This window comes from Asterias amurensis, chromosome 14 (genome assembly GCF_032118995.1).
Source record: "Asterias amurensis chromosome 14, ASM3211899v1".
Lineage (NCBI taxonomy): Eukaryota > Metazoa > Echinodermata > Asteroidea > Forcipulatida > Asteriidae > Asterias > Asterias amurensis.
The window spans coordinates 12,361,069-12,505,247 of NC_092661.1; the positions used below are offsets into that span (position 1 = coordinate 12,361,069).

Consider the following 144,179-nt stretch of genomic DNA (forward strand, 5'->3'; position numbering starts at 1 on the left):
CAAGTCATAATAAATATAGGACTTGCAAGTACAAGTACTTTGTGATAAGTCATAATTAAGATTTTCTCTTTCTGTCTCTTTTAATGTCACTTTAAAGGTGTATCTCAACATATATGCATCAAATAACAAATCTGTGAACAGTTGGGCTTAATGGGTCATCGAAGTTGCAAGAAAACAATGCAAGAAAAAACACCCTTGTTGCACACAATGTGTGTGCTTTACAGATGCATAATCATATTAAAATGCTTCGGCTGAAGTATTTCATGTCTCAAATCACCGCTTTCTCAAAAGCTGTGTTTTCAGAGGGAGCTGTTTCTCACAGTCAACTCGTACCCAGGTGAACTCGTACACAAGTGAACTCGTACCCAAGTCAACTCGCGCCCAATTGAACTGACAGTCATAAGTGACATAATCGATAATGTGTGTACAGTTGGTTTTATATTCGCAAAAATTCAAATTCTGTCTGAGTCTCGGACTTTCAGCATACTGTAAACTATGTCTCCATGTACAAAAATGGTCATGTAACAAAATCACATCAATGCGGGGGGGGGGGGGGGGTTCTCCCCACAGTTGTCACGTGCCTCCATCCCCACCCCCCCCCCCCCAATAAAAAAAGGTGTATAGTAGTGCCGACAAAAAAGGGGGAAACTGGCCAAACTTGGAAGTTTAGATAGTTGTGTTATACCTCTCAGAATTTCTTGCTTACAGTGCACGAAAACAATGGAAACTGTACATTATATGTAGTGTGTTTGCCGCCACCTAACGTCCAAGTGACAGCCTAAGATGTGTATTCACTTACTGATGTCACCACCAAAATGTCAATGAACTTTGCATCGTTAAAGTTCAAGATTTATTGTAGCACTTAGCCGTAGATTTGCCTGAAGACGAAATCATTTGTCACTCATAACGATTTAGTTTGCAAACCATAATGACATGTTTTCCTTTGTAGCTATACATTTACTACTACGCACACAGCTTCACGGTTATAGAATTCTATGAGGACTATGTTAAAACTGAGTTGTCTGCCCGAAAATGGAAAACTTTGTTGCAGAAACGTCTACTTCGAGTATTGATGATGACTTACTGATGAATAGTACACAAGGAAATCAAGTGGTAGAATCTGCCTATCAATACTTTTACCAGAGGCAGATCCTCGCTGGTCTCGTGGTCCTGATTGCGATTGCAGGGGCCGTTGGCAACACCGGGGTCATCGTCGCCTTCATACTGTCAAAAAAACTCCAGACGACGACGAACTTCTTCGTGGCGAACCTAGCCGTAGCCGACTTGTTGAACTGTTTGTTCATGCCATGGCAGACCGTTGCAACGCTTAGCGTCCACGGCTGGCCCATCGTGAACGCACAATGGTTGTGCGTCACCTCGGCGATCGTGTCAAGCGAGTCTCTGGGCTGCAGCATCAACAGTCTGGCTCTGATAGCTGTAAACCGTTGGGTGGTCATAACCAAGTCTCGCCGTACCGTCTGCTGGCTTTACACTCCCCGGAAGCTGGCCGTTATGGTTGGCGTCTCCTGGGCTATTCCTCTCCCATTCGTCTTGTCCGCAATATCCACCCGCGTGCTCGGTTATGACGAGTATTTCAGTAGCTGTACAATACACCACAAAACATATGGTTTGACCTCAAATATCATGCGATCGGCTGTATTCTATGTCATTCCACTATCCGTCGTCGTTGTGTGTTATCTTTCCATAGTCTGTTTTCTCCGCACGATCACACGAAGAGTCACAGGGGCACCCACCGTTTCCGCTAAAGTGAATGGACGAGAGGAAGGGAACCGAACCATCAAGGGGAACCTACACAAGCGACAGCTCCAAGTTACAAAAAACCTTCTGAACATTGTGCTAGCTTTCGTCATTTGCGCCACTCCCTATTTTGTTACCGTGAATATAGGCACGACACCTTCCCGGAAGTTTTTGCCATGGACCGGCGTTATGTTGCTCTCCAACAGTTGCGTCAATCCGATTATTTATGCAGTTATACATCCAGATTTTAAAAAAGTTATGAAGAAGATGATCCGCTGTCAAAGAATACAAAGGAATAGTTTGCAGCTGCGGTATACCTAAAGCATATATGGACAGTTAGTAGCCTCTCTTTTCTGAACATGAGTGGGCCAATTTGAACGAGCCTTTTCGAAATTGTGATTTTGCCTTGGTCTCTTAAAGGCAGTGGACACTATTGGTCATGTTGGTAATTACTTAGCCCTGCTCAAGGCAGTCGAATTATTCACGCCGAAAAAAGACCGCCGCTGTATAAAAACCCACCCGTATTAAATCAAAACATCTATTGCCTGTTCTTCTAAACCTATACGGAGCACTAACAGAGAAGAATTACTGGTTTTGTTTTAGCATTGCCAATTTGTTTTTCTCGTTTGGGTTCAATTTTTCCCTGCCAGCATTAATGATGATTTAGTAGTACGTACTGTGATGCAAATTATTGAAACAACATTACTGTTTCGCGAAGCACTCATCATAAAGGTATACCCATCAATGTACGTTATTAATTGTTAAAACGTTTGCGATTACTTATTCAGAATAAAAATGTTTGTTACCAAAATAAAAGGTTAAATGTTTTAATTTCATGCCTTCTGGCCTTTGCGGTGACAATGCTGCTGCCGCGCCCACCATTTTGAGATGGCTAATTTCATGGAGCTTCTTTCTGGTAAAGACAATTTCCCTGGTAACTATAGCAGACAGATTTGCTTAAAGAAAGGACACTATTGGTTCTTGTCAAAGACCAGTCTTCTCACTTGGTGTATCTCAACATACGCACAAAATAACAAACCTGTGAAAATTTGAACTCAATCGGTCGTCGAAGTTGCGAGATAATAATGAAAGAGAAAACACCCCTGTCACACGAAGTAGTGTGCGTTTAGATGCTTGATTTCGAGACCTCAAATTCTAAATCTGAGGTCTCGAAATCAATTTGGTGAAAAATTACTTCTTTCTCAAAAACTACGTTACTTCAGAGGGAGCCGTTTCTTACAATGTTTTATACTAGCAACCTCTCCCCATTACTCGTCACCAAGTAAGATTTTATGATAATAATTATTTTGAGTAATTACCAATAGTGTACACTGCCTTTAAGAGTATGCGTATTTTACAGCTTAGCAAGAAAATTCGCCGGTAATGGCAACATTTCATAAAGTAGAATATAGGCCTACTGCATAGAATATTTCTTTGCTAATCAACAAATGAGTGGACCAGTTGTGTAAATGAAATATCACTGATTTTTGGCTGGTAACCACGACAGTTTCCACTGGAATTACATGTTATGTCATTTATTAGCATTCGCACCAAAAGGTAAGCGTGCCTTTTTGTGTGCTTACGGTAAGCATCTAAGATTATCCTGATGGTGACGTAAGGGGAATTGTGGTTCAAACCACTTATCAATAAACCATGTTTTAAGGGCTTATTCCATTTTCTGACTTGTAGTGCCTTGGCTGAAAATGTGGGGCGGTTTTTGTTTTTTGCAGAAGACAAACAAGTGCAAACTTCGATCTTCCGGTACGTCCGGAAGTTCAGGTCATACGAGTTGGGTGTAAATTGTTTGCCCCCATCTTGAACGCCGTTCCCTAGCCTTTGACAGCACTTTGGACGGCCCAAATTTCTCTAGAGAACTTCTCCCAATAGCTAATTAAAATTATCTTGAACCAAAATGAACAGAATTTACTGAAAACATGCACAACCTACAGAGAAGACGATTGTTGTATGTGTTTTCGTTTCTTTCAACCCATTTCTTGGAATTACACATTTTGCGTTTTCTTTTGTGACTACTTTTGCATTTTTTTGTGCAGTATTACATGTGGCTTTATTATAAATAAATAAAAATCCACAAAACATATTGTCTTGTTTATTTCCCTCTTTGTTCTTCTTTCTTTCTTGTGTTTATCCTCTTTGTTAAAGGCAAAGTGTACCTTTGTTTTTCGGAACCGTTCGTTTGTTTTATCCCTGGAAAGCGCCACTATAGTTTCTGAACGTGCAATCGTGGCTCAGTCACTAAGGGTTCACTTGCGCAAAATAATAATAATTTAGTTCAGAAATATTGTTTTGTTTTTACCATACAAAAACTGTATAGTGACAGCAAACTCCAGGACATGCACTTATGGACTAACTAGCTTTATTTTCCCAACCCCAGGCTAAATTGTGCGCCAAAGTCTGCGATTCCACTTTGAGGTGTTGACAGATGCCCCAGTACAGGATAAACTGAAATAGCAGGTCCAGTGGATTTTTTCCCCCAGATGTGGCAGATGAAAAACCAAATTGGTCAGTGAGAGCTCTAACTGTGGTGACTGGTTCGAGGGTCAAAGGGAAGGTACACTGTTGGTAATTGTCAAAGACCAGTGTTCTCACTTAATGTATCTCAACATATACATAAAATAAAAAACATGTGAACATTTTAACACAATTTGTCATCGGAGTTGGAAGAAAATGGTGAAAGAAAAACACCCTTGTTGGACGAATTTGTGTGCTTTCAGATAGGAATAAAAGACTTCTAGCTAGAAGTCTTTTATTATTTTAGTGAGAAATCACCTCTTTCTCAAAACTACGTTACTTCAGAGGGAGTCGTTTCCCACAATGTTTTATACTATCATCAGCTCTCCATAACTAGTTACCAAGTCAGTTTTTAAGTTAATATTTGTTTTGAGTAATTACCAAACGTGTACCTTCCCTTTAATCATATATAAATGTACATTGTAAATGTATACAAAATAAAACAAAACAAAAGCTTGTAAAAACTTCGTTTCGAAAGGTGGTTCCGTTTTTTAGATATCGTAAAAAAATCCGGTGCAAAAATGTCCAAACAGGAGAATTATCCCTACCCTAATGATAGGAATACACAAACACTTATCAGATTCAAATTTTAGCCCTATTTTTTTGTTTTACTTTACCGCATTACTCCGAAGTAAAATGATTCTCAAAAATGCTCGATACTTTCAAACACTGCTGTTGACTTCTAACCAAATGTTTTTGTCATTCATTTTAGGACTAATTACCAAGCATATTGTACCTCTCCTTTAAGTAAAACATTTTTTTTAAGTGGCAAGTCCTTTACGCAATGTATGATTTATTACAACAAAAAAAACCCTGATTATTATCATTACTTTAGGGTAACTCAGACAGTAAACTGAAGGGACGAGACAATCATGCCATTTAGTGTTGACATTATATATTAAAGACAGTGGACACTCTCGGTAATTGTCAAAGACTAGCCTTCACAGTTCGTGTATCTCAACATATATGCATGAAATAACAAACCTGTGAAAATTTGAGCTCAGTCGGTCAATAATGAAAGAAAAAAACACCCTTGTCACACGAAGTTGTGTGCTTTCTGATGCTTGATTTCGAGACCTCAAATTCTAAACTTGAGGTCTCGAAATCAAATTCGTGAAAAAATTACTCCTTTCTCAAAAACTACGTCACTTCAGGGGGGAGCTGTTTCTCACAATGTTTTATACCATCAACCTCTCCCCATTACTCGTAATCATGAAAGGTTTTATGATGATAACTATTTTGAGTAATTACCAATAGTGTACACTGCCTTTAACATTAAAGGGACACACTGCCCTTGGTTCGCTGGCTTTGATCTACAAAAGCTTTTGTTACGAAATCAATATGGCTCGAATTTATGTGGTTTTCCTTTTACTAGGAGCAAGTTCGGGTGGCGACCATTTGTCAACCACTGGTCAATGTTCCATGATTACCTATGCATTTAATACATCCTGGGTACCAGGCAAAATAAACCAATGGTCGACTATAGTCGACTATAGTGCCTCACTTGAACTTGCTCTTCGTTATACAGTCAACCATGTTGTGGAGTCAACAAACTTGTTCCACAAAATGGCAGAGCATGTTAGTTCGTTCACAAAGAAAAAAAGAAAACCACACAAATGCAAAGGTATATTGTTGATCACTAATATTACTTTTACAACAAACGCTTTTTATAGCTCGAAAAAAAGGACCCAATCCATAGACAACTCATTCCTTCATGAATGCTTTATAAAAGTAATGGTTTTTCACCCTAAGAATATGACTCAACGCAGAGAGGTAAGACTAGGGCAACAGGGCGATAATAGACTCTACCATGATTCTATCTCCCCCCTTTTCAGATCTCCACCCCCTAAACCCCCCCCCCCCCTGAATCCTGTCCCCTCCAAAAAGTACAGTTTAAAGCCATTGGACACTTTCGGTACAGAAACAAAAAAAGTTCACAGATTTACAAATAACTTACAGGGTTTACAGAAGGTAGTGGTGAAAGACTTCTCTTGAAATATTATTTCATGAAATGCTTTACTTTTAAAGAAAACATTAAAACAATAATCAATTCTCGATAGCGAGAATAACGGATTTATTTTAAACACATGTCATGACACGGCGAAACGTGCAGAAACAAGGGTTGGTTTTCTCGTTATTTTCTCCCGACTTCGATGACCGATTGAGTCAAAATATTCACAGGTTTGTTATTTTATATATAAGTTGTGATACACAAAGTGTGGCCTTTGGACAATACTGTTTACCGAAAGTGTACAATGGCTTTAAAATATGCATGTCTACAATATGAGATCCTCATGTCCTTTATTGATCTTCAATTTCAGTTTGTAAAGTTCTGAACCACTCCAGAATACTGACGACCTTCCACACATGTTGAGCAAACAGCGGGAAATCCTCCGAGATATGCAACAAACTTTCTTCAAGTCTCTCTATCCATCCAGCTATTTTGCCCCTCCTCAATCCGTCCACCCCCTTGCATGTGGATGAACCAGTACGTGGAGACAGCAGAACATCTTCCATCACTGACAGTAGGTAGGAGCTATTCTCAGAGAGGGATGGTTCGAAGCTTCCATGTGAGAGGGACTGGCGTAACATGAGGGCTACAGTTTCGATGTGGGTGATGGCGGAATTCAAAATTACAGGAATGAGTTCTTGAGATGATGACAGGCTGAGAAGTAGTGAGCAAAGCTGCTGCTTCCTGAAACACTGTTGAGAAAGATATAAAAAACACAAATGCACAATTTCTTCTTTAAATACAGCAGTGAACTTTACCAACAGGGATCTTTCATGTTGAAATTTGGCTCCAAGGTCAAATGCAGTTTTGTAATCCACAAACTTGAAGAACAAATGCAAGTCATTAACCTCAGGTTAAAACTAAGTGCAAAACTAAAACATCCAAAAACTTTTGATGATTTCCAGCCTAAAATATATGGAATGTAAGCAGAGAATTTTCATTTTATTCCTAAATTTTGATCAATTTTCAACCAAACGCCAAATTGGTGCGAAAATGTCCTCTTTTTTTAACTAAAGCACAGAACAGTTTTGTTTTTTATGTCGTATGATGTAATTTTTCAAATTTTGCTATGAAAGAGTAGAAGATAAACTGAAAATTGTCATCCTAAAGTGAGGTTAGAGACTTTTTAGAATCTATTGGAAAATTAATGCATCATAAAACTGCATTTTGAACTTAAAGACATTGAACACCATTTGTAAATACTAAGAATAATTGTGAGCATAGATACTTGCTTTGTAACGAGGAGCTGATGATAGTATAAAACATTGTGAAAAGCGTCTCCCTCTGAAGTAACGTAGTTTTTGAGAAAGAGGTAATTTCTTACTCAAATGTAAAAAAAGACTTCAGGCATGAAGCCCTTTATTAGGCATCTGAAAGCACACAAATTTGTGTAACATGGGTGTTTTTTCTATTATTATTCTCTTGCAACTTCAATGACCTATTGAGTAAAAAATTTCACAGATATGTTATTTAATGCATATATGTTGGAATACACCAAGTGAGAATACTGGTCTTTGACAATTACCAATAGTGCCCAGTGTCTTTAGGTAGCACTCACCTGATTCAAATGATCATCATACATGATTAATCTCAGCACCTCCTGCGCCAGCCTCTCCCCATCCTTGATCAGCTCCCGTCTAACCTCCATCATCCTGCAACAATCCAGCGTCCTCACAATCCCTCTAATTGCATCCTGCTGCAGTTTCCATGGCAACGTATCGTTAGAATCCAAACGACTGCCGAGATATCTCAGGAGATGTTCGACGCCGCTCGAGAACGAATCCCTCAGGGTGAGGGAGACGTCTCGATGTGTGAGTCGGGCGAAGTCCGGTAATGAGTGAAGTCTGGTCACGGCATGGATGAATTGGGAGTTGGCCCTGATGTGGTCATGGAAGGAGGGTTTGGGCGGAGGCTCTGTTGGCATGGATGACGGAGGGGTTGGGAAGGTGATTCTGTCAGGGCAGGCTGAGGAGGACATCGGGATGAGTTCGGGATCTTGAGAGGTATCTTGAGACAAGGAAATAAATAATAATAATAATAATAATAATAATAATAATAATAATAATAATTTATTTTTAATATAGTGTCTTACATAAAAAATCCCAAAACGCTGTGCAGTGTTTTACATATTATAAACATTAAGCTAAAAAGTGTAAGCAAAATGCAGCAAAATTAAATTGATGAATCTTTTACAGATATCATTAATTACAGATATCATTAAAATAAATAAGAAGAATATAGGCCCCGAGGTGTATGTACAGCACAAGTGATTGATTTGTAGATGGATTGTTTATTTTGCCAGACAACAAACAAGTTTCCTATACCTCAAATTTATTCAAATCTCAACTGTGCTACATCCAAATCACACATTTTTCATAAACATTTCCATTAAAATACATTAAAACAAACTCATACTTCATCAAACATTTTCACACTCAAAGGAGAATGTTACATGTGATAATTGAGTCAAATAACTGATTTCTTTTGATATTTTTTATCGACAAATATTGCACAAAAATCAAACACTGTTTCTCAACTTGGTGGAATGACCCATAACAGATTTGCAATGAAGTACCTTTAAAACTTTTCACTCATAATGAAATATTTTGTTTTCTCACTGTTTGCATAAGAAGCTTTCCATTTATCAGAGCCTTTGGTGTCGTTCAAAAGGTCAAATTGCAGTTGACAATTTTCACAATAAAAACATCAAAATCTAAGTAGACAGCAAACCCACCACTTTTTCATTGGTTTGTTCTCATCATTAGATATTAGTGAAAAATTGAAACATTTTCACTAAATATTACCAATCTCATCATCAGCGTCCCAGTCCATGGAATGCTGTTCTTGGAAGTGTCCTTCCTCCCTCAGCCTTGTCATGGCTAACTGCTGTCTTGTCCTCAGTAGCTCTGCCTCAAGCTCCGTTGCTCTGCTCTTCCAATCAGATTGTGTCTTCCTGAGAAAGGGACAAATTTTTATAAATGAGAGAGACATTTGCGGTAGTGGGTGAATTGCATCAACAATTCATCAAGTCAAAACCAAATTATAAAAAGCTGTTTTTAAAGTCAAGACAGTGGACATTATTGGTAATTGTCAAAGACCAGTCTTCTCACTTGGTGTATCCCAACTTATGCATGAAATAACAAACCTTTAAAAATTTGAGCTCAATCAGTCATCGAATATGCGAGAAAATAATGAACGAAAAAAAGACTCTTGTCACAAGAAGTTGTGCGCGTTTAGATGGTTGATTTCGAGACCTCAAATTCTAAATCTAAGGTCTCAAAATCAAATTCGTGGAAAATTACTTCTTTCTGGAAAACTGTGGCACTTCAGAGGGAGCTGTTTCTCACAATGTTTTATACCATCAACCTCTCCCCATTACTGGTCACCAAGAAAGGTTTTATGCTAATAATTATTTTGAGTAATTACCAATAGTGTCCACTGCCTTTAAAGCACAAACAATCGCATAGCACAACAAAACTATGCCTAACAGATTACCAGCCAAACTACTATGACACATATACAATTGTGCCTGGTATCCTGCTCATTTCTCTGCTCAGAAATTGTCCGCTTAAGCCGCTCTTTGAAATTTGTCCCAGGTTTTTGGACGGCAGCACATTAAGACTAAAAAAAGGATTGTCTCAAAGTGTTCTGTAGATTATAAAGCCCATCAAGATGCTGTATGATATTTAGCATACATATTATGAAGAAAAAAAAGTGTTTTGCAAGAAGAACGGTTGTATTGTCTTGTGTCAACTACATGTATTATTAAATTTATTCAACATTAAACTAAAATGTTTTTGTCTCATAAATAAAGTGAATTTGCACTTAGCCAGATATCCTTCTTGATAAAACCCTGACCTTTCCTTCTGCCCCAAGCTCTCTGCAAACTGTTTGGCTGTCAAGTAACTTGGCTTTGTACGGACGACGGCGCATGCAACAGCCACCTTCAGTCTAGAGATTCTATGCACAGCTGCTGCTGACGGTGAAGGTTGGTCAGCCATGATAAAACAGCTCTGTTCTCCAATCAGTTAGCACCTTCACCTGAGGGAAGAAGAATAAGAAAGGGGGTGCAGAACATTATGAGGGGGGGGGGTTACATTACTGTTCGTTTAGGAGAACTGCAGTGTGGCATTTGTGAGTGATGCAAGTTAATATAGTTATAAATACACTTAATAACAAAAACAAGCAAAAACAAGTTAGCTAAATGTTTATTAGAATTCATTATATCAATCCAGACCCAGTAACTGGGACTCTGTTTTTTAATTTAATACTGTCTGTAGGCCTACTCATCTTATGAAATTTTGACATATTATTAGGCCTATTTGTTTGTTGGCAGAAACTTCTGGCTGACTGATCATGCACCACATTACCATGAGTACTCGCACAATTATTGGTTGAGGTGCAAACAAAACAGTAACTAAAAAATGTGGGCATAACAAATATATTAAAAAACGAACCAGATGTGCATGTTCAAGAAGTTCCACTGTCTTTCTGATTGTTTTCTGTATTTTATTTTTTATTTTTTCCACATACTGTATTAAAGCCGTTGGACACTTTCGGGAAACAGTATTGTGCAAGGCCCACACTTCGTGTATCACAACTTACATATAAAATAACAAACCTGTGAAAACTTAGGCTCAGTTGCTCATCGGGGTCGGGAGAAAATAACGGACAAACCCACCCTTGTTTCCGCATGTTTCGCCGTGTCATGACATGTGTTTAAAATAAATCCGTAATTCTCGACATCGAGAACTAATAATTGTTTTAATGGTTTCTCTCAAAAAGTAAAGCATTTCATGGAATAATATTTCAAGAGAAGTCTTTCACCACTACCTTCTGTAAATCCTGTAAGTTATTTGTAAATCTGTGAACTTTTTTTTTTTTTTTTTTCTGTACCGAAAGGGTCCAATGGCTTTAAAGCCATTGGACACTTTTGGTAACCAGTATTGTCCAAGGCCCACACTCTTCGTGTATCACAACTTACATATAAAATAGCAAACCTGTGAAAATTTAGGAAAATAACGGAAAAACCCACCCTTGTTTCCGCACGTTTCGCTGTGTCATGACTCATGACATGTGTTTATAATAAATCCGTAATTCTCAAAATCGAGAATTGATAATTGTTTTAATGTTTTCTCAAAAAGTAAAGCATTTCATGGAATAATGTTTCAAGAGAAGTCTTTCAGTTTCACCATTAGATTACCTTCTGTAAACCCTGCAAGTTATTTGTAAATCTGTGAACTTTTTTTTTTTCGTTCCGAAAGTGTATAATGGCTTTAACTAACTTTAAATCAAACCAAAAACAAGTAAAAGCTGTTATTTTACTTGCTTGCACATAATCATCTGTGTCTTATATGCCTCGTTGATTTTTAATTGCACCTCAACCAACAATGTAACGTTTGTCAGCTTACGCGACTGCAGAACTTCAGCTCAATTTTGTGTCTGTTTGATTGGTCGAAAGTTTAAACGTCCTCTGTAAAATAAAAGCATGTAAAGTAAAGTGCCTTTGGACTGCTTACCTCAATAAGGACGTGTTCCTGCGAACACCATGGACGAAGGAAACAAGGTGTGAAATCTCATAGAAATGAAGCATTTATCACGATCATCATTGTTACGAACAGACCTGGAATTGAAGACTTTACGATGTTTACCAAAACTTAACATTTTCAAGTTTCTGAAAAAAATACCGGGAACTTTAGACAGCGCCACCAAGCGTTCTTTATTAACTTGACCTAGGCCCTTTTCGAAACCACAATTTAAACTTTGGATTCGGCCTCAGGCTCCGTCCTCTCGTCTGAAGCCTAACTGCCTGAGCACGGGGCAATCCAACGCCCTTCCACCGTCATGGCATGGAGCAAACGTGCCCCAAAGTTTTCGCTAGTGCTAGTGGAGTTCATTATTTTGATGAAAGAAAAACTGAAAGCGAAAACAATCATTTCAATGTTCAAAATAATAAAATGAAATAAATGTTTGTCGCGGAGAGATTAAAGAGCGCCACCAAGCAAGGGAGTCAAACTCAATGCTTTGCTTTTATTAATGTGGCTCAGCACCATTTTTATAAAAGGTAAGAGCAAATCAACTACCTTACAAAGTATTTACGTTCTAAATCCAAATGACATTAGTTTTTATCAATTTATTTTTTTTAATTTTTGACTGTAATAGTTTTAAATTTAAAATTCAAGTATTGAATTGTTTTATTAGTTAGAAAATAAATTAAATATAATTGTGACAATGCATATACACCCCTTTTAAAGAGTAAAGTGATCCATTGACCTTTGAGAGGTGTACTGAGGTCATTCATGAAAATAAATTATTTCTTCAGCCCTGGAAAATTTTGACAGCTGCTATTCTTCCCGATTTGTGAACGTTTTTGGATTATTCTGATGTCGTAAGGGGGTAAGAATAAATCTGATATGTTTTATTTCTAAGTTTAGAGTGATATATTGCTAGTTTTAGTAATGCAGTTGTAGAGAATTTGCTTAATTTAGGGCGCGGAATTGAGGGTGTGAGTCTCATGGTCTGGTGTTTTGGACAGATTGTTTACACCACTATACACAATACACGTACATCATACATGCTATACCATCATGACCATGATGGAGGTAGAAAGCCCACCACCATCGATCCACCACCATTAACACGATCCTTGCTCTTCGACTTGACATACCGAAGGCTCAGAGTCAGACCTTGCTCTATGGTCAGACACACTTGACTTGCATTCAGCAGTTCAGCTGATACAAGAAGTTGTAGTATATCACTAATCAGTGATAGTGATACTACAACTTATTGTTTACTCATGATACTGAACTGAACACAAGTTATATAAATTATAATTATAAATATTTATTTACAACATGACTCATAGTATGAGTTTGCTGTTTAGCATGTAGTGTTTGCGTAGTAGTTGCCATACCATCTTCTACTTCTACTTCTACTTTGCTACTCGGCAAAGTCCCATGATGGGATATCATGCCAAGATTACGCACGCGTTTGACCGATGAAGCAACTAGGGTAGATTAAGAGTGGATTTGAACTGGGAGAGCGGGGCAGTGACAACAGGCAGTGGAAGATTGTTCCATGCGGGGGTAATTCTTGGGAAAAAAGAGTTTTTGTAGATGTTGGTGTGGGGAGAAAAGAGATTATATTTCAGTGGATGGTAACTGCGTGTTATTACCCTCTTCCAGCACGCTGTGGGGGGGGGGGGGGGGGGGTGGAAGTTTACGTGTATCGCAATCACAGTTTACACCGCCGGGCGGTACTACAGGCTGATTTGAGATCATCATAGAGTCTTTAGACTTAGAGTTCTTACTCTGTGGTTTGATAAAGGCCTTCCTCATTATAATATTATGTTAAATCATATAAACCCCCCTCATGAAGCAGAAACGAGCAGCCAACAAAATGTTATTATTTAATACAATTATTGATGGGCTATAAAATTGTAGGGATTTTTGGCTACTGTTGACTGTGTAGCTCAGTCAGTGGAATGCCTCCCGCTTTACCAACTGACACTCCACATTCAAATCCCAGCCCTGACCTTATTTTTTTATTTTATTTTTTTTTATTATTGTTTATAAATGACGATTTAGAATAGATGTTGTAGTGAGGGGTCAAATTGCATGATTAGAGTTTTGTTTCCATCCAAAAATATAATAATAATGAATTCTACTTTTACTCTTGGACAATGTTGGACATTCAAACAACTGTTAAGGTGGGGCTACTGAATGCTCAGAAACATATAGTTGTTACATTTTTGTAATAGATGCAGTCCACGGGAAACAGAAAAAAATATAACGAGTCTCGTACCTCACGTTAAAACATGTTAAAAATAGTTTTTTCCCCGAAACACTCCAAGCCAAAATTCTAAAAAACGTGAGGTCAAACAAACCCGCGCAACAAAGGAATCGTGATGTCATTGGCGGCTATTTGATGTGGAAAATAGCGCCCTCAGATTGCCAAAGCTGGAGAACTTTGTTCAAACCCAATAGGGGAAATCGCCACTGACGTCAAGGGGTCATTATAATAGATTTAAGCTGTTTTGACTTGAATTATTTATTACCAAATGCAAATTTTAAGTGCAAAATGGTTATAAATCGGTATCTACGATGTCTGTTTGGCCAAAAAAAGGTAATAGTTAAAATATTGAGATTATTCTGTAGCCGCTGTTTAAGCGAGGGGTCAAATTGCGTACAAGTGATACATAATGGTTGTATGAAATGGATTTCACATTGAGTAGGCCTTTGATTAGTATTGATTGCTTTTAAAAGCGTAACAATAAGCGTGTGAACGTGTGTAGCATGTCAACACACTGGCTATCACATGGGTGCAGAATGGCCACTGGGTCTTAAACAGCTCTTGAGCTGTATTTTCTTTTAAAATGATCCATGAAACATGGTCATGAATGTGATTGTGACCATCTTTCAAACAATAGAACTGCCTAAACTGTCTTTGGATCTTGGTTGAGAAAGTTCCTCAGAGAAACTACTATCACTTGGGAACTACGATTGTACAACACAGTCTGTCTTATGTTACCATTGCAGGCCTGATACTTCGTGGAGGCAACAAAGGCGATTGCCTCCATGCCCCCTTTTCATGCCTTGGTGCCCGTGAAATGCACTTAACGGAGTTCTATGTTAGGATTTCCTCATCTAGGTTGCCTTTAACCAAGGAAAAAATGCCTTGGTGCCCTTGCCCTTTCAAAAACAAAGCATACAGGCCTGCCATCGCTAATTCCATAAATCCCAATGTTTAACTGACAAACATAGTGTAACGATTGCTGAGGGGTCTATTATTTTTATTAAAAATTTGCGTAAAAACTGTCCTTAAGTGGAACTAATCTAGGCCTAGAAATTTATCGTTGTCAGAGAGCAAGGCCATTCATTTTGCAAATGGCACTTCCATCAGGAAAGTTTTGAGGGGGGCACAAAGGCCAATACCAGGGCACAATTTCATGTGAAGGCTGTGCTTGAAATGCATTGTTGTTATGCGCAGCTAGTTTTTTTGCTTTTACTATGAAATTGGGCCCTGGGCAACAGAATAATTCCAGGCCTTCGTATGTAAAATAATTAACTTTTTTAATTTGGATCTTATCGATTGTTTTTTTATGTATAGTTTCTTGTCTAAAAGCCAAAAACTAATTACAGCAGACATTTTATAATAGGTAGACATTACAAAAAGTACATGGCGAGCAATATCCCAGGGAACAATATCGTCCAACAATTTTGCATTTTGAAATTTAGACTGCCTTTACTTTGTGCACATTGAATGCTGATAATAAATAGGAAATGGTGATTTTTGAGTAGCAATTGGACTATTTTGTGTAGCATTTTGCTCTGCTATACAGGGAAAATCTTTTACTATATCCTAATATGAGCTAATAAGCAGTGAAGCATGAAAGACAACACCTGGTATTTACGTATATTGTATCTTGAACGATACGCATGAGTTTATTAATCTCGTACTATTATTCTCGTGCTCGGCCTAATGTGTATTTGTCTGATCTAGTGTGTTTTATCTGTATGTATTGTGGCCTGGAACAAAGTATTATATTATCAATCATTAGTGGTACACAGTAGTCAGTCTAAAAAGTAACATAAAAGTAACAACAAAACAATTATAGACTTTTACTTTAAAAAGAAATGTTTTGAAAGTCTCACTTGTGTTCAGTATTCCGTTGCACATGTGTAGGGCTAGGTTGGTTTATAAAGCGCCTTCACATTCATCTGGAGGTAGCATGTTTAAATCCTGCTCTAGTGAACTGTTCTTTATTTAAAAACTTATTGTACCCTGTACTTTTCTTACTTAGACTTAGGGGCTCCTGCGTCGTCCGACGCATGAGGCAGTCAACGCTCTCCAGGCATATCGGTCGGCAGTCAGTGACCTGACGTCGCTCCAGCCTCTATTGACCCTATGAAGGTCCCGCTGGATGGTCCTTTTCCCTTGTGGTTTTACTTGTCAAGTCCTGCTCTTGGCAAACTTTCTTTATTCAACCTAAATGAAAATGTAAATGAAATTTGAACAAAAATCTACTTACAGTAGTTATGATTTGCAAAGAACGTGGGTCATAAATGTCTTTGAGGCCAGACTCCTCCAGGAGTCAATTTGCCTTTACCCCTGGCCTTTGCCTTTTAAGCCACTTAAAATGTTTTACACATTTCAGAACTTACCTCATAAACATTGTATGTCACAGACTAAGAAAAAAAAAAACTACCTCCTTTGTAACCCAACTGCTTTGCCAGCCTCCCTGATAATGCATGCACTCAAGTCTGCATAATTTATATTTTATCAACTGAAACAAAATAATTGATCATCAAAATCATCAAGCGTATTACAGAGAAATGGATACACTGAAACAAAAAATACCAATTATGTAAATAAGTCATCAGTTGATAGGCCCTAATTAAAAAAGACAATGGTCTGTGCTGTCTGTCCCCATACTGTACATGTATGTCCAGCTTGCTAGCCCCTTGTGCCTTTTGTTCTATTACTTTGGTCTCCCCTTGATATAGTTTTGTACAACATACATGTATTTGTTATGTTGTTATGGCTACTAAAAAAATACAATGTATGTAAGTGAGGAACAGTTTTGCATAGTGCATCCACAGTTCACAAGTGAAAGTCAAAATATATTTCAAATTGCATCTCCCACACCTTTAAACAAAAAATATATGATGATCTTTTAGAACAAATAAAATTATGTTTGAAATGAACGGAAAAGTTTCAACTTATTATTTAAAATCTTGATCCATATTCACTTTATTTTCACATTGAGGCACAACCATTGAATTTTTTTTTTTACAGTAAATTACTTTGAGAATGTGTTTTAAAATTACCATAGCTAAAGAGCGTCAAAGATGGAGGAGAGGTTGCAATTGAAGCAAAGCCCCTCTTCTATTTTCAGTGCTTTTGGGGGATCGTTACTCGTCCACAACTTCAGCCAGGAAGCAAAAAGAGAATCCATGAAAAACAATTGTGGCAGCCTTTTGATCTCTCTTAATGTAAAACAATAGGCTGATTGTCTTATAGGAGATAATAATGTAACCCCTGGGCCCAATTTCATAGCGCTGCTTAACGGTAAGCAAATTTGCGTGCTTACTGTAGCAGAAAAATTTGCTTAAGCCTTAGCGTATTTCACAGGTTAGCATAAAAATTGGGCGGCCATATTACGTGTTTACCGTGGATTTGCATTGTGACGTCATTTATTTTCGTGCGGTAAGCACCGGAAGGTTAGCATGCCTTTTTGTGTGCTTACGGTTAGCAGCGCTATGAAATAGAAATCGCACAGTAAGCAAAAAATCGGCCGCTAAGCAGCGCTATGAAATTGGGCCCTGGAATCAGGGATATTTCGAGTATACATTGTACATTGCCTACATTGTAAGTCCACGCTACACAATGTATTGTCTGGGGCGTATCACCGAAGCCGGTTTGCTGACCATCAGCCAAAAAGAGGATCCACTCCAAAGGTGTTCCGGTGCATTTAAACGTCAACCATTTCTATCCATTTCTATTTTGCGTGAACAAACACAACATCCATCGTGAAGTTGTTGAGTTTGAAAACCAATTAATTTTACGGGGAAAAAGGAATATGCACTCGGTTTTGCCTTCAAGCCGTTGAGACGGTCAAACCTTGTAAGGTCTATATTGTATTTGGTTCGCGGTAACACCATGTGTGTATCTACTTGCCAGGAAGAGTTGTTCTTAGAGAACTGTCTTGCTTTATTCTACTGCCGCGGAGTAGATAATCGGAGGTTCGGGAGACTTCTCAGTTCTGAAAAGAACTGTCCTGCTTTTTAACTATTACCAGGGCGAATGGTATAGAAAATAGACTAATGGAAACTGGACTAATATTTATAGGATCGTAAATAACTGTACTGCCGCGGAGTCAGTTCTGAATTGGTCTCAACGTTTCAACTAGCTTGCTCTATAGTCATCGTCAGGAGACTGAATTGTACTATATTGTACAAAATGTACAACTTTAGTTTGATCCATTCGCAGTGAATTGAATGTGTGGTAACTGCTCTTGATGTACAAATGTACAGTGTACATGTACATGGTACATGTAACTCCATAAATTAGCACTGGCAAGCACTGGCAATCCTTCAAAGATAAGAATTTGTTCAGCCCTGGATTATTCATTTCCTGGAGACATCTGCTACGCGGGAGAGAAGATTTAAACCTTTAATTCCGTTGCCAAGCTTAAGTGGAGTATAAAATTTTACAAGAAGAGAAAACCTATAGGGCCTATGTAATAGCCCACGGCCTGTTGTAGTGGCTTCATGGTTGTACAGTATACATGTACGCATGTAGTGCAGTAAAGCTCGTAATATCAGTGTACTGCTTCCATATGCTCAGTGGGGAGCCCTAATTAAGATACTGAAGAGTCTGGCCAAGGATGGTTACACTGGAAACCATGTACCATCTGAACAATGTCAATTAAATAATCTGTGGCTAGTTTGCATTGTCCACTGAGATGTGAGTGCGCCGTAAATTTACTGTACATAAATGCAGCCTGCAGACGTGGCAAACCAAATTACTGGATCTGGCCTATATTCATGTTCACACAGGCATGACAGATAAACTTAACCGGAAATGTTACACGAACACTAGTGTACATTATGTACGTAAAAGTACATATAATGTTTAATTCTGTGCAGGGCTCTACCTTTCTTGCCGTACATTTGTCTATCAGCTAACACCAAAGATTACAGAGCGCCGAAGGCGCATAATGCGGAACTCGGACTGAAATGTGAAATCCCACTGGACGCCATTTCGGCAAGTACCATTGATAGAACAATAGATCGGGGGAGATCAGTAGATCAGTGCAGACAATGACCATTCCTATCAATGGGAAACAAAACATTCACTTGCTGAAATGGCGCTCATGCGTTTTTCACATTCCAACGACAGATAAAGCTTCAGGTCCGCATCTTGCGCCTTCGGCGCTCTATCATCTTTGGCTATGTTGAATACACACGTCATCCCAACTTGCTCTGTTGGCTCTGAACAGAGGGAATTGCTCGTATTTTTTCAGTTTTAAAAAGTGACAAATAAACTGGTTGTGATCACTACAACGTACCATTCATACCTACAGCAGAACGTTTTGAAACACTATATTTATTTGAAATTTTGGCTGATAAAACTTTGGCCAAGTGAAATGCACAAAATGTTGGGCTACTTTTTTTTAAACTTTGGAAGTGCAAAGCCTTAAGGCAGCTGAGTACTTGCAGTGTTGAAAATACAGCCTTGTAATAAAATTGTGGAATAATAAAATTGTGGAATAATAAAAAACTGATGGACCAGTGAAAAGTGACTTGCTACATGTAAATGGTTCTGCTGCTCATCAGTTACTAAAAAAGTAAAGGATAACTGGTAGGCCTAAACCACAGTCTTAAAGGATTTGGGTACTTTTTCGAAATGTCCATAGATTTACATTAAACTTACAGGGTTTGAAGATAATGATATTGGAAAGCTTCCCTTCAAATGTTACTTACTGAGGTGCTGTAGTTTTTGAGAAATGAGTAAAACAATGTCATGAAAATACATTTGGATAAATAATTAAAATAATTTTCGTCTCATGACATGAACATTATTTTCATGACATTGTTTTACTCATTTCCCCAAAACTACAGCACCTCAGCTCGTAATACTTGCAGGGAAGCTTTCTACTATCATTATCTTCAAACTGTGTAAGTTTAGTGTAAATCTGTGGACATTGTGTTTTTTGTCCTACAAAAGTTACATAGACCCTTTAAACCAGACTAACCACTAAACATCTAGTGACTGTCTTCACGCAGAATACGCACATGCTCTGGTCAGTAGAATGTGTTCTCTTTGCGTCGTTATCGTTATCGTTCTTGTATCGCTGCAGTGGGACTGGGCCTTTATGAATGAAGAATGTCCTTGCTCTAACTGCTCAACAGTCACTAGGATGTTTAGTGGTTAGTCTGGTTTAAATTGAGTGTGTTTAAAGGCAGTGGACACTACATGTATTGGTAATTGTCAAAGACTAGCCTTCACAGTTGGTGTATCTCAACATATGCATAAAATAACAAACCTGTGAAAATTTGAGCTCAATCGTTTATCGAACTTGCGAGATACAGTAATAATGAAAGAAAAAACACCCTTGTAACACCAAATTGTGTGCATTTAGATGGTTGATTTCGAGACCTCAAGTTCTAAATCTGAGGTCTCGAAATCAAATTCGTGGAAAATTACTTCTTTCTCGAAAACTATGGCACTTTAGAGGGAGCCGTTTCTCACAATGTTTTATACCATCAACCTCTCCCCATTACTCGCCACAAGAAAGGTTTTATGGCAATAATTATTTTGAGTAATTACCAATAGTGTCCATTGCCTTTAATACCAGTTAACCTGCATTTTTTTAGTGACTGAGCAGCAGGACCAGGTAGCTTGTCATTTCTCACTGGTCTGTCAGTTTTTTTTTTTTTTTCCATAATTTTATTTGAAGGGTATATTTTCAACACTGCAAGTGATTAGCGGACCACTTGTTCAGAGTGTATTCATGACTGGTCTTGAAATTGGCATCTGGCGAGCGGACCACTGGTTAATCCTGGAGCAGTTTAAGCTAGCCATGGGTTAAAGGAACACGTTGCCTTGGATCGGACGAGTTGGTCAATAAAAAGCGTTTGAAAACGTTTGTTATGAAATGCATATGGTTAGAAAGATGTTTTAAAAGTAGAATATAATGATCCACACAAGTATCACTCAAAATTGCACGGTTTTCCTTTGACACCGCGAACTAACACCGCCGACCATTTATGGGAGTAAAAAATTTGACTCCCATAAATGGCCGATCGTGTTAGTCGACGAGGTAAAAAGAAAACCACGCACTTTCGAGGCATATTTGTGTAGATCATTGTATTCTACTTTTACAACATCTTTCTACCCATATGCATTTTACAACAACCGGTTACAGAATGCTTTTCAAAGACCAACTCGACCGATCCAAGGCAACGTGTTCCTTTAATTAAGAATGCTGGGTTCACATACATGTACATGTATGAGGACTACAGCTCTAATGTTTCCCATCATGCCATCATCATTATTCATGGCTTTTTCCATTCTGCAGCCCAGGGCCTGAATTGCATGAATTGTCAAAGATCATTAACACAGGAGTGCTGATTATTTGTGTGTTACATTGACATTGCGCGAGGTTTCACACACATTCAAACTTCCAGGGGGAAAGAGATTATACCCAAAATTGACTAAAAAAATTGCATCTCTCGTTATAGTGTAGTTCATGGCGTATAAGGAAAACCAAGAAATTTGTGTGTTTGTGTAGATATTCTACTAATTAAGAGTCTGTTCAGGTAGATATTTGACATGCGTACACTATGTGCTCTCGGTAAATAAATGATTTTTATTTTATTTTTGGGTTGAAGGTTCATGGGGTGCAAGTCAACAAAATTGTATGTTCAACTTGAAATATAGCCCGCTGCCATGGTTACAGCCCATTTTGTATTTGGCCAGTTTAGCCCAATTTAGGGTCTGTTATTTAGCTCATATTATTTACAGCTCCACCCCACCACTTTATGAGAACTGCACTTTTTCTATACTGTTGATTGTTACTTTGTGTGTTGATTAATTCCCCTTCCTCCATGATTCGTTGAGCCCTACATAGGCCTACATGTACATTGAAGCACGTTGCGGCTCAACGGTCATGCATGAAATCTACATGTATGTATGCCAGGCACTGAGGCGAGTCCATTAAAAAAAAAAAAGACACAAATGTTTTAAACACTATTCATAAACACCTCAGACAGTTTCGCTATTCCTATTGGTGGAGAGGGCGTCACGTGGGTGTGTATAAACCTTTGTTTATGACCGGTAAAAAGTATTAATTCATGGGCGTGACACCCGACCTTGCACCTGTTCTTATAAGACAGTTTCTTCATTCCTATTGGTCGAGAGCAACGGCTGAAAACAGTTGTGCCACATCACGCGTTACGCGCACAGCATTCCCTTATAAAGAGTTGTTTACCCGAGGGCGGCGGAGGGCTTTACCATTTCATAGCTTGAGGGGTGTTGTGTTGAAAGAAATCATTTAACAATTATAATTTTTGCATTTATTTTACTTTTTGCCCAAAAAGTGATGATGTTTTTGACCAAAAAGGTATATATGGGCAATTCCATGAAGAAGTGGACATGACCTCAAAATTTAGAATTGTGTTTTTTAAGTAAAAATTAGGCTTATATTGTAACATATACATCAAATATTCAGGAAAAAATGGTTTCAATGTCATGTCTTTGCAAGAAAGTTACAAAAAAATAATTTTTGTGCCAACAATGTTTTATCATGAAATTATGTGTAAAAAAGTTGTGCAACTTCAATTTACTACTGAAGGGGGAAGATAACAAGGTATCAAATCAATCTAGTCATATTTATTCATTGATTGGACCTACACATTGGCTGCAATCGTCAAAATTTGTGTTTGTGATAGATTCAGACCATCAATCTGTGAAGCTTGTACCCCCATTAAACCTTATGTAACGTAACTAACCAAAACTTCCAATTGTTTCTGCCTGTAGAGAAGGCAATCAATTAAAATGTTTATATCTTGAATTTTCCTACTTGGTGCAATCCTTAATTAAAATAAGGAAGGAAAAATCATAAAAATTGTACCATGTGGAAAATAGAAGCAGTCAAAAACTGTAACGTAACTAACTATGTAACGTAACTAACCGGACCGTAACGTAACTAACCGACATAAAGACTATTAAGATGCTGCTAAGTTGACACAAGCATAAGTTTTCAGCCATGTTGTAGAGTTTAAACAGGTTAGGGAAGTGTGATACTGTTCTTTGACCCACAATTCAACTTCTAGCAATGTTTTGTTTGCCATGTGGCTCATTTTGTCTGTATGCATATTATGCATGCAAGATCCATGCGCAACACCCCTGTCCTACAAGTTCATCTTCTTCAACTTTTGTGGTGAACTTTTTGGGGTAAGTTTGATGACAATAAAGTTACATGGTGTAATCCACATGAATTTTATTTTAAAGGGTTATCTTAAAGTTGTATTTCTCTTCTATATACTAAATTAATGAGAGTTTGTGTACAAGTGCTGCATGTGTATAATTCTAACATTGTTCATCAGGTACATACATATGTGTAGTTATAAAAATTGCAATTTTCAAAAAAGTTGATTGACTTTGTTCCTTATTTTTATGTCCATAGATCAAACTGGCCATTTTCAAACAAGGAAAAGCAATTAGCAACACTAAGAAAACATAAAGGCAGCTAGTCACTACAAAAAAATACAACTAGGAGAAAAAGGCAGTGGCCGTCCAGACATTTTGTGACATAAGAAACAGCGAGAGATTTTGCTGTCTAATCGTCAACAATATCAGCTTGTATGTAAGGGGGAAGCAAACTCATTATAAGCTTGTTGCCCTGTGCAAACAGACCATGGGATGCGATTAGTGTGAAAAAAACAAAAACATCAAATTTTTTTTAGGACAAAGCACAAAAAACAGTAGGACCGGAACGTGTTCAAAAGGTTTAATATTATAATAAGTCTTCCTTTGTACATGGATAATCAAAGGCTTTAGTTATTAATTAGGGAGGGGGTACATGTATGTAGTAGAAGGGCAAAGAGGAACTGGTGTTGGTAGGTCAGGGTGGGGTTAGGAAAGGAGGGAGGGTGTGATGAAGAGAGAGAGACTGCCCATTTAAGCATTAAGCTGAAAAGCATTGTGGAGCGTGACAGCTGTACTTCAAGAGCAGCACAAGATTGAAATTCGCTGGACTTTCTTCTGCACCCCCCATGGCAAAGGTCATGTGGATGGCATGGGAGGGGCAGTGAAGCATCTTCTGTAAAATGGCCCACTCAAAATGTTTGTATCTTCTATACGAGGGACAAAATGATTTTCAAGCTAGATGTGCCAGAAAATGTCAACAATCGCGAGCATTTCAAAATTTCTGTTTAACTGTAAGATTAGTGTCCATGACCAAGAGTCAAGACAAGCGACTCATTTAACATCCTTTCTATTGTTTTGTTTTCTTTGGTATCTATGTAAGAGAGAAATTCACTTGGTTTATTGTGACTTTAAAATACTGCATGGCTTATGAATGTAAAGGAACAAGTTTATATGTTACAGATATAAACATTTTGTAATATATGTGACCTGGGTTAATGATATGGCGAGGTAATGGCTTTTTATACCTTTTTTGCAATTTTGTTACCAAATATTACTTTACTCCATTGTTTTTTGCTTAATTGATTTGTATATAGTGTAGTATTGCATACTAGTTACTTATATAGACCAGATTAGAGCTGTGAGTGAAGTACAAAGGGTGTATCACAAATAATATTAGTCACGGACAAAGTGTAACGTAACTAACTGTAACGTAACTAACCATGATTTTGGGGCAATGCCTGGAACTGATAAGAGTTATTTTATTTTTTCCCCTACCAAAACACTTGCTAGTACCCTTGTAGTTATAGAAATAGTAAAGTTTGTTTCAGCTGTACCCTGTTTGAGGAAACTTTTTGTTCAAAGACATGCATTTTTTTTCCATGTCCCTTTTTTGTAACGTAACTAACCAAAATTAAACTGATCATAACAACGGAATAAATGTGTATAGAAGTTTGTAATTTTGTTGTATATTAGGTCTAACCAAGATGTAGCCATGGTACAAAAATGGAGACTTGATAGGCTTTCATGTTAATATTGGAGATCACAGAGCTGTGCTAAGCAGCTAAAAGTGTAACGAAACTAACCGTGGAATTGCCCATATATGAATGGGAATCAAAGTGTGTTGAATCGGTTTTCTCGTGGTTTAAACCCGCCGAGGCCTGGTTCTTTGTAATTTACCTTGACTTCGTCTCGTTAAAATTATCAAGAACCAGGCCTCGTTGGGATTAAACCACTAGTTGCTAACCTCTTCACCATGTTCACCACACATTGATTCACTTATTAGCAAACCTTTGGAGCGATTTGCATGCAAGCATCTCATCTGTATGTATGGATGCCTTGTGCCAAGCCATTCATCATAAACTTGATACACAATGTACATGTACAATGTATAAATTGATGAAATTAACACTGGGATAATTTGCCATCACTCAAAACCTGAAACATGAACGTGTGTGCTCACTGATCAATCATCAGACTTTAATCTATTTAATTTTCATTTCATCTTTTCCAGATGCTGAAAAGGCCAGTAAGAAGAAGGCAGAACACTGGGATGATCAAGCCTTAACCCTGTGACCTCTGAACCCCCTTTACCTGGAAGGGATGACCTGGGGACCCCTTGAGTACGCACAACCCGAGCGCCAATGAGTGTTGCGTAGGTCATCAATGCACTTGCTCCTCGTTGGAGTGTGACAAGAGAGTCACTTTAGAGTTGAGGACGACGATCCCCGATATCAGCGAGTTGTGACAGAGCGGAGGACATCGAGTAGTAACGATGGTGCTCGAATCCATTGTTGCCCGTCTACTGAACAAGTACCTCGGCAAATATGTGAAGAATCTGGACAGCCACAATCTCAACCTCGGCATATTCAGCGGTAATTTTAATGCTTGCTTTTATATTTGAGTCAGTGTGTATGTGAATATTTATTGTCCAAATTGTCAAGTACTATTTTCGAAAAATATGAGTATAAAAATTGATCGATGCATGCATTATGCTTCATAATTAAAAATGAAGACTGTTAAACACTTTTATTTTAAAGATCTAGACATTTTTAAGTTTGAGTTTTTACTCCGGCACTTCCCTTCTAGATTGCTGAGTGTTGCTTGTACTTGTAGAAAGTCTGACTTTCCACGGAGGCAATTACCAAGCTCCATTCGCCTTGGTGCCCCTTGACAGGTAGAAAGTTTAGAAACTGAAACATAATAATAATAATTGTGGCTTCTTAGCGAGCCGTCACTCACTGACGCTCCTGGCGCTGAAACATACAGTACTTCCTGTAAGATGTGGGACTACATTAATCATGAGACCTAATTCTGATAGTACCATGATTTAAAAGGTATGGCGCAATTTGCTGCCGATCGGACCAGGAACATTGGGGCGAACGTCTTCTCTTTTCGATAAGTGCACTGGGTTCTTCTACATGCGATACATAACACATGGGACAAACTGCTAAAATGTCCCATCCGAAGGATGAAGCAATGGTTAAGTGTCTTGCTTTTAGGACACAAGTGTCACGGCTGGGGATTCGAACCCACACTCTGCTGATCAGAAACACCGGAGTTTGAATTCGGTGCTCTTAACCGCTCGGCCACGACACTACCATCCCTCTAACATTTTCACCTGCCCTGACTCCGTTGACAACCTCGCTGATTTTTTTGCCAAAATCATCACCTCACGAAGAAGATCAAGAAAATGTCAGTCCAAAATTATTTATTTTGTTTCATTGTTTGCAACGGCTATTTCTATTTTTCTCATCATAAATATTCTCCTTTTAGATTACATGTTCTGTGCTCACCACTTGTGCACGTGATACATTGTAGGCAAACACAAAACTGGTGTTAATTGTGTGCAAAATGTCAGCTTTTAATTTTACATTCTTAAAAAAAGGGGATACATCCCTGTACACTGTACAATGTAGCCATAATCTCAGCCCAAGCTAATTATTTTGTCAACAGTTTGTAACCTTTATTGGGCCATTGCGGTATTAAAATATAGATTGACTCATAATTTATAATTCATTACCGTTGTACACATTTAAAGTGTAAGTGTAATTAGTGGCTAGTGGATGCAATGTCCAAGGCCTATCATAGCCACTCCATGCAGCCGTCATTTCATTAAAAACACTGTGTGAGAGCAGGTGGTGCGGTTGGCTTACAATTGTTGAACCGTGTCAGACCATTCATGGTCAGACCCAAAGTCTTAAGTTAACTCATGGAACAAAGACTGTGTTATGATTGCACAGACAGCTTGGATAGTGCAGGCATCATCAGCTTTTACTGTAAGTCTTGAACTCAAGATGTTGAATTCAAGACCGTGGTCAGACCCACAGTCTCAAACCATGGAGCAAAGACTGTGTTATGATTGCACAGACAGCTTGGATAGTGCAGGCATCATCAGCTTTCACTGTTAGTCTTGAACTCAAGACGTTGAATTCAAGACCGTGGTCAGACCCACAGTCTCAAACCATGGAGCAAAGACTGTGTTATGATTGCACAGACAGCTCTTCATCTGATTGGATAGTGCAGGCATCATCAGCTTTCACTGTTAGTCTTGAACTCAAGATGTTGAATTCAAGACCGTGGTCAGACCCACAGTCTCAAACCATGGAGCAAAGACTGTGTTATGATTGTACAGACAGCTCTCTTTTCATAGCTGCTTGGATAGTGCAGGCATCATTGGCTTTTATTGTATAGTCTTGAATTCAAGATGTTGAACTCAAGACCATCCATGGTCAGATCCAAAGTCTTAAACCATGGAGCAAAGACTGTGTTACGATTCAAGCTCTTTTCATCTGCTTGCAAAGTGTAGACATCATCGAACTTTCACTGCATACGCCTCTCTTAATATTCATGCATGACGTCATAATTCTTACCCAAAATGAGGCTATGGGCAGACTACCACTTGCAGTGGCTGGGCCTAGACTACACGTACATGTATAGCCTTGTTTTTGGTTGGTATTGTGACATACCTCATGATGCATATGTGAGGTGTGTAGTCTTGAACTCAAGACTTGATATCAAGACCATTCATGGTCAGTAGACCCCAAAACCATCGAGCAAAGACTGTGGTATGATTGTACAGACGGCTCTCTGTTCATCTGCTTGCATGTGCAGGCATCATCAGCTTTCAAGACATTATCTGTTGATGTTTGTGTGCGTGTGCGTGGGAGTGTGGGGGTGACTTGACATTCAAACTAAGGAATTAACACCTAAAGGGACAACAGGGTTTGCCCTTAGCATTCTTAGCGGTCAACTAGCCAGCGAGACCAGTTACAGTTTGTCATTTCACTAATCCGCTAGCGTTTTCTTTATACCATATTAATGTCCGTAGTCTTGTTTTTTTATGCCTAAAAAAGTATACATTACATTGTGTACACTGTACGTTGAATGGAAAGAACAGTCCATCTTTCAAATAAAGAAAGTTGTTGCGATTGCGCCAAAGCCAAAACGTCTTTATATGTTTTGTATATTTCCATTGAACATCCAGGCAGATCTTTGATTTTACCATCCATTTGATGAGTTAGTACATGTACTGTGCACTTTGTGTGAGGATGCGAGTGGTGTGGTCTAGCTTTAGTCAAAAAAAGTAAATGAAAATGTTGAGTCATATGTCCACCTTTGCTTTGAAAATACCCGTTAAAGGCAGTGGACACTATTGGTAATTACTCAAAACAATTATTTGGATAAAACCTTACTTGGTGACGAGTAATGGGAAGAGGTTGATGGTATAAAACATTGTGAGAAACGGCTCCCTCTGAAGTGCCATAGTTTTCGAGAAAGAAGTAGTTTTTCATGAATTTGATTTCAAGACCTCAGATTTAGAACTTGAGGTCTCGAAATCAACCATCTAAACGCACACAACTTTGTGTGACAAGGGTGTTTTTCATTAATTATTATCTCGCAAGTTCGATGACCGATTGAGCTCAAATTTTCACAGGTTTGTTATTTGATGCATATGTTGAGATACACCAACTGTGTAGGCTAGTCTTTGACAATTACCAATAGTGTCCACTGCCTTTAAACAGTGTACCATCTACGTAGTACACTCAAGCAGACGATAATGACAGACCTATTTTTCAGTCGAGTGTTTGATACAATTTCCTCTCTGCCATCTCGCATTAGTTGATAATATGCAAGAAATACACACGCACACAGAAATACACACGCACACACAGTAGCAATATTAAGACCACTGTGTGTGAGGGAGGGTTGAGGGGGTTGGTTGCATTGCTTAACCGGTTCAAATCAATACAAGGCAATGACTACACGTTTGGTTTTTCCTTTAATCAAGTGGAGAGCTGTGCCTGCCGAGATATTGATGCGATCATGTAGACTGGGTAAGGTGATACACATAATGTGTACACTTCCCGTTACATTATTCTCTGGATTGTGAAGTTACAAAGTAATGCTTTCTTGGGCATACCTCTTTGACATTTGATTGGTAGAGTACAAATGTAAGTTTCAAAGGGCATACTTTATCTCCCCCATGATGTATACTGTTTTGACACTCCAAAATTTCATTTAAGGAGTGCTATACTGTGGAAAGCGCTACAAACATGTTATTTATTTATTATTTTATTAATTTTTTTTATTACATATAATTTTAGGATGCTTCTAATGCTTGGTAACTAAACTTTGCATCTAATTTAAAGGGAAGAAACCAAGTAATATTGTTTGAGTATTCCGAATGTAACAAAGTTATCTGTTTGAGGTTGTTCAGTTTGTGAGTAACCCTAGAGTTTTCTATTTTCAAATCTTTGATCTACATGTACCAGATTAAAAACGGTATGTCTTGGGTGGAGGGGTAGGGCGGGGGGGGGGGGGAATCTGTCTTATGCCTTTGGCACACTGAACTGCACAATGTATTGTAACATGACATTTCAGTAAAAAGACAGATTTCAAAGTAAGAAGACAGATTTCAAGTCTGCTTGCACTTTTATGCCTGTCACAGAAAGTCTGAGGCTCTTTGACTCTTTTGTAGACATCATCAGTCATTTGAATCATCTCATTGAATGGTGGTTGTGGTTGATACAAGTCGCATGATACCCATGAATCTCAAATTAACTCTTGCATCATCTATTTGGATAACAAATTCATGATTCCAATATCTTTTTGTTGTTGAAGATACACCTAATGTATCACCTTTGATAGCAGTTTGGTACTGCAGTAAGTTATCATGCCCACTTAATTGTGTTAAGGTCAGACCGACCACCCCCCCCCCCCCGCCCCCATCTGCAGTAGGCTGTGTTGTCATAATGAGACAAACCTGGATGCTCTCTGTAGGTGTGTGCTCAGAGTGTGAAGTGATGAAACCATGATGCATACTGCTATCTCACAGGACGACACAAACCCCTCGGGCTGACGGCTTTATTTTTTGATATTTTGTAAACAGTTACATATTTTTCACAAAATTGTCGGTCTGTTCGCTCAGTGCTGAGTGATTAAGGTCAACAATATCAGTTTCATAATCGAAATGATCAGAAGGGCAATAAATGGAAAATGCATATAAAAAATAAAACAATGTAAAAATCAACTAATAGTAATTCTATGTTTTACTCAGAAAATCAACCTTTATTTTTGTCAAACAATTACTTTGGAGTTCACTCTTGATTAATAAACTCCATTTACCAGGAGCTCCAAAATATTCATTTTGTCAGTTTGTAAGCAATTTTTGAATACGGCCTATTTGTACATACATATGTACATGTACATGTGTTTGGATTCTGCTTTAACAGTCAAACATGTCAAAAAGTAGAGCTACAAAGCCTTGTAGTAGGCAGAGAAAAAATATGCTTACCACACCAGAATAAGATACCAGCCAAACTTAAGTCACATAAATGTACACAGTGCGCCAAACATGTAAATGTGACTGATTATTCTCGTGCTTAGCAGAGAATTGTAAAAGCACTAGGCCCTACTTTATTGTCTGCAAACACAGCAGCTCTACAAAATTGGACCCTGGTTCAACAAACGATTGCACTTCCTGCCATATGTTTTGTAGTAACAGCCCTTGATCAAATCGCAATATAATAGCTTCATTCTGAATTGTACGTAAACATCAATCATTGTAGATTGTCCTCTCTCACTAATTGATTGTCGCACTCAGTGGAATTGTCTCCCATAAGCATTGTTGTGTGTCCATTCAAGGCATGACGGAGACGACTTGATATCATGAGAAATCAGTCTGCCTTGCACGTTGACGCATCACCAAGTGTGATTTCTACAACCCTGGATGTACGGTATTATGAAAAGGTATCAATTCAGGGCGAGTTACAAGTACATTTCATTGTACAGTGTTTGTGCAGAAGACACTACCGCTATTACTCGGGCTTGCAACTGCAGGCAGGCCCAATTTTTTACAGGGGCGACTGAGGGAATTGCCCTAATGCCCCCATAGTCAAAGCCTTGTTGCCCCTTTGACATGTTTCAGTGTGTCACGCCATGTTAAAACACTTTTTACTGAGTGTTATATCATCCGTTCAAACAACCCCTCGTGATGCCCTCTCGACCATTCAGAATGGACATAAGCCCCAAAGTCAAGTGCTACATGTATTAATCTAGTGCACATTACTTTCCAGTAATCATGATAATTTTTGTTAAGTAAAAATTTTAGAGAAATCACCTAACATAACAAGGCCATATGGCTACTTATGTGAGGGCTTCACTTTTAACTGATTTGGGCTTTCGACCCAAATCAACTGCCAACAGGGGCATGTTGCCCACTTCATTTTGTATTCAAAGTCCATAATGATTTTAGGCATTGGTTTCATCCACTAGGAGCCAGGCTAGTATTTATGGAGCAGAATGCACTAACTTTCCATTTTAAATATTGTAATAATCACAATGGTGGAGTCTTGTCATGCTTGTAGTGCAGATATCCACAAAAATTACACCCATGGCGCTCACCCATGATAGAAAATGGTGTAAGTTACTCAAGGTGCTTGAACATAGACAACATTTTTAAAGGCAGTGGACACTATTGGTAATTATGTACTCAAAATAATTATTAGCATAAAACCTTTCTTGGTGCTGAGTAATGGGGAGAGGTTGATGGTATAAAACATTGTGAGAAACAGCTCCCTCTGAAGTGCCATAGTTTTCGAGGAAGAAGTATTTTTCCACAAATTTGATTTCGAGACCTCAGATTTAGAACTTGAGGTCTCGAAATCAAGCAATTCGTTGCCAACTGTGGAGGCTAGTCTTTGGCAATTACCAATGGTGTCCACTGCCTTTAAGACAGATTTTACAAAACAGCCACTATTTTTTTTTAACAAAATAAAAGAAGCGGCCCAATCTTTTGTTAATCTCAATTAGACAGTGCTCGTTAAGGAAATGGTGATCGCGACACAGGAAATGACCATGCTGGTTTTAAACATTCGTTCTAAACCTCGTCACCACTCTTTTATTCTCTTTATAAAGAATAAACATAGTTAAATGGCAACAAATTGGTAACAAAATGATGGGTTAAGTGCCTTTAATCGAACACCGCCCTTAAATCTAAAGAAATTATTTTTGAAGGGGCAACTGGAAACAGGGGAAGTTTTTAAGTTGGGTTTTGAATGACGAAATCGATTAAAACACTTATCCCATGTCAGCTTAACAATCTTTATTTTTAATTTGTTTGTTTACAGGACGTTTGGAGCTGCAGGATCTTCAACTCAAGCCAGAAGCCCTGGTAAGGAAAAAATAATGGTCCTTTCCTACATGTACCTCATCCATACTTTCCCAACTTTTTACAGAGCAATTATGGTTAAGTGCCTTCATCAAGGGCACTACTATCATGACCGGGATTAAAACCCACACTGTGTTGCTGACAAGACCAGGGCCCAATTTCATAGAGCTGCTAAGCACAAAAATTTGCTTAGCATGAAGTTTCTTCCTTGATAAAAACAGCATTACCAACCAAATTTCCATTTATTTCTAATGCTTGTTACTGGTTTTTAGCTGTTGCTTGCTTATCCTGAAAATCATGTGGAAATTTTTGGTTGGCATTCCTGTTTTTTACAAGGAAGAAATTTTATGCTAAGCAAATTTTTGTGCTTAGCAGCTCTATGAAATTGGGCCCAGAGTTCGGGTCCAAGGAACTAGACCATTCGGCAACGATTGAGCTTGCTCGGCGTTGTTTTTTTAACGAGTTGTTGGGGGATTACAAAAAACAGATCTTTGACCACTTCTAACAATGTCTGCGTGCTTTGAATGCAAAGAAGTATACATGAGCTACATTTGAGGTTATCCAATAACTTTCTCCTCTGTGATTATTTGTTATTCTCCCTGGATTTGAAATATTCATGAATAGTTTGATTAATTTGATTAATTATGTTTCTAGACACAACGTGAAGATCAATCAATGACCGGGAACCATCTGGCTTTATTTCATTAGATTAGTCTTTAAACATACATGTAAGTGGGTTTCATCAGGAAGCAACATGTTTTTTTTTTCATGGTCTGTTTTTCATCTGGGGGCTCTAGTTTGGCACTGGACCAATTGACCCAGTTTTCCTGACTTCATCATCAGAGTAATCTTGCATGCGTCATATTGGTGGGCAATGTCATTGTGCCTTATTCAGTGGGCATTCTAGGCGATGCATCGTTTACATGTAAACCTATAAGGTTTATCGCGAATAGCAAAATATCAAGAGAGGGCGCTGTTGAACCCACACAAAGGTGCGTTGCGTGCGCGAGTCGTAGAAACTGCATAGTAACTGCCCCATATTCCTTACCAAAATGCATTGCGTTTCTGAATTACGATAAACCTTATTGCCAACCAAAATGGTGAACGTGGCACAGTCGCAGCGTGTGACGTGCGTGCAAGGGGTCAATAGGCCCTGTGTGTGAAGGAAAGAGTGAGGACATACTTGCATAGTACGAGTGGCGGCGTGTGAAAAATTATTTTTTCTCAAAATCTACGTTTCTTCAGAGAGAGCTGTTTCGCACAATGTTTTGTACTACATATCAACAGCTTTTTAATGCCAACAATTATTTTGAGTAAAATGTTAAGGAAGTTCTCCTTTGTTTCAATTCTCAGCATGAGCTCAATCTACCTATCGAACTCAAGGCAGGTCATATTGGTAAGTTTAGTGAAATGTACTTGGATTTTTCAGTGTCTACGGTTACCTGGTTCCTGTGGGTTCGGACCAATACTCTATGACACTTTGTCAAACCCACCACTCTGATGAGCATGACTACTGGCCACATTACTGAGTGCATGGTTGTCATTCTATTTCAACCTTTATCAAGTTTTAAAATAACCCACATGGCTTCTGACTGGCACCCCCTCCACTCTACCCCTTCTGGATCCCCCTCCCCCCCCCCCAGTGAAGTTATTGTTAATGACAAAATAAGGAGGACGCCAAAATACATGTACGTGTAGCGCTGGCACGTTAAATCGGAGGTTGTTCAGTCAAATCCTGCTCTTGTCAATTTTTCTTTGTTCAACCCTAAATTATGTTAAAATTTGTACACTGTACATGTACATGTATTACAATTTACTTATCATAAAAACCATCCATAAAACTACATGGTTGGCTAAGCTTTATGTGGCAGGGCCCAGGTAGAAACTGAGTACTGTTTTTATTGTTTTAAAAAATGTTTAAATTTTGTGAACTGTATGAAAGCAATTTTATTACCCTTTTTGGAATCTAATAATAAAGAATAATTAAAGTTAATTGTATGGAAGTTTAATGGAGCTGCGCACAAGCTTGAAAGAATGAATTTATAAATGCTTAATAACAAAATTCTGCAGAAGCAAAAAATAAGCAAAATATAAGCAGAACAATTATACTATGAGATGGTAATTTGGCTGGTAACCTTTATTCTGGTAAGCGAAAAATGGTTTGTCCTCTTCCTGCTTTAATCTGATTTTTAATCTGATTTCTTGCATTGGACATACTGGAGCATGGCCGATATGGTTAATTCAAGAGCTACGTCACAGTTTCTGGTCAAGTCTAGTCGCTCACCCAGATTTGCCTGAGGTTGACCCATTCGTACTCAATAAATTGTCTTTTTTTTTTCAAGGGCCATTATATATTATAATCATCTCTCATGGTACATTTTTCCCACTGTCTAGGGCGTATTATTGCAGACATCTCCTGGACGTCCCTGTTCTCCGATCCACTTGAGGTGAACATCGAAGATGTCTTGATTCTTGCGGGACCGATCTACGACAGACCCTACGATGAGGCCCAGGAGAAGCTGCTGCAGAATGCCATCAAGAAGAAACTCCTGGAGGATCTGGAACGATCCAAGAAGAGAAAGAAGTCAAAGAGTAAGTAGAGAGGACGAAAAGAACGACATTTCTAAAGATTTTTTTTGTTTTTATTTTTTTTAACTTAGAAAGATTGTAATGGGTTTTGCCAAGCAATCTGCCGTAGTTTTTACTGCGTGAGGGCGCTCTCAAACACATTTGTATCACTTACGGGGGTACATACATGTATATTCATTCATACCCAAAACAGTTATTAAAGACTGGTGTACTTTAACACAACAGACATCCACACGGACAATAAGTCCTTTAAAGGTGCCATTAAAGCAACTTTTTATATTGTATAATTATATTTTTATCGTTGGCAGGGGTCTGGTTTTACACATCTTTTGATGACAGTTTTTATACTTTTGTTTTAACCTTGACAACTGTATGTCTAAAGATCTAAAATAAAAAAAATAAAAAAATAAAAAAAATAAAACTACAGCGCATCAAAAGTGACAGAAGGCCGACCGAATAAAACTGTGCAGGACAAATCGCTTTTACCCCCCTACTGCGCATTGGCTTGAATCACATGCCTCGCACACACGCTTGATGTCACATGCTTTACTGTACATTGTATGTGGTGCCCTCTGCAAAGTTCCAATACAAATTTACATTTTCCCTATATGAAGTGCTGTGCCCTCTCAAGAACAAAACTCAAAGCCTGGTGTGTGGGTAAAAATACCATTAACACTGTAATGAACTATTAAAATACCATCACTCGTTAAAATTGATTACGTGCAATATGTGCACCATGCTCCAAATTCACGTGTCCTACAATTCATGCGACCCTCATTTCCCGGCAAACAGGAAACAGGATTTCTCTTGGTTCTGTCAATGTGAAAGGATCTCATTTGAAACCGGATCCCTCCTCAGTGTTGGTGAGAGAGCCAACAACACAAGCACATTAGAAAACATATTATTTTCTGCCTCCGCGATTATTCTTGGAGATAAACCTGATAAGTTCCCCTTGAGTCCTTGAAGCACTTTGCCATTCCTGGTCCAGTAGAGTTCTAAGCCTTGATCCATTGATACCAGCTGAAGCAGTGACGATCCCTAGTCAACTCTCAAGCATGCATACTTGTCCATGATATAGTTTGCATTTAATGTTAAAGGGTTTCGGTACTTTTTGTACCACACAAAACACAATGTCCACAGATTTACATTAAACTTACGCGTTTTGAAGATACATGATGCTTTCCTTAAAATATTATTTGCCAAGGTGCAAGGTTTGAGATATATTATTTGGCCCAATGACCAGAACACTTGTGTAAAGCACATTGGTTGTTATTGTAAAATGTGCTATAATAAGAACTAGTTATTATTATTATTGTTAAAGAACAGGCCTGTACATTAAAGACACTGGATACTGTTGGTAATTGTCAAAGACTAGCCTTCACAGTTGGTGTATCTCAACGTATGCATAAAATAACAACTTGAAGTTTGAGCTCAATTGGTCGTTGAAGTTGCAAGATAACAATGAGAGAAAAAACACCCTTGTCTAATGAAGTTGTGTGCTTGCAGATGCTTGATTTCAAGACCTCAAAATCTAATTCTGATGTCTCAAAATCAAATTCGTGGAAAATTACTTCTTTCTCGAAAACTACGTCATTTCAGAGGGAGCCGTTTCTCGCAATGTTTTATACTATCAACCTCTCCCCATAACTCGTTATCAAGTAAGGTTTTATGCTAATAATTATTTTGAGTAATTACCAACATGACCAATAGTGTCCACTGCCTTTAACATAATTTCCATAATCATCTGCTTAGGACTAAAAGGTCATTCATGTCATTAGAGCAAATTGTGAAGATATCATGATGTTGTTTAATTGGATATTTTGGAGCTCCTAGTAAATAAGGGAATCAATGTGTGGTGAAGAGGTTTTCAACTAGTGGTTTAGACTCAATGAGGCCTGGTTCTTGATAATTTTACCGAGACGAAGTCGAGGTAAATTATCAAGAACCAGGCCTCGGCGGGTTTAAACCACTAGTTGAAAACCGATTCAACACACTTTGATTCCCATTCATAAATACCTTTTCGGTCAAAAAACATCAACACTTTTGGTCGAAAAGTAAAATAAATGCAAAAATTATAATTGTTAAATGATTTCTTTCAACACAACACCCCTCTAGCTATGAAATGGTTAGGCCCTCCGCCGCCCTCGGGTAAACAACTCCTTAAAAGAGAATGCTGTGCGCGTCGCACATATGGCGTGATGTGGCACAACTGTCCTGGCCGTTGCTCTCGACCAATAGGAATGAAGAAACTGTCTTATAAGCCCAGGTGCAAGCTCGGTGTCACGCCCATGTTTCAACACTTTTTACTGGTCATAAACAAAGGTTTATACATGTACACACCCACATGACGCGCTCTCCACCAATAGGAATAGCGAAACTGTCTGAGGTATTTATGAATGGGGGTTTATTGATCAAGTCTTCAGACATGTCAGAGAAATTGTCAAGCAAAAAGAACCACTTTCTAAGTAAAATATACATTAGTCGTATTTTTGTTGATTTTGTTTTAATGTCTTTAAACTCATTACTTCATTCAATGACCTTTTGATGAATGATAATGTTCCCATACTGCTGCACATGCACGGACATTGTGCAGTGTACAAAGTAGGTTGTGCCATAATATATCCATTAAGTCACTGATGCGAGTTAATACGCAACAACATGAGCACTGCTCCTGGGGGCTTGTTTATATACTTCAGCCACTTCACCTGTCACTGTGATAATAATGTATTACCCTTCCCCCCACCCCCCTAGACTTGACTCAAGTCCCAATCCCATGCAAGGCCCTTCCTTGCCTCATCATCAGAAAACTGTTGTTTTGCGCTCTGAGTTTTCCCAACGTTATCTTGACTGCAATATCGGTGAGAGCACACTGGTACATGTTTTACCATTGTTTACAGAATACATTGTATAAATACATGCATGTCTGTACTGTGGCTGCAGTCGGGCACAGTACATTTGTGTTAGGGACCTCACACGAGAAAGTGACTTGAATCAAGTCTAATCCCCCCATATTTATGAAATCATTAAGTATAAGCAATCCAGGTAGTGTCTGGCACCTTGTCACGCTTGTGATGCCATATTGTTGTTTCATCCATGCATGGTTGCATGATATATTGATAAAATGTACTACATGTACCTTCCCATGCGCATCTTGAATAACAAGGTTACCTTTTTTTTTAAGGACATTACATACTATTACATATTCCAAAACTGGAAAAGCAGATAAATGGATGCTACACAAGGCTATTAAGAACAGCTCTTAACATCCACTGGAGTCAACATATGACTAACAAAGTCCTATATGGGAACCTACCTAAGCTATCAACAAAAATCAGACGAGAGAAGGATGCGTTTTGCTGGCCACTGCTTCAGGAGCAAAGACGAACCAGTGTCCAATATTGTTCTGTGGACTCCTAAGCATGGGAGGAGGAAACCTGGTAGACCGGCACTAACTTACACTGACATTCTCAAAATAGACACAGGACTTGAATCAACAGATTTCAAGTCAGCAATGGGGGACAGAAAGGCTTGGGGAACCATTGTGATTCGAGGACATCACTCGACTTAAGCAAGCTCAACTATTGCAAAATTGTATTAAAGCGCTCATCAACCATTATTTTTAATAATTTGGGGAAAGGAAACATTGACTAGAGAAATGTTTTTTGTGCAACCTTAAAAATTGTTTAAGATTTACCTAGTCAGTTTCCCTCAAGAGGCATTTGTTGGCAAAAATCTTTTTAACCATTCTCAAAGTCAACTTTGGACAATTTGTTTTTTTACAGAGATGTAATTTAAATTGATAAATATTACCAGACAAATGGCCCTGCATGGTCCCGAGTTTATTGGCTCAAAGGTTTTAAAATCACTGGCCTCGATCAGGCATGCGGTCCAATGCGAAATTCCAGCCCTGCCAATGAGTGGACAATCTCATGCACTCCTCCCATTCTGCTACATGTATGTGTCCCATATTCAAAATTTCAAACAGTGGCAAGTCCAGTTTGTTATGCAGGCCTGAAATTTCATCTGTGAACATTTTGAACAGTCAAGGCCATTTTCATCTTACAAATTTAAGGGCACCTCTATTGGACAATCTTTAAAGCCATTATACACTTTCGGTACAGAAAAGAAGAAAAAAAGTTCACAGATTTACAAATAACTTACAGGGTTTACAGAAGGTAATGGTGAAAGACTTCTCTTGAAATATTATTCCATGAAATGCTTTACTTTTTGAGAAAACATTAAAACAATATCAATTCTCGATAGCGAGAATTACAGATTTTTTTCAAACACATGTCATGACACGGCGAGACGTGCTCAAACAATTTCCCGTTTTTTTCTCCCGAATCCAATGACCGATTGAGCCTAAATTTTCACAGGTTTGTTATTTTATATATAAGTTGTGATACACGAAGTGTGGGACTTGGACAATACTGTTTACTGAAAGTGTATAATGGCTTTAAGTCAAAGCCAGGGACAACGGAGCCTTCGTATCCTGCTTGAAATTCCAGGCCTGGTAAAAATGTATGTTGATCTCACAGTTTATGAAGCAGTAGAAACACGATATATTGATCCAACATCTACGCCGTAGCGTCTTGACTTATTGAAGCAAACATTGAATAAACACTCAGCCAGCTAAGTCTGTGCTAAACTTCCACACCATCAACTAACAAAAACATCAGTGGATTGAAGACTGTAGTACCAGACTCATTTCAATATGCGGCAACATGTAATGAAATTTACAGATCCTAACATTTTCTGTTATAGCATCTAGTAACAATTATGTTTCTGTAGTGTAATCATGCAATAACATAGACTACTGAAATAACGTTAAAGGCAGTGGACACTATTGGTAATTACTCAAAATAATTGTTAGCATAAAACCTTACTTGGTAACGAGTAATAGGGAGAGGTTGATATAGTATAAATCATTGTGAGAAACGGCTACCTCTGAAGTGATGTAGTTTTCGAGAAAGAAGTAATTATCCACGAATTTGATTTCAAGACCTCAGATTTAGAATTTGAGATCTCGAAATCAAGCATCTGAAAGCACACAACTTCGTGTGACAAGGGTGTTTTTTCTTTCATTATTATCTCGCAACCTCAATGACCGATCGAGCTCACATTTTCACAGGTTTGTTATTTCATGCATATGATGAGATACAGCAAGTGAGAAGACCGGTATTTGACAATTACTAATAGTGTCCACTGCCTTTAAAGTTATATGACAATGAAAACAACAATGAGTACCCGCCATGTTTCGCTATGTTTTCATGCCCATTTATATAAATATTTGTTTTCTTTCTATTTAGGTAAAGAAGAAGAGATTGAAGATTTGTCCTTCACTGAACGCCTGACAGCAACTATTATAAATAATATACAGGTAAGAAATCTTCACCCCCCCCCCAAAAAAAAAAAAAAAGCAAAGGTGTGACCAGAGGGACGGTACTCTGTTTTTTGTATAGTTTTATTCATTTTTAAAGTTTTTGTCAAGTTTTAAAGGCACTGGACACTATTGGTAGAGACTCAAAATAATTATTAGCCTAAAAAATTACTTGGTAACAAGCATTAGAGAGCTGTTGATAGTACAAAACATTGTGAGAAACAGCTCCCTCAGAAGTACACTGTATCGTATTTTTTAGCAACAGCTCCCTCTGAAGTTGTTGTTATTCTTTTATGAGAGGATGGAAATAAATGTATTCTTGAATTTAATTGAATTGAAGTACACTGTTTCGTAGTCTTTGAGAAACGGGTGATTTCTTACTCAAATATTAAAAAGCTTCAGGCCTGAAGTCTTTTAATGTTTTTTTTTATGCTTCTAAAAGCACATAAATTTGTGCAACAAGGTTCTTTTTTCTTTCATTATTCTGTTGCAAGTTATGACCAATTGTCATAGTTAAAACTTTCATAGGTTTGTTATTTTATGCATACAATGGGATACATCAAGTGAAAATGCTGGTCTTTGGCAATTATCACAGGTGCCCATAGTGTCTTTAAACACCAAGTGAAACTGAATGGGTAAATTCAAATTTTTGTCCTGTTCTTTTTTTTGTTCACCCAGTTCCATGTGAGGAATGTCCACATCCGATATGAGGACTCCACGTCACGTCCCGATCAACCATTCGCTGTTGGAGTGACTCTGAAACGTCTCTTTGCTGAGGTACGTGTATAACCTTTTTTAAGACACCAATCATTTACATGTATCTTTGGGCCATAATAGACTTTGAGATTTTGGTTCTCACTTTTATCAGCGTATCCATGGCATTGCTGTTGTTTATCTTCAAAGTTTAAAACAGCTAGAAATCTGCCATCTACACTTTAATCCCTTCTGACCCTGACCCCCCCCCCCTTTTACTTCTTGTCTTTTAATCTTTTCCCTCTTCTCTCAACTTACAGACGACTGATGAATCTTGGAATCCGTCCACTGCTGATGCCAACGCCACTGTAATGCGCAAGGTGAGATTATGCTGCACGGTAGCAGTTATTTTCCTCACTTTACCCTTTCGTTACCTTTCGTTTTGGGTTAATAAAACTGATACATTTTTCCATAACCACATTCTGTCAAAGTGCAATGATTTTCAAAATTCTTTATACTATCGAAAGTTGCTGTACAGTTTCTAAACAATGTTTTTATTACCATTCATTTAAGAGTGATTACCAAACGTATAACTTCAATCTAATCTACCGGCGCTTTCAAAATAAGTTCACATATCAGCCAAATTAGACGTGTCTATACTAAGTGGGATGTCGTGGCTCAGTGGATAATAAGAGCACCGAAATCAAGCTCTGATGCTTCTGTTCAGCAGAGTGTGGGTTTGAGTTCCAGTCGTGACACTTACATGTATGTGCCTGAGCAAGACACTTAACTATACTTGCTTCTCTCCACCCAGGGGTAAATGGGTACCTGTGAGGGCAGAGATGGTTCTTGTGAATGGTTTAGCCGAGTTGCGCATAATCGTCGCACAAGCTGTATACTCCCCAGGGAGTCGAGATGGTTAAGGAATTATTAAAGGCCCAGTGATCAGGGGTAATAATGTTGGAAGCGCTTTGAGATCCCCTTGGATAAAAACTGGTTATTTATATTTTTATTATGGGTCTAAGGGTTAATTATATAAACAATGATTTTCATTTATATTTTCTATAGCTGGCACAAATGAATGACTTGGCCGTGTATTGGAACTCGGACTGCAAGCAGCTGATGGGCCGAGACCTATCCTCCAAGGCCTGGAAAGAACAGATGAGAAGCGCTGTGTCCAGCCACCAGATAAATGGAGAGGACTTAAACTTTGGTATGACATTGTCTGTCTGCCTGTCTGCTTAGTTGATCTTCCCTTTAGGGGCACTCGGCAAACTCCCACAACATATTGGGTGTCATGGCCTAGCAGTAAGAGCACCGAACTCAAGCTCTGGTGTTTCTGTTCAGCAGAGAGTGGGTTCGATTCCCGTTCGTGACACTTGTGTCTCTGAGCAAGACACTTAACTTTAATTGCCTCTCTCCACCCAGGGTTAAATGGGTACCTGTGAGGGCAGAGATGGTTTTAGTGATGGGTTTAGCTTAGTGCGCTACATATTTGGCGGCACAGGTTGTAAAATCCCAGGGGAGATGAGATGGTTTAAGGAATGAAATGGCCCCAGTGATCAGGGTAATAATGTTGGAAGCGCTTTGAGACATGGAAACCGAATATTATAACTACCTACACAAGACGATATAAACGCCAAGCTGGCAACTGCCAATCTCTCTCATACAAACATTGGTTAAACCTCTATGATTTGAGTTGCACAAATCAAGATAGCGTTAAATATCGTTAATCTTCGTTTCATGATTATCGCTTTACAAACACACCAATCAATACTTGTTCAATAACTACGTGTTATGGCCGAGCGGTAATTAAGAGTACTGGATTCAAACTCTGGTGCTTCTGATCACCAAAGTGTGGGCTCGAGTCCCAGTCATGACACCTGTGTCCTTAAACAAGACACTTGACTATGATGCTTTGGGATGGGACGTAAGCCGTTGGTCCTGTGTGTTGTGTAACGCACATAAAAGAACCCAGTGTCCTTATAGAAAAGAGAAGGGGTTTGCTATGGTGTTCCTGCTTTGATTGGCTACATAATGTGCCACAGCACCATGTAAACCATTACATGGGGCTATGTAAAAGGAGTAGGTCTCATAATTCAAACGTACAATCTCACATACCTTGCATGAAAACTGAATGTTAAAGCACCTTGAGTGTCACTGAGTGATGGATACATGTATGTAGGCTACAATGTACATATACATGTGAGAAGTCACTATTTTTATTATTACTACCCATTCTATACCTTACCTATGATAACATTTTCTCAACAGTGGTTAGTCCCACCACTACCTCTGCGCATCTCGCATTCGACAAGTCCACGGCGCCAGACTACGTGTCGCCCATGCTCACACTAGATGTCCTGACGGAGACGCTAAGCGTGGTCTTATCTCGGCAGCAGTACCTGAACGTCTTGGACCTAGTGGAGTCTATTAAGCTGATGGGCGTCAATCAACGCTACCGAAAGTTCAGACCTACAGTTCCTGCATCAAGGAGCGCTAAAGAATGGTACGTGAATGCTGGCCCCAACTGATATAAGCTGCTTAAGCACATGAAGAAGCTAATAAGCACAAATAAATCATGCTTACCAAAGTAAGGATTCCAGACTAAAAAATATGTCCCTACATGTGTATCATCTGTGGCTGGTAGCATGCTCATTTTTGCTTAGCAGAAAGTGGTTAAGCTATATTTTCTTCTTAAGAATCTCAATGAAATTGTACTTGGATGGATAGGTTTTTTTTTTTGTGGGGGGGGGGGTTGTGATTTATCAGCATTAATTCTGAATCCAGGATTTTTTTCAAAACATTCCAGAAACTTCAAATTGTCAGGTAAAGCAGTCATCAAAGGGAGAAAGAAATAGTCCACATTGTGTCCAAACCTGTTGTTTTGTATTTCTGGTGATGCACGTTGTCTGTAAACCTGCTGAACTGTAACATCTTGGAGGTGTCAGGTCTAGAATAAGGTGGAACCTACATGTACAAGTCTGTCCTGCAAACCATTTTCCAGGACTTTTTGTACATTTTAAAACTCTTTAACCAGATTTTGAACTCTATAGTATTTTGCAAACAATTTTCTTCTGAAAAGCTAAAACAAAGCTTGAACGGACGTGTGCTTTTATTTCATGATGAATTTCTCATCGTAAAGGTGGAAGTATGCGTACAACTGTATCGTCCAGGAGCACATCAGGCCATGGTCAACAAGCAGCCTAGAGAAACACACACAGCTGTATCGAGAGTACATGGAGAAGTACAAGGAGAAACACTTACTGGCTGAAAACAAAGATGACACCACGGCTATCGACAAAGAGCTCGCCTCATTGGAGGAGAGACTAGATGTTACCAGCATTGTGATTGGTCGAGAAAAGGTTAAAGTTCAAGTAAGTGAATAACAATACAAAGAAAAACATATGTTCAATATTTGGGGGAGATATCCACACATAAATAATGACAAAGTTAATTTGGTTGAATAATTTTCAACCCAAACCATTGTAAATAATTTGAATCTGAGAAATAATACATGTACAGTGTATGCATGATTTTTGTTCTCAGTTTTCTGAGGGGTTGTTTCTGATTGCGACACAAACTGTAGCCCAAGAGACTGTTGGTACCCGCCGTCACCTTGCTAAACAATACCTTTAGAATAAAGTGACATTTAGCAGGGGCTGCGGTACTGTGTAATGATGATCTCTAAATGAGTTGGGGTGGTTCCGAAAAGAACCGTTGGTTTCAACTCGACGCTTCCATCAGTATGCTCTGATCTACTTCTGGAGAATACTGTGACAATTGGACAATTGGAAACTGTATTCAAATGAAACTTTCTTGAAATCTTTCTGATAATTGTTTCTATAAATCAGCTTTATGATGACAAAAACCCTACGACCCTATCATTAGTCCTCCTCATTAGTAGTCCTTCGGGCATAATCATGGTTTTGACATCACCTTGGGCCTATCATTTTAACTATGGCCCTCATAGCAGTCAATATTTCCATATTATAACACCCCTTGCACGTATTCTGCCTGCTCATTGGATTAGAGCGCGTCACATGACATGTCTTAGTTTTGCTAGATGACTGCCGTGTGATGGTGCGTCGCTTTGCCATGCGCTAGTCCGAAGACTAGCACACGGCGTGCAGTACCCAGACGTCCGTTGCGTGTACGAGGATGATAAATTAATAGTCTGTAACCATTTCGGATTGCACAACACTACATGCAGCACAGTAAAAGTGTTTGCAATCTGTATTCGCGTCGTCCGTGGATTGTAGCATTCAGGTCTGTAACTTAATAATAATAGTACAGTATTTAGAAATGTTTGGGGTGTTATAAAACAAATATTGACTGCTTTTACTCGTGCAATGGTTAAAAACTATGACTCCCGTGGTGATCCCCGTAGCATTCTATTTTCCCTCGGCTTCGCCTCGGGAAAATAGAACGCTCCGGGGATCACCTCGGGAGTCATAGTTTTAACCATGACACTCGAAGCAGTCAATATTTGTATACTATGCCCCTCATAGCAGTCAATATTTCCATACTTTGCTCCTCATAGCAGTCAATGTTTCCATATTATGCCTTTGATCACAGTTGGCCAAAGGCGCCCCAGAGAGGGAGAGGAAGCGCAGGGAGAAAGCGGCCTCTGAGAAGAGCTGGTTCTGGGGCATGCTGGGATGGGATTCAGACTCCGAGGATGAATTGGAAGACGACACAAATGAAGATGGTAAACCAAAATGAAAATTTGTTTGTGTTCTTTTAGTTTTACCTACATGTAGCACCAATGTTAGATTAAGCACTGTAATGCTAAATTCACTGGCAACACATCACTCTGTGTTTTTTCTATACTGTGTGAATGTTGACCAAAGCCTTAGCCCATGCCTCTGCTTACCGCCCGATTCTGCACTTACATGTACACTTACCATTCTACCCTTACTACTGTGCAAGCGCCAAATTTCTACACTAGTCGTATAAGCGAAGAATGCCTAGTATTAAGGAGTATGCGCTCGCACAAGCAAACGCCCTGCTAACCCGTGACATCCACTTGACGTAAGCGCGGAATTACCTGCTTCCATTAGTGCTGATCCTTTGCTTAGGCTAGACAGAGCTAACAGTTCAGCAGAAAACTGTGCTTAGCAAATTTCTTGGCTAAGTGCTAAGTAAGAAATGACACATGTACCAGTCGCAGCAATGGTAACCTATTGTATGGTAACCTATTTATGCCAAGCAAAAGTTTTGTTGTGCTTAGTAAGTTTTTGTGCTTACAGGCTTTATGTAATTGGGTTCTGAAGTGTTCTTGGACAAATACAGTTGTACGCATACTTCCACCTTTACCATGAGAAATTCACCATGAAGTATATTCACCACGTGGATATTTGTTTAAACTCTCACCTGTGGTGCATGTAGTTCTTTGAAGTAAATCTTGGTTATTTTGCATCAATTTCTTTCTGCAGATATTTGGTCGCAACTGACGGACGAGGAACAGAATAAAGTGAAGATGGGGATTGGTTTTGATGTGAAGGCAGTAGAGCAATCCGGTGCTCTACCCCCTGAGGTAATGGAACAGTCCAATGGACTACTGAACTACTGGGCTTCACAAAGAAAATAAAGTTTTGTAGACTATTCTATTATACAAGATAATATTCTGACAGCCTCTATTATGTCAATTTTCTTTCGATATGATACTCAAGTTGTTGAAAAGGTGTGACAAAAAATTACTTCATGAAGCAATAATGTAAATCAGTTGTACATGCTTATTTGATGTAGTTGATTTGTTTTTTTGTGTGGTATAAATAAATAATTTAATAAAAGAAAATCTTAACAAATGATATTGCTGCAAAAGACCCCAAAAGAGCCATTACACAAAATAAACTAGATAAAAAAGACAAGAGAGTTACCAAACCACATTCTACCAGAGAATTATATACAAAATAAGCATCTGGTGGCATGCGTAAAGCGCTCGCCTCTCACCAAGTTGACCCCAGTTCGATTCCCGGCCAGGGTCATACATGTATGTGAGTTGAGTTGTGCGTTGGTTCTCTGCTGTGCCACGAGGGTTTTCCAGACCATCCGGTTTTCCTCCCTCTGGCAAAAACACTTTTGATCTTTGGCTGTGCTCCGTGGTCATAATGAGTTGATGTGACTGGCAGCCAAAGGCGCCCTTGCATGCCTGCTTCTCGAACACGTTGTAGCCGCGTGCTTCAGCTATTAGCTGCGAGTAAGGATGATTAGCCCCCCAAATTATTATTATCGTTAAAATTTTGTAAAAGCATATTGTTACGAATAGTGTAACTTACATTGGCTTGTGTCCTTCCTACAGTACATACAGAATAAGTTCAACTTCCAACTGAACACCTGTTCTGTTGTGCTGAAGAACCGTGGGTCGACAGTCCTCCAGTCTTCATTCCATAACGTCCAGGCAGGATTCCTTCATCGACCAGGATCACAAGGTTTCCAGTAAGTCAGGAAATAATTTACTTAATCATTTTGAGGGCCCAATTTCATCAAACTGTTCAGCAGCAAATACTGCTTGATAAAACGTCTTTGCTAAGCATAAATTGACTGGGGCACCAGTCACCACAATGTAAACTTAGGGTGCGTTCGTTTAGCTTCCCTGGGTCAACCCCGGTCTGCCCCCGTACGTTCGAATAGCTTTGACGGGGCTCACCCGGGTCAGCCCCCAGTGCCCTGCTTGTGGAGTGGGTCACTTGGGGGTGACCTGAGATGCATGCCGTCACTACGAGAGGGCGAGTTTGATCGTTCTATTAGCTCTTGTCAGGGTCTCACCCGAGTGAGCACCGCGGGGTCGACCCAAGGAAGCTTATCGAACGCACGCTTAATGTAATTTTGGCTAGTAACCTTTTTTTTGTTAAACAATACTTTTCTTTTTACATCAAACAGGTTGTTAATGAGTACAGATTCACTGCTAGTGGAGGGCCCAGCCAGAGACAATGATCAGCTGGTAGCCGTCATCACAACGGAGAAACTACGCACGGACACCATCTCACAGATCTTCACTCTGGACTTTGAGGTTAATCCCCAACGGATCTCGGCCGATACCGCCGTGGCTGTGACCACTGAGCCAGTGGATATCACGTACCATGAGGTAATCTTGGGTGTTAGAGTCGGTTCCTTTAAGTAGCACCCCAAGGTCCACCCCAAACTCACATTCTTGGCTAACTCCAGTCAGCCACCCCTTTTTTACCTCCTGTCAGAGCTCACTTTTATGCCACTTGACAGGAAGGTAATGCTTGAAACATGTACTCCTACATGCGCAGCTTCAACCAGCAATTATAGTGAAAGTTGTTGTGCGTTGAGATATTGCCTTTCCCATTTTTGACTGTGAATTTAAAACAATAACTTGATATTTTTTTCTACCAGGATGCCTGCTAATGGCATAACGACAGAGGGGATCTCCCCCCCCCCCTGAATGAGATTTAAGAAAAAATACAGTGTAAAACTTTTGTTTTTCTGGCAATCAAATCACCCTTATTGCATAATTTTGAAACTGTTAAAAAAATGCATTTTGTTCAAAACATCAGTGCAGGCCAAGGTCTTCATATGAACAGTTTCTTTGGTAAAGTTTGTGCACAAAGAGGGAAAAAAAAGAGTGTCTGCCCCACCAAATGAAAAATGTCTAGTTGCCTGATCAGACTCCTTTTGGGAAGATTATTTGACATCTTTCAAGCATTTGTGGTTTTTAACAATTTGAACTTGTCTTTCATTCTCTTGGTCTTCATTCTCGTGTGATTTCAGAACACTGTGTCTGAGTTGATGTCCTTCCTGACCGTACCAAACCTAGACGTTCAGGCCTTGAAGACGGTGGCCGCTACACAGCTCCAAGAGCTGGCCAAGGCTGGTAAAGCTGGACTCCTACACGCTATAGAGAACCACAAGGTTAGAAAAAAAGTAGAATGAAACAATTCTTGAATTCAGTTCTTTATTTAAAGGCAGTGGACACTATACTCAAAATAATTATCAGCATAACCCCTCACTTGGTAACGAGTAATGGGGAGAGGTTGATATTATAAAATATTGTGAGAAACGGCTCCCTCTGAAGTGACGTAGTTTTTCAGAAGGAAGTCATTTTCCACGAATTTGATTTAGAGACCTCAAGTTTAGAATTTGAGGTCTCGAAATCAAGCATCTGAAAGCACACAACTTCGGGTGACAAAGGTGTTTTTTTCTTTCATAGTTATCTCGCAACTCCGACGACCAATCGAGCTCTTCACAGGTTTGTTATTTTATGCATATATGTTGAGATACACCAAGTGAGAAGATTGGTTTTTGACAATTACCAATAGTGTCCACAGTCTTTAAAGGCAGGGTGCATTTTTTTTAATGACCTTAGCACTTACTTGATAAAGAGCACTGGTGAGCTGTTAAAAACACATAGAGTTATATATTAGAACTAGAGGGCGCACTGGTGATGCTTCTTGCCCAAACGCGACGGGACTGCAAGGAGACGCGCACACCATTCTGTACGCGCCTTGAATATGAAACACACATTGGAGTTTGTGTTTATTGAACGCTATCCAATGCTGTTTTGTCAACTTGCCAAACGGCCGCACAAACACACGCTGTGCGATGCCTGTTTTGTCAACTTCGAAAGTGGCCGCCTGCGCACATGCCGGGTCACGTAAATAGGCCAGTGCGCCCTCTACTTCTTATGTAAAACTCTATGTGAAAACATCCTTATAAGGGTCCACGTCCGGGCAGTTTGAGGAGTAACATGCTTTTTCCTTACAAACATTTAACACTTTTGAAGGCTCACTCTTTCAAATCTATATAGTAAGTCGCTCTCTGCAGCTCTTTAATTTCTGTTAATTTGTTTACCTTTCTCATGTTTATTTTCTGCTTTTGTTATTTGCATAATCTTTTGTAAATTTGTATCTCTTTATTTTGGTGTTGTTACCCTGGTTCTACTAAATAGTCTTCAAGGACACCAGCACCACAGTGCTTAGAAACGTAGTATGGAGCGCGGTATAAATATGTTCTTTTTCTTCTTCTTCTTCTTATTATTATTATGATTGACCTTTTAGACAATCCAGATTGACATTGACATGAAGTCACCAAACATCATCATCCCAGAGTATGGTGCCCAGGATCAAGGAGGTCATCTACTGGTCGTTGACCTCGGTAGCCTGAGGGTCAACAGTGACCTGCAGGGTAACCTACCGGAGGGTGTGACCATCAACCCAGGGGTAAGGAGCAGTTTCAATGAGGTGTAACTTCTGTTAGAGGGTGCGGGTACCTTTTGTACAACACAAAAGGGACACATCCACAGATTTACTTTAAAGGCAGTGGACACTACAGCTAATACTCAAAATAATTATCATCATAAAACCTCACTTGGTAACCAGTAATGGGAAAGGTTGATAGTATAAAACATTGTGACCACTGGCTCCCTCTGAAGTGACGCAGTTTTCGAGAAAGAGAAGTAACTTTCCACGAATTTGATTTTGAGACCTCAACTTTAGAATTTGAGGTCTCGATATCAAGCATCTGAAAGCACACAACTTTGTGTGACAAGGGTGTTCTTTTCTTCCATAGTTATCTCGCAACTTCGACAACCAATTAAGCTCAAATTTTCACAAGTTTGTTATGTTATGCATATGTTGAGATACACCATTTGTGAAGGCTAGTCTTTGACAATTACCAATAGTGCCACTGCCTTTAAGTCCATGAAACGCTACATGGTAAAATCATGTGTATGGTGTTTTTATTTGTTCCATTTTTTAGGATGCTACACCTACGGAGATCGAAGCTAGGCTGTACGATAAATTTGTGGTCCGTCTGGATGACATCCAGGTTCTTCTCGTTCATTCAGGTAAGAGATTTGACAAATACATGTATGAGCAAGTGGGAACAATGATCATGAAGATCTGTTGGAGTCATCAACTTTAAAACTGAACACCATCACATGACCATGCACATTTTGCCCTTGGAAAATCAGAATTGTTTTTAAATCTATTAAAGGGAAGGTACACGTTTGGTACTTACTCAAAACAAATATTAACTTAAAAACTGACTTGATAACGAGCATTGGAGAGGTGTTGATAGTATAAAACATTGTAGGAAACGACTCCCTCTGAAGTAACGTAGTTTTTGAGAAAGAGGTAATTTCTCACTTAAATAATTAAAGACTTCTAGCTAGAAGTCTTTTATTCTTATCTGAAAGCACACAATTTCGTCCAACAAGGGTGTTTTTTCTTTCATCATTTTCTCGCAACTTCGGTGACCAATTGAGCCCAAATTTTCACAGGCTTGTTATTTTATGGATGATGGGATACACCAAGTGAGAAGACTGGTCTTTGAATATTACCAAACGTGTACCTTCCCTTTAAAGACTGCACCAGTAAGTCAACCCTTGCACTCAATAAAATTGTCTTACTTTTTTACCAAATATCATGCCTGTGAGGGGGGGTATACATGTACACCAGATATTGAGCACCAAATGTTTTGAGGTTATGTGTGAATGACATGTAGGCTGGTCCTTATAATCATTTACTGACTAATATCGCTTTGTGCTTTATTGGAGTGAAGGTGATGACTGGCGGGAAGCGATAACCTTGAAGGAGTCTGACTACCATCTGATTCCTAGTATGGGATTACAGCTCAACGTCTTCAACAGTGTGAAGCCTGACTTCAAGGCCCTGCCTCAGTAAGTTACCGACTCTTTAAAGAACAAACAAGACATCTTGAAAATTGGTCGCCTTTACAATATCCACGCTAGCTGTGTAAGCCATGAATGCCAATACTAGCGTGAAGTTTGACTTAGCAGCAACAATTCCTTGCTTACCTGTAATATATTTTGATACTTAAAAAGCTCATCTTTTTGCAAACATAAGCCCATATCAGAATTGTTCGCTTAGCGTAATCAGAGTACGTAATGCAGGTTCCAATTATCATGGTTCACGGTAAAACAAAAGACTAAGAGTTCAAGAATGTCTTTAAACACGCCATTCCTATTTTATATCGACAGCACCTCCCGCTCCCACAAACAAAAGAGTTTTGAAGACTTGATTAATCATTTTGAACTTGTACATTTCTTCTTATTTGTATCTCGAAGGCAGAAGATTGAAGCCGTCCTGCCGTCCCTCAAGCTGATAGTCTCAGAGAAGAAGCTACACACAATACTCAAGGTGAGGGCGTTAACAGGTGGCTGGTTTTTCTAGGACTGCCATGTCAATTTATTTGATGTAATGGGGCATGTTTGGCTTGTGAGTAAAGTGGTCGCCTCTCACCAAGGTGACCCTGGTTCGATACCCGACCAGGGCCACACATGTATGTGAGTTGAGCTGTGCTTTGGTTCTCTGCTGTGCCACAAGGGTTTTCCAGACCATACAGTTTTCCTCCCTCAGAAAAAAAATCAAACACTTTCGATCTCTGGCTGTGCTCCGTGGTCGTAATGGGTTGATGTGGCTGGCTGCCAAAGGCGCCCTTGCATGCCTGCTTCTTGAACATGTTGTAGCCACGTCCTTTGCAATTCAGCTCTTAGCTGGGAGTAAGGATGAAAAGCCTCCCAAATCATTATCAAATTATTATTATGGTTGCATTTGGGGTCGTGGGTGTGCATCCCACTATAGAAGTGCCTACCGATTTTTTTTTCTGCAGGACTTTGGATGGAAAACACTGAGTATTGTATTGCATACCTATTACGAGTATACAATACATTGCATATAAAGACAATTTTAATTTAAAAACCTGCTTACACAGAGGTGTGATCAGCACTGTAAAGTCGGTGCTATCTGTAAGGGTAGCTTGTGGACTAGTGTTGGAGGAATTGAAGTTTTTTTGTAATGAGTGCATTGGGGGGTCGTTGGTTCGAATCCCACTGGAGCAGTATGCCTGTGGATTTTTTTTCCCACAGACTTGGAGAAAGTGCTTACATGTATCACACATCGGTGTAAAGGGTAAAACAGATGACAATATTGACCCTTGCCCTGTTGCTTTTAAGTGAAATGTTTTTTATTTATTCAACTTTTATTCCAGTTTGCTCATAACCTCCCTCTACCGAGTAGTAAAGTGACGGAAACTGGTCCCCCACGTGGCTTCTCCCTGGAAATGGTAAGGAATTCACTCTATTATTTTATCCAAATGTTTACTGTACATTTCAAACATGCTAAATAGATCAGCAACATGTACATGTATATCAGTTAAAGAGAAGGTACTTTGGAAGATAGTTTGTAACTCTGCGTGAATTAACAGATAATCCCATTTGTCATGTTTTGATGAACCGTGTTTTTAATCAGGACAGCCTGAACACCTTGTTGCCAAGGTGTGCTGGGTGTTGGGTTACATGTCCGCAATCTTTAAATTTCTAAGATTGTGGCTACCGAGCAATCTCGGTGGTCTAGTTGGTAAGACACTGCCCTAGGATTGTAGAGGTCTTGGGTTTGAATCCCACCAAAGTAAAATGTATGTTATTGTTTTCACTCTGGAAAGTACTGAATATATTTAGAATTAGAATGTTTTATTGTCATCATAAACACATCGGTGTGCTTAAACACATATAAATTTGTGGTTGTGGAATCATTTTTAGGATACCAGACACATCAAGACAGAGACCACCATGTTTGTTCTGAGGAAACTGAAGAAGGCAGTGTTCAGGCAGGGACTGCGTAGAGCCATGAGTAGTACTGAGGACCAGGCAGACTCAGCTCCACCGGCTACTACTGTAGAGATTGCTGATGATGACTCCAGCCTTCCGGGTAAGGGGGATGTGTGTGTTCAGGTTCGATACTTAGGGTGTCCTGGCCGGGAGGTTAAAGCCATTATACACTTTACACTATACACTTATGGAGAAAAAAATAAAAGTTCACAGATTTACAAATAACTTACAGGGATTACAGAAGGTAATGGTAAAAGACTTCTCTTGAAATATTATTCCATGAAATGCTTTACTTTTTGAGAAACATTCAAACAATTATCAATTGTCAACAACGAGAATTACGGATAACAGTAAACACATGAAACATGTGGAAACAAAGGTGGGTTTTCCCGTTATTTTCTCCCGACTCCGATGACCGATTGAGCCTAAATTTTCACAGGTTTGTTATTTTATATGGAAGTTGTGATACACGAAGTGTGGGCCTTTGTACATTACTGTTTACCGAAAGTGTCCAATGGCTTTAAGAGCATCAAATTCAAGTTCTGGTGTTTAAGTCTTCGGAGTGTGATGGGCTCGGGTGCCGGTTGTGACACTTGTGTCCTTGAGCAAGATGCTTTACTACACATGTACTATAATTGCTTCTTTTCACCCAGGGGTAATTTAAACAAGTACCTGCGAGGGTATAGGTTGATTATGTGTACAAGAAAGCCTAGGTTTTATACTCCCCGGGGAGCTGAGAAAGATTAAAAGAATGTGATTGGTCCAATGACTCAATGTAAAGTGCATTGAGACGGTTATGGTGAAATGCACTATGTAAGAACTTGTTTCCTACACCATCCACCTACGCCTTCTGTAAAGCATTTCATATTTTCTTTGTTTATGGTTTGCAGATAGTGATGATTTTTACTCGGCCTCTGACCATTCCGATACCACCCTTCAGCAATGGTCCACTGAGAGCCCAGTACCCAGTTTTGATGACAACGACTCACATTCCAACCGGACCAGTGTCCTGATCAGATTTGCCATTCGTGAGGTAATACTTTTTATTATTGAAGTTGGCTGTTTTAATAAGAATAGTTTCTACAGGTGTAAAAGGCAAGGAAGAAAATCACTAAGACAACATGCATGCTATTGGTGTGCCTTGACCATGAGTGGTCATGCACACTGGACTCAAGCTCTGATGTTCTGATCAGCAGAGCAGAGCGTGGGTTCGAGTCCCCGTCTTGACACTCATATCCTTAAAAGCCAGACACCACTGTTGCTTCATCCTTCCTTACAGTTATCGCTAAGAGAAGAGATTCTGCTGTGGTGTTTCTTGCTATTGCTGCTGAATGAAGCACCTTTAAAACCTTTAGAAGTTGATAAATAAATAAGGGAATCAATGTGTGGTGAAGAGGTTTTCAACAAGTAGTTTAATCCCAACAAGGCCTGGTTCTTGATAATTTTACCGAGACAAAGTCGAGGTAAATTATCAAGAACCAGGCCTCGGCGGGTTTAAACCACTAGTTGAAAAATGATTCAACACACTTTGATTCCCATTCATAAATACCTTTTTGGTTAAAAGGCGTAATAAAGTAAGAAACTCTGTAAAACTTATCCGTTTCCGAGTGCTTGAGCTCTGTTTCCGACTCCATGGTATGTTCAGTATGTACATGTACGATGTCCGTACGCGTTTGTTTTCCAGTTCCGTTCGTGCGCATGCCCGTATAGTCTTGGTGCATATTCGCTGGTTTTCCTTCACATACAGCGCGAACACCGACAGTACCTGCATTGCCCGTAACAAGAAATGTCTTGCATCAAGACTAGCATGGACAACCGGTTATAAACACTGGTCATTATCAACGGTTTAAACACCCCCACGTGACGCGCTCTCCACCAATAGGAATAGCGAAACTGTCTGAGGTATTTATGAATAGCCATTTAAAGGGGGTTACCCTGTTTCAGCCCCAGGAGTACAGTAGGTGGCACTGCGCCAAGTGTGGCAGTTGATTTGGGTCGACAGCCCAAATCAGGTCGGTGTAGCCATCACATTTAAGTGGCCTTCCGGCCTTGTGATGTTGGGGGATATCTCATAAATTACTTGTATATTATTATAACATTAACGCCCTGTCTCTAATGTTGTCGTTTCAGATGGTCTTGTCAGTGTCCAAGACGGTCAGGAACAGCCCAATTCCCAATCCTCTTGAAGCCTCTTCCCCTGAGACGCAAGACACCAGTGACACCGAGTACCTGACGCTAAGAATTGATTCCATGTGTACTGACGTGGCTATTAGTACCTACGGTGTGGCGGTACAGCTGGGGCTTCGAGGGATCCGTATTATTGATAAATTCCATGTGGGTGAGTACGACACAAAACTGTTTCTAATTCATTCATTTCATTTATTTGTTTTGTATTATTATTATTTTTTCGCAAGTTCTCCCCAAACAAAGTTAAAAGCCACTCTTGGTAATTATTAAATGCAAAAAAAATACTCAGAGGAGCTGAAGTTCCATTTGCTAATCCATCAATCAGATGCTCGAACTACAGGGTGGTATAAAAACCTGTAACCTACATGTACTCCCAGCCGTCGATTTCACAAAACTCTTCCTAACTTAGGATTGATCTCATGACTTGAGACGAGTCCCAACCCTGCACATAGCATGCAGACCTTAAGATTAATCCTAAGTTAGGACGAGTAACTCGTCTAGTGCCTCCAGCGGGAATCGAACTTGGGTAATGTTATCATGGTTATGCCTCCTTTATACTTCATTTCTCTTAAAGGCACTGTACATGTTTGGTTATTGTCAAAGGCCAGTGTTCTCACTTGGTGTATCCCATCATGAGCATAAAATAACAATCCTGTGAACATTTGGGCTCAATAAAAGAAAAACACCCTTGTTGGACGAATTTGTGTGCTTTCAGATAGGAGTAAAAGACTTCTAGCTAGAAGTTATAGAAGAGTTTGCGGTAACACCATGTAATAACAATCTCTAAATAAGTTGGGGTGGTTCTGAAAAGAACCGTTGGGTTAACTCGACGTTTCGATCAGTATGCTCTGATCGTCTTCTGGAGAATGCTGAATCCAGCATTCTCCAGAAGACGATCAGAGCATACTGATCGAAATGTCGAGTTAACCCAACGGTTCTTTTCTTTTCTTTTCAGAACCACCCCAACTCATTTAGAGATTGTTATTACATGGTGTTACCGCAAACTCTTCTATATCTTATCTCCACCATGCAAAGTTTCAAATCCTACCTAGCTAGAAGTCTTTTATTATTTTAGTGAGAAATTACCTCTTTCTCAAACACTACATTACTTCAGAGGGAGTCGTTTCCCACAATGTTTTATACTATCAACAGCTCTACAATGCTCGATACCAAGTCAGTTTTTAAGGTAATATATGTTTTGAGTAATTACCAAACGTGTACCTTCCCTTTCAACTGAACAATTCTTTGTTTCTGCAGGTCATGACGGGACGTACTTACATCTCTTGAGCTCTGCATCTAAATCAGACCTGGTTTCCATCCTATACAGAAAGGTACTGCACATGCTGGATGCTGCATTTGCCTAATTATTTAAATAGTAATGAGAAAATAGAATTAGCGGTACAAACTGCTTACCAACCAAAAGGACCATGGGTACAAATACAAAAAAAAAAATTAATAGCCTGATGTTTTTACCCTAGCAGAGTCTTTCTCGAAGGCTAAATGACAATGCACAGGCTTCGAGGAAGACTGTGCTTGGGTTGAAACGTTGGGCCATTAACTGTTGTTTGTTAGGTTAATTTGTTGCTTTCACATGTAAAAATTTGTCTATTTGTTTTGAAAAGCGCATTGAGATTACTTTCTGTACTGAATTGCGCTATATACATGTAAGTGTTTCTTCTTATTATTGTTGTTTGCTTAAATAATTATGAAGTGTTTTTTTTCTGTTTATAAAGTTGTTGTGTCAGTGCAAAAACATTTAACAAATTAGTTACATACATTGTAGGAGGATGAGGGTTCAGATAATGAGCTTATATTTAAAAATGACACCATGATTTATTTTGTTGTTGTCCGTTATCAGGTTGACATTAAATGTCCAGATTTTGTGGCGTACTACAACGCCATGGAGCAGGCAGTAGTTGCTAAGCTGACTGCTCTGAATGTGGTGTTCCATCGGACGGCTGCCCTGGTCCTCAAAGGATTCATAGAAGAGCTAGTAGATAGGTAACATAACAAACCTGTGAACATTTGAGCTCAATCGGTCATCGAACTTGCGAATAATAATGAAAGAAAAAACACCCTTGTTACACGAAGTTGTGTGCTTTTAGATGCTTGATTTCGAGACCTCAAGTTCTAAATCTGGGGTCTCGAAATCAAATTCATGGAAAATTACTTCTTTCTCAAAAACTATGGCACTGTAGAGGGAGCCGTTTCTCACAATGTTTTATACCATCAACCTCTCCCCATTACTCGTCACCAAGAAAGGTTTTATGCTAATATTTATTTTGAGTAATTACCAATAGTGTCCACTACCTTTAAGCACACAAAAAGTAGCTCAGCAAAACAAAAAGATGCTTACCAGACTAAGGTTACCAGCCAACCTACCATGTCAAAGTACAATTTGTAACTGTTACCCTACTCAATTCTGCTAAGCAAACACGTGTTAAGCAATATTTCCAGATTCTCTATGAAATTACAGCCCTGTCTATTCACTTCATACACAGCTTCATGAACTCTGACCTTGGCAGACCAACTACGACTCAACTGGATGGTACTACTGTAGACTCAAGTCACATTCCACAAACCGGCTCATCACCAGAGGCTCCTGCTGAGTCACAACGCCCTAAATCTGCTGTTTTATTCCCAGCAAGTCCAGGTATTGTGGTGGCTCTATCTTCAGTTGCCTCTTGTACATGTACATGATTTTTTTGGCATGGTGAAGTTTCCGTTTTTAATATAATTTCGGAGGCTGTTCCAAATATGCACGGGGGAATACTAGGAAACGGGAGCATGTACAAAAAAATGTATATCTTACTACATGTGTACCTCAGTGGTAGTTGGTAAGACATCTGCTCTAGAATTGCAAAGGTTGTGAGTACAAATCCTATCAGAGTATTGGGGGTTTTTCTCGCCGAACTTTAAAGAGTACTGAGTGTGCTAACACACATTGGTGTAACGGTAAAACCAAATCAGTATTTTTTTTTTTCCCGCGATGCAAGTTCAACATCTTTTAAAGCGTTGCAGTACCCGCTGCTAAAATATGGGATTCGTACTGCCTATATCTACAATGTTCAGGGGTGGATTTCACAAAGGTAGTCCTAACTTAGGACTAGTCCTAGGCAATGCTAAGAGATAGGACTGGTCCTAAGTTAGAATAGGACCAGTCCTAAGTTAGGACCAGTAACTCATCCTAACTTAGGACCAGTCCTATCTCTTAGCACTGCCTAGGACTAGTCCTATGTTACATGTAGGACTACCTTTGTGAAATCCACCCCAGTACTTGTAGCAGGCTATCTAGGTGGTCTACTTGGTAAGACACTGCTCATGTCATGGGTTCGAATCCCATACAAGTATGCCTGTGATTTTTTTTATACAGAACTCAGGCAAAGTACATCTGTGCTCATCCTGTGTTCTTCTTCATCCAATAGCTCCTAAATCTCCGGAGCCACGAGGTACGACCAAGTTCTTTGGGTTAGCCAAGCTGGACTACCTGTGCCTGTCATTCTGTGATGTGTCGGACCTCTTGGCCAACGTGTTCGTCAGAGACCTTGAGGTCTCCGTCAATGATAGACACAGCAGGACCACGTTGAGGGCAAGGTGAGAAAGAGGTTAAGAGCACCGAATTCAAACTCTGGTGTTTCTGATCAGCAGAGTGTGGGTTCTAATCCCCAGCCGTGACACTGTGTCCTTGAGCAAGACACTTAACCATTGCTTCGTCCTTCGGATGGGACGTACCTTGTTTGGTAGATACGTGCGCTATATAATACTTCGATATTATTATTATTATTATTATTATTATTATGGCCCAATTTCATGGCCCTGCTTACCGCCGAATTCTGCGCCGAATTCTGCGCTTACAATCAACATTGTTCGCTTACATGCAAGCACATAATTTCTGTACTAGTGGTGTTAGCGTAGAATGTCTAGTGACCTGTAGTACTAACGTGCACAAGCCAAAATTCCCTGCTAACCTGTGAAATACGCTTGACATACTGTAAGCACAGAACTCCCTGCTTCCGCAAGCACCGATTCTTTGCTCACAAATGCTTACAGTAAGCAGAGCCATGAAATTGGGTCCAGGATATGGGTTTGAATCCCAATCATGAGTTTTTCCCCAACACATCCAAATTGGACTTTAAAAACTGGTCATAACTTAAAAACTACATCATCCATATATAAAGCCCTCTTTTTGTTGTTTAGAGCGATTGTTGAGCTCTCGTTTCATAGGAGCGCTATTGAAACATTTTGAGGAAAAATATGGATGAACGTGTTTTTTTTGTTTTTTTAACAATAAAATTAGTCTGTGCACCAAAGGGTTAAGGAATTAACTAAATGTCCACTAAACGGGAAGGGGAGCACCACAGTTGAGATTTCAAGAATAATTTAACTTGTATGATTACAGATTGCGAGATTTCTCTATTGAGGATCCTGTAGACAGCAGTGTGTATTCCAAGATCCTCTGCCTTCAAGACCAGACTGCCTTTGATGTCAAGGTAGGCAATGCATGTCTAGTTTTTGTTCTCCAACTTATTCCTCTTCTTACTAAAGGCCCGGTCCCACTGCAGCGATAACGAGAACGATAACGATAACGATCGCGACGCAAAGAGAACGCGTTCTATTGGTTGAATTGCTCCACGCAGAATACGCACACGCTCATTCAACCAATAGAATTGCGTTCTCTTGGCGTCGTTATCGTTATCGTTCTCGTTCTCGCTGCAGTGGGACCGGGCCTTTAGGGTATGCCCAGACAGGTCAAACTGGTTTTCATTGGGGATGTGTATGTAACAGTGGGATTGGTGGTTTTTAACTGTGGGGTGGGTATTAGGGGACATTATTTGTGGCAGGACGGCTTGTAGAGGTGCTGGTCACCTGTTCCTCCTCGCCACTCACTGGCTTGGTATTTTTTTAGCTATTTTGCTTCTTTATTTCTTTAAGTATCGATTTGTATATTTATATTTTTATGCCAGTGTAAGATCTAATAAAACTAAAAACTAACCTTGTTGAGACTGAGAGCACTCTGTAAATTTGCCCAAACTGTTTGGACTTTCTCAAAGGAATTATTTTCTCTTGTCTTGTCTTGACTGTTTCTTTTGTTTTGTTCTGTCAAAGCTTGGCATGTTTGGAAAAGGAATAACATGGAAATAAAAGGTGTGAGTTGTGCAGGTGAAAAGAGAGTTTTATTCTCACCTCTTTCTTTAATGGAGCTTTCCTGTAATGAGTTACTATATTTTTTAAGTATTTGGTAAGCAGACGGTAGGAAGACTAACTAAAAGAGATGAACTATTTTCACGTGTAATTAATTGTAATTTTTGCGCTTTCATACAGTTTGGAATTTTCAAGAGGGTTCCAGAGACCAAACGCAAGAGCCCGCCTAAAGCTGCCAGCAGCTTCTCCGAGTCGGACGGAGTGACGTCGTCCCCAACGGGTCCTTCTTCCAGACATGTTCCGCCACCAGACCCAGTACATATTGACTACAGTGTTAGATTCAGAGGAGGCCGAATCCAGGCAGTCCTCATGGGGCAGTTCATTAAGAATGTAATGGTAAGTACCAACTTTGAAAGACATCACAATTGGAACATTAAATTGTGTCTAAATTTTATATTCAGATAATTACTGTACATGTAAGTAGCTACACAAAATAATCTAAGAAATTGACAACTTGACGATCTTCAACGACCAGCTTAAGACTCATCTCACCTTTCATTTTTACGCATTTGGCACATCCTTTGACGGACACATGGATTTCCGACCTTAGGATTTAATATTTGTTGTGCTTATTTTTATAATATATTTGGCAAATAGATTTGAACTATTGCAATTTATTGAAGGTATAAATAACTTTTACAATTTCCTTTCCAGACTTTCTTTGAGCCGTTTATTAATCAGGAAGGCATTATTCAGGCAAGAGAAACCTCAAGAGTTGCAGTGCAGAAAAAGGTTTGTATATTTACCAACATTCCTTTCATTGAGAACTTGAAAACACTTATGGGAAAACTCCTACTACATGCCACTACACGCTATGTTCTGTGCAATCACACCCCAATATCTATAGTATCAGGCATGAGAATCTTCCGGATTTTTCCGGAATTCCGGATTTTTCACTTCAAAATATGTGGTCTCCGAGTTCAATGTGAATTTGCTATAAAATTCGGGGGGTAGGTTTTGGGGGGTATACATTTGGATTTCTCTAATCCCTCTTCTTTAGTCAGACAATGTCCAGTTTACCTTTGTAATTGTTCTTATCGCGGATCCACACGTACGGCGTTCATGAAAAAACGGCACCTAAACAATAAATTGCCGTCCAGCAACTGGCTCAGTTTACGGCTTGTGGTCTTCCTGGCATCGCGCATGCATAATGGAGCAGCAGCGACCGATGTATAAACTTGCCGCATTCCTTGGTTCGTTTATAGTGGTACGGTTCAATAATGTTTGCGTGTAATGCGCTTGCTGCTGCAGCAAAGATAACACGTGTGGAGACTTTTGAAAGTCTACTGAAAAAAACAATGCACGTGTTTGCACCATGTGTACTGTGTACGTGCAGGTTTGTACACGAACCAATGAGCGGCGCGGCACGAATCTGAGATCGCCGGCAGGCCATGGGAAACTGGTACCTGTTATTGCCTCACAACAGCGAAAGATATATTGGGAACCAGCGAACACACTGTGCGTCCGGACGACGTGCTTTCTTCATTGGTTCTATTTCTATGTTGGGGTCTAATCTCAACCTCGTTCCAGTTATACCCTATGCTGAATAACAACCTCTTTCTCAAAAACACATCGCTCTCGCCAAGTATATAGGCCTATATATATTTTAAAATGTGCGTCGCCGACGGATCGTTAAAATCACAAACATTTAACTGCAAAAGAATTTCTTTTACACAACCGAATTTCAAATCAAGAACCTATAAAAATGGTTGTTGGTGAGAAAAAAAGCATTTTCAAGAGCAGAAATAAGGGATAATTTTTTTTTTTTTTTTCCTTTCTTTTTCCGGAATTGTAATAAAATCGCAGGCGAACCCAAAATTGTTTGAATTGTGTGAGCTTTACATTTTATTTTCCCTTAAACCTATTATAAAAAAATAAAAAAGGAAAAATCACACAAAAGTAGCTCACTTCTACCTGGAAAAATAGGTGCCAGAAATGCATTAGAGACCACCACAGAGCTTCTAAAATAGCCAGAGCTCCCAGGGCCCTTAAGCGGGCCCTGGACCCCGGCCGTAAGGGACTTCGCGCTGCGCGCTCGTGTTGTGTGCTTCGCACACAAAAATGATGGAATATTGACATTTCCAATCAACTGAATTTTTTCCTTTTTTTTTATCATCACCCATTCTCATGCCTGATAGTATAAATAAGTTAAACTATTGTGTTAAAGGCACTGGACACTATTGGTAATTACTCAAAATAATTATTAGTATAAAACCTTACTTGGTAATGAGTAATGGAGAGCTGTTGATATTATAAAACATTGTGAGAAAACAGCTCCCTCTGAAGTAATGTAGTTTTTGAGAAAAGGTAATTTCTCACTAAAATATTTGAACGTGATTTCGAGACCTCAGAATTAGGTTTTGAGGTCTCGAAATCAAGCATCTGAAAGCACACAACTTGTGCAACAAGGGAATTTTTTCTTCCATTATTCTCTCGCAACTTTGATTACCAATTGAGCTCAAATTTTACTAGGTTTGTTATTTTGATGCATATGTTGAGATACACCAAGTGAGAAGACTGGTCTTTGCCACTTACCAATAGTGTCCAGTGTCTTTACTACTCATCTATCTGCTCTTCCAACAGATGCAAGACCTCAGCGAGGACGGCATTAAGATCAGTTGGTACATCAACATCCGAGCCCCGGTCATCTTCATTCCTCAGACCCCTCAATCAACGAGCTGCCTCGTCGCTCACCTCGGTGACTTAATGCTGAGTAATCACTATGAGGAGATCGATGTGGATGGTGCAGACTCAAAGGGACTCATTGATCACATGTCATTACAACTCAACTCTATTGAGTTATCAAGGTGAGATACCCATCTCCCCCCTCCTTGAAACCCCACCCCCATGAAGACATTATGCTCTTTTCAAGAATTTCTGAGTTTTGTCGCAACATGGTCGCAAAGACGTGGAGCGTTCACATCCTTTGCAGTGAGCGAGTGTGTATAAACTTAAAAACTTGGCTCGTCAAAATTAATGGATGAGCAGTTAATTTCCCTGGGGCAGTCTGCAGCCCTACTGGGTTGTGCATGATCCAATTGAGTCCACTGTTTGGAAAAGGAATTACATTGAGATAACAGGTGTGAGTTGTCAGATGAAAAGGATGTGTTATTATAGCCTCTTCTCTAATAGAGCTATCCTGCATTGACATAGCATGGATGTAGGATTTGAAACTTTGTATGGTGGAAATATGATATGGAAAGGTTTGCGGTAACGCCATGTACGATGACTATGAGTTGGGGTGGTTCTTTCTCCAGAAGACAATCAGAGCATACTGATTGAAACGTTGAGTTGAAACTAACGGTTCTTTTCAGATCCACCCCAATTCATTTAGAGATAGTCATTACATGGTGTTACCACAAGCCTTTCCATGACGTAGCTTGTAGCGATGATTACATATCAGGCTTTGTGTGATTATGGTAGACACTAAATGAGTGCACTGTGGTGGTGGTGGATATTAACAGATTAACCAAATCCAAGTACTGACCATGCAATCATTATTCATCTACCGACAGAACTATTATCAATGATGTTTCATTTTTATATTTGACAGAGGGATTGTCCAACCGAACCAAACGTTAGGAATCCACCGTCTGTTGATAGAGCCAATGAGTCTACGTATGAACCTCAAGCAGGCAGTGCCTCCTCACCACGAGTCTCTGATACCCATGGACATTAGCGTTATCCTCGAACACATTGAGGTAGAATTCATCACTTCTCAATGTTTACTTTTTTGTCTCGTTTTACCGGGGTTGCCAAAGAACTAGTGACCTCCTTGCCTGGTGCATATTTCCCCCTCCATCCTCCATCCTACATGTATATTAACAAATTACACAGAGCTGCTTAAGCAGACAATTTCGCTTACAAATTCTATGCTTAGCATAAATAAAAAAATTATATGGCCTTTTGCCGACTGTCCTTTAGTTTCTGTTGTTTGATTTTAACTATTGTTCACGTAATTTTCAGTGTAATTTCCATTTTCAAGTTATTGTTAATTACATGTATCTGTATATTGTTGTAATGCGCATCTGTACATATTTTTTTATGGAGCTTGCGCATAATAAATGAATAAATTATTATTGTTATTATTATTTACTTAGCAAAATAAGTTTTGTTTCTTATTTCAAGAATATCTGTACATATTTTTTTATGGAGCTTGCGCATAATAAATGAATAAATTATTATTGTTATTATTATTTACTTAGCAAAATAAGTTTTGTTTCTTATTTCAAGAATATCATTCTAAGCAGTTTATGAAAATGGGCGTTGGTGTGAATGTTTAAAATATTATCTGAATGTATGTAGACCCAGGCATGATATTTTTTCTACTTAAAGGGAAGGTACACGTTTAGTAATTGTCAAAGGCAGTGTCCTCACTTGGTGTATGCCAACATAAGCATAAAATAACAAACCTGTGAAAATTTGAGCTCAATTGGTCATCGAAGTTGCGAGAAAATGATGAAAGAAAAAACACCCTTGTTGGACGAATCTGTGTGCTTTCAGATAGGAATAAAAGACTTCTAGCTAGTAGAAGTCTTTTATTATTTTAGTGAGAAATTACATCTCTCTCAAAAACTACGTTACTTCAGAGGGAGTCGTTTCCAACAATGTTTTATACTACCAATGCTTGTTACCAAGTCAGTTTTTAAGTTAATATTTGTTTTGAGTAAACGTGTACCTTCCCTTTAAGTCTAATTTCCGGCTTCGTTGCCCTTGGAAAAAAAAAATCAGAAAAAAAATGTGATTAAAAAACCTGAGAAGTGTATTAAAGTCAACACAGTTTGTCAATGTAGGCCATCCCTACTGCTCAGGGAAAATTCCCTACTTTTTTTCCAGGGGCCAAATATCATGCATGTAGACCGAATATTTACATGTACAGCGGATTATGATTTAGATTTGTTTCTATTGTAGGTGAATATTGGAGAGCAAGACCTGATGTTGATTCTGGCCGTCATCAATGATAACTTGCTGTACAGTCAGTCAGATCAGGCTGAAGAAGGTAATCATGAACCTCCCATACAATCTAGATGGTATTTTTCTTGCTACAGAATTCCTCCCTTATCAGAGCTGCCAAATGCATAAAGTTCCCTGAAAATGTACCAATCTTTTCTCCATGTTCTGATGAACAAGTTTGTTGTGTCGTAACTGAGCGATTTAGTGCACCTTATGAACATGGATAATGATGTTGTAAATTGCCTTGTTCTAACTGCTAGAATATACATGTAGCTAGAAGGAGGTACATGTATTCTTATATTTCTGGTTCTTAAAATAAGGACTGGTTTTTGTTTTATGAAACATCCTGAACACCCTTAAAACTTTTGTCTCCGTTTATGTAACTCAGATGCCGGGATCGCTACTGCTGAGGTCCACTCTCCACTCCCACCAGGAACTAAGATGTTCTTCGATGACCCCATGACCCCAACGCCGGGCAAGAGTACTACGGTAGTAGATGCAACCAGGAAAGTGTCCGTCCATGCTGAGTTTGTACTACACGGGGTTCATATAACGCTGTTCACTAGTGAGCCACGGCTGGTAAGGTTCTGCTCTTCTATCTCTCTGTCTGTCTGTTTGTTAGGGTGTTTGTTTGTATACTGTCTTCAGGGTCTTTAGTTTACCAGGGGTCAAGAAGCTTGTGACGCATACCAAATTGATTATGTTTTACTTGTTACCACCTGCGTAAGCTTTCCTGCCAACACCCAAGTGGCTACATGTATGAGTGCCGAAGGCTTGCTTGCCAAGTGGTCTTTAAACAGCTTCAGCTATGTCTTTATCAGCGATTTAAAACCAATGAAATACTACCACATATAGTGACATCTACCAATCAAATGCATATACATGTATATTCTCCACATTCATAAATATATTTTGATATGAGTTACACTTAAGAATAACGCTTTACTTTACTTGCTGTTGTTACTTGACAGCCAATGGGAGGTCAGGGATTAGACCAACGTGATCTACGCTTCGGTCTGTCCAGTTTCCAGCTACAGGAGGTGAAAGCGTCGGCATCCATGTTCACCGGCGGGTCGGTTGAGGTACGAGCCTCCATGCTGAGCGTCACACTGGATGACATCAGACCCAAGAGCCCACTTGCTATTAAAAGGTGAAGTTGCGTTGTGTTTAAAGAAAGTGGAAATATCCTGCATCTTACCAGTGGTGTCCTCAAACCAAAGCTATAAACTGCCTGCTCGGAACTAATTGGTTATTAACTGATTAATGGAAATTTCCTAAATGTAATTATCAAAAAGTTCTTGAACAAGAAATGCCGATAACAGATCAGTGAACAACGACTTTTGATATTAAAGCCATTGGACACTTTCGGTACAGAACAAAAATTAAAAGTTCACAGATTAACAAATAACTTACAGGGTTTACAGAAGGTAATGGTGAAAGACTTCTCTTGAAATATTATTCCATGAAATGCTTTAATTTTTGAGAAAACAGTAAAACAATATCAATTCTCGATAGCAAGAATTACGGATTTATTTTAAACACATGTCATGACACGGCGAAACGTGTGGAAACAAGGGTGGGTTTTTTCCGTTATTTTCTTCCGACTCCGAAGACCGATTGAGCCTAAATTTTCACAGGTTTTTTATTTTATATAGAAGTTGTGATACACAAGGTGTGGGCCTTGGACAATACTGTTTACCGAAAGTGTGGCTTTAATGATATAGCAAAGTATTTGCTGCTGAAAATGTGTTTCCACAGAACTCCAGTGACTCCTCTTGCTTCTTTCCGGTGCTGTTTAATCTTTGCATTTGTGTTACTGTGTAGTTCCTCTGTCCGTGACAATAGAAGAGTAGTTTGTGACTATCCGATGTATGCGATTATGTTGCAGTATGCTTCTGAAGTCTGGAAGGAAAGGAAACAAGAGGCCAAGCAATGGAGATGCACAGCAGTCCCCAATGATCTCTATAACGTATTCTCGCAATGAACTCAGCGACCAACAGGGTAAGAAAAAGGTTCATTGTTACATGGCCAGTATCAGTGGTGCCTACTCATGTGTTTTTTTAGTGCTAATGTACATGTATATAAGAAGCCACTAGTAAAAGCATGCGTATGTTTAAACAGACATAGTTGTTTATGAGATTTATAATGCATTCCTGTGACTTGACTCGACAGTGGAGTTCACCATTGATGGTGTGAGAATCAACATATTTGTACATTACCTTCTGGCCGTCCAGCATTTCTTCAGTAGTGCCAGGGCTAAGCCCAGGATCATGTCGCCCACAAGCTCCTTCCCAGGGGCCACCGCCAGAGAGGCATCAAGGTAAAGAAAGATCATACGACATGTACGACGTTTATTGGGATGGTATTTATTTAGATCATTTTCCGCTTCAGCACCATTTCTCTGGAATCAGCTACTGTATACCCCTTCATGTTAAACCTCAAACAATATTCACTTATTCAAAAAGTCGCTCGACACAAACTTCATGTCAAGTAAGCTTAATGTCAAGAACGTTTACCTCGTCTTGAGTAAATTATGTTTTGGTCCCTTTCCCTTTTTGGTTTTCTCTTCCGTTGTCACAGCGTCTTGAGCACCTTTGGTGGCAATATGTGTTTCTCATTGCCAGGTAGATTATGTTCTTGTGAGAACTTGTCTTGCTTTATATTCTACTACCACAGGGTAGATTTTGGTCAGTTATATTGGTGTTCTTTTCTATTCTTATGTAGGTCTGCAAGTGTACCAGGTCAAAGTTCAACACCCCCAGAGCTCAGGAAGGGTACACTAAGGGTCACAGGTTATATCAGGAAGCCCGAGGTCGTATTGTTTGATGACCCCACCAGTGAGAACAGCCAGGTGTTGGTAATGAAGGTATGTTAACCCCTGCTGTATCAAACTTTTAAAATACATAGACATTAAAAATGATAAGACGTTCTTATAGAGTGAATTTCAATTCTGGGAGAACTCTCAATGCTCTATACAAACAATATGAAATAACACAATACATGTGTAATGGGTAATCTACAAATAACCTTAACAATTAAAGACACTGGACACAATTGGTAATTGTCAAAGACCAGTCTTCTCACTTGGTTTATCTCAACATATGCATTCAATAACAAACCTGTGAAAATTTGAGCTCAATTGGTCGTTGAAGTTTCTATGTACTGTTTCTATGTACTGTTTAATTCTCACAATTGTTTTTTTTCTATAAGAGTGTGGAATAAATGTTTTATTGAATTGAATTGAATTGAATTGAATTGATTTGAAGTTGCGAGATAATAATGAAAGAAAAAACACCCTTGTCACACATAGCTGTGCGCTTTCAGATGCTTGATTTCGAGACCTCAAATTCTAAATCTGAGGTCTTGAAATCAAATTCTTGGAAAATTATTTCTTTCTCGAAAACTATGTCACTTCAGAGGGAGCCGTTTCTCACAATATTTTATACCATCATTCTCTCCTCATTGCTCGTTACCAAGTAAGGTTTTATGCTAATAATTATTTCGAGTATTCACCAATAGTGTCCACTGCCTTTAAATATTGAGCAAACAGGTACAGGTACAGGTAGCATGTGTATTTTGAAGAGAACTTTGAGGTAAAGAATATATCAAGAACTAGATGATAACAAGTATAACTCTGCAGAGGGATTTGAGAATCAGAGATTGTAGGCAATGGTCCCTAAAGGAGATGCATTTGCATTGAGACAATGAATAATAATTTTTTAACAATTACAGTTCGGTCAGTCTTTCATGCGCTGACTCAAGTACATTGTATTTCAGTGAGAAATTACCTTCTCAAGAACTACGTTACAGCAGAGGGAGCTGTTTCTCACAATGTTTTTGATCTTCCAGTACGCGATAATCCACCAATCAGATGCTCGATAAGTGGTATAAAAACCTATATACTACTTCCAGTTTTTTTATTGCATAGTGCATATTGTGAGTGTCAATGCGTCATGCTCCGTATACGGACAGTGCAAAATTACATTCTAAACTTTGTACGCGTGCATGCTGTTCATGGCGAAACAATGTTCTTAAAGTTTAAACTTTGCACATTGCATGTAAGACTGGAAGATAAATTTGTTATAACACGCGCGCTTGTGTGATAAATCTAATGATCAAATTATTATTAATAGTAATGATAATAAATAATAATAACAACAATAAATAATAATAATAACTTCTCATACTATCAGCAGCTCTCCATTGTTTGTTACCAAGAAATGCTCGTAATTGTTTTTAGTTGTTACCAACAGTGTCCTTTGCCTTTAATTTGTTGTTCTTCTGTGTCTGTTTTGTTTCCAGCTTGGTGCTTCGTTGGCTTACCATGCAGACATAGCTGAAGAGAATGCTGTAGCTAATATTACTGATATTGAGATATACTCCGGTGTGTACTCCCGCCTCCTACAGACAGCATACAGGGTAAGGGACAGTTGTAGGTCTTAGTTTCGGGTTTGAACAAAGACAAATTTACTAAGATTTATTAAGATAATGAAAGTAGAAAGCTTCCCTGAAAATATTACGTGTTGAGGTGCTGTAGTTTTTGGAACAATGTCATGAAAATAATTTTGGTCTCATGAGACCAAAATTGTTTTAAGCATTTACAAACGTATGTTCATTACATTGTTTTACTCATTTCTCGAAAACTACAGTACCTCAGTAAGTAATATTTGAAGGGAAGCTTTCCACTCTCATCATCCTCAAACCCTGTAAATTTAATGTAAATCTATGGAAATTTTGAAAAAGTACCCAAATATGTTAACTGGGAGGCAAGTCCAATCCATTATCTTGCTCAAGGACACCAGGACTCAAACTCACTCTGCAGAAACACCAGGCTTTGAAACCAGTGTTTAAAACCCCTCGGCCACGACACACCACTATTTTGTTACCTTGTTCTAAACCAAACTATTGAATCTGCAGGTATTGGATCCTTGTGCATTGACATTTACAAGATCAGTGAGTGCTACCAGAGAGGAAGCGATGGCAGTAGACATGACGGATGTCAAGCTTCATGTCTCACCAAGGATTGTTTACATTCTACATGGAGTCATCGAGGCACTCAACTCTGTCCGACAGGTAGGTACTATTGGGTGAATTTGATTTGTTTCCCCATGTGTTCCGGGGGTTCAACTCGTGGTAGCCACAAAACAAGGCTAATGGAACGCTGCTGTGTTTTTCGCTCGCACTCTTTGAGGTCAAAGTTCGTTGCGGAGCGGTGTGTACACAGACAGCATTGTTGTCTGCTGAATTGGAGTGCACGTGTTTGTGACGGCACTATTTAAATATTTTACACTAAGTTGTTTTTCAGGACAAAATTTCCTTTCTATTTGCCTGAAATGTTTCATAGATGATAAATCTGTGCATTAGTTTGTAGTTGTTGTACTCCCGTTGAAATCAACTTGTCCCCTGCCATAACATCATTACAACTGGGCATCCATCAGAGACCTGGGCCCAATTTCATAGAGCTGCTAAGCACAAAGATTTGCTTAGCACTAAATTTCTTCCTTGATAAAAAACAGGATTGTCAACCAAATTTCCTTTTGTTGCATGTTGCTTCGTACTGGTATTCAGCTGTGGTGTGCTTGTCTTGAAAATCTCGTGGAAATTTGGTTGGCATTCCTGTTTTTATCACAGGAGAAATGTCATGCTAAGCAAATTTTTGTGCTTAGCAGCGCTATGAAATTGGGCCCTGCTCTCATGCTGGGGCTGTGATGACTGACACTGGGGGCAGCAGACATGAGTAAGATTACTCACTCTAGTTGACAACCTGTCTTTTTGTATGTTCCCCCCGACAGAAGCCCACAGCAAGTCGTCATCTGATAGACTACGAGCCAGAGGATATGTGGACACCTAAACCGATCTTCTCCCATGGCTTCCACAAACGAAAAGGTATAGCTGCAAAAAATAATAGCGAAAAACAGTTTTAAATTTCTTGCATTTGTGTAAAGTTGTGCTTTTGAATTCCTGAGAGCAATTTGTTTTTATAAGCTTGGGGCATGGCAGGAATACGATTCTGTTCACCTGTATAGACTTGTGTACAATTTTTTTCTAGGTAGCATGAAGAACATGGTGGACTTTGCCCCAGCACCGGACCCGTCCAGCGCCCAGCAGAAGCTGATTATCCAGTTGCCTAGAGTCCAGATCATGTTGGAGCTAGAGGAGATCAAGGAACATGTAGCCATGCTGTGTGTACGCAGTGGACTCCAGGCTACCATATGCGACTGGAACCAAAGTGTAAGTACAAGAATGGGGGACTTTTGAACACTAGGTGGCAGCAGACTTACCAGGTCAATTTCCATTGTTTACGTAGTTCTAAACACGTGCACATTACCGAGAACAATGGATTTTACCCGGTAAGTCTGCTGCCACCAAGCGTCCAAAAAGTCTCCCATTGAATAGAATTTATATTTGCATCGGGGGATAAAGAAGATTAACATTGGTGTTAGCACTGTACTTTCAAAAAATTTGTGAAAAAAAATCATGCGCATATTTTTTCATTTGGAATTCAAACCCTTGACCTTTGCAGTTCTAGAGTAGATGTCATACCACTAGACCACTGAGCTAGCCCGATAGCTAGAGCCAGTTTGACTCCTTATGTAGTAGTGGGTACCACACGATTTTAATAGATGTTAAATTTTCTCTTAACACCTCTTTAAAGGGTGTATGTACTTTTTGTAGGACAAAAAACACAATGTCCATAGATTTACACTAAACTTATTACTCAGTTTGAAGATAATGATAGTAGAAAGCTTCCCTGAAAATATTACGTGCTGAGGTGCTGTAGATTTTTGGGAAATGAGTAAAACAATGTCATGAAAATTATTTTAAGCATTTACAAACGTATTTTCATGACATTGTTTTACTCATTTCTCAAAAACTACAGCACCTCAGTAAGTAATATTTGAAGGAAAGCCTTCCACTATCATTATCTTCAAACCCTGTAAGTTTAATGTTAATCTATGGACATTTTGAAAAAGTACCCAAATCCTTTAAAGCCATTGGACCCTTTCAGTAAACAGTGTTGTCCAAGGCCCACACTTTGTGTACCACAACTTCTATATCAAATAACAAACCTGTGAAAATTTAGGCTCAATCGGTCATCGGAGTCGGGAGAAAACAACGGAAAAACCCACCCTTGTTTTCGCGGGTTTCGCCGTGTCATGACATGTGTTTAAAATAAATCCGTAATTCTCGTTAAAAGAATTTATATTGTTTTGCTGTTTTCTCAAAAAGTAAAGCATTTCATGGAATAATATTTCAAGAGAAGTCTTTCACCATTGCCTTCTGTAAACCCTGTAAGTTATTTGTAAATCTGTGAACTTTTATTTTTTTTTTCTGTACCGAAAGGGTCCAATGGCTTAAATGAGAAGGAGTTCAAAAATCAAGCAGATTTTGTTATTGAATTTTTGTTACTATTTGTATTTGTTTCTAGCTGAAGGTATCGTCAGAGGTTTCTCTAGAGGTTCTTGTCTACAATGAGAAGGTCAGCTTGTGGGAACCTCTGGTTGAGCCAGTCATGGAGCAGGAGAAAGTCTACAGGCCCTGGGAACTCATGGTCAAGGTAAATTAAATCCAATTTGAATTAATCTGAATCCATACATAAAGAAATCTTTCACAAAATGAAACGTATTTTTTATTTTCAATTATCAATTAAGGTTCAAATCCAGTTTGAGTAATTTTGTTTGTTTGTTCAACCCAAATTTATTCAAAACTTACCCGATCAGTTTCCCTTGTGGTTTAATACTTGATATTTCAAATAAAAAAGTTGCATCCCCTTAAGGTGACCTTTAACCTGGCGCTTCCCAGGTAAACTTAGGTGTGAGCTCTGGCTATTTTTTTTATTTTTTATTTTTTATTTTTTTTTTTATGCAAGTCGCCTGACACACAAGGCCTGAAGGCCACTTCAAGGTGTGGGCTACAATTATTTTTTCCAGAGGCCGTTGCCACCTACTCCTTGGGCTGAAATAAGGTTACCCCTTTCACAGTCCATTCGAACGTAGGCATGGGTATCATCAATTCGAAGTCTGGCCGGTAGAGCAGAAAGCACTACCTCCCCAATTTTATGTAGCAAGTGTCACGACCGGGATCCGAACCCACACCCTGCTGATCAAACACCAGTGCTTGAAACTGGTGCTCTTAACCGCTCAGCCATGACACTGCCATGACACCTATATGGCAGTTACAGGTTGCATGGCTTATGGCTGGCACCCCGAACAAAGATATTCTGGAGACCGCCAACGTAAGGGCTAGGTAGCTAAGTTGGTAGAACAGGACGGAGGTTCACGTCCTGCTGCATTTCTTAAAATCATTCGTGTATTAAACATTAAATCTTCTTGAAATTTCAGAGAGTCTTAAAAAGTGTTGGCTGCTTATATAACTAATAAGCAGCTTTTTAAAGGGTCTATGTAACTTTTGTAGGACAAAAAACACAATGTCCACAGAATACACTAAACTTACACAGTTTGAAAATAATGATAGTAGAAAGCTTCCCTGAAAATATAACTTGCTGAGGTGCTGTAGTTTTTGGAAAATGAGTAAAACAATGTCATGAAAATAATTTTTGTCTCATGAGACGAAAATTATTTTAATCATTTACAAACGTATTTTCATGACATTCAGTTACTCATTTCTCAAAACCTACAGCACCTTAGTAAGTAATATTTAAAGGGAAGCTTTCCACTATCATTATCTTCAAACCCTGTAAGTTTAATGTAAATCTATGGACATTTTGAGAAAGTACCCAAATCCTTTAAAACTTTGCTCTACATGGTTCTCTGTTTCTCACCCACAGGTGACCAGAGCAGAGGGCCACCCAATCATCTGCACCAGCCTGTATGACACCAACCCCTGCAGTCAACGTGACAGTATTGATGGGGCGCTACCCCTGATCAAACCGTTCGGGGCGTACCCGGCCACAGAGAGCGACACAGAGAGCGACTCTCAGGATGAGAATGAGCTGGAATGGGACGGACATTACAGCAGCAGCTTCCTAAGTAGTGGTAAGTGGTAACACTCGACTCGGACGAAAGAAAAGAAATATGAAAGAAAAAACACCATGGTCACACGAAGTTGTGTGCTTTCAGATCCTTGATTTCAAGACCTCAAAATCTAAATCTGAGGTCTCAAAATCAAATTTGTGGAAAATTACTTCTTTCTCGAAAACTACGTCACTTCAGAGGGAGCTGTTTCTCACAATGTTTTATTCTGTCAACCTCTCCCCAGGTTTTATGTTAATAGTTATTTTGAGTAATTACCAATAGTGTCCACTGCCTTTAAATAGCCAGAAATGTTTATAGAACCTTACACCGTACATGTCCATAGGAACAAGTAGTTCAGCTTTTGTGGTGAAACAAAGCTTCCTAATTTTTTTTCCCAATGACCCAATATCACACCTGTTACATAAGGATGCTTTACTGGCTTATATAATTCAGATTCTTTGATTGTGGTTTTATTTTCCGTTGTAGACATCGGCAGTCCGATGGAAGGCGAGAAACAATTCCAGTCAGAGACCAAATCAGAAGAGGAAGATATCGACGAGAGCGACTCAGAGGGATTCTTCGATAAAGCCAAGGATTTCTTCCACGACATCTTCTCCAGCGACACCGACGAGGAGGAGGAAGGTGCCAAGAAAGACAACGACCTCAGGAGAAACTCTTCCCTGGAGGGAGGGAGGACAGATAGTGGAATAGCCTCCTTGGCTCGGCCGACTGCAGCTTCTTCGGTAGCAGGCAGTAGCAATGCAAGCAGAGGTAACTTTTTGAATCGGCTGGGCCCAATCTCATAAGCCTTTTTGAGGTATTGCGGCCAAGATAGGAGTCTACTGTTTGGTTTGGGTGTTAACAGACAAATTTGCCCGAACCAAATAGTGTTGTAGTTTTGTGTCCGCCATATCTTAAAATGGCTTATAGGGCTGCTCGAGCAAAACAATTTGGCCTAACAATTTTCTCCTAACGATGACTAGAGCAAGCTAGTCAAAACGTTGAGACCAATTCAGAACTGACTCCGCGACAGTACAGCTAAAGTAGTAGTCCAGTCTATTTTCTATACCATCCGCCCTGGTAATAGTTACAAAGCAGGCTGTTCTTTTCAGAACTGAGAAGTCTCCCAAACCTCTGATTATCTACTCCGCGGCAGTAGAATAAAGCAAGACAGTTCTCTAAGAACAACTCTACCTTGCAAGTAGATACACACATGGTGTTACCGCAAACCAAATATACATTGATACCTCACCATGCAATGCCTCAAATCCTATATAATTTTCAGCTAAGCATGATTTGAAGCTTTGCATGGTGGAAGTTCAACTAGGAGTGGTTTGCAGGAACACCTTGTTGATATCTCTCTTTGAGTTGCGTTGGTTCTGAAAAGAACCAGTGGTTAATTAACGACTCAACGTTTAGATCAGTATCTCTTGAAGATGACCAGAGCATACTGATCAAAACAATGTGTCGTTACCCAACAGTTCTTCTTAGAACCAACCCTACTCCCCAAGATGCTACCCACACTTGGTGATAGAGCCTTCACTACTGCCGCTCCCAAACTGTGGAACAAACTACCAATGTCTCTCCGTAATCAACAATCTGTCAATGTGTTCAAAACACTGCTCAAAATTCACCTGTTCTGTTAACAACATCTCTGCCAAGTGCATTTGAACATGTATATGGAAAATGCGCTATAAAAATACATTATTATTATAGTTACTCAAAAATAGATATTGACATGGTGTTATACCGCAAAACTTTCGTAATTTTCAGCTAAGCAAAGTTAAACAGGAAAACCAGTCAAAGATGGGTCTTTGTGGTTGGTAAGCTTATCACTGGCGATTTTGGGGCTAATACCTACTGGAATGTTCAAACACACCAGGAACAGGCACACTTTTTCAAACTATTCCTAAATAATAGATGTTAAATTTGCATTGGGGATATAGAATGTTAATAAGGGAATCAATGTGTGGTGAAGAGGTTTTCAACCAGTGGTTTAATCCCAACGAGGCCTGGTTCTTGAAAATTTTACCGAGACGAAGTCGAGGTAAATTAACAAGAACCAGGCCTCGGCGGGTTTTAACCACTAGTTGAAAACCGATTCAACACACTTTGATTCCCATTCATAAATACCTTTTCGGTCAAAAAACATCAACACTTATGGTCAAAAAGTAAAATAAATGCAACAATTTTAATTTTTCATGATCTCTTTCAACACAACACCCCTCCAGCTATGAAATGGTAAGGCCCAGTCAAGGCCCTCGGGTAAACAAATCCTTTAAAGGGAATGCTGTCCGCGTCGCGCGTATCGCGTGATGTGGCACAACTGTCTTGGCCGTTGCTCTCGACCAATAAAAATGAAGAAACTGTCTTATAAGCACAGTTGCAAACTCGCGTGTCACGCCCATGTTTCAACACTTTTTACTGGTCATAAACAAAGGTTTATATACACCCACGTGACGCGCTCTCCACCAATAGGAATAGCGAAACTGTCCGAGGTATTTATGAATTTTGGTTTAACATCGGTGCAAGGGTAAAACAAAAAAATGAACATTCCTATAATGGTGATTTTCGACACTCAACTAGCCATCCGGAGAATATTTTGACAGGTTCTGGTTGTTTTAATTATGATTTGGCCAACAGCTCCTAAATTACTACATTGTATTATCCATTTTCCCCTGATAGATGAAACGGACTCGGACCTGACCTCTCTAGAACCTGAATCTCAAGCCACTTACGTCATCATCAACTCAGTAGACCGTATGGAGATCTCTGCTACCCCGGTCACCATCAGCGTCCTGACTGACCTCACCGGAGCCTTCACCACCAAGCCAGAGCCTAAGATAAGACTCATGGCGCAGGAGATGTCCGACTTGAAGATTATCAACACCACAGGACTCAATGCTAAGATGCTCATACCAGCTGAGCTCATAGTAAGTTCTGTTACCTGTCTATGTACTGGTCAATTGTCATATTGTACTGTTTTCCAACAAGAGTATGGAATAAACGTCTTATTGAGTTGAATAGTAAGTCTCTTGGTTTCCATAATCATGGTGCCGCCTGCAACGGACTTCTTTGCTGGGGTTGATTTCACGAAGATAGTTCCAACTTGGGACTAGTCCTATGATTTAAAGGAGTTATTAAAAACCTAAGGCTAGTCCTAAGTTAAGACAAGTGAAGCCAGGTTCATGTGAATGCGAATGCGATACAAATTTTGAAATCACAAACTCGCAGCGAATAACTCGCTCTTGCAAAACATTCGCAGCGAAAACAGGGCTGTACATGTAACTGCAAAATTTGCTTTGCATTCACATTCGCAGGAAGTCTTTACCGGGCTTTACACTTCATAACTCGAGATAAGACTAGTCTTTACTCTTTGTGAAATCCACCCCTGATGGCGCACAAAGCAACTTAATAAAAAATGACTATTGCTTGTAGTTGGTAGTAATTAAAAATGTTTTGTCTGACAGAGCTCTACAGACGCTGTTGGAGTTACCCTAGAGCCTGTCGGTGAAGACCAACCTGATCATTCTGGAGGGGCAATCGAGACATCGGACGAGAGGTAAGAGATTAATTTTGTTATCCACTAAATTTGCATTGTCTTGGCGTAGCAGTTAAGACACTAGACTCGCACTCTGGTGTTTCTGCTCAGCAGAGTGTGGGTTCGAGTCCCGATCGTGACACCTGTGTCCATAAGCAAACACTTACCCATGATGCTTCGTCCTTTGGATGGGATGTAAAGCCGATGGTCCTGTGTGTTGTGTGTAATGCATGTATGTAAAAGAACTTGTTGCACTCATAGCAAAGAGACAAAGAGAGAAGGGGTTCGCCCCAGTGTTTCTGGTTTAATTGGCTGCATATTGCGCCACAGCACATTGTAAACCATCACATGGTGCTATGTAAAAGGAGAAGGTCTCATAAATCAAATGTATTCCCTCTACCTCTACTGGCCAGGGCCCAATTTCATAAAGCTGCTAAGCACAAAAATTTGCTTAGCATCAAATTTATTCCTTGATAAAACAGGTTTACCAACCAAATTTCCATGTGATTTTCAGGATAAGCAAACAAAAGCTGAATGCCATTAACACGCACTATGTAACAAAATTTGGCTGGTAATCCTGTTTTTATCGGGGAAGAAATTTCATGCTTAGCAAATGGAGCCCAGGCTTCGGATTGATGGTACCCAAGCCTACCTCCGTATGGACTGTATAAAGGGGTAACCTTTGTTCAGCCCTAGGAGTAGGTGGCAACAGCCTCTGGAAAAGAATGATTGCCTTCAGGCCTTGTGTGTCTGGCAACTTGCAAAAAAAAATTTAAAATTAACTAAACGTTGAAGCACCTTGAGTGTTACTGGGTGACAAATATGAGAGCTATTAAAGGGAGTGGACACTGTTGGTAATTACTCAAAATAATTATTAGCATAAAACTTTTCTTGGTGACAAAAAACGGGGAGAGGTTGATGGTATAAAACATTGTGAGAAACGGCTCCTTCTGAAGTGCCATAGTTTTTGAGAAAGAAGTAATTTTCCACAAGTTTGATTTCAAGACCTCAGATTTAGAACTTGAGGTCTTAAAATCAACCATCTAAACGCACACAACTCCGTGTGGCAAGGGCTATTTTTCTTTCATTATTATCTCGCAACTCCGATGACCAATCAAGCTCAAATTTTCACAGGTTTGTTATGTTATGCCTTTATTGAGATACACCAAGTGAGAAGACTGGTCTTCGGCAATTACCAAAAGTGTCCACAGTCTTTAAGTCTTCAAGAATTAAAAAAAATATTTGAAATGGTGTACTTTGATTTACTTCCCCTCCCCCCCCCCCCCTTTTAGTGATGATCCCATTGAGCTCCTTGCGAAGTCAATTAAACCTTCTAGATACAGCGATATGCCTGAAGCCACAACGACACCAGTCAGTACGGATACCACAGACGGACCACCTACACCCAAACTCAAAGACTCCAAAATAGGACAGTTCATCTTTGAGGTAAGGCCAAGATGCTTGGGAATGATTCAATAATGGTGATTCAGTTGAGGTCATCAAGAAACTGGAAAACTCAAAGAATTCTTTGTTTTTTTAGCCTAATATATGCCTGGCAACAACAGTGTACAACTACAACCATGTAAAATAAGCCTAGTACATGCTAATAATGCACCTAAGAGCATAATAAACCTCAACATTTTCTAGGGTACCATTGTGGGTATCATGTCCCGTGGCGTTTCGGCTCGGCTGCCTCGCTCCGCACTTGCGTTGTGCCTTTGAAAATTTTCCTTTTTTTTTTTCAACGGGCAGTTGCATGCCTGAAGCAAACAACATCTTTACTAGAATGTGAATTGAACCTTTACTTCCGGATTAATGTGCCAATTTTTTTTTTTAATTCACAAATACAAAAGTTGGTGCAACAGATCTGTTGAATCTTTCACCTGTTTACAGACCATAGCGGCCACAAGGGGCCTGTACAAAAATGCCCATTACATAGCTGCTGCAAGATTTGACCTGCAAGATTTGAGAGTTATCCTTTTAAAGTGTTCAGAAAAAGGAATATCCACAGTGTGTGAGCTTGTGGGATTGCCTTTGTTTTTGTTTTTTTATGAGTGTGTCGGTTTTTCGTTTTTAATCATCATGTACATGTAGTGTAGCCTTTCTTTGCCCCCCTCCTATGCACACTTACAGCAACCTCTCTAGCAAACATTGCATGCTTTATTTCATAAACATTATAGATACAAACGATCTAGGTCATAATTTAAATCAGGCCTTAAAGGCAGTGGACACTATTGGTAATTACTCAAAATAACTATTATCAAAAAACCTTTCTTGATTACGAGTGATGGGGAGAGGTTGATAGTATAAAACATTGTGAGAAACAGCTCCCTCTGATGAAGTGACATAGTTTTTGAGAAAGAAGTCATTTTCCACGAATTTGATTTTGAGACCTCAGATTTAGAATTTGAGGTCTCAAAATCAAGAATCTGAAAGCACACAACTTCGTGTGACCATGGTGCAACAAGGGTGGTTTTTTTTCTTTCGTTAATATCTCACAACTTCGACAACCGATTGAGCTCAAGTTATTTTATGCATATGTTGAGACACACCAACTGTGAAGACTACTCTTTGACAATTACCAATAGTGTCCAGTGTCTTTAAGTGTTAACAGACTGCAGTGATAAGTGATTGTGGCTGCTGTGTAGATTTATTAGCACAATTAGCACTAACTACATGAAGACTGATGAATAGGAACGGGGAAAACCCATGCAATCAGGTACTGTATGGACTGAAAACCCAACCCACATGCAAGGCTCTGGGTCTGCAGTAGGATCCGAACCGGGGTCCACAGAGTTTTTTTTTTAATTTGAATGAGAAATTACTTCTTCCTCAAAAACTACGTTCCTTCAGAGGGAGCCATTGCTCACAATGTTTTATACTGTCAATAGGTCTCCATTGCTCGTTACCAAGTTCGTTTTTATGCTAACAAATATTGTGAGTAATTACCAACGGTGTCCAGTGCATTCAAAATGTGTACACTAGGAGCCGATTTCACAAAGAGCTAAAATTGATCGTATCTGCAAATCAGTCGTAGTTGCTTAGTAATGTGTGATGTCACAATGCAAATCACCATGGTGATACTGAAAATTTGTGTTACGATGGATTTTATTGCTATGTGAAATCGAGTTTACATGACTAATTATTGCCTTTTGGATGTTTGTTTTTTCCTCCCCATGTACATGTAGGTGGAGGGCATGACGCCTATAACCCATTTTGCTGCTTCTAAGGTTGCTCAAACACCATTTCTCTTATCACCTTTACAGGCAAGCTTCTTTTCATAGATTTTCAATAAGGCATTTGCGTGTTAGATTTGAATATTGTCTGGTACAGTGCCACGTTTGATCACAAGTTACCACTTAAAGTTGAATTCATCAGATTATAGAGTCAGTTGCTTTATCATATGATTCGGGGCAAGCTTTTGCGTAGTTGTATGAGACATGGTGAAAATCAATAGACAGTATAGGGTGCGTTCAATTAGCTTCCCCAGGCTGACCCTGGTCTTCCCCCGGTGCGCTTGAATAGCTTTGACAATATTTCAGGGGCTCACTCGGGTCAGCCCTACATGTAAGTGCCCTGCTTGTGGAACGGGTCACTTGGGGCTGGCCAGAGGTGCATGACGTCACCATGAGAGGGCGAGTGATTGTTCGATCAGGTCTTGTCAGAGGCTCACACGATTGAGCATCGTGGGGTCAACACAGGGAAGCTAATCGAATGCACCCTCAAAATGAATGTGTATGGCACAATCAGAATGGTATCAGGGTTTGCTCATCTGGAGGTTGCTACGCAAAAGCTTGCCCCGAACAATTTGACAAAGCTCCTGTCTCTATAAGCCTTTTGAGGTATGGCGGACGTGATACGCGCGCGTCACACGCAGCGACTGATGCCACGCTCACCATGTTCGTGGTCATTAGGTTTACGTGTAAACGCTGCGTCGCCTAAAATGCGCACTTTACAGAATAACACACGTTCTATTTCCAGTGGTCAATACGCACAAATTTACCCAAACCTTATCATGTTGTAGGATTGTGTCTGCTATACCTCAAAAAGGCTTATAGTCTGAGGAGTTCAAAAGTTACCGGTACATTGTGACTAAGCGAGTCATTATTCAAATCTAACTCGCAAATGGCCTGTTAGTGAGGATGCATATACGATATTGTTTCAAAATTTTTTATTTCCTCTGTTGGCTACAGAGGTTTTTCAAATGTGTATTTCCTTTCCAACTCTAATAATTTGCATAAAAGCGAAAAACTATTTTCTTGGATTATTTGGTTTTACTAACGCTTAATCCATTTACCTAATTTTATATTCTGCTGAAACTGTTAAACTTTGGCCCTTATGCTATTAAAAATCAATACTTCTTCTTTTGTTTTAAGAGAATGAAAACAACCATTCTAGAAGCAATGACTGCCGTGGAGCATTAACATTATTTTAAAACTGACTTCTTTAACTTTGCTGTGGCCACAACTTGGAACTTCCCCACAAAGGGTCTATTTCAGACAACATGGTGTGTTGTTTATAATACAAATTATAAATTGGGGCAATTAAATCAGAACCTGCCATCGCACAGAATGAAAAGGGGGTGGGCAGGTACATCATTTGGGGCAATTGCTTGTGTTAATGGATAGTTCCCCGTCTGCTTGTTTACGGGAAATTTGGGTTTCGAATTTGAGCTGCGTTAAGCGCTCTAAATGTTCTACGCAGCCAGGAGGTTCATTGACCATTCAATTGAAGAAAGTTGATGAAACTCACACATGTCTTATAATCGAACTTACAAAAAACCATTGATTGTAACATAGCCGACTTTACACTCAAATGTGAACTACGTAAATGTATACACGTAGAATGGATTATAGTTAATTCTTTTTTTCTTTTTTTTTCACACCATGCGAAGCTTCAAACACCACTTAGAGTGGATTCATTCATGACTGGCTCTTGCTGTGTGTTGTTATTAGTAGATATTTTTCAATTAATTCATCAATCCTCTTCTACTTACATGTATGGTAGCAGACTTTACTCACTGATCTTTCAAAGTACGACAAAATGTTCTAATGAGTGCATTTAGGCTGGAACGCTGTTTAAAGCCAATTTTTTATGGACAGTAAACCACATCAAAACTAACTGCTTGCTTTTGAAAGACGGAGAAGCAAAAGCGTAAAGGGGGAGAAAACACATTTTTCAGTCACCAATAGTTCCTTACTAACAATTTGGATGTTCAAGAAAACCTCATGGTTTCACCGCTTATCCCTACATCTCCTGAGCGGAAGTGGCTTTTCCGTGGGGTATGCACATTTGCCGGGGAAGATGGATGTCAGACCCAGCTAATGGTAAAGCAATCATAACGTACAAAGGCAGACCTTCATTTCTGGGGGGGGGGGGGGACACCTTGGAGAATAGAGTAATATGAACAAATTCTCCCATCTTGCATTCGAAAGTAACGTATTAAAATAAACATAAAGTTTGTTTCCTATTGAACAACCAGATTTCAGCTTCTTTCTAAAAACAAAAACTTGAAGATGGCAGGTTTATTTTGGTTGCATTTTATTTTCATAGTACAATATAACATTGTCATCTTAGCATGCTTGCAATTTGTTTTGCTGAAGATGACGCTTTGATTTTGCAGGGCGGACAAAAGTATACCGTCGTACGGGAAGTCGATATTTCCCACGGCAGAAAATCTATTAAAGTGCGCTCACCAGTACAGGTAAAACTTCTACTCTAACACCTTTGTTTTTATCATTAATTGTTTTTCTCCATGTGTGTAAAGCACTGTTTACTTTTCCGAGTCCAATGAAAATATCCTCTGGCGTATAAATCCAAAGGGGTTTAAACCAAAGATTTTAGAGCACCGAAGGCGCAAGATGCGGAACTCGGGCTGAAATTTGAAAACCCACTGGACGCCATTTCGGCAAGTAACTCTTTTGATACAACAATAGATCAGTGCAGATGGACAATGACCATTCCTATCAAGGGAAAACATTACATTCACTTGCTGAAATGGCGCCCATGCTTATTCCACGTTTACCAATAGATAAAGCTTCAGTTCCGCATCTTGCACAATCTTTGGTTCAATCTTTGGTTCAAACCCACAACCTTTGCCTTCTAGCCCAGATAGCTAACCACTAGACCACCGAGATTGCCTGGTAGCTAGAGGCAGTTGTTTTTCCAAGTACATTGTATACTGAATATAAAGTGCTTTACACACATCAACTTCTGGGTAAAAACCAAATAGTTTTCTTCATCCCGTTTCAAATTTAACTTCTCCTAAACTTTTGCTTTCCTTATCTTGGAGATATATGTAACTGTTTGGTCATACACGTATTAACAAGAGAGACGATAGACCAATCCATTAAGCTCCGCCCCTTTGCGTATTGACCAATCACAACCCATTGCACAAACAAAAGTCTGACACTATAAAGTCTGACATGCGTGCGCCTATGCTTGGCGCGCCATTGGAGCCTAATGGATCAGTGTATTTGAATTTGTGTAAACCTAAAGATGAGATGTTTAGCTGCATACTTTGTTAAAAGAATGAACACAAACATTTATCTTTAATAGAGAGGTTTCGCAAGCGTCGGATACAAATACAGATACTGATACGTTGACACTTTGTGTGTTCACGTGACGCGTATCCGCGACTATAGTAATTTGCATACACGTTACCAACGGATACGGGAGCTCATACACGTCGTAGAAAAAAGGACACTGTTTTGCAGACTTTAAGTTGTATTTTTGTCCCAGATCAAAAACATTTCCTACGGAATTGCTTTCACTTGTATCGTGCTTGATATATTATGTAGAAAATTGCTAGTCATTTGCAAGCAAAACGATGAGAAAATGCAGTGTATAAAACACAGTGTCTCTATCGGTCATGTTTGTCAGAAAAACTCCTGCGAACGCACTCAAGTGAAACATACCTATAGTTTGCGAAACAATGTCCAACATGCGGCTGACCTGAGCGGATACGGTTACCTTATCCGTATCTGTATCTGTATCCGTACGCTTGCGAAACCTCTCTATTGCCACAAGTGTCTACTCATTTGTCTAAACGAACTAAACGAATACTCCCATCTCTTTCTTTAGATTGTTAACAATTGTCCAGTGACAATGCAGTTGTACTACAAATCCCTAGACCTGCAGGCCCTGAGAGGTCCTGCTATACCCGGCCAGGGCCATGAGGAGTATGTCTCCATGGGTAGTGTGGCTCCTAAGGAGACGTTTGATGTCCCGGTGGTGGTCACGTACAACGCTGGAATCTACGCATGCCCGGCTGATCAAGGGTAACACTTTTATCAAAGTTATAAATTATTTTTATTCGTTTTAGGATTGGTGAGTTCATTTAACCTTGCTGGGTTTTGGCCGTGTGATAAGGGCCCGAGCTGAATACAAGGGCTTTTATCACACTGCCACGGCCCTGCCAGTTTTAAATGGCAGTTTAAGAACTCATTGCTACCCTTTTATTCCCTTGAGGAGTTCGCACTTTATTTCAATGAGACTTTGCAACTCTACTGCAGCTGATTTATCGGCTGATTTGTCCAATGGTTTTATGTAGGTCTGAGCATGTGCACATATTGGAGAGCAGTAGCCTTACTTGGTGAGTCTCCTCCCGCCACAAATATTTTCTGTTAAAGTGGCTTTTACTATTAATTGGAATTTTGTTTAATATTTTGTTTTGCCATTTTCCTTTCTCACAGTTATAGCATCAGTGAAAAACCAATCAAGTGGCAGGAGCTCATGTCCCCAACCGAGCTTACTGTCAGATGCATGTCAAAACAGAAAGGAGAGCTGCCGTTCCACTTCAAGGTAATGGGGATATTATACAAAATGACATCCACTAATTGCACCCACTTATTATCCACACAATATCCACACTTCTTATTGTCTGATATCAACCAAAACAGAAAGGGTAGTTACCGTTCATTGTGTATGATTGATGTTATACAAAATGACAACTGTGAGTACCTGTTTCTGGAGAAAAACCAATTCTGTAATGTTCCTTTAATCAAATAAAACATCAAAGGCACTGTGTTGTTTTAGTGCTGTCATTGAGGAGATTGTAGTGATGACGTTCTTTGATTGAATACTGCAGGTTATACGCAAGGAGCTTCAGCCAGCCAGTGGACTCAAACCCTCGTCCGATGACGTGCCTTCCTACATTCTGGACCTCTTCCCTCCAATCACCATACACAACTACCTCCCATATGACGTTGTCTACTCTATGAAGGTAAGTGCATGTCAGATGCAGCAGCAGAACAGCGCCCTCTAGTGTTTGGTCATGGTAGTTCAATTCAATTGTAACCACAATAAAAAACATGCAGCTGCTCTGACTGAGACAACAATCCTGGGCCAAAAATCTTGGGCCACGTGATAATAAACATACCCTCTCCTGCTCACCACCCGCTCAATGTTTTTGAACCGCACCAGGGCCCAATTTCATGGCTCTGCTTACCGCCGAATTCTGCGCTTACGATCACAAATCCCCGCTTACATGCAAGCCCCAAATTTCTGCGCTAGCCTTGCAAGCGAAAAGCCAAAATTCGCCGCTAACCCGTGAAGTACGCTTGCCGTAAGCGCATAATTCCCTGCTTCTGTAAGCGCCAATTTTGTGCTTACGGTAAGCAGAGCCATAAAATTGGGCCCAGTAGTCCTCTGTGTTGTGTTTTACTGCACGTACAAGAACACAGTGCACTATGTTAACAGAAAGTTACTTGGTGTACTTGGTATGGTTGGCTGTGGATTGTGCCTCAGCACCTCTAATTAGCAGGTGCAATGAAAGTTGGTTGCAGAAGTCAAAAACTTTCCTAATTCACTGTACATCAAACCTGACAATAAGGGCTTTAAAATGCCCAAAGATGAAGTGCCAGATAAAAGCTTATTGTTTTTGCTATTTTGTTTTTTCCTGTTTGTAATATGTTGATCTAGTTACAATTTGATCTGCAGTTCTTTCCCAAGTTGTAATGATTGCGCAAGTACATCATCACAATTAAATTATGAATTCATTACTTTTTATTAATGTAACTGATATCTGATTCTCAGGAGAACGGTCTGAAGTTTCTGTTGAAGGGTGACAAGATGCCCATCTATTCCACTGACCTCAGCGAAGCACAGAAGATGAAAATGCAGGTAAATGAAATGGAAATGACAGAAAAGACACTAGGCAGTTACCAACTGCTTATAACCTACCAAAATGACTAATTTATTTATTTTATTTATGTTAAATCTTGGGACATAATTCTTTGTTGGCAGGGGCCGTACAGCGTAAGGCAAAAGTTTTAAAAACTGTCGTCGAAGCGATGTGCCCTCCCAGACCCCTCCAACAAAAAACATACATGTTTATAAAAATACAGAAAATAAAAGCATGAATTTAAAAAATGTAGATAATAACACCAATGGTGTAAATGCAAAGAAGGAAGGGAAAAGAGAGAAGCAGAGCACAGGCAGAAGTAGCATGAAGAGAAACATTGAAAAAAATTGAAAATAAATAGTCATTATTAGCTATCAAACACATGCATGCTCGTGGGTTCTGGAAACATACATACATGTATAGCGCCATTGCTTTCCATTCCAACATGTCCAACAAGGCCAATGTTTGGGGCTGCCAGAAGCTGTGTGGCCTGTAACTGCTGTATCGCCGGGTATAACACCCAAGTTTAGGATACAACCTGGAAAGCAACAGGAGAGGATCATCAAAATAAGAACGACAGCAACATTTGCTGCATCTTTTTTGGGGGGGTTTATACACAGAAAATTACATTGCCGCTTGTGTCAATCCCATTTCTCATCCATTTGTTTCCAACTTGTACTTTCATCCAGGTCAAGAACTACCTAGCAGCCAACTGGGAGGGAAAACTCCTCGTCTCCAGGGAGATGAAAGCCCATGAATCCATCGCCATGGAGACCAAAGATGTTGAAGGGGATCAGAAGAAGTACCTGACCCTGTGGGCTCACAGCACGACGGACGGCGGAACCTGGGACATCTTTTTGTATTCACCGTACTGGATTGTCAACAAATCAGAACTGCCTGTTGAGATCAGGGTAGGGGACATTTCATTCTTGAAAGGGAGTGTATCTGAATCTAACTACCCGGCAAAGCATCCGTATGGAAACATCACCAAACTTTTATTGTAGAGAAGAATAAGGAAATTCCAATTTAAAATGTGGGAGAAAAATAACTCATGGGCAAACCCTATTAATGGACCACAGCACCTTGTAAACCATAACACAGTGCTAAGTAAAGGAGTTGGTTTCATACTTCAAGCTCCGCAATACCTTGAATGAAGATAATGAATGTTGGCGCACCTTGAGTGTCACTGATATGAGCGCTATATAAGAAGCAATTATTATTTTTATTATAACTTCAGTTCTTGTCATTGTAAACGTGGCTATAAGTTTCAGCTCATGCTGTGGGGAAGTGTATTCCAGTTGAGGCTCAGACAAAAGCCACGTTTGAAGTGGCTCACCAGGAGCTGGTGAAATCGTTCTAAACCGTTTATCTTTGTTGTTTTTTTGCGGATAGGCGTCTCGATCCAGGAAAGTGTACAACAATCATTCACTGAGTGAACCAATCCTCTTCAGCTTCACCAACACCAAGAGGAAAAAGGTAAATATGTTTGCTCAGTTTATCCCACATGTCCAGCTTCAAAAATTAGTTTAGTTATAAATCAATCTAATTGAATGTTAGTAGGATTTGGTTTTACCCTACGCCATGTACGCTGATGCACGATGACTGCGCATCTGGACAGTCGTGCACGGCCTCGGCGCGAACAAATTGTTCGGTAGGCGGACGCCCTCAATCCAGTGGACCACCAGAGTATTCTGCTTGTCCATGACCTTGTGTCGAACTGCAGAAGCAGAAATATTTCTACTTTGGTTGGCACTTTGAACATTCCAACTGGCTGGTCTTTGTACCGCTGCTGAAATTTGTGAATGATCAGTCCTATACCATTCAGACAGACTCCACCTTTAGTAATATATACTCACAACCTTTCACATCCTAGAGCACGCCAAAACATCAGAACAATTCAAAATCCCATCACAATTCAACTGGCTTAAAAGATAGCTGTTACTTTGTATAAATGTTCATTTTACCTTTCAGCGCACAGGGACCCCAAGATGCTAATGCACTATAAGGATTGTTTTGGGTTTTTTTCTTTTTTGGGGGGGGGGTATCGTTATGTTATGCAGAAGAAAGATATTCTTCATTCCTTGATTCTTGAGCACATGTTCCTTCTCTTTGCTTTCAGGCCAAGCTGAGAGTCTTTGATTCTGTGTGGTCGTCCTCATTCTCATTGGATACTGTAGGAAGCTCTGGAGTAGTCATATGCAAAGATGAAGACCACGATCGAACTTACCAGGTAAGATACTATCATCAAGGGAATTGATGCAAAGGGTCTGTTAAATGTGGCAAATGGTTTGTTCCCCTCCCCCCAAATGTTCCCATACTTTAACTTTAACCCCCCCCCCTATGTATTTTCTCTTTATGCTGGAGTTTAATGCTGAATAAAGTAATAGTTACAATAAAAATAATAATACTAATATTTTTATCTCACTTCGTTTCTAGTTTTGGTTGGAGATCTCTTTGTCTAAGCTGACACTGACCAAGATCATCACGTTGACGCCCTACTTCCTGATCAGGAATAAAACTGATCAAGTCCTGTCCTACATGGAGGAAGGAGTCAGGGCCGGTATCTGGGTTAACATCAAACCAGCCGAGGTAAGAAAAAAAAAACTTGGTGTAGAGCTTCCATGTTTTTCTGTAAATTCATTCAAATTTAATTGACAGCGAGTGAGAGTGAGCAGATTATAAATAAGCAATTTCAAACAAAAGAGTTTTTAACAGAGACTAAAAACAATTGTAAGAACTAGCCTGGCGAGTACGCACAGGAAGACTATTCCAAAGAAATGGTGCGGCGTAGGAGAACGATCTTCGACCATAAAAAATGGAAGAAGTTCTTGTAGCTGTGGTTGGCAATGACTGTTGAGATGGTTGTAAAGACTTGTACAGGTTATTATAAAGCAACTGCGCCTATTTTCACAGTACTCTGCACTTGCAACTCCCATTCAATGCTTTAGTTAGTGTTGTAACGTTATTGTTCAGCTATAAAGTTTTCTTTTCTTGCGTCCCGAATGGACTGCAGGTATTGCCATTTTGGCCCGGTAGCGAGACCATGAAGTTGATATGTAAGAAAGCTGAGACACCAGACCAACTATCATCTCGACATTTCAACATTGACAGCACTCACTCCACTGTGCTCAGAATGGAACGAGGGGTATGCACTGTGTTAGGAGTTTTTTAAATATTAATAATAATAATAATAGTTAATTCTTATATAGCGCATTTCATAACTGAAAGAAATACCTATGCGCTTAACAAAAAACAAAAGGCAAACAATAAAGCAACCAACTAAAAAAAAAATACACTAACAATAAGCAAACAAAAGGATTAAACTGAACAGTAGGCAATAGAAAACAAATGGGATTTGAGCAGAGTTTTGAATTGTTCTATGCTCTGTGGAGAGCGGATGTAGCCGGGAAGAGAGTTCCAGAGTTGGGGGGCGGCACTAGAGAAAGTCCTTTTTCCGATATACATGTACGCCATCTTTATGGGCAACTTTGGTTTCGGCTTTGAGCTGTTTGAAGCATCTAGCTTTCCAACGACGCAGCTAAGTAGTTCACCAACAAATCATTTAAGGTATTTGATAAAGCCAAATTTCATGCAGCTGCTTAAGCACAAATTGTAGCTACGTAAGCACAACAAAACTATGCTTACCAGAATAAGGTTACCTTACCAGCCAAATTACACGTACCATGTTACTTGTGAGCAGTAGCCTGCTCATTTCTGCTAAGCAAAACAAAGTTAATCATTATTTTCTGCTTCATAAGCTCTACATATTTTAGCCAAGGTTTGGGAGGTATAAAACAAACAAACCAGGGTCTAATTTCGTAAAGCCTTCAGGCACAAAACCTTGCTTAGCACATTGAACTCTTGCTTAGTTAAAATAGGTTCCCAGAACATTTAACACTGCTGTGACTGGTGCCCTGCTCCTTTCTTGCTTAGCAAAGGAATTTGCATAGCAGATTTTTTTGCTAAACAGCTTTATGATATTGTGCTAATGTACCGTTCATTTTGTACTTGTCAGTCACATTACACTTGTTTTCCATTTTTCCTGTTTTTAGACTGCGTTAACGGTTGAAGCGGAGGGTGGTGTGAGGGGACCCACCACAGTGACCTTCATGCCTTACTCCATGGGTCATGCACCTGTCAGACTAGACAATCTATGTGATGACATCAATCTACGATTCAATCAAAAGTAAGTGGGAAATACAGGCGAAGGTTATCAGAATGATGTTGTTTGTAAGTGGCAAACCTTTTTGGAATTACTCTCTCGAACTTGGGGACTGTGACAAGGTTTTTTACCTGTCATTAATTCACCTTGTTTGAAATTGGGTATCAGAGAAGTCATGGGAGAAGTTCACAGTGCCTGGGGTCAGATTTTGTTTACAATTCACTGAGCCTTAGATTGCTATGTACTGGAGAACAAGCAGAGGGGCTCTACATGTCTCATTATGGTCAACTCCTAAAACAATAATAATAATAATAATAAGACTTGTAATGAGCACGTATCCACCCTGCTGGGTGTTCAAGGCGCAGTAAAAACCAACAACAAACAAAACAAAACAAAACAAAGAAAAACAGACACAACAAAATTAGTCCTTGAATACCTGTGACATAAGATAAGTTTTGAGAAGAGATTCGAATGTTGTGGTACAAAGACAAGATCAAAGATTAAGTGGTAGAGAGTTCCAGATGCGTGGCGCAGCTGAAGAAAAAGACCCGTCTCCCCATGAGTGTCGAGACTTGGGTTCAATGAGAAGAAGCATCTATACATACATCTTAGTTAAAGGCAGTGGATACTATTGGTAATTGTGTAAGACTAGCCTCCAGAGTTGGTGTATCTCAACATATGCATAAAATAACAAACCTGTGAAAATTTGAGCTCAATCGGTCTTTGAACTTGCGAGATAATAATGAAAGGAAAAAACACCCATGCCACACGAAGTTGTGTGCGTTTAAATGGTTGATTTCGAGACCTCAAGTTCTAAATCTGAGGTCTCAAAATCAAATTCGTGGAAAATTACTTCTTTCTCGAAAACTATGGCACTTCAGAGGGAGCTGTTTCTCACTATGTTATATACCATCAACCTCTCCCCATTACTCGTCACCAAGTAAGGTTTTATGCTTAAAATTATTTTGAGTAATTACCAATAGTGCCCACTGCCTTTAAAATACAATAACCTCAAGACGATAAATGTCTGGAATTGGGGGTTTCATAATTGTCTTTGGAAAAGGGAAGTTTCGAGCATGAATTCCAGTCCCTCTTGTCTCTCTTTGTTGTGGCACAAGTTATGAGTTGATGTTCTGGGCGTGGCATGTTTATTTGTCCCATCGTAAGGATCCCTGGGCATCCGTTTTAAAATATGCAATTTACTTTATTTAGCCCCTGTGTATAAGAAGGAACCTGCAAGCTCCGAGACACGTTTATGCAGGATTAACTCCTTATCACTAATTATGTGTAGCCATGCATCAAAGAACACTTGAATAATTCTGAACCAAATTCTTTTGTTTCTTTGTGATAATTATTGTTATTACTTGTATACTTTTGTCTCATCAGGAACATCGGTGGTAGACTACTCCTGCAACCTCACAAGACGATGCTGTTGACCTGGGATGACCCCACAGCAGAAAGAGTCTTCCTATGGAATCTCTACAATAGAAACAAGAAGTCGTTTGAGTGTGTCATTGATAGGGTAAGGAAGGAATGAGTTCTCTCTCCCCAGACTAGTTAACAAAACTTTCTGCTAGTCTGCTCACCTTTGCATTGCTAGAGGTGAGGTTTGTGGTTAGTGGGCCCTATTAGTAAATCCTTTTTGAATGGTTTTAATTCTAAAGGTAAGCGATGGTTCACAAGTCATGTTTCGATCAGTATAAAGTGATCATCTTCAGGAGTCACTGGGTGTCACAGCAAACTTCACCTGGCTACTGTATACTGCCACCTTGCACAGTTTCAAATCCTACTGCTTAGACTAGAAAAAATGTTGGTTGATGTTTTAGTTGATTGTTGATTTCAGGATGGATGGGGCAAAGTTACAGTCAGTGTGGATAGTATCAAGCGTAGCATGATGCCAGGAGATGGTCTGTACGTAGAAGGTGATGATGCCAGCGTCTACAGTTCAGATGAAGGTAAATAACTGTCCTTCCATTCATTTTTTTTTTTTTTGGGGGGGGCGAGATAGAATTTCTTGCTTTTGCAAGCACCGACTTCATGCTTTCGATGTACACATGTGAGGTAACGATTCACCAGCATCATTTCATGATTTTGATTTTACAGAAGATGCAGTGGACAGCATCATGGAGCATCCATTGATGCACAAGAAGGAGAAGACAACCATCTTCTGGGTGTCTTACATGGACGGTCTACAGAGGGTCCTTATGTTCACTCAGAGCCCAAGGATAGCTAGAGCTGCATCTCAGGTACAGACAAACAAACACAATGCAGACAGACAGACAAAGTGCAGACAGTCAGACAAAATCCAGACAAACTGATTTACATGTATGTGCAGGCAAGGGGATAGATAAACCATCTACTGGGTGTCTTACATGGATGGTCTACCGAGGGTTTTCTACCCAGGTGTTGTCTTTGATCTATTTCCTTTAATCGAGCCTGTAACAACATTGTGGAGTGATGACAATTACTCATCTGAAATTACTCATGCATTTAAACCACACTCGTGCTGAAATATCCAGTAAACTCAAGTGACGGGCTTCAGCAACATTAATTAGCTTGCAACCTAAAGTTCTTCCTCAGGCAACCTTCTCTTTGAGCATCGGAGCTGGAGACCGAGCCTTCTTCAATGCGGGTCCGGCCTTGTGGAATTCACTTCTTGGTAGCTGCATGAAAGCAAACTCACTCGAATCATTCAAGAAAATTAAATGTTTGACCCGCATTGGACACATCCTAGCGCTATGCAACCTTCTGGAAAGAAGCTCTATTTAATGCCATCAAGTGTTTCATCTACTAAGCACAGTTTCACAAGGAGACTATTTTTAATCCTCTATGTATTTGATTTATTTGTTTCCTTTATCTACCCAGGGTGAGCCAAATCAGTAAAAAAACTGGTTTCCATTTGGGCCCTGCGAACAAACTAGCATGTTAAAAGTAAACATAAAATCACATGATAAAATTACGATATAAAAATTACAGAAAATATTTAGGAATGTTACAGAAATTTAAAAGCAATATAACCAAAAAAAAAGAGTAAAAGAATAATACAATGATCTTTCTTCATTCAGGCTAACATCTCAGAGCTAGCCAGCCTAGAGCTCTTCGTCTCCCTGGAGGGTGTGGGTCTCTCTCTAATCAACACCAAGTACGAGGAGGTAGCGTACGTCAGTCTGTACTGTCGTCCGGCTAAGTGGGAAGTAGAGACCAAGCCAGACAGGTGGAAATCTCTTAACATGGAGCTCTCCTCTATCTTAGAAGATAAACACAGGATCGGACAGAGTATAGTCACCATCGAGGAGTCTGTGGAGGTAAGCCCAATAGACCTTTATGTTGTTGATAAACAACGGCGTGTCACGGAAGAGCGGTTAAGAGCATCGGATTCAAACTCTGGTGTTTCCATAGAGCTATATGTATTGACTAGAGCGCTAACTTGCTCCGCGTTTTGAAGCCACCCTGAGCGCAGACATGTTTGATGTGTTGCATGATTACCGAACGATTTTAATTTTAAGAGAACACACATTGCCGCGATTTTTTTAGATTCGGCATATGCGCTTTCGTACGCGACTGCCCATTCACGCACGTCCGCGCTATGAAAACCTTAAGTTCGACTTGATTGACGTACTAAAAAAAAGTACACGCGCCTTTTCAACATGACGCACATGACGCTCGCAGTTTTGTACGCTCTTCAGCAGATTGTGCGTTCACATTTGCTGCATTTTGGGCTTCGATGACACGCGCCTTTTAAACATGACGCACATGACGCTAGCAGTTTTGTACGCTCATCAGCAGATTGTGCGTTCACATTTGCTGCATTTTGGGCTTCGATGACACGCGCCTTTTAAACATGACGCACATGACGCTCGCAGTTTTGTACGCTCATCAGCAGATTGTGCGTTCACATTTGCTGCATTTTGGGCTTCGATGACACGCGCCTTTTAAACATGACGCACATGACGCTCGCAGTTTTGTACGCTCATCAGCAGATTGTGCGTTCACATTTGCTGCATTTTTGGCTTCGATGACACATAGAAAAGAACAAACGCACTATCATGACTATCATGCAAATAGCCGTACAATTGCCGTACAAAATTTGTATTGGTTTGTACATAAACATGGATGCGGCCACACGGCTTCAAAACCTTAGTGCGTGTATAACGGGGTGTTAGCGCTCCAGTCAATATATATAGCTCTATGGGTGTTTCTGATCAGCAGAGTTTTGGTTCGAGTCCCAGTCATGACAACTGTGTCCTTACCACTTTACCATGGTGCTTCATCCTTCGGGTGGGATGTAAAGTTATTGGTCGCGTGTGTGGTGTAATGCACGTAAAAGAACCCAGTGCACCTATCGAAAAGAGAAGGGGTTCACTCCGGTGTTCCACAGCATTTTGTTTACCCGACATGGTGCTATGAGGAGTAGATCTCATAACTCTACATACATTGCAGGAAAATACTGAATGATGAAGCGCCTTGAGCACCACTGAGTGAAAGATATACATATATGAGCTATGTATAACTCTAAAAGAAGCCACTATTAATCCTATTTATTAATATATTGTAATCCTTGCATTGATGTTGTTTACTAATCCAGGCTGATCTAGTCGACAAGACCATCAGTAAGCCAGTAGAGGGACGTCTACGCCGTCTGTTCAACCCAGCCCTGTGGGTTCATTACAGACAGTCCGATCATCACACGGGTCTTCATGTCAAAGTCCAGAAAGTGCAAGTAAGTGTGATCCTAGTCTGATATGTTAACAAAGTTCAACTTGTCACTATCTCATTATTACAAGTTAAGCTACATGTACCTACATTTAACCCCCTCCTTTTTAAACTCTTTTGACCACTCAAATGTGAAGCACATATAATTATTGTGTACAACAGATAGCTTGTGTTAAAAGTTTGATTTTATAATACACTTGTAGCTGCTATTGATTGACAGTTACTGTTGTTGTTTACACAAAAATAATAATAATAATCACTAGTTCTTAAAGGGAAGGTACACGATTGGTCATTGTTAAAGACCAGTCTTCTCACTTGGTGTATCCCATCATATGCATAAAATAATAAGCCTGTGAAAATTTGGGCTCAATCGGTCATCGAAGTTGCGAGAAAATTATGAAAGAAAAAACACCCTTGTGGGATGAATTTGTGTGCTTTCAGATAGTATAAAAGACTTCTAGCTAGAAGTCTTTTATTATTTTAGTGAGAAATTACCTCTTTCTCAAAGACTACATTACTTCAGAGGTCGTCGCCCACAATGTTATATACTATCAATAGCTCTGCTATGCTCGTTAACAAGTCAGTTTTTAAGTTAATATTTGTTTTGAGTAATTACCAAACATGTACCTTCCCTTTAAACACGTATCAATTCCCTTTACAAGTGCCCTGGTAATTACCAAAAACAATCCTTAATCTTTCTCAGCTCCATGGGGAGTATACAGCCCTGGGCTGCCGTGGCACTCAGAAGACTTTTTCAAACACAGTATCATCCTCTACCCTTGCAGGTAGCCATTTAAACCCCTGGGTGAAGAGAAGCTTAATACAGTAAAGCATCATGCTCTAGGACACAACTTTCATGATCAGGACTCAAACTCACATCCCGATAACTTAACCACCAGAGCTTGTATTTGATGCCCTAAACCCCTGGCCATGACACCCTCTGATCTGAACTTTTTCAAATTTCTAATTGTCCTTTCAAATTGTTTCTGTCCTTGCATAGATTGACAACCAGCTGTTTGATGCGTACTTCCCGACCGTTCTAAACGTTCTTCCCATCCCAAAACACATTCTCAAGAAGACAGGGCCCCGACCATTCATTGAGATGTCATTCCTTCGACGTCAGGTACCAGAGAATGACGTCGACACTGTCAAGTGAGTAGTTTCAAAGGGGGATGAGAAGACCAGTGCAGTTCTCTTTGAGACCTTGTCTAGCTATTTATTCTACTATCGCAGGTTGATTTTGGAATTCCAGAGACTTCTCAGTTCTTAAAAGAATTGTCCTGCTTGTTAACTGCTACCTGGGCGGAAGGTAGGAAATCAGCCGGGACGACTAATACTTTTGCTTTAGTGGATTGAGAGGACTTTTTTTGTTAACTTCACCAACTCGGAGTGAGTTCTTAATGGGAGACTTTGGGATCCTAGGTTGCAGCAGACTTACCAGGTAAATTTCCATTGTTTACGTAGTTCTGAGCGTGTGCACAATACCGAGAACAATGGATTTTACCTGGTAAGTCTGCTGCCACCAAGCGTCCCAAAAGTGTCCCATTGGTCTCAACATTTCGACTAGCTTACTTTCTGTATGCTGCTATTACTATCATCAGAAATAACACTTTCTTTATCATGTTTTGTGCAGATATTTCAAGGTGCTCGTTCAAGAGGCAAGTGTGAAGATCGACAATGGATTCTTGCTGTCAGTTCTGGATATCGTGACTGGAGTACAAGAGGAAGTGGATGAGGTAACAATAACATCTATTGTTGTTCACGTAACACATTGTCGCGCTTTTTATCATTTCAAACATTCCCATTTCAAATTCAGGTCTATTACTTGTATTACAAGTAAAGATACTAGCGATTCTTCACAGAGTTAGTGATCAATTGCAACATAAACCATCAACAAAACTTTGCGGCTAGAATTTCCATGAGGACACACAAGCTTGTATAGGCCTGCAACCGTGGACCTCCTGTTTAGACCCTAATATTTTTGGCAACAGCTCCCATTGGTTTTGTACACGTTTTCCGACTGTGGACCTTTCCCGAACCGTGGACCCTATTGTCCTCAATTGTTACCTCGGTTTGAATGTGTATACCTACTCACGTAGACACCTGAATCCATAATAAGGGAATCAATGTGTGGTGAAGAGGTTTTCAACTAGTGGTTTAAACCCGCGCCGTGGCTTGGACTTGGTAAATTAACAAGAACCAGACCTCGGCGGGTTTAAACCACTAGTTGAAAACCGATTCAACACACTTTGATTCCCATTCATATGTACCTTTTCGGTCAAAAAGCACCAACACTTTTTAGTCAAAAGGTAAAATAAATGCTCTAATTATTGTTCAATGATTTTTGTCAACACACACCCCTCCAGCTATGAAATGGGAAGGCCCTTCGGGTAAACAACTCCTTATAAGGAGATGCTGTGCGCGTCGCTCGTATCGCATGATGTTGCACAACTGTTTCAGCCGTTGCTCTCGACCAATAGGAATGAAGAAACTGTCATATAAGCACAGGTGCGAGGTCGCGTGTCACGCCCATGTTTCAACACTTTTTACTGGTGTTATATCATCCGTTCAAACACCCCCTCGTGATGCCCTCTTGACCAATCAGAATGGATAAACTGTCTTAGGTATTGATGAATATCTGTTCAAAGTGGTTCGCACTGGTCATGCTGGTTAATAGTATATGCATTTTAATAAAGTCAAAAGTTCTGGGGTTGGGGAATATTAGAGAGTAACTCCTTACAGACGGACCCCTTCGCAAAATGGACGTCTAACATTTTCACTACTTAGGGGGACCAATTTCTGTACGTTTTGACTCCCATAATGGGGGACAGGATAAGCAAAATTGTAAGTGCACTGCGCGCGCCGTGCAAGGAGTCAATACTAGTAACGAACACCTATAATTAAGCCACACAGAAACTGCTTATTGTCTATACGAGTTTCATTTTTCACCTTTTATTTTTAGCAACCACTTTAACTACGGAATTCTTGTTAAAGGTATCAGCTTTTTAATGTTGAAACTAGTACCGTCGGTTAAATTGACCAACATAGGGCTCACTGCTTTTCTTTATTGTGGCATTGTGTTTTGTAACCCTTTCACTGTTGTGTTGTTTTCTTGGTAACTGTTACGTGTAATGTATGTAGATATTACAATGTATGGGGATAATTAGGTTTGATAAAGCTTCTGAAATACACTAACACGGTTTCTGAACATAAATGCCAATTGCAGTAGATTTAAGAGTCACCAACAGGTTTCCATTCAAACTCAGTGAACCAGAGAATTGAAATTACATTTCCCTCTAAGTATGTCGGACTCAAATGTCCCCAGTGGTTATTCTAAAAGTAAGCGAGTTCGTCGTCGAAACTCATTCCATCCTTAGCGCTAACGAATCTAACTGCTCCACCGAATGACTTGTAAAGACGAAGGTGGATGTATGTGTCACCGTCCCGAACCTGCCACAAAAAAAACCCAAAGAAATGCGGTTATCAAAACATATTTTAAACCTTTTTTTGTAGTATCTTAAAACAATAGGTTTTCCCAGCCAATTTCAACAAAGATCAATATGCAGTTTTAAACACCTGACTCATTTCATTTTTGTTTGAAAATGATCGCTCTATCGCATTAGAACTCACCAGTCAAAATGACTAATTAAATTTCCCTATTTTAGCATTAACTGGTCAAATAAGATTTCATTTCCATAAGGTCTGAAGACTCATTTAATTTCGTAAAAGTCAGCAGCAGGAGCTGGTCAACCGTTCAATTTCATCAAGTATAAAATACGAAGTTGACATTCAACTAGAGAATGGTCAAATCGTAGCATTTAACGTCTATAAATGAAACAGAATGACTAATAATAATAATAATAATAATAATAATAAGACTTGTAATGCGCAGGTATCCACCCTGCTGGGTGTTCAAGGCACAGTAAAAACCAACAACAAACAAAACAAAACAAAAACAAAACAAAGAAAAACAGACACAACAAAAATTAGTCCTATGACTGAAATGTATCTACATGAGACAAATTAATGTGTGCACATAAAACAATGGAGGGCAATGCTTAGCTGCAATACTTCTTACCAAATAAGTTTTTATAGTCCTAAATGTTTTACCAAAGGTACATGTATACCCCCCCCCCCCCCCCCCCAGAACGGTCTGTCAAAGGCATTGGACAAGTGTGATCATTGTATCCTCACCTGGGGCGGATTGCAATAAAACGGTCTTAGTCAACAGTCTAAGACAGTCAGTTATAGCCGGCTATCTGTCTTAGACGGTCTTTGCTTAGTCAGTCATTAAGCCTGTTGCAATAAGCCGGTCTTAGATAAGTCAGTGAAAGTAATGAAATACGAACAAATGTCCCATAATACTTAGCACTCTGCAGGCACTGGTGGTACGGCATTGTTCTTATTGCTTTGGTTTAAATCACCGGATATCAAATCTGTGAGTTGTATCATTTTGACTTTTGGGAACATACATTTACGATACAATCACCTTGATCATCATCATAATGCCTCCCATGGGTGTAATCTATTTCTAAAATAAAATCTAATCCTAGAGCTCTTTGTATCAAATTATCTACAACTAACAAATGCAGCGCCATCTCAAAAACCAAAACAAAGACCGATTATAGCCAGCTCAGAGCAGGCTTAAGATTTAAGACTGGCTATAATTATAGACCGCGCTATTGCAATCGGTCTATAATTAAAGACTGTCTAAACGCGTCTCAAGTTACAAAATGTAGCCAGCTATACGCATAGACTGGTTTAAGACCGCTTGGTGCAATCCGCCCCTGGTGTGTCCATACATAAAAATGCATAAAATAACAAATCTGTGAAAGTATGGGCTCAATTGGTCATCGAAATTGCAAGAGAATGATGAAAGAAAAAACACCCTTGTTGCACAAGTTTGTGTGCCGTATAAAAGGCTGCAAGCCTGAAGTCTTTTAATATTTGAGTGAGAAATTACCTCTTTCTCAAAATCTACATTACTTCAGAGGTAGCCTTTCCTCATAATGTTCTATACTAACCAAAGCTGTCTATTGCTAAGATCCAAGTAAGGCAATTATTTTGAGTAATTTTCAATAGTGTCCAGTGCCTTTAAAGACACTGGACACTATTGGTAATTGTCAAAGACCAGTCTTCTCACTTGGTGTATCTCAACATATGCATAAAATAACAAACCTGTAAAAATTTGAGCTCAATTGGTCGTCGAAGTTGCAAGATAATAACGAAAGAAAAAAACACCCTTGTCAAATTCGTGGAAAATTACTTCTTTCTCGACAACTATGTCACTTCAGAGGGAGCCATTTCTCACAATGTTTTTTACTGTCAACCTCTCCCCATTACTCGTCACCAAGTAAGGTTTTATGCTAACAATTATTTTGAGTAATTACCAACAGTGTCCACTGCCTAAAAAGCCATTGGACACTTTCAGTGAACAGTATTGTCAAAGGCCCACACTTCGTGTATCACAACTTATATATAAAATAACAGACCTGTGAAAATTTAGGCTCAATTGGTCATCGGAGTTGGGAGAATCTGTAATTCTCGATATCGAGAATTGATGAATTAATGTTTTCTCACAAAGTAAAGCATTTCATGGACTAATATTTCAAGAGAAGTCTTTCACCATTACCTTCTGTAAACCCTGTAAGTTATTTGTAAATCTGTGAACTTTAAAAAAAAAAAATTATTCCGAAAGTGTCCAATGGCTTTAAAATGGCAGTGACCCCCTCTGTGATGTCTTATAAATTACCTTGATGAAATAGTTGATTCCGTTGACCACCTGTGTTCTGTAGATCAGTGCTTTATACCCTTTGAGTACCCTGTCGACATTACTCTCCACGTCAGGTCTCACCTAAAAAAGAAGGACAGAGTTTTGTTTTGAGCCTATCTTCAATCATGCTTATTATTATAATATTAATAATAATAATGGGGCATTTCAAAATAACGTCTCAAGTTGCAGCTTCATTAGTCATCAAGTTTTTGAGGGAAAAAGTGTACATCACAGAGCGATGTTTCAGTCCGGTACCATTGCGAAAAAATTTCCAAAATGTTTTTAAAATATTTCTACCTAACTCAGGAATCTGAACTTTTACTCACATGTTCCTTGTAGTTGGAACTCCAAGAGGGCATTATTTAAAATAGTTGAATTTTCTCCTTTGGTATTAATATTTTGTGGAAAGAAAATTGAAATTGACGTTTCCCATCCCCACGTCGTGCGCTAACTTCCGCGCAAATCCGCTTAAAAAATGAGACCAACAATTGTTTTCTTGAAGTTGTTTTACTCATTTCTCAAAAACTACAACACTTCAGCTGGTAATATTTTAAGGGAAGCTTTTTACCATCACTATTTGTTAAACCTTGTAAGTTTAATGTAAAACTGTGGATGATTGTGTTTTGTGGCGCACAAGAAGTCCCAAACTACCTGGCATTTGGCCAGCGAACCTTGCTGCTTCGTAGTTCTAACTACCAGGCTAACATATCTGTCACAGTTAGTTGTATGTTTTTTGGAGTTTTTTTTTTAAATAAATCATCCATTCATTTTTTTTTATAAAAAAAAACTGGCAGCACAAAGCTGAATTTCTAGCTACCTATCTATGCTGGTACTCGTCAATGCTCTTCAGCATTAAAAGGTAAAAATAAAATATGTAAAATAGCACCACCGCAGTATGGGGGTACATAATCACTTTTTAAAGGCAGTGGACACTATTGGTAATTGTCAAAGACTAGCCTTCACAGTTGGTGTATCTCAACATATGCATAAAATAACAAACCTGTGAAAATTTGAGCTCAATCGGTCATCGAAGTTGCGAGATAATAATGAAAGAAAAATAACCCTTGTCACACGAAGTTGTGTGCGTTTAGATGGTTGATGAGGTCTCGAAATCAAATTGTGGAAAACTACTTCTTTCTCGAAAACTATGGCACTTCAGAGGGAGCTGTTTCTCACAATGTTTTATACCATCAACCTCTCCCCATTACTCGTCACCAAGAAAGGTTTTATGCCAATAATTATTTTGAGTAATTACCAATAGTGTCCACTGCCTTTAACAAAGAAGATAATAAATAGAAATATAAATTTGATAAATCATTGAAAATCATAACAATGCACAGGGTGTCGTGGGATCCCTCTTATACATTGAAACCTAACTAGAAATAGACAACCTTAAAAAAAACAGGGTTCCCTTGCAATCACAAACTGAGCAGCCCTAAAAATACATTTTATAAAAGATGACCACATATTATATAGGAATTCAAATTTGATAAAACATTGAGAGAAATTAATAATGCAATGAGACACTGGGATGAGTTTTGATGTAATATTTACCATGTCAATGTATCTCTGGATTTTTGGAGTGGCTGTCATGGGGTCAGTCAAACCTCCCGGTTCTCCTCCATAGATCTCTGGAAAGTCAGGACAGACAGAACAAATTTTATAATGAGTACAAGGCTACCTTTCAAGAAAATGGATTTCTAGCACTTAACACCTTTGGTAATTGGTCAAAGACTAGTATTGCCACTTGGTGTATCCCAACATATGAATGAAATAAAGAACTTGTCCAAAATTTGTGCTCATTGATCATCAAAACTGCAAGAAAATCACTGACAGAATTGGTGAGCAATACATCCTGAAATTAAAAACTTTCCTATATGATAATTTAAAGGCTAAATGGAAAGACTCTGCTAGGGTCGAAATGTCAGGTCATTAAATATTTTTTGCATTCACACCATCGGTCCTTTTGGTTGGTAAGTTGTTTGAAACAGCTCGTTCTATTTTCTCATGATGTTTTATACACAACTTTTTATAACAAAGTATTACCAACTGGAAGCCAATAAAAAGCAACTTTTGCAGAAATAAATTTCAACTGGAGTTTTTTTACCTTGTACGGAGACGGCCAAAAACAAGGCCCCAATGAGGAGGAACATGGATGATACTCGGCCGGCCATTTTCACTATTTGTCAGGCAAGGTGCTGTGGTTGAATGAAGTGGTCGAAATTCAGCTTCGGTCAAATCGGAATGAATTTTCAACAGGGCTTCACGAGAATTTATAGTTTTTTTAACAAGACGCCAGCTGTTAGCTTATCACAAGTTGACTGGGTTGAATAAATACAAGCTCTTGGTAGGTCTGTCAATCTAACTAGACTGATGATATGGGTCACGAGTTAAAATTTGGTTTTAGTAATTGTTATTGAACTCCTTATGTCTGTCACTTTTCTTTAAAAAACAAAAGTAATAATTATCACAGCCTAGAATCGTTGTGAACTGCACAGATGTTGAGCTTGATAAGTTCGCAAAAGGCTTCTCACTATCTGAGAGTAAGATTATGGCATTATTAGGGGGGGGGGTTAAAGTTTGTGCTTTAAAATATGAGTACAATATTATCAGTTATTTCATTTTTGTCTGAACTAGTTCATTATCATTTCTGTCTCAGACAGGGTCTAATCGTAATCAGTACGGGACTTCAGTCTCGATCATTACGAGTACACTTTGTGATTGAGATTGACATCCTGGTTTGCAGACATGATAGACGTTTTAATTCATGTGAGATTGACCATCAGGGCCCAATTTCATAGAGCTGCTTAAGCACTAAAAGATGCTAAGCACAACAAAAATTATGGTTACCAAAATGTGGTTACCAGCAATAATGTCATCTCTTATGTACAATTTGTGACTGGTATCCTGCTTGTTTTTTGCTTAGCAGAAGCTTTTTAAGCAATATTTTATGTTAAAGCAGCTCTAAAGCCCAAAGTTATGTACGCCAGTTCACATTGTACAATGAGGGAAGTCAATTGCAAACTACAATGTACATGTATAATTTTTTGCGATAAAACAGAATTTCTTTTTCTGGATGAGAACTCAAAAAGAAAACCTACATGTATGCGTAGCTCGTCCCTCATATTTTTGGGTAAATAAGCTTTTTCATGCAAAATTACAGACCTCTACATTTACAGGGGTGGATTTCACAGCGGAGCACTAGGTTTATGTTCATCAGATTGTCAGCTTATTACCATAGTGAGTTATATTGTGACACCACACTTAACTTAGCAACTAAGATTGATACACAGTCCCAAGATCAAAAAGAGTGTTTTAACACGATGGCAATTTAACCCATCAAGTCCTCTGTTTGTTATACTGCCAGTTAGCAGATCACTTTTTTCAAATGACTCGGCTCATTATTTTAGTTAATTCCCTGACTTCAAAGAGATTACGCTTGAGAAACATAGTTTGGAGTGTGAACGGCAAGAGCAAGGTTGTTTACCCACTGGAGTTTTTACAACATAGACTGGTCCGCTGTCTCTGTGAAAACTTCGCATAGACTCGTACACAAACAAGCCTAAAACTGCCATTTAGAAATTGTTTGACACCTGACCCTGCCCATGCAAATTTTCAAGGAACGGCCGGCCGGAATTTTTGAACTACATTCTGTGACCACCTGGAAGATTGTGACTGCTTTTGAATCAGCATTTGTTGACCACTTTAGAGTTGCATTGTTACCACATCAGCGTGTTCTCTCTCTTTTATAATCTTCACAGGTTGTATCATTGAAAGCTGATCTAGCCTACATTGAACGGTCACTGCGTGCATCGTCATCAGTGGTTGCTGACGGTAAATCACCGATGTACTTTGAATATTTCCACCTGTCACCACTCAAAGTAAGTGTTTAATTTTACAACCAAAAATACTAAAAACATCTCTTAAAAATAATAATAATAATAACCCATTTTTATATAGCGCTTTTCACACCCGGAGGGCGTCCCAAAGCGCTTCACATTATTACCCCTGGTCACTGGGCTTTAATTCACTCCTTAAACCATCTCAGCTCCCTGGTGGGGAGTATGCAGCCTGTGCAACATTAATATGCGCTACTCGGCTAAATCAATCACAAGAACCATCTCTGCCCTCACAGGTACCCATTTACCCCTGGGTGGAGCGAAGCAATCATAGTTAAGTGTCTTGCTCAGGGACACAAGTGTCACGACCGGGATTCGAACCCACACTCTGCTGAACAGAAGCATCAGAGCTTGAGTTCGGTGCTCTTATCCGCTCGGCCATGACACCTCTCTTGTGTGTTCACCCCCCCCCCCCCCCCAAATCTGTAAAGTAGAAGTCAGCTTCTGTAATTTTAGGATAAAGGCATGCTTTCTCAGGACTTGTACATGTAAATAAAATAATATAGAAGGATCTTTGAATCCAATTTTAAATTTCCACTCTGCGAACCACTTCTTCGAATAGTTTTTCATCTTCAAGAGAAAGAAGAAAAACAGAGCGCACTGCTTCCAGTTATCAAGATTTATCTCTGCTCAGAGTCCAATTTCATAGAACTGCTTAAGCAGAAAAAAATGCTTAACACTTTTCCACTAAGCAGAAATGCACAGAATACCAGTCATTGAACATGTGATATTGTATCTTGGGTGGTAACCTCATTCTGGTGAGCATAGTTTTGTTGTGCTTAGCTACCGTTTGTGCTTAAGCAGCTCTATGAAGTTGTTGGGCCCTCTGGTTCATCTCATCACTCATCAGAACCACCACTTTTTATAGAAAGAGATTTTTCCATGGTCGTCTTTCACTTCCTACACCATTCAAAGTTTTCAAATCTCATGTATATGATTCTGTATTCAGTGATTGATTGGTTCTATCAATTGATGTCTGCTTATTACAGATCCGAGTGAGCCTATCGCTGAGCGGAGAGCCCCACGTTACCGACCGACCAACCAGCTTCAAAAAAGACTTGGTACGCTTCTTTGTGGAGTCAGTGGGATCAACTCTTACAGAGGTCACTGAGGTTGAATTAAAGTAAGTTTGAAGTCGGGACCATTTAGACTTGCTATGGTAATGGGCGTGTCATTGGGGAGAGGTCAAGAGAACTAGATTCAGATCCTGAGCCACAATTTCATAGAGCTGCTTAAGCATGAAAAGATGCTAAGCAAAATCAAATTATGCTTACCAGCATCAGGTTACCAGCCAAACTACCATGTCACATGTACCATTTGTGACTGGTACCCTGCTCATTTTTGCTTAGCAGAGAATTGTTAAGCAGTAATAACTGCCTCGTGTTTCTGATTACCAGAGTGTGGGTTTGAGTCCCGGGTCAAATTTCATGGAGCTGCTTTAATTAAGCAAAAAATTATTCTTTATCCACGATGCAAATTTAACATCTGTTATATCGTGCGGTACCTGCTGCCAAAACATAGGATTCGAACTGCCTCTAGCTACCGGGCAACCTCGGTAGTCTAGTTGGTAAGACACTGCTCTAGAATTGCAAGGGTCTTGGGTTCGAATCCCACCCGAGTAACATGCCTGTGATATTTTTTCATAGGATTCGGGTAAGTACTGAGTATACAGTGCTAACACACATCGGTGTATGGGTAAAAAACCAAAAATTTATATATTTTTTATCCCTGATGCAAATTTAACATCTCTTATAAATAGGTCCCATGTTTCAAACTGAGCTTACCTGCTGTTAAAATGTAAGCACTTTGAGAAAGCCATAGGTAAATGTTAAAGCAAGAATTTAAGATGAAAAAGACCAAGTTTAAAAACAATCGTCATTATTTCATCATGCATGAATTTCCATTGCTCCTAAACGAAACTTTACTCTTTCTTACAACAGACTGGCCTTCTTTGAGAGAACCAACACCCTGTTGACCTCTGACCAGCTTCTTGAGGATGTCAAAGGTCATTATATATCCCAGGGTATCAAGCAGGCGTATGTCTTCATCATGGGTCTGGATGTCTTGGGCAATCCTTACGGACTCTTCAGAGATGTGAAGGAGGGCATCAGTGACTTCTTCTATGAGCCTTATCTGGTAGGTACACAATGGATGTGGGATTGATCAATGGGGGATACACTGGTCCCCTCCTGTCTTTATCCTTGCGGTTTTAAGGGTGTATGTAACTTTTGTAGGACAAAAAACACAATGTCCACAGATTTACACTAAACTTACACAGTTTGAAGATAATGATAGTAGAAAGCTTCCCTGAAAATTTTACGTGCTGAGGTGCTGTAGTTTTTGGGAAATGAGTAAAACAATGTCATGAAAATAATTTTCGTCTCATGAGACGAAAATTATTTTAATCATTTACCGGTACAAACGTATTTTCATGACATTGCTTTACTCATTTCTCAAAAACTACAGCACCTCAGTAAGTAATATTTGAAGGGAAGCTTTCCACTATCATTATCTTCAAACCCTGTAAGTTTAATGTAAATCTATGGACATTTTGAAAAGGTACCCAAATCCTTTAAGTCAGGTATTGGCTTTACAGAACCAGTGATTTCATTGGATAAACATGCAGTGACCTAAGTTTCCATATCTGTGTTTTAGTTGGTTGGAGGTCATGTTTTGCAGCTGCTCTTTTGATCGTCCGCAGAAGCAGTTACATGACTACATAGCTTCATGCGAAATGAATGTTCTAATGATGATCATGATTTTGTTTTTGTTCCAGGGTGCCATACAGGGTCCAGGGGAGTTTGCTGAGGGGCTGGCTAGGGGAGTACAGAGCCTTCTAGGACATACTGTGGGTAAGTCAAACAATCAACCCTTCATTATGACCTGTGGGTAGTGTGGTTGCTGAGTTGTGGTGTTGTGGTGTTGTTAGAGTGTGGGTTAGGGGACCAGGGGAGTTTGCTGAGGGGCTGGCTAGAAGAGTACAGAGCCTTCTAGGACACACTGTGGGTAAGTCAAACAATCAACCCTTCATTATGACCTGGGGGTAGTGTGGATGCTGTGTTTTGATGTTGTTGGAGTGTGGGTTAGGGGACCAGGGTAGTTTGCAGAGGGGCTGGCTAGGGGAGTACGGAGCCTTCTAGGGCACACTGTGGGTGAGCCAAACAATCAACCCTTCATTATGACCTGTGGGTAGTGTGGTTGCTGAGCTGTGATGTTGTTAGAGCTTGGGTTAGGTATAAGCAGCCAATTTCATGAAACGCTAGGATTAACCCTATCTCGAGTTAGGACAAGTAACTCATCCTACATGTAACTTATGACAAGTAACGCATCCTACTTGTAACTTAGGATGGGTTCAATGCGTCCTAACGTCTTCGGATGACTGCAGGTCATGTCACTTTTTTAATATCACTTCGTTTACTCTGATTGTGAAGTCAAGGACTCTCAAAGTCAAGGACTCTCAGAAAAGTGAACTTAATCACTTTAAGAACCAGAGAATACAAAGAAGGAAGTTTCATTTTTATATATGGGAGGGAAACCCCAGATAATTATCTCAGGGAAAACCCACATAATCGGGTAGGGACCAAAAACCCGCTCCATTTAGTACCCCCAGGAGGGATACGAACCTCGGTCTTAGAGGTGGAAGGTGAGGAAAAATTACCCAACCCAGATTCCTTTTTTTTGTCCTCCAGAAAGAGTCTTGGATTTGAGAACTGTCTTTGATTTGTTACAGGTCTACTTACATTTAGTAGAATTTAGTTTTGTTTTGAATGATGACTCTGCCAAAAATATTGGGTGATGATATATTTCTATCTACAGAACATCAACGGCATCCGAAAATACTTAGCAGTGCAATCATGTGAGAAAATAATCCACTCTTTCTTGTCTGCCATGAACAACATTCTGGTTTCGGTATCCTGTTGATTGATTGATCGTATCAGGTTGTGATAGTGTAGCCATTTCGTGGGAGTATTAAATCAATGTTCTCATTGTTTTACTTATTATAGGTGGTGTTGCTGATACCCTGGCTGGATTCTCAGGCACTCTAGGCAGAGCCCTTGCTGCCTTATCATTTGATGATGACTATCAGAGGGTAGGTATCAGTTAAACGCACAAAGCCCTTAAGCTTTTGTTAACATTACTTTCTCAATGCATTGATCTTAGCTGCTAAACCCAGGAAAAAGTGACACAAAGGGGATAAGTCGAACCTTCAGTATGTGGGTTTTTTGCTTACTTCCTCAAAACCAAAAAGGTCAAGAGAGCATACCCTACATGTAAATTGTCATTTGCAGGCGTTCCCACCTTAGCTTACGATCTACAAAATCTAAAACAAGAGTGACAATCTGTTTTGTAATATTTTTCCAGACATTTCTATGGGACAAGGTTTTGTAAATTAATTAACAACAATACTAGCCATGTCTGTGTTTGTTAATGTTCTCTAATGGTTGAAATGAATCCTTCTTTTTGGCATACATGTACATGTAATGTATAACTGGTATAATCACGGTTGTTTTTTCTTTGCAGAGGAGATTACAGCGAATGCAGCGCCATCCAGACAGCCTACCGAGGTCCTTCCTGTATGCAGGCCAAGGATTTGTCATGGTAGCCCATTTCATCGTTTAAAAGCTTTATTACAGAAACCTTTAATTCTGAGATTGTATGTAAAAGCCAAGTCAAATTATTAAATTGGTCTAAATCATCATAGAACAACTAGCTCAGTGCAACTCATATGTGTCGTGGCCGAGCGGATAAGAGCACCGAATTCAAGCTCTGATGCTTCTGTTAAGCGAGGTGTGGTTCGAATCCCGGTCGTGACACTTGTGTCCTTGAGCAAGACATTTCACTATAATTGCTTCTCTCCACCTAGGGGTGAATGGGTACCTGTGAGGGCAGAGTTGGTTCTTGTGATTGATTAGCCTTGATTGCCCTACATATTTGGCGGCACAGTCTGTATACTCCACAGGGAGCTGAGATGGTTTAAGGAATGATTTATAAGGCCCAGTGACCAGGGGTAATAATGTTGAAGCGCCATGAGTGTCACTACGTGATGGATCTGAGCGCTATATAAAAAGCCACTATTATTATTATTATTATGTGTTTCTGGTAATCAGTAGAGCCAGTTTTGGCAGTGGGCATGGTTCACAGTAAAATCACATCATACTCCTTGCAATACCGGTTGCTATTTTCTCAAGACACAGAGCCTTTTTAGCTCAAGTAAGGCACTTTGATTAGATGCCTCAAGAATATTATATTTGGTTTTACCCTTTCACTGATGTGTGTTAGCAATGTATACTTTCCCAAAGTTCTGTGAAAAAAAAACCAGGCATATTCTTCCAGTGGGATTCGAACCCACCTTTGCAATTCTTGAGCAGTGTCTTACTGACTAGTTTACTGAGATTGACAAGTAGCTAGAGGCAGTTCTTTTAGCAGCGTGTACCGCAACACTTTAATAGATGTTAAAATTGCATCGGGATAAAGAATATTAGTTTTGGCTCTACCCTTGCACCGATGTGTGTTAGCACTGTGTACTCATGCTTCAAGTATAATTTCAACTTTTCTGGTTGTCTTTTCAGGGTTTTGTGATGGGTCTTTCCGGTGTGTTTACGAGCCCAATCAAGGGGGCTCATGAAGGGGGCTTGAAGGGGTTCTTCAAGGGTATCGGCAAGGGTCTACTAGGTATCATCACTAAGCCCACTGGTGGTATAGTGGACGGGGTGACTGTCATCCTAGATGGGATCGAGAGGGCTACTGAGTTGGGAGAGAACATCGTCATCAGGATGCGGATTCCAAGGTTTATCGACCCTAATGTGGTGAGTTTGTAACACTCTTATCACGGAACATTCCATGGGTCAAAAAAAAATTTCTCCGTCGATTTTCTGTCACCGTTCTCCCTTTAGCTCTAAGCATCAAAACTCTGTGCTAGCTGTGTTAAAATAGTGTGTAGCATACGTACAGGCACAAGAACTGATTCCTTGCCAAGCCTTGTTTCTGCTTTTGAAATTGCAAATTCTCTGTTTAAAGTGAGCCAAGCCATGAAATTGGGTTCTGATCAATAACCTTAGCTTCAAAGCACATTTGAACCAGCCCGCCACTTGAAAATCTATTGGTCAAAATACCAATGGTCATTATAGCTAAAGCAATCACACAACATCGGTAAACAGTATTGTCCAAAGGCCCACACCTCGTGTATCACAACTTATATGTAAAATCCTGTGAAAATTTAGGCTCAATCGGTCATCGGAGTCAGGAATAAGGATTTCAACATTGAAGATTGAAGATTGGAGATGACTTGGCATATCAATCCCAACTTGGTGTGTGGATTGATCTCGGGATCCCCCAGAAGCCTCTTGTTTTTGGACCCCCCTCTGTTAAATGTCAGGTCATGTAATGGCTGAAACGATAGAAATATTGTCCAAGTGTTATCTCAAGAACAATGAGGTTATTCTCAACAGGTAATTGGTGTCTGTCATCACACTGTTCTTGTTTATATTGTACTTTATTAAAACCAAAATTCTGTAATTTATTCCTTCTTTATTCCTGTAGGGCTTGGAGCCTTATTCTTTGTACGAAGCTAAAGGGAATTCCATTCTGCATAAGATTCGTCGTAGTGACTTGTACGAGACGGACATCTATTTCTTTCATGCTGTGGTGACTTCAGACAGTACACCGGATGTAGTTCTACTCACAAACAAGTATGTAGCAGTGAGGGGCCCTGGTACATGTGTCTATGGAAGTGCTGTAACACTTTAGAGACTACTCATTTCTGAATAAAGCCCGGTTCATACTTCCAAATTCGCAGCAATAATTCAGAAGAGTTGAAACATTCGCAGCGAAAACGAGGCTGTGACGTCAAAATTTGTATCGCAGTCGCATTCGAAGTAAGAACCAGGCTGAACTATCACAAAACGCCCACCCCCTAATGTTAATTTCGTTAGTCAATTCATTGTCGGTAACAAATGTTAACAGAAGCAACATGAAACAGAAAGTTTGTCTTCATTTTTGAAGTTGGGGTTCTATGTTAACCTAGGAAACGTTTGAAAATTTTATATCCAGACATGAGCTTTACTTTGACCTCTTTATGGGTGAATGAAAGTAAGGTCTAATCTTGCGGCCAATCACAGCCGCTTTTGGCATTTGGCTACAAGCCACTTGTTGCCACTATGGTCTCTAAAGGGTTGAGCTTTTGCCCATTTAATTTGAATCTTATTCCAACAAATATTAACTGTTCAACTCCTCAAGTCCATGACTTTGTTTGATTGATTATTGAGTCATCATGACACTTGCTTGCTCATTTGTATTGAGTGATTGATTGATTGATTGATTGATTGATCTATGATTGATGTATTTCAGGAGAATTTTAGTGTTAGAGAGATGTCGATGGTGGGGAGGATGGGACTTGGAACAGTGTGATGCTTTCAATCTCGTCATTGGAGACCCTACCCTCGGACAAGACAAGATTCTCTACAAAATACAGGTAGGCTGACCATTATTTTAAGTCTTGTTTTAATGAGATATTGCCTCGCCTGGCAAGGCAACAGACGGCCACTTCAAGGTGAGTGCTACACTCACTACACTCACCTAATTTGGGCTGCCAAGCCGAATCAACTGTCACTAGGGGCACAGTGCCACCTACTCCTGGGGCTGATACAGGATTACTCCCTTCACAGTCTGTGAGGATGTAGGCATGGGTATCATCCACTAGGAGCCTGGCTGGTAGAGTAGAATGCACTACCTTCCCAGCCACCTACTCCTGGGGCCGATACAGGGTTACTCCCTTCACAGTCCAGAAGGATGTAGGCATGGGTATCATCCACTAGGAGCCTGGCTGGTAGAGCAGAATGCACTACCTGCCCAGCCACCTACTCCTGGGGCCGATACAGGGTTACTCCCTTCACAGTCTGTGAGGATGTAGACGTGGGTATCATACACTAGGAGCCTTGCTGGTAGAGCAGAATGCACTACCTTCCCAGCCACCTACTACTGGGGCTGATACAGGGTTAGTCCCTTTACAGTCTGTGAGGATGTAGGCGTGGGTATCACCCACTAGGAGCCTGGCTGGTAGAGCAGAATGCACTACCTGCCCAGCCACCTACTCCTGGGGCCGATACAGGGTTACTCCCTTCACAGTCTGTGAGGATGTAGACGTGGGTATCATACACTAGGAGCCTTGCTGGTAGAGCAGAATGCACTACCTGCCCAGCCACCTACTTCTGGGGCCGATACAGGATTACCCCCTTCACAGTCTGTGAGGATGTAGACGTGGGTATCATACACTAGGAGCCTGGCTGGTAGAGTAGAATGCACTACCTGCCCAGCCACCTACTCCTGGGGCTGATACAGGGTTTCCCCCTTCACAGTCCAGAAGGATGTAGGCGTGGGTATCATCCACTAGGAGCCTGGCTGGTAGAGCAGAATGCACTACCTTCCCAGCCACCTACTCCTGGGGCTGATACAGGGTTACCCCCTTCACAGTCCAGAAGGATGTAGGCATGGGTATCATCCACTAGGAGCCTGGCTGGTAGAGCAGAATGCACTACCTTCCCAGCCACCTACTCCTGGGGCCGATACAGGGTTACTCCCTTCACAGTCCAGAAGGATGTAGGCGTGGGTATCATCCACTAGGAGCCTGGCTGGTAGAGCAGACTACCTTATAAATTCTACGAATCAATTATGAATCAGTGCCTTGCTCAAGGGCACAAGTGTCATGACTGGGACTCGAACCAACACTCTGCAGCTGACAACACTAGAGCTTGAGTCCTTTGAACTAGACTGCTCGACCTCGACACGCTTAACCATGTTCTTGTAAGCATATTTAGGTTTTGCTTGTTTTGGAATTCTGCACTGAGGTCCCAAAGAAGGTTGTGCTTCACAGGGATTGGTAAGCGCAGAGTTCCACACTAACAAGAGAGCCATGAAATTGGATCCTGACGCAGTGTATGTCTGGTGCAACACTAAACCTCACAATATACTCACAACACTCTGGTGGTTTCTGATCAGCAGAGTGTGGGTTCGAATCCCCAGCCGTGACACTTTGCGTCCTTAAGCAAGACACTTCATAATGGCTTCATCCTTCGGATGGGACGTTAAGCCGTTGGTCCGATGTGTTGTGTAACGCATGTAAAAGAACACAGTACACTTATCAAAAAGAGAAGGGGTTCGTCCTGGTGTTCCTGGCTGTGGCTGCTGTATGCACCCTAGCACCTTGTAAACCCTTATAAGGTGCTACTTAATTGGGTCTCAGAATCCATCACTTCAATAACCTATCTTTCTGAAAGTTTGTATACACTCAGCGCCTTGAGTACCTTGTTTGGTAGATTTGATATTATTATTATTATTATTATCTTATTCTTATTATATTTCCACTTTTATTTTGATCATTCCAGGACGGATCATCAGTCATCGATCGAGAGATCAAGTGTGATGATGAAGAGACTTGCCAGGTAAGGCCAACAAGTTATTTTGGGTTTTTTTTAAAGCTAACTTTATCTGTTTTTGTTTTGACATCTTCCCCTTAAAGGCAGTGGACACTATTGGTAATTACTCAAAATAACGATTAGCATGAAACCATTATTGATTACGAGTAATGGGGAGAGGTTGATGGTATAAAACATTGTGAGAAACGGCTCCCTCTGAAGTGCCGGAGTTTTCGAGAAAGAGGTAATTTTCCACAAATTTGATTTCGAGACCTCAGATTTAGAACTTGAGGTCTCGAAATCAACCATCTTAGAGCACACAACTTCGTGTGACAAGGGTGTTTTTTCTTTCATTATTTTCTTTAAATTTGAATGACTGATTGAGCTCAAATTTTCACAGGTTTGTTATTTTATACATAATGTTGAGATACACCAACTGTGAAGGCTAGTCTTTGACAATTACCAATAGTGTCCACTGCCTTAATTGTCATTGCTTGATTTTTATTTTTATTTTGTTCTTCAGTGGGTTATGAATCGATTCGAGGAAGCTCTTTCTCTGGCTAGCCTGGGCAGCCCCGCAGCGGACTCGTTCCTCTCAGCAATGAATCAGTGATCCCAACGACCAGGCTAGAGCAACCAAGTCCTGATGGAGAAGTGATGCTGGCAGTAGAATGTACAGGCAGCCCTGTGTAAATGGACGAGGCAGGATGTTTCTGTAATGGACCCTGAGGAAGTGGGCATGACTTCATTCTACATGCATACAGCCTCGCAGTCAGTTAAGCCATTCAGCGGATCTTCTTTGTCGGGTAAAGTTTCTAGGTTAAGTTTTTTATTTTGTTGTCCACAGTTATCAGACACAGTCAGTGACAAAACTTAGGATTCAGAAGAAATAAAATTAGGCATGGGTAGCAAAATTGTTGCTAAAAGTTACTTGAGTGTCATGATAAATATGGGTATGACACAGCAGTACATTTAGGAAATTTTGCTTTCATTCAGAAGCGGTAGTACAGTGTGGCAAACACTTGATGACATGTTATGACTGCTACGATATTCAAAATGGCAAGTATCAAGATTTAAGAGTGTGCGGGTTATCTAAAGACCATTGAGGGTGGATTTGGAATTTACAAATGTACATCTGTAGCGAGATTAGGGCTACAGGTAATGGTGCGAGTTTATGGTAAACAAAAGGACAAAGAAAGTAAAACTGAAGACAACTAATTTCAAGAACAGAGAAGGGCTGGAGCTGTTACCGGGATCCGCTCTAGCAGTACTCGCTCATGTAAAGAAATATAATAGAGTACATATACATGTAGTAAGGAATTGGTGGACAAACTGTGGATGGTACTGCACATACGTAGCATATCAAATACACAATGACCCTTCCTTGTTCATGTCCACCAAATGTACAGAAATAGATTGTTTTGATGGTATAGACTTTGTCTTGGCATCCTGGGCTGTGATTGCTTACTACGGTTGTTATGATCCAGAATTTACAATCCAGCCATAAAGTCATTGTTTCATACACTACAGTATAAATAACAGGCAGACTGTCTGAGGTCGACTCTTGACCTGTGTATAAAGTTTCATGCATGCTACTTTGTAAGTTACGTTAAATATTTGAGATGAAAGTAGGACAACGATATAAGATATGTGTAGAGTTAAAAAGGGTTGGGTCCCAACTGTTTAGAATGAGCTGAGAGAAAACAGTGGAGATGTAATATTGATGGATTGAGTTAACGCAAGAGTTTGTCAACTATTTGTGTTGATAATACCCAGTATGTTTTAATTGTTAGGCCAGTTGTAATCGATATGTATTCACTAAAGCCCATCTTATCCAACGCTGCAAGCCAGCCATACATTTATGTGGCTTGTGAACAGTACAATATGGCCAACTGCTTGTACAATCAGGGCCCAATTTCATAGAGCTGCTAAGCACCAAAATTTGCTTAGCATGAAATTTCTTCCTTCATAAAAACAGGATTATCGACTACATTGTAAATTTCCATTTGTTGCATATTGCTTGTTACTGGTATTCAGCTGTTGTTTGCTTATCCTGAAAATCACGTGGAAATTTGGCTGGTAATCCTGTTTTTTTCATGGAAGAAATTTCATGCTTAGCAAATTTTTGTGCTTAGCAGCTCTATGAAATTGGGCCCTGGCCAGCAATTTTATCATGATATCAAGTCATCTCCGGGAATTCCGTGTACAATATGTTCAGCAAAAGTGTAAATCATTTTATGGGTGAAGACAGAGGAAGTTCTATCATTGGTTTTAATGGATTAAATAAGTACTAATAATTAAATGTAATTATATGATCGCAAGGAAAATGTGATAAACTATTGTAAGAAGGTAGTTTAATGAGCTACAAAGCTCTTGCTATCCTGGTTTTGTAACAGCAGAATGCAGATGCAATGTGTATAACAATATCACGAATGAAATTATTGTTGAAACTTTTTGTAAGAGTTCACCGAAAACTGTCCTCTCGATTGGGTAACTTCTGTTTGGCATAAATGCAATGATGTGATTTTGTACGAAGATTTGTTTTGATAATTATCAAGTAGTTCTATAATACAGCTTCAGTCTTGTAGAGCAAGGAAATTTTTCTGGGGTGGTGGGCGCCCGCATGAGGTGATTGTCAATTTCTATCTGAACTTTTCATGGGGCAACAAGGCAATGCACAAAGTGCATGGAGGCAATTGCCCTGTTGCCTCTGTGAGGTGTAATTAAGGCCTGATAACAGTGTTAAACAACCACAAGTTTGGAGTATGCCAAATAAATGTTCACTTATAGAGCCGTCATTGAGTTAGTATTGTTTGAAGCTTTGCATGGTGTGGAGAAATAACAAGAAACTATAAATAAATAGTAAACTTGCGGATACAACCATGTGTAAATCTCTTAGGGTGAGTGTTAGCTCTGAAAAGAGCCGGTTGGGTCTCGAGGTTGCGAACAGTATACTTCTCCTGAAGACGAGCAGAGTATACTGTTAATCGTTGAGTTGTTAATACATTATACCACGGTTTAAATAGCCCTACTGAAGTGAATGCTAAACAGACAACGACAATTGGAATATTTTTGACAAGAGTATATCCGAATATGGTTTTGTTACTTTAGCTTAAAGTATTTTCTGAAGTATAATTTATATTATTTTCTCTTAGAACTATCTGAAATTTATGTCTTTGGAAAGAAAGTGACAGTGAAGGTTAACATGTCTATATACAGCACATTCCTGAAGTTTAACAATTTCCATAGGGTGTGTTCGTTTAGCTTCCCTGGGTCTACCCCGCGGTGCTCACTCGGGTGAGCCCCTGACAAGAGCTAATCGAACGATCACACTCGTCCTCTCATGGTGACGGCATGCACCTCAGGTCACCCCCAAGTGACCCACTCCACAAGAAGGGCACTGGGGGCTGACCCAGGTGAGCCCCGTCAAAGCTATTCGAACGTACCGGGGTAGACCGGGGTCGACCCAGGGACGCTAAACGAGCGCACCCATAATGTACTGCGCTTTCTTGGTAAGGTAATTACTCTAAGGAATATATTATGTTAAAATATATTGTGAAATAGGAATTGGTTCTATTACTCAAGATATGAACAACAGCAAGTACTATAGTAATTATATATATTCACCAAAGTACTTTATGTATGCTATATCAATATTTCATTAATACTTGATGACTACTCTGTTGATAGTCAAACTGTCTCAATTATAAAGTATAACTCGGTTCTAGAAAATGGTTTAAGTACAACATGGAATTTGAACTGCCAGTGTCAGTCAGAACAAGAGGCACGCAACCATGTATAATTTTTAGTTCTATTAAAATAGTTCTACTATAGTTTCTCAAAGAATATTAATATTGATTTTATAAACTATATTACATTCCTAAATATCCATTTTGATGGTTCCTTTAATCAGTCAAGCAACTGTTTGATTACTAACAGTTCATAAGTATATTGAACTTTTTACTGAAACTATTATTTCTTAACCATGACAACTGTTATAAAAAGTTATATCATTATTGTGATATCTCTGAGCATGGCCTGAAGAAGGTCCAGTTTGGATCGACAGCTAAGGCCATCTACACTACTCATTATAATGAGATATACAAATATTTTTACTATAGTTCCAATTAATACCACAGATACTTTCTGAATTATGTTTCGAAATATTTCCAGAATATTTTAATTTCTTTGTATGTATACACCTGCACCCCATATTTATTATTAGCATTATTAACTAATGCTTTAGAGTCGGTAGTGGTGTAATAGCTTGTATAATGGCACTAACTCTTGTTGTTTTTATTTTAGCTTGATTTGATTAATGCTGCATGTGGTCATTTAAGCACTTTGATGTTTCAATTTAAACATGTATTTATGGATCCTTTTAAGTAAGACCGAACTAACTTGATATATTATAATATTTTATCTTAGTGCACACACAAACACCTGATGAATAGTCCACTGCCGCATGTTTTAATTTGTTATTGTTGCATCGTGTCATTTTACTGATAAATACTTTTTATTTCACTTATCTGATATTAATTAAATAACGCTTTTTGAGAGTCAGTAAAAGTGTTTGCTTGTATATTGATGCCAAGTATTGCTTTTTACATTTTAATTTAACTATTCCAAATAATTTTTCCGTCAGCATCACCTTGCATTTCAATTTGGTCTTTCTTAAAAATTGCAACAGAAACAATTCTATATTGTTTTCATGGTGGAACTATCAATCCAGTGGGGTCGATTTCACAAAGAGTTAGGACTAGTCCTAACTTAAGACTAGTCCTAGGAGATGTACAAATTGCACTGGTAGTCCTAAGTTAGGACGAGTAACTGGTCCTAACTCGAGACAAGACTAGTCCTAACTCTTTGTGAAATTCACCCCAGTACTTTTATTAGCATTATTGCTTATTTTAACAATTGCACATCAAGATTGTGTTTTTTTTTGCTAGCGTCATTACTGTCTGAATTTGGTCACAGTTTTACTTTTGACGGTTTTAAATGGCAGACAAATAGTTAAATTATATTATAGCCACACACAACACAAACTTTGATAAAGTATAAGAAAGAGCAACAGTGATACCAATGATTCTGAGACAACCTTCAGCCTAAGGCTGGATGTTGAGAATTGTTGTTATGATCACACAATTATTAATTTGCCATTTCCACCAACTGTTGTCCTTTTTTTACATTTTTATTTTTATTTTTAGAATATCATCCCATCGATTTGAAATATCAGGTACATGTATCTCTTTGACTTTTTCCACAAAAAAGTGATTTTTCATAAAGATGCACCACTTGTTTTCATTAAGTGTAAAAAGTCACTCTAGAAAAGTTCAATCTTGTTACAGAGTTAAAGTGTGAGACCCAAAATGTTACTAGCAAAAAATGTTGATGATGGTTGCAAGTGTGGATATTATAGGATTTTCGTGGTAAATTCTCTGTTTAAAGTTGTACTGTTTTAAAAGATGTGTCAATAGCATGGTCCAATTTCAAAGCTGTTTAAAATACTGCTTAACAAATGTCTTTGCTAAAAGCAAAAAATGAGTGGTGCCACCAGCCAAACAATGTAAACTTTATGGAATGTTGGCTGGTAACCTGTTATCTTAGCAAGTTTTTGTGCTTAACAAGCTTTATGAAAATGGGCCCTACTTGACTTTGTACTGAATCAAATTGTGTATTCCAGTTTAAGTTATGTGTGGTTTCTTTTAGTTGCAGGAGGGCTTTCTGTACGTCCTTATTACACACTATGGTTGTAGTAATATTTATGGTCAAACATTATTTTAGATTGTTAAATAAAGAAGGTTCACAACTTGTTCATTGGGTTATCTATGTTGATATTCTTTGGTTTACACACCACAGGGAACCTGTAAGCTATTCTGGTCACAACTCTATTTTGGTCACGAGTATTTTTTATAGCAGGACATCACTGGGCAAAATGTGTGGATTTGTGGATTCTGTTGTAACCCTATTTTGTTTCTTTTCCTTCACTACTTAGACAAACAAAATGCCCAAGAAATGTCAGATTAGCATGGTTGTAATTCATGAAATAGAACAATAATGCTTATGGGGCTTTACTGCTGCCCGCCAAGTATAGTTTTGTTTGTGCCGTAGGTACATGTACCTGTATTTGTATACATCAGAGTTATTATTATTCAATCAAATATCTTAGCTTTTTGTGCAATAAGATTACAGAAATATATATTGGACAATAAATGACAACGCTGTGAATAAAAACAAGCCAATGTTGTACTTGTGTGTTTCTGATGTATTAAGTGTACTTTTGAATCCGCAGAATTGATGGCAAATTGGAGTTTATTCTCTACTTATATAATCTGGCGATTGAAAACAAAATGGTCCAATAACAATATTGTGATGATTGTGTATAATAAACGCATATTATATAGGTTTTCTCGTCAAATTCGGCAATTTAACAGTCAATTTCGTTTTCATGCGTTCGATTTAAAGCTGTTTTGCCTCTCCAGCTGTTACTGCGTTTCAATTTCAGAAATCGGCCATTCAATTTCGTTTTGAGTCGAGTCAAATTCCTTTTACAAGAAAGCGTCTGCGAATTTGAATGCTGCTATGATGAATTATTAAATTGAATGATTATTTTGTTAAATCGAATGACGCAACATTACATTTGACTAATCATAAAACGAAATCGACTAACCCTTTTCAGTAGCATTCGATTTCGAGCGAAATAGATTAGCTTGATGTTTAAATTGGCTGCTCATTTTCCGAAATTGACCGAGAAAACCTATAATACAGATAGATAGATAGATAGATAGATATAGATAGATAAAATGGTTTATTGAAAAACTGTCCTCGCAGCACATAGGCTGAATTACAACAGTTTTACAACAATTTTACATAAACAAAATATTAAAATAGCAAATTGACTACATAGAGGTGTAACTAGACATTTTCATTGTGGGGGGGGGGGGGGGCAAGCAGAAACCAGCATTTAATTATATACTTATTGTATCAAACCATTCTTTTACGCAATTTTTCTCAATCGGAGTACTTCTTGAAATATTTGCCGATTGGGAAAAAAATTTACGGTAGGCCTATCATGCAGGGGCTAATTTCATTGAGTTGCTTCAGCAGAGAAAAATGCTTAAAGATTTTCTTGTAAGCAGAAATGAGCAGGATACCTGTGATATTGTAGTATGGCTGGTAACCTTAGTCTAGATAAAGCACAATATTGATATGCTTAGCTACTCTTTGTGCTTTAGCAGCTCTATGAAATCAGGCCCAGGGCCCAATTTCATAGAGCTGCTAAGCACAAATATTGCTTAGCATGAAATTTCTTCCTTGATAAAACAAGATTACCAACCAGATTTCCATGTGTTGCATTTGCTTGTTACTGGTATTCAGCTGTTGTTCGCTTATCCGAAAATCATGTGGACATTTGGTTGGTATTCCTGTTTTTAACGAGGCAGAAATTTCATGCTAAGCAAATTTGTGTGCTAAGCAGCTTTTTGAATTGGGCCCAGGTGGGATTGATAGGGTTCTGTGGAGACGGTTACGAGAAAAGGGTAGATTTCCTTCTAAGACAAAGAACAAATATTTGCCGTTTAGTGGTGGAAGTTACCTTCTTTCTCGATAATAGGTTGTGTGCGTCAATGGTTTCTGAGTATTTCAAATTATTGATTGGCTGTAAAGATTTAGCTGCTTTACGGTTGATAATAAAATGATTAGGTTTCAAAATCACGCAGCACCGATTGTGACGTACTAGGCGGGAGGTAAGGGCACCCCGTTAGTGTTTCTTTTTAAGAGAATTGCCGAGTGTAAACTATCCTAATTAGAAATTGAATGTGAATATTTAGGCGGTTAGCGGTAAAATCTTTAATGATTAACAAATCTAATGGACCTGTGGAATTACTGTGTTTTTGGGGGACTTTATGTAACTTTGGAAGTACCAGTTGGGCTTAAGCCGGTCATTTGATGGAGTAATGATTAGTTTTCATTTCTAAATCTCATAACCCCTGTGGGAAAACAAAATAACTCTGGGATTGTTGTGTTTTTATGGAGAGGGTTACAGGGAAAAGTAACTTTCTCATCTATCTATACGATTAAAATGAACCTTAATTACGGGTTGATTATAAGAGTTACAAGCCACCCAGCTGTGGAATGTTGCGCATTTCTGAATCCTAACCCCCCCCACCCCCCCCCCCCCCTGTGGAAATACATAGGGCCTAAATTAATTTTGGCTTGTTGAGTTTTGTAGAGGGGGTTACGGGGAAAAGTTACATGTTGTATAATGCCGTTTAATTCAAAATTAACAGAATCGGGGATTGAAAATAGAAGTTAGTCGGTCAACGGTAGCCCCAATGGAAACACCAGCGCTTTGGGTGTATGTTATTTGGGGTTTTGGTGTGTTTTGTGGTGGGTAGGAGGGGAGCGGGGGGGGGGGGGGAGGGTAACGGGGAAAAGTATTAATATTTCTTCTCCATTCTGATAAGCCGTTTAAATTGTATACAAATGAACCAAAAAGATGGATTAAATAAAATAAAGGTTTAGCCTGGCAGTGGTAGCTTCTTTGGAATTGGAAATAGGCCTACCGGCGTTTGGGCCCAAATGTAACTCTATTTTATGGAAGGGGGTTACGGGAAAAAAAAAATACTTCTTCTCCATTCCCGTTTCATTTATACAAAAATGAATAAAATTTAGGGATTGAATATAAAAATAAAAGTTTTGCCGGTGAGCGGTAGCCCTTTTGGGCCTAATGTAACTTTTTTTGGATTGGTGTGTTTTGTGGAGGGAGAAGATTACGGGGAAAAGTTAATTCTTCTGAATTACCGTTTTATTTATACAAATTATTGTATACTGATTGGTTACAAAATTAAGCCGGTCAGTGGCAGCCCCTGTGAAATTATCGGCGTTTTGGGGACAAAATCTAACTTTGGATTTTTACTTATTTTTTTGTTTTTTTTTAGGATGGGGTTTACGGGAAAAAGTTAACTTTCTATAGAGGGCGCTATCAGCAATACTAAAAATGTATGGACCCCCAAAGTAATTTCGGTAAAAATGCACGGAAATGATACTGATTTGTAAGAAAATGGTGAGATGTAACCAGTCTATTTCAAAAGAGCGTGTGGCTTTAAACATTTTCTCAGCGGATTTTGGATTTGTCAATTTCTTCGGTTTTTTCGATGGTGAATAGCATTTTAGAACCATGCAATTAAATAATTACAGGTAAGGTTCATATTGGTGATTTTTTAATCAGTAAATTACGTAGAAGTGATGATCTTTTAGTTTGAAACAACTTGACCAAGCTTACAAATACAGCACTCGTGTGTACATCCATGCAATGTATGCAAGTACAGTAGTACAGTCCGTACAGATGTACGGCGCAGCGTACAGCACCTGCACAAACTTGATATCAATAGAAAACTTGTGAATTATGAATAAATGGAAATAACCATTCATTCTCCAATCACTGTTATTTTTATTTATTTTTTTTAATTAGTATTTATTTAGTGTTTGTATTAAAGAATGATAGTGTTTGTATTAAATAATGATATTATGAAAAAAATGGTTCATTATTATTATAATAATAATAAAAATATTTTATTTGATATTAACTTATTTTATTTGGCAGATAACACCACTGCTGGGGTGGGGGGGGGGGAGATATCGGACAAATTAAATAAACAAACCAGTACATGTAATTGACTCAGCTGTCAAAAGTAATTTATTTAATATTTTATTAAGTAATTTATTAATAATTTTATTAAAACAATACACACTGATTCGAATAAACACAAATTTAATTGGCCAGATCAAGAAAACATTACAGGATCAGCAATTTGATTAGAACATTTAAGGTATTTGAAAAATACCATCAGAACCAATATTCCAAAGATAACAGTGGTATTCTGTCAACCTAAACAAGTATTTAAAGACACCCCCATACAAAAAATCACTGTCCCTGTTGCCATTTATAGATAAAATAGAAAAAAGAATTGGAAAATAACTTGTTTTATCTGTAAAAAGCACTAAAATATGTTGAGCAATTTACAGTTGCTCAAATTAATTCCATACTTAGATCAATTAAGCTTTGCTGAGTAACAGAATAACCATAATTGGCTAGATTTTAAAACACGCCTAATGCATCCATCAGAGTCTACGTTAGTGTCTGAAATGGCGACTTCAGCTTCGGCTAGATAAGCACATCTGTCAGTGTTGAAGAATGGACAGAAATGCATGGGGATCTAGCCGTAGCAGTAGCTGAAGCCACTTCTTAGAAAAATGCATTGTTCTTCAAAGATTCTATAGTATACAAATATTGACTGCTGTGAGTGTTGAGGTTAAAACTATAACCCCTGAGGTGATCCCTGGCGCGTTTTTTTTTTAAGCCAAGGCGGAAGAAGGTTTATTAACTGCTCAGGGGATCTCTCTGAGGGAGTCCTCCATCAATATTTCTTTCATAACACACGATTCATAAATTATTGTGCCTAGACTTAAAGGAACCAAGAAGCTCAGCTGTTGCTATGGGTATAGTACACTGGTTGCCATGTGATAGTACATTAGTTGTCATGGGATAGTTTATAGGTTGCTATGGGTTAAGGCTCTTGTTTACTGCAAGTATAGCACGTCGGGTTTGCAAGACCTAGCAAAAATAAGACAATGATGCAAGATTCCAGGGGAAAATACTCTAACCCCGAGTAACCTTGCTTAACTCTATTCCCAAGGTAGCTATACTTGCAGTAAAATTGTGATTTCTTGGCCGTTTTTAGCTAGATGTGTAACTAACAAAGTCAACAAATTCCCCTTGAATCTTGCAATGTGTGAAAATAGCACAAGAGAACATTTCACTCAATTTCGAATACACAACTAATAGCAATACAAATCTTATTTCAAACTTTAAACAAACAGTTTACTTAAAAAGAGAATATATTTCTAAACTGGTTATTTTTTTAGGCTTGTCAGACAGAAAAATTTAAAATAATATTATCATAAGTATGTTTGATAACAAAAAAACAGCAAAGCAGTATGTTCATTCAACATGAGTCTGCTGCTAAATGTACAGTGACTAAGAGCATGACTCAACTTCATAGAGCTTTCCTGTTTAATATTCTCCTGGAAAATGTCAGGAAATTAATAAAAAGAAACACTTGGTTTTGTTTTAGAATTTCTCATATTCAATGTTTAATTAGGAACCATAGGAATGTCCATTCAGCCTACTTTTCTGTTACCCTCTTGTGTGAGTAGAAGGTCAAATCTAGCGGTGTTTGTTGCTGCTTTTGTCATTTTTAGTACCAACTGAAGCTGCTTGTGGTTGCTATGATCTTTAAAGACACTGGACACTATTGGTAATTGTCAAAAACCAGTTTTCTCACTTGGTGTATCTCAACATATGTATAAAATAACCAACCTGTGAAAATTTGAGCTTGATTGGTCGTCGGAGTTGCAAGATAACTATGAAAGAAAAAAACACCATTGTCACACGAAGTTGTGTGCTTTCAGATGCTTGATTTTGAGACCTTAAATCTGAGGTCTCAAAATCAAATCTGTGGAAAATTACTTCTTAAAAACTATGTCACTTCAGAGGGAGCTGTTTCTCACAATGTTTTATACTATCAACCTCTCCCCATTCCTCATTACCAAGCGAGGTTTTATGCTGATAATTATTTTGAGTAATTACCAAGTGTCCACTCTGCCTTTAAAGGATTAGCACAAACAAAGTAACTAGGCACAAATTAGTTCTTCTTTGCTAGAATAAGCTTACCAGCCAAAACACCATGTCATGTGTACTGTTTGTACAGGTTTCATGCTTGGTTTTGCTAAACAGGAACAGCAAAACTGTTAAGCAACAATTGTTACTTAAGCAGCTCTATGAAATTTACCCCTGGTTGAAATGCTATCCAATAGACCAGATCTATGCGGTCACAATGCTAATTTGTCATGTTCCCCGTCTACAATAGCAGACATAAATACACAAACACTCATTATTACTTAAAGGCACCAGACTATTTGGCCAAGCTTCGTTTTGATTATGTTGATTTGAATAAGCGACAAACAAGATGGCTGCTCCAAGTCTATTGGGCGGGTCAATTACTCTTTGGCCTGGCCAGACAGTTATAGAAGCCTCAGTACATACATGTAAACCACTGCTTGCATACATGTAGATTGTTCATATCCATGGTTGACATCATCTTGTCTAGAACATCAGCTGTGCTGGGTTAGACTTCTGTCACTGTACATGGCTGTAAATAACAGAAACAATGTAGTCAATAGTTTGCAATGTAGACAATAGTTTGCAATGTAGACAACATTTTGCAATGTAGACAAAAGTCTGCAATGTAGACAAAAGTCTGCAATGTAGACAATAGTTTGCAATGTAGACAATAGTTTGCAATGTAGACAATAGTTTGCAATGTAGACAATAGTTTGCAATGTAGACAATAGTTTGCAATGTAGACAATACTTTGCAATGTAGACAATAGTTTGCAATGTAGACAATAGTTTGCAATGTAGGCAATAGTTTGCAATGTAGGCAATAGTTTGCAATGTAGGCAATAGTTTGCAATGTGGACAATAGTTTGCAATGTAGGCAATAGTTTGCAATGTAGGCAATAGTTTGCAATGTAGGCAATAGTTTGCAATGTGGACAATAGTTTGCAATGTAGGCAATAGTTTGCAATGTAGGCAATAGTTTGCAATGTGGACAATAGTTTGCAATGTAGGCAATAGTTTGCAATGTAGGCAATAGTTTGCAATGTAGACAATAGTTTGCAATGTAGGCAATAGTTTGCAATGTAGGCAATAGTTTGCAATGTAGGCAATAATTTGCAATGTGGACAATAGTTTGCAATGTAGGCAATAGTTTGCAATGTAGGCAATAGTTTGCAATGTAGGCAATAGTTTGCAATGTGGACAATAGTTTGCAATGTAGGCAATAGTTTGCAATGTAGGCAATAGTTTGCAATGTGGACAATAGTTTGCAATGTAGACAATAGTTTGCAATGTAGACAATAGTTTGCAATGTAGACAACAGTTTGCAATGTGGACAATAGTTTGCAACGTAGACAATAGTTTGCAATGAAGACAATAGTTTGCAATGAAGACAATAGTTTGCAATGTAGACAATAGTTTGCAATGAAGACAATAGTTTGCAATGCAGATAATAGTTTACAATGTAGACAATAGTTTGTGCTGTTTTAAATTACAAACATATACAAATTTATTTGAATTTTGTAACATTGGTTGTAGAAATTCCTCAATCATAGGAAATCTTGTTGATTGCTTTATTGGTATTGATTTAGCGGAGTATTGTGCAAATTGATTAAAATCAATATCCCCTTGATGTTCAAGATTTGACCCCTTCATGTTGAAAGGCAGGACCATTAACGAGCAGCAAAAGTGCAGAAATTTAGAAAATAAAATTAATGATAAAAACATTGTTTGTATGCACCAGCACATCAATGAAACTGTCTGCAAACTTTAGTTTGTAAAAACGGATCCAAAACAAAACTTTACAAAAATATTTCATTTGGGGAATTTTAAGTTTGGACTTTATGAATTAAATTGGTAGGTGTTTTCAGCTGTGTACACTGGATTCTGATAGTGATTCTTATAAATTAAAATAAGAAATATTTTTGATTTCACTATTTTTTTTTCTCAATAAAAGGTTGTGTTTAGCATGTAATAATAAGTGCATTAAGTTTTGTAATCGTGTATGAATTACCAAAATGCGAAATGGATACATTTTACTTAATTCCATAACTTAAGAAGGAATCTGTCTTATCTTTTTAAATCTTGGGTCTGATTTTAACAAAATTTTGCAGAATGACTGCACCTTACATGGGAAGAAGTCTAAAACATTGCTTTTTGATCTTACATTAAAAATTATGTGTACTCCCAAAAAATTGTAAAACTTGCAAGATTCCCATTTATAAAATGGTCACAATAACATAATCAAAATGACAGCCATATTTTTTTTTTTAAAGTGAGAACATAATTATTTATCCTCCAACCCCTCCCCCCCCAGAAAAAAATTACAATAATAATTCCCAAGTGTATAGATTTTTCCTTTTAAAAATGCCTGTCATCATTTTTTTTTTTATTACAAATGGCCGTATTTTTATCAATTTATTTTTACCAAACATTTTTTTTCAAATTTGGTACGAAATTGTCTAGAATGAACATTTTGGTATCTTTATGTAGGTTTGAGAGTATAAGAGTTAAGGGCACTGTACACATTTGGTAATTGTCAAAGACCAGTGTTCTCACTTGGTGTATCCCATCATAAGCATAAAATAAAGAGCCTGTGAAAATTTGGGCTTAACTGGCCATCGAAGTTGCGATTGCGATAAAATGATGAAAGAAAAAACACTATTGTTGGACGAATTTTTGTGCTTTCAGATAGGAATAAAGACTTCTAGCATAGAAGTCTTTTAATATTTTAGTAAGAAATTACCTCTTTCTCAAAAACTATGTTACTTCAGAGGGAGTCGTTTCCCACAATGTTTTATACTATCAACAGCTCTCCAGTGCTTGTTACCAAGTCAGTTTTTAAGTTAATATTTGTTTTGAGTTATTACCAAAGGTGTACCTTCCCTTTAAAATTTTGACCATCTTCTGACAAAAAGATTCACTGCTTGTGGCTCTCCAAAATTTAAAATTGCTACAATTTGTTTAATTGAAGATCATTTTTGTATGAAAATGAAACAAATTTTCTTACAAAATGTGGTAATTTATTCATTCTCATAAAACATTATTCAGATATGACAAAATACATAATTGATTGAAATTAAACATTCATCAAGCCCCTCCCCTACTGTCAAAGCAAAAATAACTTACTTTTAATAACAACAAAATATTCAAAAGAAAAATAAGAATATCTAATTACTCCCAAATGAAGACTGTCTTTTAATTGCCCACCTTAGTTTTAATCATTAATCATGAATAAAAATAATTATTTACCTTGAAGAACTGGATTGTTGTTGAACTCAGCTTACTCACTTCCAGCCATAACAAAAACCATGTGCTCCTTCCTGCATGTCCAGTGTGTGGCAATGTTGACATGCAGAGGTACCCTGACTTCTCACTGACTATGCCACAACATGTACTGCAGTAGAATGGAACCAGGTTATCAATAATTATTAAATATTCTAAATAGGTAAATAGTTCCAATGTCTGCTTAAATCATTGCTTAAGATTTTCCTGAATCATTCTTTTTTATTTGCTCAGATAAAAAATAAAAAAATCTTTTAATTTGTAGAAGAAATCAAAAGTAAACAGCACCCCCAATTTGCATGGTTTTCTCAGTGCAGCAGGCGGCCATTTTGTACATGTGCAGGGCATCCTGTTTTTAATTAAACAATTAATTATTTTTTTGAAAATATTCTTATGCTTCTTCTGATTGAAAGCAGTTTGTGGAGTCAAGGTTCAAGGTAAAAATAGGTTTTCTATAATGTCTATAATTATAAAACTTCTTATTTGACTGTAGGCTTATTGGTCCTATTTTCTATTGAAGTGTATGGTATTGCATTCATTGGTATTGGTATAGATTTGTAATCGAAATGTACTATAGTTTAACACATTATTGCATATACCAAATATTGTGTTGACCTTGGTGTTAGTGTTACATTATCATAACTACATGAACTATAGCTTGGAAGAAGGGTTCTCCAAGATACGTCGATATTTAAGGGCATTCTGAGCCCCATTTAAAAAAATCATTTATTTTTTTATTTTTTTATGTTTTTATTTTATTTTTTTAAATTTTATTTTATTTTTTTTTTTTGGGGGGGGGGGGGGGGGGCGAAACAAGAAGGTCTTTGGAACATTTTCTTGTTTGTGTTTATTTTGATTTCTAAAGCTCTACTTTACAATCTGAAGCATTTTTTATATGGTTTTCTTTTGATGATTTTTGTGATATTATAATTATTAACAAGGGAATAAAAGTGTAGCGACGAGTTCTTAAGCGGCCGTTTAAAATCGGCAGGGTCCTTGCCGTGTGATAAAGGCCCGAGCCGAAGGCAAGGGCCTTTAACGCACGGCAATGACCATCATAATCAGAGAAACAGAGCGCCCGCTAGCGTTCGGTCATTACAAGCGTGTACAGTTTTTGCCGTGCATAGATCGGAACGTTGGTTGTGTGTGACCGCGTAACACCAATGGTCTTGCAACCAAGACTAGTACAGGGCCTCCAAAGTGGGGCAAATTTTTATATTTACTGGACCAGAAAAAATGGGTACACAATTTTTGATATTTCTGGAGGGAATTGGCTTAAGCAAAAGCAATAATTTAAAGGAATGTACGATGGTGATAAATGTGAGTTACTAAAGACAGAGTGTACTTTTGGTAGTACCTGTGAGTGTGGGCTTGGTGTAGAGATCACATACATCTAAATATTGTGTCTCAATTTTCTTTTTTCCAGACTGATTTGTCAACACTCCTCATGACATGACACATTGAGCAACATGAGGTAGCTAGGTCAACTAAACTACAGACTGACAGCCAGCAATCTGAACAAGCTACACCACACATTGGAGGATCTCAACTACTGTATTTATGCAATGGCCTTTCTGTCTACATCACAACCTGATGTGAGGAGGATTTCACTGGTGAGTTGTTGTACAGTTGTATGATTAGAATGAACCAGACCATATTGTATCCTTACCCCACAAGCAGCTACTGACAGAACAGCCAAAGATCAAACCTACGTCCATGCAAGGGCAGCTGCCCCCCTGTCAATTGAAAAAAAGGGGGAAATTAACAGAAAAGAATGATAGCGTGATTGAAAAACTATAACAAAACATTATAGTGATCCCAGTTGCAAGCGTCTCCCTTGTGTCACATTTTGATTTTCAATCCCCACATGGAGGGTAAAGAGTTCAAGTGCTTAGTACCAATGATTTTATGTGTAGGCCATTCAGATGAGCTAAAAACCTAAAATCAGTCCACCCTCAACCCCCTGTCACTCTTTGCCACTGGACCCACCAGGGACCCATGAACGGGCCCCATGAACGGGCCCTGGACCCCACAGCGATAGTGCTGAAGCATTGTCACACCCCTATACCAATAAATGCATGTAGTCCTGCCCCTGCCATTGACTACAAGTTTTTCAGAATCATTAAACCAGCTTCCATAAAGTACACACAATAAACAAGTGACATGGTTTTCTTAATAAAAACTGTTCATCTGAATAGAAATCGTATAACCACATCTGTTCTTTGCAAATGCCTGAAAATGCCCTTTTGCGAAAAATACAATATGGACAATTTTTACATGCCTGGAATAACATGGAAACCTCCAAAGACCATTGATTTTGTTGCTGTTCGAACACTTTGGGATATGTTTTGATTATCAAAATTACAGTCCTTCTTAAATTGCCATTCAAAAAAAACCTTTAGACTTGAATGCACTTGTTTTAACGCTGATACAGATAGATTACAGGTTCAGAATTGTATATTATTCCTACGATATATTCCATTTGTAAAACTGCTAAACTTAATAGTTTTGTTATCTTGTTTATTAATTGCAGAATCAAGTATTCAAGTGGGAAGGAAGATTTTCAAGATGCACTGCTTGAGGAGATTAACATCAATTCTGCAAGAATTTATGAAAAGTGAAACGTCAATAACCCATGGTGCAAGATTCTACGCCAAGCTGGAGGAGACCGACAATGCAGCAATGACTCTGTGAACAATTGTGACATGAACTAAACCCAAACTTACTGTTGGCTTAGAGTTGCAGCTCTAATGCTACATCTCTGAGCAGTGAAACATCAACAACTCATAGTGCAAGATTCTACGCCAAGCTGGAAGAGACCAACATTGCAGCAATGACTCTGTGAACAATTTTGACATGAATTAAACCCAAACTCACTGTTGGCTTTAAGATGCAGCGCTAATGCTCCGAACAGTGAAACATCATCAACCCATCTTTCAAGATTCTACGCCAAGCTGGAGGAAACCGACATGAACAATTTGAACTTGAATTAAACCCAAACTCATTGTTGGCTTTGAGATGCAGCTCTAAGGCTACATCTCAAAGCCTGGATTAGAGACATAATTCCTGAAGGCTCTTTGAACTCTTGAGATACAATTGAGATGAGGAGGATACATTATCAGTTTTGCAAAGACACTAAGTGTATGCAAGGCTAGAGACATTTGTACGCCTACCTTCAACGTGCACTCTTTGGAACCTCAATGTGATCAACATGCAAGGAGCAGATCGTTTGTATAGTATCTAGAGACTAATGAAGTAATGTCAATGTCCAATAGTAACAATAGTTACAGTGGACATTGCACAACGCTTCCAATGGCAGTTTGATTATCGTCACCGTTTTCAAGAATAGACAAGTTTGAAAAAGAAAATCATTTAAAAAGGTGCAAATAATTTTTTGTACATACTGTTGTTTGTAACATCAATATTTTTTCTCAACCTGTTTAAATTCTTAGCTGTGTACATATTATTAGCACACAAATAAAATCACAAGAATTATTTTTAAGTTTGTTTTTTGAACATGAAATCTTCAACATCAATCCATAAAAGTGCTTGATTTTCAAAAAGGAAACAATCTGTGACAAGTTTTCTTGAAGAGAAAATCTTGTCTCAGATAATCAGATGTGCTCTGATAAAAATAGCATCCTAAAAAACTGCTAAACATTAAACTTTAACTGTTTCATACAAACAAAAGATTAAGTGACTAACAGTCTCCAAACTAATGGTTTCTTTAACATCAAATTCAATTTACTCCAGACATAGTTTTGTTGCAGGGGCTAAAGTGCTCTTTGTAAAAACAAAAACGGTGACGATATCTTTGACAAATATATATTAAAGTAAAACAGGGTATAGTCATCTGTTCATGCATGAACATACAGGATAAGCGTAGTACAATAGCTTGCACTTGAAAAAATGGTATAACTATTAATTTTAATACATTCTATTCCTAAAGGCATCGGGACGCTAAATGGAAAACATGTAGGACTACAACCAATTCAAAATAGGCTATCAATAGTTTCCATAAACCTTTTGTCAAACGTTTCTCCTTAATCCAACAAAGTCTTATGTGATTGGACTCAAACAAATTGTATTTCTTGCCTGGCAAAACAGCTGGCTATAAAACTTAATGGGTGAGATTTAGGAATGGTATATAAACTCTCCCTAACATCAGCTGTACTTTTTACAGCAAACAAGAAATAATAAGTGACACTTAGTCAATGTTAATTCACATACTGTAAATTTGTCAAGATGAACAATGACATGAACATTAGCAGAAACTCTTGTAGAAATGTCAAGACTGTACGATATATCAACCCTGCTTCTTCTCGCAGCCAAACCTTCTCCTGAAAGAGATTGAATTCATTTGAGTCATATTCATCAGTTTTACTAACTTCTAGCTTCATGTAGGCCTACCATGCAAAGACTTAAATCTTACTTAATGGGCAGAAAATTCCAGTTAAAATGAAATATTTCAAGTTCAATTTAATGTTTCAAAATTAATTTAACCAAGTTTAGTATTCATGACTTGAAAGACATAAGTTGTACAATAGGAAAGTACAGAAATTAATTGTCAATAATGCTGTTGAATTTGACCTAAAATCTAAGTGTATCTCAGTTAATTTAGCGCAGAGGAATTCATGCATGAACAGAGAAGTAATAGTACTTGTAGTTTTAAGTTATGCAATGAAAAGCCTCTCACAGAAACCCAAACTTTTATAAATCAGGTAACTAAAACCAACAAGGCAATGTCAAGCAAAACTTTGACCACCAAAGATAACAAATTATTCTGGTATTAAACATTTTGGAACACTGGGTGTTAACAGAGTATTTGAATACTCTGTCCAAAACTAACAAGCAATCAGATTTCCATCGGATTCAGCTTTTCAATTAGAATTTTGTTTTTCGTAACTTATTCAAACTTCATGAGAAATCAAAAAATTTGAAGCTTTTTGTGAGGGGCTTTTCTGTCTTAAACGTTGTAAGCTATTTTAGTTAGTAAGTTAGAGTGTGGAGGGTGAATCTATAAGGTCTGTTGGTAAGATGGGTACAAGATTGGTTATAGCTGTACTTCTGAACTAAAAACCGTCAGACTCAAAAAGTCAAACATTTGATGGTACAACACATTGGCTGGCACAGCTGATCCATCAGTTGTTGGCCCTATTATCTTCCTTTTTTACAAATATTCTTAAAAAAAACTTGCCAAAGACAAAAACAAATTTTATTTTATCTTTTTTTTCCAGCAGCATGGACGAAATGTCTCCAAAAGCTGGCTGGCATGTTAATTCTGGATCTTCCTTTTAATTTTGTGAAATCAGTAACGTATTGATTTCAACCAAACACATTTTTCAGTCAAAGGTATTATGCTGCTAGTCAAAATTTTGCAGTTTCTATGTTATACACAAGTATTCAAAATGGAACCATAATGCAAGCCATCCTGTACAGAAAAAGATTCTTCCAATTTTACACTTCTCTGATGTGCTTCATGCATTGAAGTGTAGGGGGCCAAGTGGCTCTCCAAACTAAGCTTACGAGACAAAATCTCCATTAAAAAAACTTGTGTTGCATTTCATTGACTTATAACAAATTTAAACTCATTATGAAGTAATGTATATTAGCCAATCTTGTACACCAAAATCTGAAATTCTAGCAGCATTGACAAAAAGTCTACAAAAGCTGAAATCTAAATTCTGGATCTTCCTTTTACATTTCAAAGTCAAAAATGACACATTTATTTTGCCCATCTTTTTCAATGAACAATCCTGTTACTAATGAAAAGTTATTTTGTAATTTACCAACAGCTCATGAATGTACCCCTCCCCTTTTGGCACCCCGGTGCATGCAAGCCATCCTGGTGCTTGCACGAGTGTTCCCCGCCCGCAGGTGTCGGCAGGCTGGTTGGTGAGTTGTCCTCTGAATGCACTTGAAGGTGTTTGGCTGTTTGTGATGTGTCAACCTTCCCAATACTTGGCGGTCTGGATGAATCAGAGACCCACAGTTGACTTCAACATGGTAAGGATCCTTTGAACTATGATGATTAATTTTCTTTCCACAGAGGAGGATGTGTCCATCTTCAACTCCGGGCATTGCACATGGAAGAAATGCCTTCAAGTCTACTCTGAACTCTACATTTCATGATTTGCATCATGGTGTTTTGATCCATGAGAATGGAATATCTACAAATGTACACTTTTGCAAGTATTTCTGAGATGTTTGCCATACATAGGGATTTTGGTCACAATGTTTAAGCCAGCCAATCATTTGTTGAGCGATCACAATCTAAACCACTCTCTGCCTTGCATTAAACAAAAGTCAAGTTTGGTAGTTTCAAGCAAAAATGTACTAAATGTACTTTTTCGAAAGCAAAATATAAATCCATTTTAAGTCAATCAAATGAGAAAAACAAGTGCATAAGCGCAAACAGTGAACAACGACTTTTCCAATCAATGAAGTAGAACTATTGTAAAAACAAACCGACAAATAAAAATTGTACAATTAATTCTCAATGATATTTCGATAATCCACAGAAAAATGTCAGTCTTATTTACTCAAACAAATGAATAGAAATATAAGTGAACGAGCATTTTTCAGAACTTTTTTTGTGAAAACAAAATCATAAATTCACCCTAGCAAAATGTTAAACAAAGGACAAAAACATTTAAATAAAAGTCCTAAACAAGATATACCAAAGTTTTGTCAAACTAAAATTGAAACGGTTGCCATTTCAACAATAGCTCTAAGAAAATTATACATCAAATTCAAATGATGTGGACTCCCTTTAACACTTAAAAACCACACTATCAAATAACAAAAATATACAATCTGCCAAATTGCAGTTTGTTAAAAAATAAATCCTAGAGGCTAAATCATACTCAATAAAAATGAGTAACGTCTGAACTTATGTTAAAAATGTTTTGCAACAAACTCAAGTTTGTTCAAACTATCTCTAACTGAAGAGACAAATCTAGGTTCTGTAAAAAAAAGTCCAAATGATGTTTTAAAAATCTTCAAATCTAACTGGATATTCTTGGTATGAAGCAAACCAAATTCTTTCAACAGAAAAAAAACTGTTGATACAAGATGTTTTCAAAAAAATTATTAAAACAATGAACAGAACTGCACGAAAGGTAGTTCGAAAATTTATTTCACTATTTCAAAGCAGGCCGCCCCAAAAATATTGAAACAAAAACAAAACATCAATACGGAGATTTTAAAATCAGTTCAAATTGTATCCTGCATGTCAATGCGTTACAAAGAAAATACACTTTCTTGTTAATAATCACCATGACAAGAATCACAGATTGAGAAAGGCACCAGTCTATTGGAGACGTGAGCCTCAATGTGATTCTAATAGACTTGATTATCAGAAAAATCAAAGTTGCTTACCTTGGATAATGATCCAATTTCAGTGGCTTATAGTAAACCATTTTAACTTGTAACTCCAAAGAATAGTCAGTATTTGAGCTGAAATCTAAAAATTCAGAAAAAGTATTTTTAACATAAAAATACTTGAGATGTATGTGCCAGATCTACATGTAAAAACAGTGTAGTTCGTGGCCGTACTGTAAAACCAAGGTGTAGTTCCTGGCCAAACTGTAAAACCATGGTAGTTCTTGGTCAAATTGCTAAATCATGGTAGTTCCTTGCCACATTGTGAAATAGTGGCTCTTGGCCAAACTGTGGAACTGATCCCAACACCGGGAAAACATGGGGTGCCAAACTCTTTAAACTACTCATAGAAGGATGGCCTGGGGTGATAAAGTATAGCACCATACTATAAAATAGGGCTGCACATGGGCAATGTGGTGGGTCCCTCAGTCTCGACGGTAAAACTGTGGTGTCGACACAGGGGTCCCAGTTCTGTTAGATAGGTCCATGGTAACTTTAATTGAAGTAAGAATTCATGTACTGTAACTATACATCCTCAGCCATACACTGATAGTCTTCAATCAAAGGCAATACCAAGCATGTTAGGGTTGAATATCAATCAAGGCATTGACCAAGGTCTTAGGGTTTGAAATGGAGACAGGTTTTCTTCAGACCTGTGATAGGTAAAAGGAACACAATTTGAGAAAACTCTGTGCCTGCAATTAATATCTTAAAATAATTAAGTTATAACCAGCGATCTTTACATTGAATATGGAAGTTTTTCTCAAGAAGAAACATGGCAAAACATGCTGTAAAAAATCCCTTAACTCGGTCATTGCAGTGACCTCTCAACAAACCAAGATGGCCACACAGGTCACTTGATGAAGATAAACATTGTTGCAGACAATGTTCATGCAGCATGGTAGACATATTCAGGGCAATCCTTTGCTGATGATACATGATATGAAATCCCTGAAATATCCCTGATGGGTACAGTGAAGCTATCATGAGGCAGGCAAAGCCCAACCCGATACGCCCATTAGAGGTTTACAAGAATAATGCAGGCACAGTGCACCTAGATACCCTTACTGGGTGAAGAGCTATTACAGTTGCAGAAGTCATACAGACACTACCCTCAATGATACCCATATCCTGGGTATTTCTAGCCCAGTAGCTAGTGTCTGATTCACCAAGAGAAGTAGGACATAAATTTTACCAAAGCAATGAATGCATCATGAGGCTTTTATTCCCAAAGCAAAGTTCATGTGAAGACACTTTGACGACCTTTAAGTGGCACAGAAAACCTCATGCAGAGGTTTCTTTATTTGAATGGTCAATGCCTTGATTGAATTTTGCTAATTCTGTAACACCCTTAAACTTTTAAAACAGGCTTGGGGTATTCATGTTATTTTTTTTTTATCACTGCTTTCAATTAATCAGTGAAGGTTTTGAAGAAACCAATAACTCTTAGAAAGAATTTTCTTTGCAAATCAAACAACGAGTTGGAAACTTCAAACTCTTGGTCTGAAACAAAAAGTATATCCACTCATGATAGGATTGACAAAAGCAATGAATGCAGTCAATCATACAATGTTTATTACCAACCTTCTTGGTAATATTTAACTTTCTTACATGACCCCAAGCCCGGTTTGTCCTAAAACTGATAGTAGGTTTGTACCCTGTACAATAATAGTCCTGAAAGTTCTTCACATTTGTGTACACATGGGATATAAACATGCACTAAATCTGTAAAAGTTTAGGTAACCTTTGAGTATGAGGATAAATATGTGGAGTCTTATAAATCTACCTACCTCCATCATGATGTGATGCTCTGTGACTTCACTCCTGGCTCTAGAGCCAGTGAACAATTCTCCCAACTATCTCAGTAGTAATCACATGTAAGTTGTTGCTCTCCAGGTGACACTTACAATGCAGGAGCAATTATTAATGTGATGTCCTGAATAACACAAAACATGGGATAAGCTTTATGAAACCAAGTCCTTAGGAAACAAATCAAAATCAGACAGCATTGTGCTCATTACTAAGATCACAAATGCCAGTAAAGCACAGCAAGCTTGACTTTGTAGTTGTGGCCTTTTTAGATATTGTGAAGAACTTTCAGGACATTTTCTTTCTCAACCTTGCTTGGTATTGCCCAGCCTCGTTCCCAACAACTAGTCCACAATGGACCAGTTGTTATTTTGTTTGTTGACCCTTTATGGAAACATGGTAATCTACGAATGGGTATGCCCATAATTTTGCGCCCCCAAACCAAGTAGGCAAACTTAAAAATGTGGTCACTGTCCCTTGTCAGGTGAACTTATATACACCAATATAGGCCCTACTAGGCAAGGTGACAGTGGTCAACACCAGCCTTTATTGATCCACACACTACGTCCACCACTAGACCCAATTATAGGTAACAAAGTTTAGCTTAAAACTGGCAATTTCTTGGTACTTTTTATTTGTGTGGCAATCAGTAACATACATCTAGCCCCTGTTTGGCAACCTACAGCCTACAATTAACCTCTTGTTGGGCAACCGATAACCTATAAGCCCATTTTAGGGCAACCAACTACATACAGTAGCCCCTGTGGACCAGCCTACAACTAGCCCCTGATGGTAAACAAAACACCTACGACTAGCCCCTATTGGGCAGTCGACAAACTGCAAACCCCTCTCAGGCAACCAACAACACCTACAAGTACCACTAGCCCCTTTTGGGCAACTGTGCAACAATGCCTACCACTGGCCCCTTTTGGGCAACTGTGCAACAATGCCTACCACTAGCCCCTGTTGTGCATCCGACAATTCTTACCACTAGCCCCTGTTGGGCAACCAACAATGCCTACCACTAGCCCCTGTTGGGCAACCAACAATGCCTACCACTAGCCCCTGTTGGGCAACCAACAACGCCTACCACTAGCCCCTGTTGGGCAACTGCACGATGCCTACCACTAGCCCCTGTTGGGCAACTGCAACAATGCCTACCACTAGCCCCTGTTGTGCATCCAACAATTCTTACCACTAGCCCCTGTTGGGCAACCAACAATGCCTACCGCTAGCCCCAGTTGGGCAACCCACAACCGGCAACAAGACCCAGTTGGTAAAGTGTTTGATCATTGGTGACCCACACTTTGTTCACAAAACTACAAGTTATTTAGTTACACCCATAAAAATGCCCTGTCAGCCCATAATATGGGCAAAGTGATTGATCAGCAAACGCAATCACTACTCCCAATATTCTACAACATTCAATCAGTTCCATGTCATAGTGAGATACTGTGTGATGGATTACCATGGGAACGAGGTAATAAACATTGACCTATCGCCATTCTCAACTCAGCCATATCTATCTAGGACAAATAAGTGATAGCAAGTTTAAACAAGCACTCTCAGAAAGTTGATGCAAATGAAGCATTGGGTGTACAGCAGGCATTTGGTGTACTTTTTTGTCAGAGAATAATGGGCAAATTTACATGAATAAAGAAACACATAATGGATATGTATGAGTTTCATCATGTATTGTCTACATATACTGCTAGAAAAGTAAAAAAAAAGGAAAAGTGCTAATTTGTGTTTTGGATGAAAATGCAATGAATAATAAGCACATACTGCACATGAATGAGCATCATGTATGGTTTTCATGTAGGATAAGTACATCTCATTGCCCTGTGTGCTAAATGAGGCACATTGTACTTCGGGTATGTACATGAATAAATACATACATCTTGGTATGTATGCAATAGGTTATCACTTTCCAGTATTGTAGATCAGGTTGATCATACAATGTGCTTAATGCATTGTAGTTGGCTATCATAATATGAATGGCGGTAGGTCAAACGTGTTTGATTGAAGACTATCGATAAGCTCCATGTAATTTTTAGGGCTGTATACACCACTGGTTTAAGTTGAGTAGTGAAACTTAAGTTGGAAACCATATCATCAAATGTTGAAAGAGAATAAAGTGACACTCCATATTTAGACAAATTTTAGCTGTCGAACATCATTGGAAAAAACATGCATTCATCTTTTGTTGATCTTAAGGAATGCATTAAAACTATACGAACCAGATCAATGTAGACATCAATCTGTAAAAGTGTCAAAGCAAACTAGTCTATAAACAATGAGCCAAAAGCATTAACACAAGTCAGTTTTAACATTGAAATTGATCACTGGATCCCGTGTTCCACTTCATTGTGGTTTTCACTTTGAAAGATAAGTCACATACACAAATGTTGAAGGATGATTTGAATCAGTACAGTAGAAAGATGAAACTACATCAAGTTCAATAACCCTAAAGATGAACTGAAAAAGATACTGAAGGTGAAAAACAAGTTAAGGATATTTTAACTAACACTCTATTGTGTTAGTTCACATGTGGTAATTTGAGCCAAATACTTGGATGTAATTACCCATAGGATTCCAGCTCTGTCACTACTTATTATTTTAAACCAGTGGTGCATACAGCCTATCCAATATCCATGCATACAACTAGCTCTAGGACTAAGGCCTTGCTACTATGGTTTTAAATAACAGAGATGTAGGCCCAGACAGTTGTAGTCTCAGGTCTTTTTAGATTGCTTAACTTAATAAACCAAAGTAGATTTGTTTACCTTGGTACATGGAATATTCCAGTAGCTGTACATAATAATCATAGGAGTGTAGATACCCCGCTGGATGGTAATTAGTATCACTCATTAGTTCCTCAGTTACACTCATGTATTGAAGATCCATCTTATACAAGATTCTGTATATAGTATAGGAAAAGATCAGCAAAGGAACTTCATATGACCTTATGCACGAGCAAAGAAATCTCAGATTTAAGTTCCAGTCCTGGAGAGATAGAAATAAAAAGATTAATACATTAATTGACCTACAGTATGGGTTACTTCTTGGGGTATACCCTACTTCATAGCAAACAGTGTTAACAATCAGTCTGTGGTTGTCTTTTTGAGGTAGAAATCAAGATAAGTTGATTGATGTAGGACTACATTAACAAATACATTTTTGATCACAACTTGCTCACAAGTATAACAAATGATCAGTTTCAGCCAAAAACCAGAAATTTTTACTTTTGATGACAAGTTTTGTGTAGGTATTATCAAATAAGTCACAAAGCTACAACCACAGAAATGGAGTTAGTTATATAGAAAATAGCATCAGGCAATGTAACCACCTTATAACATCAGGCATAGCTTTCCTTACAGACAGTATATCTACCCTAACATCAGACATGTTCAGCTATTACACTAAGCACAGGCCATAGTTGTTCAGTTTGTACAAGATGTACAAATGTAATTCAGAAGGAACAGTTGTATGCATGAGACTCTTGCAGGCCCTGGGAAAGCCTACACTGTTGTTTAAGGATTCACCTCGTCATATCTGAAGTGAACGTTAATATTTTAGGCATCTGTATTCTAGTTCCAATCAGTTTGCTCAGCAGAAACAAATTTAGTGCTAAACACATGTAAATATCGTTGTTAGTTTTAATAAGCAGGGTAGTTTTAGGGGTTTAACAAAATGGACTGTAGAAGGCATAAAACATTAAGCTATATGCTTTTACTTCAAGTAGAGTTGAAACAGCAGACAGGAATAGTTCTATTAAAAAATCTGCCAACTCAGCAAATACACATTTAGTTCTAATGACTTGAATGATATAATCTTGAATGTTTTTTCGATGGACTCTTCGTTTTCTTAACCTCAAGTAACGATGAAATAGCAATCAGAATCAGTTGATATTGATTGGTCAATATGAAACTCTCCTTTTTAGTGTAGAAGAGTAACATTATTTGATTGATCAGAAAGCACAGTAAATCGTAATGCAAACTAATTTAAAAAAACTAAATTCAAAGCTACAATCCTTAACAACTCAAAGGAAATGTAACAATAAGACAAGAGAATAGAAACTATAAATAGATAGGTTATTATTCGTAGCAAACTGACTGGTAGAGACGGCAGTAAAAACTGCCTTGGTATATTTCCCAGGGCCTGCTTATCATAGATTTACATGTGAGCTTTAAAAGGTGC

At 38.9% G+C, this 144,179-nt stretch overlaps 4 protein-coding genes across 6 annotated transcripts; 2 read left to right on the forward strand and 2 right to left on the reverse strand.

Moving 5' to 3' along the window:
- The first annotated feature begins 1,032 nt into the window (after positions 1 to 1,032).
- On the forward strand, positions 1,033 to 2,079 carry LOC139947401 (somatostatin receptor type 2-like). The gene is made up of 2 exons (XM_071945304.1): positions 1,033 to 1,746; positions 1,783 to 2,079. Exons 1-2 carry the CDS (start codon positions 1,033 to 1,035, stop codon positions 2,077 to 2,079), a joined length of 1,011 nt encoding a protein of 336 aa, XP_071801405.1.
- Positions 2,080 to 6,173: 4,094 nt separating this feature from the next.
- On the reverse strand, positions 6,174 to 11,967 carry LOC139947200 (meiosis-specific protein MEI4-like). Its single transcript, XM_071945070.1, has 5 exons — positions 11,818 to 11,967; positions 10,157 to 10,339; positions 9,103 to 9,251; positions 7,857 to 8,305; positions 6,174 to 6,990 (listed from the first exon to the last, which is right to left on the reverse strand). The coding sequence occupies exons 2-5, from the start codon at positions 10,297 to 10,299 to the stop codon at positions 6,589 to 6,591; spliced, it is 1,143 nt and encodes a 380-aa protein (XP_071801171.1). The 5' UTR covers positions 10,300 to 10,339; positions 11,818 to 11,967; the 3' UTR covers positions 6,174 to 6,588.
- Positions 11,968 to 12,606: 639 nt separating this feature from the next.
- LOC139946829 (intermembrane lipid transfer protein VPS13A-like) lies at positions 12,607 to 120,841 on the forward strand. Of its 3 annotated transcripts, XM_071944545.1 has the most exons (79): positions 12,607 to 12,694; positions 25,467 to 25,827; positions 32,584 to 32,627; positions 33,978 to 34,020; positions 35,019 to 35,216; positions 40,523 to 40,593; positions 41,272 to 41,370; positions 41,607 to 41,666; positions 42,355 to 42,499; positions 43,561 to 43,795; positions 44,432 to 44,663; positions 45,865 to 45,997; positions 46,725 to 46,825; positions 47,591 to 47,727; positions 48,172 to 48,376; positions 49,027 to 49,167; positions 50,313 to 50,474; positions 51,013 to 51,100; positions 51,817 to 51,934; positions 52,343 to 52,415; positions 53,266 to 53,340; positions 53,816 to 53,984; positions 54,775 to 54,917; positions 56,015 to 56,222; positions 57,329 to 57,402; positions 57,930 to 58,072; positions 58,573 to 58,724; positions 59,497 to 59,665; positions 60,471 to 60,561; positions 61,394 to 61,609; positions 61,928 to 62,005; positions 63,857 to 64,080; positions 64,827 to 64,974; positions 66,185 to 66,272; positions 66,615 to 66,805; positions 67,198 to 67,376; positions 68,115 to 68,227; positions 68,399 to 68,546; positions 68,951 to 69,092; positions 70,529 to 70,645; positions 71,144 to 71,299; positions 72,019 to 72,112; positions 72,276 to 72,457; positions 73,656 to 73,784; positions 75,015 to 75,222; positions 75,688 to 75,972; positions 77,887 to 78,134; positions 78,672 to 78,763; positions 80,035 to 80,188; positions 81,931 to 82,008; positions 84,366 to 84,446; positions 85,826 to 86,022; positions 86,437 to 86,545; positions 86,832 to 86,966; positions 87,779 to 87,865; positions 88,556 to 88,777; positions 89,259 to 89,342; positions 89,986 to 90,096; positions 90,303 to 90,455; positions 90,880 to 91,011; positions 91,919 to 92,052; positions 93,415 to 93,550; positions 93,872 to 93,983; positions 94,132 to 94,274; positions 95,094 to 95,333; positions 96,614 to 96,748; positions 97,742 to 97,893; positions 98,375 to 98,477; positions 106,276 to 106,395; positions 107,403 to 107,536; positions 108,354 to 108,549; positions 109,190 to 109,265; positions 110,418 to 110,503; positions 110,935 to 111,012; positions 111,984 to 112,220; positions 112,954 to 113,102; positions 113,761 to 113,884; positions 115,794 to 115,850; positions 116,347 to 120,841. In XM_071944545.1, exons 2-79 carry the CDS (start codon positions 25,728 to 25,730, stop codon positions 116,434 to 116,436), a joined length of 10,692 nt encoding a protein of 3,563 aa, XP_071800646.1. In that variant the 5' UTR covers positions 12,607 to 12,694; positions 25,467 to 25,727; the 3' UTR covers positions 116,437 to 120,841. The 3 variants fall into 3 exon arrangements, with proteins under 3 accessions (XP_071800646.1, XP_071800647.1, XP_071800648.1); XM_071944546.1 differs by lacking the exon at positions 81,931 to 82,008; XM_071944547.1 differs by lacking the exons at positions 81,931 to 82,008; positions 84,366 to 84,446.
- LOC139947358 (cystatin-A2-like) lies at positions 100,060 to 104,765 on the reverse strand. Its single transcript, XM_071945255.1, has 4 exons — positions 104,622 to 104,765; positions 104,069 to 104,145; positions 102,494 to 102,595; positions 100,060 to 100,191 (listed from the first exon to the last, which is right to left on the reverse strand). The coding sequence occupies exons 1-4, from the start codon at positions 104,686 to 104,688 to the stop codon at positions 100,075 to 100,077; spliced, it is 363 nt and encodes a 120-aa protein (XP_071801356.1). The 5' UTR covers positions 104,689 to 104,765; the 3' UTR covers positions 100,060 to 100,074.
- Positions 120,842 to 144,179: the final 23,338 nt, after the last annotated feature.

Bases quoted from the DNA above. Each gene is read 5' to 3' on its own strand.
- LOC139947401 (XM_071945304.1), top strand. From the start codon at position 1,033: ATGGAAAACTTTGTTGCAGAAACGTCTACTTCGAGTATTGATGATGAC. The intron at 1,747-1,782 runs GCACCCACCGTT...AATGGACGAGAG, and splicing joins TCACACGAAGAGTCACAGGG to GAAGGGAACCGAACCATCAA.
- LOC139947200 (XM_071945070.1), bottom strand. From the start codon at position 10,299: ATGGCTGACCAACCTTCACCGTCAGCAGCAGCTGTGCATAGAATCTCT. The intron at 9,252-10,156 runs GTCAGGGTTTTA...TCCCTTTCTCAG, and splicing joins AGCTTGGGGCAGAAGGAAAG to GAAGACACAATCTGATTGGA. The intron at 8,306-9,102 runs GTAATATTTAGT...CCTTGTCTCAAG, and splicing joins GGACGCTGATGATGAGATTG to ATACCTCTCAAGATCCCGAA.
- LOC139946829 (XM_071944545.1), top strand. From the start codon at position 25,728: ATGGTGCTCGAATCCATTGTTGCCCGTCTACTGAACAAGTACCTCGGC. The intron at 69,093-70,528 runs GTATGTTAACCC...TTTTGTTTCCAG, and splicing joins GCCAGGTGTTGGTAATGAAG to CTTGGTGCTTCGTTGGCTTA. The intron at 92,053-93,414 runs GTAAGTGGGAAA...TTGTCTCATCAG, and splicing joins AATCTACGATTCAATCAAAA to GAACATCGGTGGTAGACTAC.
- LOC139947358 (XM_071945255.1), bottom strand. From the start codon at position 104,688: ATGGCCGGCCGAGTATCATCCATGTTCCTCCTCATTGGGGCCTTGTTT. The intron at 104,146-104,621 runs GTAAAAAAACTC...CTGACTTTCCAG, and splicing joins TTTGGCCGTCTCCGTACAAG to AGATCTATGGAGGAGAACCG. The intron at 102,596-104,068 runs GTAAATATTACA...CTTCTTTTTTAG, and splicing joins TCCAGAGATACATTGACATG to GTGAGACCTGACGTGGAGAG.